We start from the raw sequence: 132,613 nt of genomic DNA, 5'->3' as shown, positions 1-132,613 counted from the left end.
CTCCCTCCTCATCATCCCTCCTCACCCCCTCCTCACCATCCCTCCTCATCATCCCTCCTCACCCCCTCCTCACCATCCCTCCTCACCCCCTCCTCACCCCCTCCTCACCATCCCTCCTCAACCCCTCCTCACCCCCTCCTCACCATCCCTCCTCACCCCCTCCTCACCATCCCTCCTCACCCCCTCCTCACCCCCTCCTCACCATCCCTCCTCACCCCCTCCTCATCATCCCTCCTCACCATCCCTCCTCACTCCCTCCTCACCATCCCTCCTCACCCCCTCACCATCCCTCCTCACCCCCTCCTCACCCCCTCCTCACCATCCCTCCTCACCCCCTCCTCACCACCCCTCCTCACCCCCTCCTCATCCCCTCCTCACCATCCCTCCTCACCCCCCTCCTCACCATCCGTCCTCACCCCCTCCTCACCCCCTCCTCATCATCCCTCCTCACCATCCCTCCTCACCCCCTCCTCACCCCCTCCTCATCATCCCTCCTCACCATCCCTCCTCACCATCCCTCCTCACCCCCTCCTCACCACCTCCTCATCATCCCTCCTCACCATCCCTCCTCACCCCCTCCTCATCATCCCTCCTCACCATCCCTCCTCACCCCCTCCTACAGTGCAGCACTCCCTCCTCACCCCCTCCTACAGTGCAGCACTCCCTCCTCATCATCCCTCCTCACCCCCCTCCTACAGTGCAGCACTCACTCCTCATCATCCCTCCTCACCTCCTCCTACAGTGCAGCACTCCCTCCTCATCATCCCTCCTCACCCCCTCCTCACCCCCTCCTCATCATCCCTCCTCACTCCCTCCTCACCATCCCTCCTCACCCCCTCCTCATCACCCCTCCTCACCCCCTCCTACAGTGCAGCACTCCCTCCTCATCATTCCTCCTCACTCCCTCCTCACCATCCCTCCTCACCCCCTCCTCATCATCCCTCCTCACCCCCTCCTCATCATCCCTCCTCACTCCCTCCTCACCATCCCTCCTCACCCCCTCCTCATCATCCCTCCTCACCCCCTCCTACAGTGCAGCACTCCCTCCTCACCCCCTCATCATCCCTCCTCACCATCCCTCCTCACCCCCTCCTACAGTGCAGCACTCCCTCCTCACCCCCTCCTACAGTGCAGCACTCCCTCCTCATCATCCCTCCTCACTCCCTCCTCACCCCCTCCTACAGTGCAGCACTCCCTCCTCCTCATCCCTCCTCACCCCCTCCTACAGTGCAGCACTCCCTCCTCCTCATCCCTCCTCACCCCCTCCTACAGTGCAGCACTCCCTCCTCACCCCCTCCTACAGTGCAGCACTCCCTCCTCATCATCCCTCCTCACCCCCTCCTCATCATCCCTCCTCACCCCCTCCTCATCATCCCTCCTCACTCCCTCCTCACCATCCCTCCTCACCCCCTCCTCATCATCCCTCCTCACCCCCTCCTACAGTGCAGCACTCCCTCCTCACCCCCTCATCATCCCTCCTCACCATCCCTCCTCACCCCCTCCTACAGTGCAGCACTCCCTCCTCACCCCCTCCTACAGTGCAGCACTCCCTCCTCATCATCCCTCCTCACTCCCTCCTCACCCCCTCCTACAGTGCAGCACTCCCTCCTCCTCATCCCTCCTCACCCCCTCCTACAGTGCAGCACTCCCTCCTCCTCATCCCTCCTCACCCCCTCCTACAGTGCAGCACTCCCTCCTCCTCATCCCTCCTCACCCCCTCCTACAGTGCAGCACTCCCTCCTCACCCCCTCCTACAGTGCAGCACTCCCTCCTCATCATCCCTCCTCACTCCCTCCTCACCCCCTCCTACAGTGCAGCACTCCCTCCTCCTCATCCCTCCTCACCCCCTCCTACAGTGCAGCACTCCCTCCTCACCGTCCCTCCTCACCCCCTCATCATCATCCCTCCTCACCCCCTCCTACAGTGCAGCACTCCCTCCTCATCATCCCTCCTCACCCCCTCCTACAGTGCAGCACTCCCTCCTCATCATCCCTCCTCACTCCCTCCTCACCCCCTCCTACAGTGCAGCACTCCCTCCTCCTCATCCCTCCTCACCCCCTCCTACAGTGCAGCACTCCCTCCTCACCGTCCCTCCTCACCCCCTCATCATCATCCCTCCTCACCCCCTCCTACAGTGCAGCACTCCCTCCTCATCATCCCTCCTCACCCCCTCCTACAGTGCAGCACTCCCTCCTCACCGTCCCTCCTCACTCCCTCCTCATCATCCCTCCTCACCCCCTCCTACAGTGCAGCACTCCCTCCTCATCATCCCTCCTCACCCCCTCCTCACCCCCTCCTCATCATCCCTCCTCACTCCCTCCTCACCATCCCTCCTCACCCCCTCCTCATCACCCCTCCTCACCCCCTCCTACAGTGCAGCACTCCCTCCTCATCATTCCTCCTCACTCCCTCCTCACCATCCCTCCTCACCCCCCTCCTCATCATCCCTCCTCACCCCCTCCTCATCATCCCTCCTCACCATCCCTCCTCACCCCCTCCTCATCATCCCTCCTCACCCCCTCCTACAGTGCAGCACTCCCTCCTCATCATCCCTCCTCACCCCCTCCTACAGTGCAGCACTCCCTCCTCACCGTCCCTCCTCACTCCCTCCTCATCATCCCTCCTCACCCCCTCCTACAGTGCAGCACTCCCTCCTCATCATCCCTCCACACCCCATCCTACAGTGCAGCACTCCCTCCTCATCATCCCTCCTCACTCCCTCCTCACCCCCTCCTACAGTGCAGCACTCCCTCCTCACCATCCCTCCACACCCCCTCCTACAGTGCAGCACTCCCTCCTCATCATCCCTCCTCACTCCCTCCTCACCCCCTCCTACAGTGCAGCACTCCCTCCTCACCATCCCTCCTCACCCCCTCCTACAGTGCAGCACTCCCTCCTCCTCATCCCTCCTCACCCCCTCCTACAGTGCAGCACTCCCTCCTCACCGTCCCTCCTCACCCCCTCATCATCATCCCTCCTCACCCCCTCCTACAGTGCAGCACTCCCTCCTCACCGTCCCTCCTCACCCCCTCATCATCATCCCTCCTCACCCCCTCCTACAGTGCAGCACTCCCTCCTCATCATCCCTCCTCACCCCCTCCTACAGTGCAGCACTCCCTCCTCCTCATCCCTCCTCACCCCCTCCTACAGTGCAGCACTCCCTCCTCACCGTCCCTCCTCACCCCCTCATCATCATCCCTCCTCACCATCCCTCCTCACCCACTCCTACAGTGCAGCAATCCCTACTCATCATCATCCCTCCTCACCCCCTCCACACCATCCCTCCTCACCCCCTCCTCATCATCCCTCCTCACTCCCTCCTCATCATCCCTCCTCACCCCCTCCTACAGTGCAGCACTCCCTCCTCATCATCCCTCCACACCCCCTCCTACAGTGCAGCAATCCCTACTCATCATCCCTCCTCACCCCCTCCACACCATCCCTCCTCACCCCCTCCTCATCATCCCTCCTCACTCCCTCCTCATCATCCCTCCTCACCCCCTCCACACCATCCCTCCTCACTCCCTCCTCATCATCCCTCCTCACCCCCTCCTACAGTGCAGCACTCCCTCCTCATCATCCCTCCACACCCCCTCCTACAGTGCAGCAATCCCTACTCATCATCCCTCCTCACTCCCTCCTCATCATCCCTCCACACCCCCTCCTACAGTGCAGCACTCCCTCCTCACCCCCTCCTACAGTGCAGCACTCCCTCCTCATCATCCCTCCACACCCCCTCCTACAGTGCAGCTCTCCCTCCTCATCATCCCTCCTCACTCCCTCCTCACCCCCTCCTCACCCCCTCCTCACCCCCTCCTCATCATCCCTCCTCACTCCCTCCTCACCGTCCCTCCTCACCCCCTCCTACAGTGTAGCACTCCCTCCTCATCATCCCTCCTCACCCCCTCCTACAGTGCAGCACTCCCTCCTCACCGTCCCTCCTCACCCCCTCCTACAGTGTAGCACTCCCTCCTCACAGCCTCCTACAGTGCAGCACTCCCTCCTCACCATCCCTCCTCACCCCCTCCTACAGTGCAGCACTCCCTCCTCCTCATCCCTCCTCACCCCCTCCTACAGTGCAGCTCTCCCTCCTCACCGTCCCTCCTCACCCCCTCCTACAGTGTAGCACTCCCTCCTCACCCCCTCCTACAGTGCAGCACTCCCTCCTCACCATCCCTCCTCACCCCCTCCTACAGTGCAGCACTCCCTCCTCCTCATCCCTCCTCACCCCCTCCTACAGTGTAGCACTCCCTCCTCACCGTCCCTCCTCACCCCCTCCTACAGTGTAGCACTCCCTCCTCACACCCTCCTACAGTGCAGCACTCCCTCCTCACCATCCCTCCTCACCCCCTCCTACAGTGCAGCACTCCCTCCTCACCGTCCCTCCTCACCCCCTCCTACAGTGTAGCACTCCCTCCTCACCCCCTCCTACAGTGCAGCACTCCCTCCTCACCATCCCTCCTCACCCCCTCCTACAGTGCAGCACTCCCTCCTCACCATCCCTCCTCACCCACTCCTACAGTGCAGCAATCCCTACTCATCATCATCCCTCCTCACCCCCTCCACACCATCCCTCCTCACCCCCTCCTCACCATCCCTCCACACCCCCTCCTACAGTGCAGCAATCCCTACTCATCATCATCCCTCCTCACCCCCTCCACACCATCCCTCCTCACCCCCTCCTCATCATCCCTCCTCACTCCCTCCTCATCATCCCTCCTCACCCCCTCCACACCATCCCTCCTCACTCCCTCCTCATCATCCCTCCTCACCCCCTCCACACCATCCCTCCTCACCCCCTCCTACAGTGCAGCACTCCCTCCTCACCCCCTCCTACAGTGCAGCACTCCCTCCTCATCATCCCTCCACACCCCCTCCTACAGTGCAGCAATCCCTACTCATCATCCCTCCTCACTCCCTCCTCACCCCCTCCTCACCCCCTCCTCATCATCCCTCCTCACTCCCTCCTCACCGTCCCTCCTCACCCCCTCCTACAGTGTAGCACTCCCTCCTCATCATCCCTCCTCACCCCCTCCTACAGTGCAGCACTCCCTCCTCATCATCCCTCCTCACCCCCTCCTACAGTGCAGCACTCCCTCCTCATCATCCCTCCTCACCCCCTCCTACAGTGCAGCACTCCCTCCTCATCATCCCTCCTCACCCCCTCCTACAGTGCAGCACTCCCTCCTCATCATCCCTCCACACCCCCTCCTACAGTGCAGCAATCCCTACTCATCATCCCTCCTCACTCCCTCCTCACCCCCTCCTCACCCCCTCCTCATCATCCCTCCTCACTCCCTCCTCACCGTCCCTCCTCACCCCCTCCTACAGTGTAGCACTCCCTCCTCATCATCCCTCCTCACCCCCTCCTACAGTGCAGCACTCCCTCCTCATCATCCCTCCTCACCCCCTCCTACAGTGCAGCACTCCCTCCTCACCGTCCCTCCTCACCCCCTCCTACAGTGTAGCACTCCCTCCTCACACCCTCCTACAGTGCAGCACTCCCTCCTCACCATCCCTCCTCACCCCCTCCTACAGTGCAGCACTCCCTCCTCATCATCCCTCCTCACCCCCTCCTACAGTGCAGCACTCCCTCCTCACCATCCCTCCTCACCCCCTCCTACAGTGCAGCACTCCCTCCTCACCATCCCTCCTCACCCCCTCCAACAGTGCAGCACTCCCTCCTCACCCCCTCCTACAGTGCAGCACTCCCTCCTCATCATCCCTCCTCACCCCCTCCTACAGTGCAGCACTCCCTCCTCACCATCCCTCCTCACCCCCTCCAACAGTGCAGCACTCCCTCCTCATCATCCCTCCTCACCCCCTCCTACAGTGCAGCACTCCCTCCTCATCATCCCTCCTCACTCCCTCCTCACCCCCTCCTACAGTGCAGCACTCCCTCCTCACCATCCCTTCTCACCCCCTCCTACAGTGCAGCACTCCCTCCTCAGCATCCCTCCTCACCGTCCCTCCTCACCCCCTCCTACAGTGCAGCACTCCCTCCTCATCATCACTCCCTCCTCACCCCCTCCTACAGTGCAGCACTCCCTCCTCATCATCACTCCCTCCTCACCCCCTCCTACAGTGCAGCACTCCCTCCTCACCATCCCTCCTCACCCCCTCCAACAGTGCAGCACTCCCTCCTCACCCCCTCCTACAGTGCAGCACTCCCTCCTCACCATCCCTCCTCACCCCCTCCAACAGTGCAGCACTCCCTCCTCACCCCCTCCTACAGTGCAGCACTCCCTCCTCACCATCCCTCCTCACCCCCTCCTACAGTGCAGCACTCCCTCCTCATCATCCCTCCTCACCCCCTCCTACAGTGCAGCACTCCCTCCTCATCATCACTCCCTCCTCACCCCCTCCTACAGTGCAGCACTCCCTCCTCCTCATCCCTCCTCACCCCCTCCTACAGTGTAGCACTCCCTCCCCATCGTCCCTCCCATAGGGCCGGAGATCTCTCCTCACCCCCTCCTGCAGTGTGGTGCTCCCTCACTGCCCCTTCCACTGTGCGGAGTTGTGACTTCTGCCTGCGTTCTACACTGCCGGGTTGAGAAGGGAGATGCACAGGTCCAGCCTCCGACTGTGTGAAGGCATAGCTGGTCTCTCACTCACCCTGCGCCCTCACTCTCTCCCACCCAGGGGTCCCTGTGCTGCCAAGTCGGCAGGGGTTGATCTATGAATCGGCAAAGAGCTCCCCGAGGCTGGCTTGGGCAACTCCATGGTGTAACGTGGGCTCCGTTCCCGCTGCTGTCTGCCAAGAATCTGCACGTGGATTTCCTCCACGGGCTCCGGCTTCCTCCCACGTCCCAGCGACGGTCCGGACTGTGTCGGCCGTCCGTCGACGCAAACACTATGGCTGGCAACGTTCCCCCACCGTCTGAACACTGCCTCACTACTCTGCTCTTTTTGCACGGATTTATGTTTTTAATATATTTCTTATTGTGATTTCTGAACGTCTCGCACTGTCCTGTTGCCGCAGAACAGGTTTATTGACAGATGTGGAGCGGATTCTGCAGAACGCTCTGTGAGAAAGGAAGTTAATCTGTTTTGATGATAATTGGGGAAACAAGCAGAAAGTTGCAAACTCCGTCGGCTCCATCATGGGCACCAGCATCTTCGGGGAGCGATGCCTGAAAAGGCAACGTCCGTCATTAAGGATCCCATCACCCAGGACATGCCCTCTTCTCATTGCTACCATCAGGGAGGAGGTGCAGGAGCCTGAAGACACACACTCAACGATTCAGGAACAACTTCTTCCCCTCTGCCATCAGGGAGGGGGTACAGGAGCCTGAAGACACACACTCAACGATTCAGGAACAGCTTCTTCCCCTCCACCATCAGGGAGGAGGTGCAGGAGCCTGAAGACTCACACTCAACGATTCAGGAACAACTTCTTCCCCTCTGCCATCAGGGAGGGGGTACAGGAGCCTGAAGACACACACTCAACGATTCAGGAACAGCTTCTTCCCCTCCACCATCAGGGAGGAGGTGCAGGAGCCTGAAGACTCACACTCAACGATTCAGGAACAGTTTCTTCCCTCTGCCATCAGGGAGGAGGTGCAGGAGCCTGAAGACGCACACTCAACGATTCAGGAACAGCTTCTTTCCCTCTGCCATCAGGGAGGAGGTGCAGGAGCCTGAAGACGCACACTCAACGATTCAGGAACAGTTTCTTCCCTCTGCCATCAGGGAGGGGGTACAGGAGCCTGAAGACACACACTCAACGATTCAGGAACAGCTTCTTCCCCTCTGCCATCAGGGAGGAGGTGCAGGAGCCTGAAGACGCACACTCAACGATTCAGGAACACTCTGCCATCAGATTTCTGAATAAACATTGCCTCACTACTTTTTAAACTTTTCTCTTTCCTCCTTTCGCACTACACATTTAATTTAATTGGGGTGGAGATGTGTCTCTACCAAAGGAGGTGTGAGGCGCTCCTTCCCTCCGCTGGCCTGCAGGTCACCCTGGGGCAGGGTGCAGCACCTGCTTGGCCCCCGGTCAGGCCATGGGGGCAGGTGGCTGCTGGTCCGTCGAGCAGCCGGTGCAGATCAAAGGTCCTGGGTGTGTGACCACTGACCCTGGGCAGACAGTCTCCGAAGAGTATCGACGGCGGGGGTCACCCGTCTTGTGAAGACACGGCCCAGAAGAAGCCAATGGCGAACCACTTCTGTGGAAAAATTTGCCGAGAACAATCATGGTCAAGACCACGATCGCCCACGTCATACAACACGGTTCATAATGATGCTGATGATTTAATTTAACTTCACGTGTACATTTTCCGCAATGTGCAGTTTTTATTATGGATTGCTGCATTATCACAGATCTCACGACATATGCCAGTGTTACGAAACCCGATTCTGGTGCACTCGGGGATCTGAACGAAACTCTCAGGCACCGTGCGGATGAGGGTGGATTCCAGGTTAATTCTAATGCACGAGTTACTGAGTGGTAGAGCTGAGGCTCGGGAGACCCAGGGCTGCTTTACCGGGGTCAGTGGTCACTGGGGGGAGTCCTGCTCCATCACATCTGATCTGCCATTTTATCAAGGCTGGTCCATTTCCCTCTCAACTCCACTCTCCTGCCTTCCCCCCATAACTTTTCACACCCTGTCTGATCAAGAACCTGTCAGCCTCCCGACTTGGCCTCCACAGCCTTCTGTGGCAACAGATTCACCACCCTCTGGCTAAAGAAATTCCTCCTAAATGGACGTCCCTCTAGTTTGAGGCAGTGTCCTCTAGTCCCAGACTCTCCCACCACAGAAGGGAGGGAAGGAGAAAACGGAGAACTATCGCCCTGTTAGCCGAATGTCAGTCGTGGGGAAGATGCTTGAGTCCATTATTAAGGACGAAATAGTGGCACATCTTGATGGCAGTAATAGGATTAGGCCGAGCCAGCATGGATTTACCAAGGGCAAATCATGCTTGACTAATCTGTTGGAGTTTTTTGAGGGTGTAACAAGGATGTTAGACGAGGGTAAGCCAGTAGATGTTGTGTACCTAGATTTTCAGAAGGCATTCGATAAGGTGCCACATAGGAGATTGGTGAGTAAAATCAGAGCTCATGGCATTGGGGGCAGGGTTTCAACATGGATAGAAAACTGGTTGGCAGATAGAAAGCAAAGGGTAGCAGTGAATGGGTGTTTCTTGGACTGGCTGGAGGTGACTAGTGGGGTACCACAGGGCTCTGTATTGGGACCACAGCTCTTTACGATTTATGTCAACGATTTAGATGAGGGCATTGAAAACTATATCAGCAAGTTTGCTGACGATACTAAACTGGGTGGCAGTGTGACATGCGAAGAAGACGTTAGGAGAATACAGGGAGACTTGGATAGGCTGGGTGAGTGGGCAGATACTTGGCAGATGTCATTCAATGTGAATAAATGTGAAGTTATTCACTTTGGAAGCAGGAACAAGAGGGCAGAGTATTGTCTGAACGGTGTAGAGTTAGGTAAGGGAGAAATGCAAAGAGACCTAGGAGTCCTAGTTCAGCAGTCAATGAAGGTGAATGAGCAAGTGCAACAGGCAGTGAAGAGGGCAAATGGAATGTTGGCCTTTGTTACATGGGGAATTGAGTACAAGAGCAAGGATGTCCTTTTGCATTTGTACAGGGCCCTGGTGAGACCACACCTGGAATATTGTGTACAGTTTTGGTCTCCAAGTTTAAGGAAGGACATTCTGGCAATTGAAGAAGTGCAGCGTAGATTCACTAGGTTGATTCCTGGGATGGCAGGGCTGTCTTACTCAGAGAGATTGGAGAGATTGGGCTTGTACACGCTGGAATTGAGGAGATTGAGAGGGGATCTGATTGAAACGTTTAAGATAATTAAAGGATTTGATAGGATTGAGGCAGGAAATATGTTCCAGATGTTGGGAGAGTCCAGTACCAGAGGGCTTGGATTGAGAATAAGAGGTCAGTTATTTAAAACAGAGTTGAGGAAGAGCTTCTTCTCCCAGAGAGTTGTGGAGGTGTGGAATGCACTGCCTCGGAAGGCAGTGGAGGCCATTTCTCTGGATGCTTTCAAGAAGGAGCTAGATAGATATCTAATGGATAGGGTAATCAAAGGGATATGGGGACAAGGCAGGGACTGGGTATTGATAGTGAATGATCAGCCATGATCTCAGAATGGCGGTGCAGACTCGAGGGGCCGAATGGTCTACTTCTGCACCTGTTGTCTATTATCACAGGAAACTTCCTCTCCACATCCACTCTGACAAGGTCCTTCAACATTTGAAAGGTTTTAGTGAGATTCCCCCTCATCCTTCTAAATTCCAGGGAATACAGGCCCAGGGCCTGCAATCACTCCTCAAACATTAACCCTTACCAGAATCATTCTCATGAGCCCCCTCACCAAAATCAGCACATCCTTCCTTAAATCCTTTTGACTCATCATAGGAAGGATGTGGGAGCTTTATGAGAGGGCACAGAGGAGATTCACCAGGATGCTGCCTGGATTAGAGATGGTGCAGAGGAGATTGACCAGGATGATGCCTGGATTAGAGAGGGTGCAGAGGAGATTCACCAGGATGATGCCTGGATTAGAGAGGGTGCAGAGGAGATTCACCAGGATGATGCCTGGATTAGAGAGGGCACAGAGGAGATTCACCAGGATGCTGCCTGGATTAGAGAGGGTGTAGAGGAGATTGACCAGGATGATGCCTGGATTAGAGAGGGTGCAGAGGAGATTGACCAGGATGATGCCTGGATTAGAGAGGGCACAGAGGAGATTCACCAGGACGCTGCCTGGATTAGAGAGGGTGCAGAGGAGATTCACCCGGATGCTGCCTGGATTAGAGAGGGTGCAGAGGAGATTGACCAGGATGATGCCTGGATTAGAGAGGGTGCAGAGGAGATTGACCAGGACGCTGCCTGGATTAGAGAGGGTGCAGAGGAGATTGACCAGGATGATGCCTGGATTAGAGAGGGTGCAGAGGAGATTGACCAGGACGCTGCCTGGATTAGAGAGGGTGCAGAGGAGATTCACCAGGATGCTGCCTGGATTAGAGAGGGTGCAGAGGAGATTCACCAGGATGATGCCTGGATTAGAGAGGGTGCAGAGGAGATTCACCAGGACGCTGTCTGGATTAGAGAGGGTGCAGAGGAGATTCACCAGGACGCTGCCTGGATTAGAGAGAGTGCAGAGGAGATTGACCAGGATGCTGCCTGGATTAGAGAGGGTGCAGAGGAGATTTACCAGGACGCTGCCTGGATTAGAGAGGGTGCAGAGGAGATTTACCAGGACGCTGCCTGGATTAGAGAGAGTGCAGAGGAGATGGACCAGGATGCTGCCTGGATTAGAGAGGGTGCAGAGGAGATTTACCAGGACGCTGCCTGGATTAGAGAGGGTGCAGAGGAGATTTACCAGGACGCTGCCTGGATTAGAGAGAGTGCAGAGGAGATTGACCAGGATGATGTCTGGATTAGAGAGGGTGCAGAGGAGATTTACCAGGACGCTGTCTGGATTAGAGAGGATGCAGAGGAGATTCACCGGGACGCTGCCTGGATTAGAGAGGGTGCAGAGGAGATTCACCGGGACGCTGCCTGGATTAGAGAGGGTGCAGAGGAGATTCACCAGGATGCTGCCTGGATTAGAGAGGGTGCAGAGGAGATTCACCAGGATGCTGCCTGGATTAGAGAGGGTGCAGAGGAGATTCGCCAGGATGCTGCCTGGATTAGAGAGGGTGCAGAGGAGATTCACCGGGACGCTGCCTGGATTAGAGAGGGCACAGAGGAGATTCACCGGGACGCTGCCTGGATTAGAGAGGGTGCAGAGGAGATTCACCAGGATGCTGCCTGGATTAGAGAGGGTGCAGAGGAGATTGACCAGGATGATGCCTGGATTAGAGAGGGTGCAGAGGAGATTCACCGGGACGCTGTCTGGATTAGAGAGGGTGCAGAGGAGATTCACCGGGACGCTGCCTGGATTAGAGAGGGTGCAGAGGAGATTCACCAGGACGCTGCCTGGATTAGAGAGGGTGCAGAGGAGATTCACCAGGACGCTGCCTGGATTAGAGAGGGTGCAGAGGAGATTCACCAGGACGCTGCCTGGATTAGAGAGGGTGCAGAGGAGATTCACCAGGACGCTGCCTGGATTAGAGAGGGTGCAGAGGAGATTCACCAGGACGCTGCCTGGATTAGAGAGGGTGCAGAGGAGATTCGCCAGGTTGCTGCCTGGAATACAGAGAATGATTTATGAGTAAAGGTTGAGTGAGTTAGAGCTTTTCCCTTTGGAACGAAGGAAGTTGAGATGTAACTTGATGGAGGTGCACAAGATGATAGGAGGCATAGATCAAGTGGACAGTCAGAGGCATTTTCCAAGGGCAGCAGTGGCTTACAGAAGGGGGCATAATTTTAAGGTGATTGGTGGGAAGTATGGGGGGCGGGGGAATGTCAGAAGTACTATTTTTTTTACACGGAGAGCAGTGGGTGCATGGAACACCCTGCCAGGGAGAGGCAGGTACATTAGGAACATGTACGAATCTCTTAGACAGAGAAATGGAGAGTTCTGGAGCAGGGGGGGGTTAGACTGATCTAAGAGTAGGGTAAAAGGTCAGCACAGCATTGTGGGCCGAAGGGCCTATACTGTACTGTTCTCTGTTCTGTGAAAGTTTTAAAGGGAAACCCAGGGGGCGGTCTGTGTATAGAACCAGCTGCCGGAGAAAGTTGTTGAGGCAGGTCCATGAACACTTGGGGGGTGGGGGGGGGGGACATGGAGAGTTAACCAGGGGTTCCCAACATCCATTAAGCCTTGGACGGATGGCATTAAGCAAGGGGAGTCAAACACGTGGGAATGGGACTGTCTTGAGCAAGACACACAAAATGCTGGGTGAACGCAACAGGTCAGGCAGCGTCTATGGAGGGAAATAAACGGTTGACGTTTCGGGCTGAGACCCTTCGCCAGGCCTGGGAAGGAAGGACACAGCAGCCAAAATGAGAACACGCAGGGATTAGGTGAGAGATGCTGGGAGGTTAGAGGTGGGAGAGGGAATTTGGTAGGAGAGGAGTAACCACGGGAGAAAGGGAAGGATGAGAGGCGCCTGAGGCAGGTGTCGGGAGAATGGAGATGTAATGAGAAGGGTGGGGGGGGGGGGGACCATACTGGTTACCCAGAAGGGTCTGTTTCGTCCAGCGTGACCTTTCAGTCTGAGCGGACAGGGTAGACAGATGTGTCCTGAAGCTGGGATTGGGGGAGGATGGCCTCACAGGTTACAGACACACAGGCAGAGCTGTGCCCCCAGGGTCAGCTGCCCCATTAAAAGCCATCTGTCAGGAGAGAGCAGTCTCCACTCCTGAGGATAGAACCGCCATCAGAGGAGCAGTCTGGTCCTGTGTGTGTCCCAAGCCTCACGCGTTCCGATCTCCTGCACTGTCCAGCTGTAAACCCCCTCACACAACACCCTGCCACTGACTTTAGTCCAGCTCCCTCACACCGTCCCTCAGTGACCCCTCTCCCCATCGTCCTGTCACTGACTGTATCCCCACTGACGTTACTCCAGCTCCCTCACACCGTCCCTCAGTGACCCCTCTCCCCATCGTCCTGTCACTGACTGTATCCCCACTGACGTTACTCCAGCTCCCTCACACCGTCCCTCGGTGACCTCTCTCCCCCAGCGCCCTGGGTCACTGACATTAATCCAGCTCCCTCACACTGTCCCTCAGTGACCCCTCACCCCCAGGACACTGTGTCACTGACTGTATCCCCACTGACGTTACTCCAGCTCCCTCACACCGTCCCTCGGTGACCTCTCTCCCCCAGCGCCCTGTGTCACTGACTGTATCCCCACTGACGTTAATCCAGCTCCCTCACACCATCCCTCGGTGACCCCTCTCCCCCACACCCTGGGTCACTGACTGAATCCCCACTGACGTTACTCCAGCTCCCTCACACCATCCCTCGGTGACCCCTCTCCCCCACACCCTGGGTCACTGACTGTATCCCCACTGACGTTACTCCATCTCCCTCACACCATCCCTCAGTGACCCCTCTCCCCCATCGCCCTGTGTCACTGACTGTATCCCCACTGACGTTACTCCAGCTCCCTCACACCGTCCTTCAGTGACCCCTCTCCCCCAGCGCCCTGTGTCACTGATTGTATCCCCACTGACGTTACTCCAGCTCCCTCACACCATCCCTCAGTGACCCCTCTCCCCCATCGCCCTGTGTCACTGACTGTATCCCCACTGACGTTACTCCAGCTCCCTCACACCGTCCTTCAGTGACCCCTCTCCCCCAGCGCCCTGTGTCACTGATTGTATCCACACTGACGTTACTCCAGCTCCCTCACACCATCCCTCTGTGACCCCTCTCCCTCAGCGCCCTGTGTCACTGACTGTATCCCCACTGACGTTACTCCAGCTCCCTCACACTGTCCCTCAGTGACCCCTCTCCCCCAGGACACTGTGTCACTGACTGTATCCCCACTGACGTTACTCCAGCTCCCTCACACCATCCCTCAGTGACCCCTCTCCCCCATCGCCCTGTGTCACTGACTGTATCCCCACTGACGTTACTCCAGCTCCCTCACACCGTCCCTCGGTGACCTCTCTCCCCCAGCGCCCTGTGTCACTGACTGTATCCCCACTGACGTTAATCCTGCACCCTCACACCATCCCTCGGTGACCCCTCTCCCCCACACCCTGGGTCACTGACTGAATCCCCACTGACGTTACTCCAGCTCCCTCACACCATCCCTCGGTGACCCCTCTCCCCCACACCCTGGGTCACTGACTGAATCCCCACTGACGTTACTCCAGCTCCCTCACACCATCCCTCAGTGACCCCTCTCCCCCAGCGCCCTGTGTCACTGATTGTATCCACACTGACGTTACTCCAGCTCCCTCACACCGTCCCTCGGTGACCCTTCTCTCCCAGGACACTGTGTCACTGACTGTATCCCCACTGACGTTAATCCAGCTCCCTCACACCGTCCCTCTGTGACCCCTCTCCCCCATCGCCCTGTGTCACTGACTGTATCCCCACTGACGTTAATCCATCTCCCTCACACCGTCCCCCTGTGACCCCTCTCTTCCCCAGCGCCCTGTGTCACTGATTGTATCCCCACTGACGTTACTCCAGCTCCCTCACACCATCCCTCTGTGACCCCTCTCCCCAGCGCCCTGTGTCACTGATTGTATCCCCACTGACGTTACTCCAGCTCCCTCACACCATCCCTCTGTGACCCCTCTCCCCATCGCCCTGGGTCACTGACTGTATCCCCACTGACGTTACTCCAGCTCCCTCACACCATCCCTCTGTGACCCCTCTCCCCATCGCCCTGGGTCACTGACTGTATCCCCACTGACGTTACTCCAGCTCCCTCACACCATCCCTCTGTGACCCCTCTCCCTCAGCGCCCTGTGTCACTGATTGTATCCCCACTGACGTTAATCCATCTCCCTCACACCGTCCCTCAGTGACCCCTCTCCCCCAGCGCCCTGGGTCACTGACTGTATCCCCACTGACGTTACTCCAGCTCCCTCACACCATCCCTCTGTGACCCCTCTCCCCATCGCCCTGTGTCACTGACTGTATCCCCACTGACGTTACTCCAGCTCCCTCACACCATCCCTCTGTGACCACTCTCCCCCAGCGCCCTGGGTCACTGACTGAATCCCCACTGACGTTACTCCAGCTCCCTCACACCGTCCCTCAGTGACCCCTCTCCCCCATCGCCCTGTGTTACTGACTGTATCCCCTCTGACGTTACTCCAGCTCCCTCACACAGTCCCTCAGTGACCTCTCTTCCCCAGCGCCCTGTGTCACCGTTGTTAATCCAGCTCCCTCACACAGTCCCTCAGTGACCTCTCTTCCCCAGCGCCCTGTGTTACCGTTGTTAATCCAGCTCCCTCACACTGTTGCTCAGTGACCTCTCTTCCCCAGCGCCCTGTGTTACCGTTGTTAATCCAGCTCCCTCACACTGTTGCTCAGTGACCCCTCTCCCCCAGCGCCCTGGGTCACTGACGTTAATCCAGCTCCCTCACACCATCCCTCAGTGACCTCTCTTCCCCAGCGCCCTGTGTCACCGTTGTTAATCCAGCTCCCTCACACTGTTGCTCAGTGACCCCTCTCCCCCAGCGCCCTGTGTCACTGACGTTAATCCAGCTCCCTCACACCATCCCTCAGTGACCTCTCTTCCCCAGCGCCCTGTGTCACCGTTGTTAATCCAGCTCCCTCACACCGTCCCTCAGTGACCTCTCTTCCCCAGCGCCCTGTGTCACCGTTGTTAATCCAGTACCCTCACACCGTCCCTCAGTGACCACTCTCCCCCAGCGCCCTGTGTCACTGACGTTAATCCAGCTCCCTCACACCATCCCTCAGTGACCTCTCTTCCCCAGCGCCCTGTGTCACCGTTGTTAATCCAGCTCCCTCACACCGTCCCTCAGTGACCTCTCTTCCCCAGCGCCCTGTGTCACCGTTGTTAATCCAGTACCCTCACACCGTCCCTCAGTGACCACTCTCCACTAATTTTGAGCTGAATCATGCAAGTGATAAACTAAGAGAACTCCTTCTCCTCCACGATGTCCATATCCCTCCATACCCTATGAACTGTGTATATCCCTCCTCAGACTCACTACACATTGCATCTGCTCATAAAGCAACTGCCCTATCACTCTGCTTCCCATCCCCTGCCAAATTAGACCAGAAGACTTGAGAAACTGAGTTACAGAGAGAGGTTGAATAGGTTAGGATTTTATTCCCTGGAGCGTAGAAGAATGAGGGGAGATTTGATAGAGGTGTATAAAATTATGATTTTATAGCCTTCACTGAGGCTAGGGGAGAAAAAAACCAGAGGACATGGGTTAAGGGTGAAGGGGGAAAGTTTAAAGGGAACATCAGGGGAAGGGCTTCTTCACACAGAGAGTGGTGGGAGTGTGGAATGAGCTGCCAGATGAAGTGGTAAATGTGGGCTCACTTTTAACATTTAAGGAAAACTTGTGGACATGTACATGGATGAGAGGAGTATGGAGGGGTATGGGCCAGATGCAGGTTAGTGGGACTAGGCAGAAAAATGGCTCGGCACAGACAAGAAGGGCCAAAGTGCCTGTTTCTCTGCTGTAATGTTCTATAGTTCTACGATGTAGGAACAGAATTAGGCCATTTGGCCCATTGAGTCTGCTCTGCTGTTCAATCATGGCTGAGCCTTATTTCCCCTCCTCAACCCCACTTCCCAGCATTCTCCTCGAAACTATGCCATGCCCAATCAAGAAGTGATCAATCTCTGCCTTAAATACACACAATGACCTGGCCTCCGCTACATCATGTGGCAATAAATTCAAGCACACCACCCTCTGGCTACGGAAATTTCTCCACATCTGTTTTAAATGGACGCCCCTCTATCCTGAGGCTGCACCCGCTTGTCCTAGACTCCCCCACCACTCCCCATCCTTTCCACATCTACTCTTTCTGGGTCTTTCAACTTTCAAAAGGTTTCAATGAGATCTCCTCCTCATCCCTCTAAATTCCAGCGAGTACAGACCCAGAGCCATCAAACGTTCCTCGAATGATAACCCTTTCATTCCCGGAATCATCCTTGTGAACTTCCCTTGGACCCTCTCCAACACCAGCACATCTTTTCATCAATGAGGAGCCCAAAACTGTTCACAATACTCAAGGTGAAGCCTCACCAGTGCCTTATACAATTCAGCATCACATCCTTGCTCTTGTATTCTAGACCTCTTGAAATGAATGCTAACATTGCATTTGCCTTCCTCACCACCGACTCCACCTACAAGTTAACCTTTAGGGTGTTCTGCACAAGGACTCCCAAGTCCCTCTGCATCTCAGAATTTTGGACCCCATTTAGAGAATAGTCTGCACATTTATTTCAACTACCAAAGTGCATGGCCATGCATTTTCCAACATTGTATTTCATTTGTCGCATTCTTGCCCTTTCTCCGAATCTGTCTCAGTCCTTCTTCAGCCTACCTCTTTCCTCCACACTACCTGCCCCTCATATCATCTGTAAACTTGGCAACTATTCCAACATCTAAATTATTTATATATAGCATAGAAAGAAGCGGTCCCAACACTGACACCTGCAGAACACCACTAGTCACTGGCAGCCAACCAGAAAAGGATCCTTTTATTCCCAGTCAGCCAATGCTCTAACCATGCCAGTGACTCTCCTGTAAAGCCATGGGCTCTTATCTTGGTAAGCAGCCTCATGTGTGGCACCTTGTCAAAGGTCCTTTGAAAGGCCAAATATACATCATCCACTGAATCCCGTTATCTATCCGACTTATAATCTCCTCAAAGAATTCTAACAGGTTTGTCAGGCAGGATTTTTCCTTTAGAAAATGATGCCAACTTTGTCCTATCTTGTCTTGTGTCACCAAGTACTCCATCACCTCATCCTTAACAATTGACTCCAACATCTTCCCAACCACTGAGGTCAGGCTAACCAGTCTATACTTTTCCTTCTGCTGCCTTCCTCCTTTCTTGAAGAGTGGAGTGACATTTACAATTTTCCAGTCCTCTGACACCATGCCAGAGTCCAATAATTTGCTTAAGCATCAGTTTAAACATTTGCTTACATTAGTTTAAACTCTCCCCAGCAGCTCCAGCGAATCTGTCTGCAAGAACATTGGTCCCCCTCAAGTTCAGGCGTAGCCCGCCCTTCTTGTAGAGGTTGTACCCTCCCAGTGATCCAGAAATCTGAAACCCTGCCTCGCGCACCAGTTCCTCAGCCAAATCACCCTATTCTTACCCTCACTGGCACGTGACACAGACGACAATCCAGAGGTTACTATCTTGCAGGTCCTGCTTTTAAGTTTCTACCTAGCTCCCTACAGTCTCTCTTCAGGATCTTTCTTTTCCTACCAATGTCATTAGTGCCATGACTTCTTACTGCTCACTCGCCCCCTTTACAATGCTGTAGACGTCCCTGACTGGTAGACAACATACCATCTGTGTGTCTCTTTCATGCCCATAGAACCTCTCGTCTGCTCCTCTAACTGTAGAATCCCTTATCACCACTGCCGTTCTCCTCTGTCCCACTTCCCTTCTGAGCCACAGCTTCCCCTGGTAGGTCGCCCCCACCAACAGTACCCAAAGCAGTATGCTCATTTCTGAGGGGAACTGCTACAGGGGTACTCTGCACTGGCTGCCTATTCTCGTTCCCCAGCAACCTAGGGGTGACCACCTCCCTGTAACTCCTATCCCGAGGGTCACACAGCTGCAGCTCTGGTTCCCTAGCACGGTCTCTGAGGAGATGCAGCTTGATGCATTTCATGCATGTGTAGCTATCAGGGAGATTGGAGGCGTGACGTGACGTGGAATCCGTTCAGAACTACTTGGGCAGGCCATGCTGTCAAATTGCGATTTTGGAGGAGGTGACAATGAGGGTAAGGTAGGCAAGGCTCCACGTGGTAGATTGATTCAGAAGATAAAGGTGCATGGAACCCTGGCTGAATTTGGATTTGGAACCAGGGAAGACAGGAAGACGTACAAACAGAATTAGGCCAATTCTCTTCCGAGAAGACGACAACCTTGTCATGGTTCAGAGGCTCGTGTGCCTTGACTCAGAGAGCTATGTTTGCTGCAGTCAGGGCTCTTGGTAGGGTGACCCCTGCCAAAGAGGTCAAAGGGTAGAAACCAGACCAAGAGTGGTCGTCAGTTTGGGGCTAACAAAACAAAATTGTTACAGAGACTGCAATGAAGAATCCTGAGTCTCCACCCGGGACCTGCATGACTGACAGCAGTGAAAACCGAGGGGAAGCCACTGGCACAATGAAGGAAGCCCTGAACACCACCAGAGATGGAGGACCTCCAGTGCTGCCCGAAACACCAGCGGCTAACGAGGAAAGAAAAACTGCCTATCAGGTCCGCTCTGCCATTCCATTACGGCTGATTTATTTTCCTTCTTAACCCAATTTTCCTGCCTTCTCCCCATAACCTTTCACACCCTGACTAACCTTTCCACTTTCAATAGAAGGCCACACGACAGAGAGTAGGGGTGTGGAGAAAGGCTGTTATTCTGGCTGGAGAGCCTGAACCAGTCAAGTTCCTTGGGGATCGTTGCTGCTGTACGGGACACGTATCAATAACTGGGATGAAACTGTAGATGGGTGGATTAGCAGACCAGAGAATGGCACCAAGACTGGTGGAGGTGACTAAGAATACAGTGGAAGATAGATCTGTTACAGACTTGGGCAGAGAAGTGGGCAAGTGTGCGGTGCTGCACTTTGGGAGGGTAATTGTAACAGTGTTGAAGTACAGAGGGATGAGGGTCCAGGTCCATCATTCGTCCGTTATGCTGCATGTTGTATGACATTGGGATCATGTTTTTCCATGACTGTGTTTGCTCTTGGCAGGGTGTCAATGACTGACAGAAGTTTTTAAAGTTATCAGACACAGATGGGGTGGACAGTCAGAATCTTCGCCCCAGGGTAGAAATGTCAAGCACTGGGGGCCATGCTGTTAATGTTAAGGGGGTGACGAGTGAGGAGGTGCGACAGGAAGGTAGGGGCCTAGAATGGGTTATCTTGGGCAGTAGGGGATTCGGGCAGTTCAGTGAGGTTTAGGGGGCTTGTAGATAGACATGATCACATGAAGGGAATGGAGGGATACAGATGCTACACAGGTGAAGAACTTTTTATAAAAATTGGCATGAAGTTCGACACAACATTGTGGGCTGAATGGCTTCTCCTGAGTAATACCACTCTATGTGATCTCTGTGCTCACCAACTCAATACTGCAATACAAATGTGGCCTTACAGCCCTCCCCATCTCTGTGACTCCCTTCTGTCCCCTACACCCCAACTTGCCTCTGTGCCCCTCTCCCTCCCTTCCCCACATCCCATTCCATCTCTGTGACCCCTCCTTCCTCTACACCCCACCCTCTGTGACCCTCTCTTTCCCCTACATCCCTTCCGTGTATCTCCCTCCCTCTGACCCATTCACTCCCCATCTGTGACCCTCTCCCTTTCCATCAGTCTCCATGATCCCCTTTTCTTTCCATCTCTGTGAACTCCCTCCCTCCCTACACACCTCTACATCCCTGCGACCCTCCTTCTTGCCCTACAATCCTGTCTATGTGACACCCTCCCTGTCTCCATGACTGCCTCCTTCCCCTACACCCACCCCTGGTTTTGTGACCTCCTCCCTCCCTGTCTCTGTGACCCTGTCCTTCCCTGTATTGGTAATCTGCTCTGGCTCCACCAAGATCACTTCTCCCTTCTAACCAGCTCGGTCTGTCATTTAGCTTTCTGTTTCCGGAACTCCAGAATTCCCTCACTACACTTCTTTGGCACCACCACCCGCTCCCCAACATCCTGAATAAGGCTTGGGAATTCACTTGGATATCTTCGTCTGATGGCCTTCTTGGATAGTTGGAGGCATTACGAATTCCGTGAATCCCCTGGTGTATTTCATTAGGAGGTTTGGTATGTCATGAAAGACACTCGCAGATTCCTATGGACGTACAGTGCAGATTCTGACCAGTTGCGTCACTGTCTGGTATGGAGTCTCCCATGGACAGGATCAGGAACAGCTGTAGAGGGCTGTAGCCTTAGTCAACTCCCATCATGAGCACAACTCTCCTCATCGAGGGTGCCTTCTAAAGGCGATGTCTCTGTAAGGTGACATCCCTCACCATCCAGGACGTGCCCTCGTCTCATTACTAACATCACAGAGACCAAGAGCCTGAAAATACACAATGATTCGGCAGCAGATTCTTCTGTTCCACCATTGGGTTTCTGAACGGTCCATGAACACCAGCTCATTATTCCTTTTTTGTGGTAATTTATAGTATGCTTGTGTTTGCACTGTACTGCCTCTGCAAAATGACAAATATAATGTCATGTGTCAGTGAGAATAGATGAGATTCTGAATGCCAGCAGCTGTTTTAATCTTACTTCGACAATCGAGTGAGAGGTGACGAGGGCAGAACCACCTTAAATTCTCTCTGAAAACCAACTTTGTCTTGTGCTGAACAATTGACGTGGATTCCCCCTTCAATAGGCTGGACTGTAGTTACTCACAAATAACACCCTTGTCAGTTTCAGCTAACCAGCCATTCCTGTTTGTGACCGTTCTGATGTAAGGTCACAAACTCCCTCTCTCCATGGCTGCTGCTCGACCTGCGTCATTTTTCATTTCATATTCTCTCCCAGATCCAAGCTATCATAGGGCAATACCTCAATGTTTTATTGGAGTTCAATTCTGTTCTGGAAGGAGCTTGTAAGTTCTCCCCAGAACTGCACGGGTTTTCCGTTTCTTCCCATATTCCAAAGGTGTACAGGGCAAGCTTAGTAAGTTGTAGGCTACCCAAGCACATCTCCAAGCTGTTTATCATTCATAATGAGGGGAGTTGAGTATAGGAGCAAAGAGGTCCTTCTGCAATTGTACAGGGCTCTGGTGAGACCACACCTGGAGTACTGTGTGCAGTTTTGGTCTCCAAATTTGAGGAAGGACATTCTTGCTATTGAGGGAGTGCAGCGTAGGTTCACAAGGGATGGCAGGAATGTCATATGTTGCAAGATTGGAGCGACTGGGCTTGTACACACTGGAATTTAGAAGGATGAAAGGGGATCTGATCAAAACATATAAGATTATTAAGGGATTGGACATGCTAGAGGCAGGAAACATGTTCCTGATGTTGGGGGAGTCCAGAACCAGAGGCCACAGTTTAAGAATAAAGGGTAGGCCATTTAGAACAGAGTTCAGGAAAAACTTTTTCACCCAGAGAGTTGTGGATCTATGGAATGCTCTGCCTCAGAAGGCAGTGGAGGCCAATTCTCTGGATGCTTTCAAGAAAGAGTTAGATAGAACTCTTAAAGATAGCGGAGTCAAGGGATATGGGGAGAAGGCAGGAACGGGGTACTGATTGTGGATGATCAGCCATGATCACATTGAATGGCGGTGCTGGCTCAAAGGGCTGAATGGCCTACTTCTGCACCTAGTGCCTATCGTTGATACAAATCACTGTATGTTTTGATGTACATGTGACAATAAAAGCTAACCTTTGCAGAAGTAGAATGGGCTCTGTCCCTCCAGCCCAACTCATCCATGCTGACTGAAGCCATTACCTCTTCGCTCTGTTCTCCCTCTTGGACTGCCTCCAACCAGCCTCTAACTAAACGGTGGTAACATTCATCGTCACCAGCGTGTCCTGGGTCAAACCGAGTCCGCGAATCTCTGCGAGTTTACGGGGAAGTCGAAGGTCCGATGTCTGTGAGGTGGTTCTGGGGTTGGAGGTCTGTGTATGTGTGTTGGCTTGTTTGCTGTTTGTTGCGTTCTGTGTGGTTCTAACTCTACCATCGACAGTCCCAAGCCCGGCTGCGAAAGGAGGAGGGCCAGCGTGTCGCTAGCAACCCCAGCCCATAAAAACCCAGAGCTACAGAAAGAAAACAACGGAAACAAAACACACAAAGTGCTGGAACAACTCAGCAGGTCAGGCAGCGTCTACAGAAATGAGTAACAGTCGACGTTTTGGGCCGAGGCCCTTCTTCAGGTCTGGAAAGGAAGGGGGAAGAGGCCAGAATAAAAAGGTGAGGGCGGGTGGGGGAAAGGGAAGGAAGACTAGCTGGGTGACAGGAGAAGCCAGTGGGGTGGGGAGGATACAATCTGATAGGAGAGGAGAATGCCCTCATCTCTGGGAAAGGAAGGCTCTTCACCTGAAAGACGAGTGGTGAAATCGGAAGGCCGATCAACCCTCGACCCAGGAGTGGGGACTCTGGAGAGCTGCTGCCAGTGGGGTGATGGACTTAAGGAGTGTTGCTCTCCTGAATATTGTGGGCAAGCTATGTTGGCACGGGGATAAGGTGACACTTGCACATCCTGAGGTCATGTTGGTTGTTAACACACTGATGTATTTCTCTGGATGTTAAAATATGCGTGTCTGGTAGACCCTGTCTCTCCTTGTCCCAGGCAATCTCCCCTGCACTGGCACATCCTTCCCAAAGTGTGGGGACTAAAAGCCATACACAGTACTCCATGATACCAACAGGTGGGGGAGGTTCGCCTGCTTCCACCACTAATCCCGTGGGGCAGTCGAGGGTCTCTGCCTGTTGCAGACTGATGGTCCAGCTGTTCTGTGACTGTCAGGCATATGGTCTGCATTTGAGTCTCCCCACAGTGACACAGCCAAAGAGCGGAACACCATAAGTATTTCTCAGGGCCTATACATGGAGCATCGAAACATACAGTGAAATATGTCATTTGCATCAACCGTAAGACACAGGAGAATTGGGCCATTCAGCCCATTGGGTCTAATCCTGGATCCCACTCAACCCCTGCCTCGTAAAGTGTTATGCTAACTCCTGTGTTGCCTCGCGCCCATTCCGTACCGATGAGGTCACGAGGTTCAGGTAACACCATGGGCCAGGGAGGGAGGGTTAATCTCCCGACCCTCTCAACAGGTGGCAGAGCCGTCCGCACCCTCTCGAGCCACTGCTGTCTGTGTGGGGAAGATGCACTGTGCTGTTCATCAGCATCTGGACTCGGGCAGCCTGGCCCGGATCATCTGGCCCCCACTCAGAGGTTGCAGCCCCCTGACACGCCCCTTCCTCTGGCTGGGAGGAAGAGAGGGTCCAACTCTGCACACACACACACACGGAGACTTGACCTACTGAACAACAAATCTGCCATTTATTTTATTCTCCAAAGCTCCCCACCCCCACCCACCAACAGCCTGGACAAAGGCAGGCCTGGGGGCGTTCCCTACGGCAACCTGTCCTCACAGAGGAAGACCCACTCCCTACACGCCCCTCCCACAATGCACAGCTCCCTCCCCAACCCTCCCGCAGCCTAGAGGTCCCTTACCGGCCCCCCCACCGCATGAAGGACCATCACTGGCCCTCCTCACCCCTCCCACAGTGCACAGCTCCCTCACCGGCCTTCCCACAGCCTGGAGCTCCCTCACCACCTCTCCCACAGTACTGTGCTCCCTCACCACCCCTCCCGCAGCGCAGCTCCCTCATTGCCCCCCGACAGTGCAGCTTTCCCTCAGCAGCTCTCCTGTCCCGGTACCGGGGAGAGCAGCACATGGGCACCTTCAGCGAGAGGCTCGGGTGGGGTGGAGCGGTCACAGCCCTGAGGAGAAGCACAGGGCCCCAGCAGAGGCAAACGGCCACACTGAGGGACACTGCAGCCTGCCCAGTGACGGAGAGTGGCCCCGTTCCACCTGGGCCCAACCCACACACTCACCCTCAGATACACACAGACACACACACACTCACCCTCAGAGATACACACACACTCACTCTCAGATATACACACACACACACACACACCTGCCCAGTGACGGAGAGTGGCCCCGTTCCACCTGGGCCCAACCCACACACTCACCCTCAGATACACACAGACACACACACACTCACCCTCAGAGATACACACACACTCACTCTCAGATATACACACACACACACACACCTGCCCAGTGACGGAGAGTGGCCCCGTTCCACCTGGGCCCAACCCACACACTCACTCTCAGATACACACTCACTCACCCTCAGAGATACACACACACACACACACCTGCCCAGTGACGGAGAGTGGCCCCGTTCCACCTGGGCCCAACCCACACACTCACCCTCAGATACACACAGACACACACACACTCACCCTCAGAGATACACACACACTCACTCTCAGATATACACACACACACACATACCTGCCCAGTGACGGAGAGTGGCCCCGTTCCACCTGGGCCCAACCCACACATTCACCCTCAGAGATACACACACACATACCTGCCCAGTGACGGAGAGTGGCCCCGTTCCACCTGGGCCCAACCCACACACTCACCCTCAGAGATACACACACACACACCTGCCCAGTGACGGAGAGTGGCCCCGTTCCACCTGGGCCCAACCCACACACTCACTCTCAGATACACACACACTCACACACACACTCACCCTCAGAGATACACACACACTCACTCTCAGATACACACACACACACACACCTGCCCAGTGACGGAGAGTGGCCCCGTTCCACCTGGGCCCAACCCACACACTCACCCTCAGATACACACTCACTCACCCTCAGAGATACACACACACACACACACCTGCCCAGTGACGGAGAGTGGCCCCGTTCCACCTGGGCCCAACCCACACACTCACCCTCAGATACACACAGACACACACACACTCACCCTCAGAGATACACACACACTCACTCTCAGATACACACACACACACACCTGCCCAGTGACGGAGAGTGGCCCCGTTCCACCTGGGCCCAACCCACACGCTCACTCCACACAGACACACACTCACCCTCAGAGATACACACTCACACACCTGCCCAATGACGGAGAGTGGCCCTGTTCCACCTGGGCCCAACCCACACACTCACTCCACACAGACACACACTCACCCTCAGAGATACACACACACACACACCTGCCCAGTGACGGAGAGTGGCCCCGTTCCACCTGGGCCCAACCCACACACTCACCCTCAGATACACACAGACACACACACACTCACCCTCAGAGATACACACACACTCACTCTCAGATACACACACACACACACCTGCCCAGTGACGGAGAGTGGCCCCGTTCCACCTGGGCCCAACCCACACGCTCACTCCACACAGACACACACTCACCCTCAGAGATACACACTCACACACCTGCCCAATGACGGAGAGTGGCCCTGTTCCACCTGGGCCCAACCCACACACTCACTCCACACAGACACACACTCACCCTCAGAGATACACACACACACACACCTGCCCAGTGACGGAGAGTGGCCCCGTTCCACCTGGGCCCAACCCACACACTCACTCTCAGATACACACACACACAGACACACACTCACCCTCAGAGATACACACACACGTTCACTCTCAGACACACACTCACCCTCAGAGATACACACACACACACCCGCCCAGTGACGGAGAGTGGCCCCGTTCCACCTGGGCCCAACCCACACACTCACCCTCAGAGATACCCACACACTCACCCTCAGAGATACACACACACACACACCTGCCCAGTGACGGAGAGTGGCCCCGTTCCACCTGGGCCCAACCCACACACTCACTCTCAGAGATACACACACACACAGACACACACTCACCCTCAGAGATACACACACACGTTCACTCTCAGACACACACTCACCCTCAGAGATATACACACACACACGCTCACTCTCAGACACACACTCACCCTCAGAGATACACACACACACACACCTGCCCAGTGACGGAGAGTGGCCCCGTTCCACCTGGGCCCAACCCACACATTCACCCTCAGAGATACACACACACATACCTGCCCAGTGACGGAGAGTGGCCCCGTTCCACCTGGGCCCAACCCACACACTCACCCTCAGAGATACACACACACATACCTGCCCAGTGACGGAGAGTGGCCCCGTTCCACCTGGGCCCAACCCACACACTCACCCTCAGATACACACACACTCACACACACACACACACACACACTCACCCTCAGAGATACACACACACACACCTGCCCAGATGCACAGGCTGACACACACCAGGTGCAGACATGTGCGTACAAACATGGAGAGCAATGGCGTGGAGGAACGAAAGGGGTGGTGGAGTGAGGGTCGGAGAAACCGGATGGGGCTGAGTCTGAACCTCGCAGAGAGCTGGTATTCCTGCAACTGGGAATGCTGGATGTGGGAATGATGTCGCAGGACACACACTGGAGCTGAGGGAAAGGCGGTGAAGCCGGGTGAGGGAACAGCCCCGAACTGGTGCTGGCTCCCTGAGGTGCCATCTCCTCTACCGAATCTGGAAAAAAGGAAAGGGGACCATAAACTGAAGAACAGGCCTCTCTCCGAACGCTGCCATCCACGGCTCACACTCACCACCAGGGGTAACCCCAACCAATCCCCCTGCCACTCCTCTCTCCATCACACCCCACTGGTGAAAACGTGTAGTGTTTCCTCCTCAGCAACCCTCCCACAGGCAGCACTCCCTCCTCACCACCCCTCCCACAGCACCGCATTCCCTCCTCACCACCCCTCCCACAGCACCGCATTCCCTCCTCACCACCCGTCCCACAGCACCGCATTCCCTCCTCACCACCCGTCCCACAGGCAGCACTCCCTCCTCACCACCCGTCCCACAGGCAGCATTCCCTCCTCACCACCCCTCCCACAGGCAGCATTCCCTCCTCACCACCCGTCCCACAGGCAGCATTCCCTCCTCACCACCCGTCCCACAGGCAGCATTCCCTCCTCACCACCCGTCCCACAGGCAGCATTCCCTCCTCACCACCCATCCCACAGGCAGCATTCCCTCCTCACCACCCCTCCCACAGGCAGCACTCCCTCCTCACCACCCGTCCCACAGGCAGCACCCCCTCCTCACCACCCCTCCCACAGGCAGCACTCCCTCCTCACCACCCATCCCACAGGCAGCATTCCCTCCTCACCACCCCTCCCACAGGCAGCATTCCCTCCTCACCACCCGTCCCACAGGCAGCACCCCCTCCTCACCACCCCTCCCACAGGCAGCACTCCCTCCTCACCACCCGTCCCACAGGCAGCACTCCCTCCTCACCACCCCTCCCACAGGCAGCATTCCCCCCTCACCATCCCTCCCACAGGCAGCACTCCCTCCTCACCACCCGTCCCACAGGCAGCACTCCCTCCTCACCACCCCTCCCACAGGCAGCACTCCCTCCTCACCACCCGTCCCACAGGCAGCATTCCCCCCTCACCATCCCTCCCACAGTGTGGCACTCCCTCCTCACCACCCGTCCCACAGGCAGCATTCCCCCCTCACCATCCCTCCCACAGGCAGCACTCCCTCCTCATCACCCCTCCCACAGGCAGCACTCCCTCCTCACCATCCCTCCCACAGGCAGCACTCCCTCCTCACCACCCGTCCCACAGGCAGCATTCCCTCCTCACCACCCGTCCCACAGGCAGCATTCCCTCCTCACCACCCGTCCCACAGCACGGCACTCTCTCCTCACCACCCGTCCCACAGGCAGCACCCCCTCCTCACCACCCCTCCCACAGTGTGGCACTCCCTCCTCACCACCCGTCCCACAGGCAGCATTCCCCCCTCACCATCCCTCCCACAGGCAGCACTCCCTCCTCATCACCCCTCCCACAGGCAGCACTCCCTCCTCACCACCCCTCCCATAGTGTGGCACTCCCTCCTCACCACCCGTCCCACAGGCAGCACTCCCTCCTCACCACCCGTCCCACAGGCAGCTCCCTCCTCACCACCCCTCCCACAGGCAGCATTCCCTCCTCACCACCCCTCCCACAGGCAGCACCCCCTCCTTACCACCCCTCCCACAGGCAGCACTCCCTCCTCACCACCCGTCCCACAGGCAGCACTCCCTCCTCACCACCCGTCCCACAGGCAGCATTCCCTCCTCATCACCCCTCCCACAGGCAGCATTCCCTCCTCACCACCCGTCCCACAGCACCGCATTCCCTCCTCACCACCCCTCCCACAGGCAGCACTCCCTCCTCACCGCCCCTCCCACAGGCAGCACTCCCTCCTCACCACCCGTCCCACAGGCAGCACCCCCTCCTCACCACCCGTCCCACAGGCAGCATTCCCTCCTCACCACCCCTCCCACAGGCAGCATTCCCTCCTCACCACCCGTCCCACAGGCAGCACCCCCTCCTCACCACCCCTCCCACAGGCAGCACTCCCTCCTCATCACCCCTCCCACAGGCAGCATTCCCTCCTCACCACCCGTCCCACAGGCAGCATTCCCTCCTCACCACCCGTCCCACAGGCAGCACTCCCTTCTCACCATCCCTCCCACAGGCAGCTCCCTCCTCATCACCCCTCCCACAGTGTGGCACTCCCTCCTCATCGCCCCTCCCACAGGCAGCACTCCCTCCTCATCACCCCTCCCACAGGCAGCATTCCCTCCTCACCACCCGTCCCACAGGCAGCATTCCCTCCTCACCACCCGTCCCACAGGCAGCACTCCCTCCTCATCACTCACCCCTCCCACAGCACCGCATTCCCTTTCCACCCCACCTCACTGTGTCCACGTACTCACCGTGTACTTGTCCCACTTTTTCTCGGGATCGTACGGCTCCCAGCGACTTGCGGGGAAGATGTGCTTGTTCTTCTCGTACCAGCTCCGCAGCACCACCTTACCGGCGTGGGACTGGAGGGGGGGGGGGGGGAACCGTCCACATTAGGCATGTGCTCACTGGGGTGGGGGGAGTGAGAGGATTTGGGTTGGAGACGGTCAGTGACACAACCACAGAACAGGAGTGGGTGGAGTGTTACTGGGATCAAACTCAGATCTCTGGAACTGCAGGGACTTTCCTGCAACAGAGACACGCTGCCTGGGTGGGCTGCGGTTTTAGGGTGCGGAGGGTGGAAATCGGGAGACACAGGGAGGGGGAGGGTGAGCCGGCATTGTGCTCTCTCAACCATGATGGCCGGTACCAATGGGTCAGGAATCAGTGGGGGGAGGGCGGGGGTTGCTGTGTGTCTCAACCGCAACTCAGGATTAAGATTAGATTTACTTATCACATGAACATCAAAAGAGACAGTGTAGTGAGTCATTGGAGTCAACACCAACACAATCCAAGGATAAACTGGAGCACCCGGTGGAAACCCACTCAGGGGGGGAGCATAAAACTCCGTACAGACAGTGAACCCCGTCTGCTGGAGAGGTACTGGCACCTCATTATAGGAAGGATGTGGAAGGATTTACCAGGATGCTGCTCAGACTGGTGGGCACCCCTGATGGCTGAGGGGTCCAGGGTGGTCTTTAGAATAAGAGGCATAGATTGGGTGGATAGTCAGAGATCCTCCCCCAGGGTGGAAATGGCCAACACCAGCGAACATAACTTTACGGTGATTGGAGAGAAGTGTCGGGGGATGAGTCACGGGGAGTGCTGGGAGCGTGGATCGCCCTGCCCTGGTAGAGGCAGATACATCAGGGACATTTAAGAGACTTGTAGGTAGGAAATATGGAGGGCTATGTAGGAGGGAAGGGTTAGATTGAAAAGCACAACATCATGGGCCGAAGGGCCTGTACTATACAGCAAAGTTCTGTGTACAGCGTTACACTAACCACTATGTTGCCATGACGCCAATCCTTCAGCCCGGGGAAGTTGGGAGGGGGGGGTTGTGCTCACTGTGTTTGATGAGGGGGCTTGGGGGTGGAGTGGCAGGGACAGAGGGATCACAGTTTTACAGAAAGACCTACCTCGTCCTTCTCCACCGTGGCATCGCTCAGCAGGCGGACATCTTCGTGGACATCAAAGCTGAAGAGTGGCCCTGTTAGGGAGGGAAGAAGATTTACCACACACACTCTCCCGAGAGTGGCCCTGTCAGGGAGGGAAGGGGTTTAACCACACACACTCTCCCGAGAGTGGCCCTGTCAGGGAGGGAAGGGGTTTAACCACACACACTCTCCCGAGAGTGGCCCTGTCAGGGAGGGAAGGGGTTTAACCTCACACACTCTCCCGAGAGTGGCCCTGTCAGGGAGGGAAGGGGTTTAACCACACATTGTCCCGAGAGTGGCCCTGTCAGGGAGGGAAGGGGTTTAACCACACACACTCTCCCGAGAGTGGCCCTGTCAGGGAGGGAAGGGGTTTAACCTCACACACTCTCCCGAGAGTGGCCCTGTCAGGGAGGGAAGGGGTTTAACCTCACACACTCTCCCGAGAGTGGCCCTGTCAGGGAGGGAAGGGGTTTAACCACACACACTCTCCCGAGAGTGGCCCTGTCAGGGAGGGAAGGGGTTTAACCACACACACTCTCCCGAGAGTGACCCTGTCAGGGAGGGAAGGGGTTTAACCACACACACTCTCCCGAGAGTGGCCCTGTCAGGGAGGGAAGGGGTTTAACCACACACACTCTCCCGAGAGTGGCCCTGTCAGGGAGGGAAGGGGTTTAACCACACACACTCTCCCGAGAGTGGCCCTGTCAGGGAGGGAAGGGGTTTAACCACACACACTCTCCCGAGAGTGGCCCTGTCAGGGAGGGAAGGGGTTTAACCTCACACACTCTCCCGAGAGTGGCCCTGTCAGGGAGGGAAGGGGTTTAACCACACACACTCTCCCGAGAGTGACCCTGTCAGGGAGGGAAGGGGTTTAACCACACACACTCTCCCAAGAGTGGCCCTGTCAGGGAGGGAAGGGGTTTAACCACACACACTCTCCCGAGAGTGGCCCTGTCAGGGAGGGAAGGGGTTTAACCACACACACTCTCCCGAGAGTGGCCCTGTCAGGGAGGGAAGGGGTTTAACCTCACACACTCTCCCGAGAGTGGCCCTGTCAGGGAGGGAAGGGGTTTAACCACACACACTCTCCCGAGAGTGACCCTGTCAGGGAGGGAAGGGGTTTAACCACACACACTCTCCCGAGAGTGGCCCTGTCAGGGAGGGAAGGGGTTTAACCACACACACTGACCCGAGAGTGGCCCTGTCAGGGAGGGAAGGGGTTTAACCACACACACTGACCCGAGAGTGGCCCTGTCAGGGAGGGAAGGGGTTTAACCACACACACTCTCCCGAGAGTGGCCCTGTCAGGGAGGGAAGGGGTTTAACCACACACACTGTCCCGAGAGTGACCCTGTCAGGGAGGGAAGGGGTTTAACCACACACACTGTCCCGAGAGTGACCCTGTCAGGGAGGGAAGGGGTTTAACCACACACACTGACCCGAGAGTGGCCCTGTCAGGGAGGGAAGGGGTTTAACCACACACACTCTCCCGAGAGTGGCCCTGTCAGGGAGGGAAGGGGTTTAACCACACACACTCTCCCGAGAGTGGCCCTGTCAGGGAGGGAAGGGGTTTAACCACACACACTCTCCCGAGAGTGGCCCTGTCAGGGAGGGAAGGGGTTTAACCACACACACTCTCCCGAGAGTGGCCCTGTCAGGGAGGGAAGGGGTTTAACCACACACACTGTCCCGAGAGTGACCCTGTCAGGGAGGGAAGGGGTTTAACCACACACTGTCCCGAGAGTGACCCTGTCAGGGAGGGAAGGGGTTTAACCACACACACTGACCCGAGAGTGGCCCTGTCAGGGAGGGAAGGGGTTTAACCACACACACTGACCCGAGAGTGGCCCTGTCAGGGAGGGAAGGGGTTTAACCACACACACTCTCCCGAGAGTGGCCCTGTCAGGGAGGGAAGGGGTTTAACCACACACACTGTCCCGAGAGTGACCCTGTCAGGGAGGGAAGGGGTTTAACCACACACACTGTCCCGAGAGTGACCCTGTCAGGGAGGGAAGGGGTTTAACCACACACACTGACCCGAGAGTGGCCCTGTCAGGGAGGGAAGGGGTTTAACCACACACACTCTCCCGAGAGTGGCCCTGTCAGGGAGGGAAGGGGTTTAACCACACACACTCTCCCGAGAGTGGCCCTGTCAGGGAGGGAAGGGGTTTAACCACACACACTCTCCCGAGAGTGGCCCTGTCAGGGAGGGAAGGGGTTTAACCACACACACTCTCCCGAGAGTGGCCCTGTCAGGGAGGGAAGGGGTTTAACCACACACACTGTCCCGAGAGTGACCCTGTCAGGGAGGGAAGGGGTTTAACCACACACTGTCCCGAGAGTGACCCTGTCAGGGAGGGAAGGGGTTTAACCACACACACTCTCCCGAGAGTGACCCTGTCAGGGAGGGAAGGGGTTTAACCACACACACTCTCCGAGAGTGGCCCTGTCAGGGAGGGAAGGGGTTTAACCACACACACTGACCCGAGAGTGACCCTGTCAGGGATGGAAGGGGTTTAACCACACACCGTCCCGAGACCACACATAGCTCAAACATTACCTCTCGGTTCTTAAACTCAGTCCCACGGTTGATGAAGGCAAATGCACTGTATGCCTTCTTAGCCACAGAGACAACCTGTGCAGCAGCTTTGATTGTCTTATGGACTTGGACCCCCAGATCCCTCTGATCAAGAGTCACTGCCAAGACCCAGACCCACTGCCAAGAGTCTTGCCATTAATGCTATATCCAGATCATTTATAAAAATCACAGGGTAGGGGTCCCTGAGGCCCCCGACTCAGAGTCAGGTTGATCATCACTCACGTCATGAATCTTTTCTTGTGGATGCTGCTTATCGGATGTGCCAGAGACGCGGCTGTGAGTACATCTTTCACTGGCCGTGTGCGGGAGTCAATAAACTCAGCTCCGGCTACCAACACTGACAATGTCTCCCTCCAAAGATGCTGCACGACCTGTTGAGAGTTTCTAACATCTGCTTTTGATATCAGATGTCAGGCACCTGCAGACTTGTTCCTAATTGTACAATGGCACTTGATGAAGTACTAGCATGGATATGTTATCTGGAATGCGCTCCCTCTGTAGAGCCATGGTGCATTCCAACACAGAATCAGGCCCTTCAGCTCATCTAGTCCATGCCAACCCAGTCTTTTGCCTAGTCCCATCGACCTGCTCTCCACACCTCTCCCATCCATGTAACCTATCCCAATTTCTCTTAAATGTTGCAATTTACCACTTTTCCACACTCCCACCAGAGAAGTTCCTTCTCATACTCCCCTTAGACATTTAACCTTTCACCCTTAACCTATGACCTCTATTTGTAGTCTTACCCAACCTCAGTGTAAAAAGCCTGATTGCACATACCCCTCATAATTTTGTACATTAAATCTCCCCTCAGTCTTCTACGTTCTAAGGAATAAAGCCCCAACTTATTCAACCTGCCTTATAACTCAGGTCAGCAACATCCTTGAGTTTATTTTCTCTGCACTCTTTCAACTTTACTGATATCTTCCCTGCAGGTAACTGCACACAATACTCCAAATTAGGACTCACCAATATCTTATACAACTTCAACATAACATCCCATCCGTACTTAATACTATGAAGGCCAAGATGCCAAAAACTTTTTTTTTTAATGACCCTATCTACCTGTGCTGCCACTTTCAAGGAATTATGGATCTGTGTTCCCAGATCTTGATGGAGATGTGTCTCTACCAAAGGAGGTGTAAGGCACTCCTTTCCTCTGCTAGCCTGCAGGTCACCCTGGGGCAAGGCGTGGCACCTGCTTAGGTCACCGAACAGGGTCACGTGAAGCCATGGGGCCAGGTGGTGGATGACTTATGAGCAGCCGGTGCAGATCGCAAGTCCTGGTTATGCGACCACTGATGTCAGGCAGACAATCTCTGAAGAGATTGATAGTGGCTAGGGTCACCCGTCTTGTAAAGACTGCCCAGAAGCAGGCAATGGCAAAGCACTTCTGTAGAAAATTCTTCCAAGAACAATCATGGAACACGGCACACGGATAGTGATTCCCAGATCCTGTTGTTCCACTGCACTCCTCAGTGCCCTGCCGCTCACCGTGTAAGACCTACCCTGCCAAAGTACAACACTTCACACTTGTCTGCACTTTTCCAGTTGGTCCAGATCCCGCTGCAAGCTCTGTTAAATCTTCCTCACTGTCCTGTCCATCACACCCTCAGTCTTGGTGTGTCATCGGCTGATCCAGTTTACCATATCTGATCTTTAATATTTAATAATCTATCCAGGTCTTTAATATGAATGGGAAATGACGGAATTACCACAGATCACTACAGCACACCAGTAGTTCCAGACCACAGGAGTGGATGTTTCCTACAGCGGGACATCCATTTGGAACAGAGATGAGGAAGAATTTCTTTTGCCAGAGGGTGGTGAATTCGTTGCCACAGGTGCTATGGAGGCCAAGTCATTGAGTGTATTTAAGGCGGAGTTTGATAGGTTCTTCATTAATCAGGGCATCAAAGATTACGGGGAGGAGACGGGAGAATGGGGCTGAGAGGGATAATAAATCAGCCATGATGGAACGGTGAAGCAGAATCAATGGGCCAAATGGCCTAATTCTGCTCCTGTGTTGCATGGCGTCCAGATAGAGAAGCAACATTTATGATTATTCTCCGGCTCCTCCTGCCCAGTCAGTGTCTCATCATCCTGAATGCTGAGCAACTGAATCTTCTTGACCAAGCGTGACATTGTCAAAGGCCTTGCTAAAGTCCACCTAGACCACATACAGCGGTGTGCCTTCCTCCGCCTTCCTGCAACGATTGGTTAGACACGACCTACTGTACACAAAGCCGGGGTGACTATCCCTAATCAGACCACCCATCCAAATACTTGTATGGCTGGCTCCGCAGATTAATGCTGGGAAGCATTCAGTGGTTTCCTTTAGCCAAAGATTTTCCTCAAGCGCTGGACACCGGCAAGTCGTACACAGACACTAACCCACCAGAATGGGGTCATCGGCACGAATTGGCAGGCAGAGTGGGTGGACGAGTCTGAAGCTCACAGATCCAAGGTTAACGGTCGGTGGGGGGGGGGGGGGGTCAAGGGTGAGTGGAACCTATTCATGGAGGCCACTTACCGCTCTTGCCTCTCGCCTTCGTCACGATGAAGTCATAGAACGTGTGGTGCTGTAGGGCAAAGGAAGAAACATCAGCTGGGCTTTACACGGATGGAGGGAGGCGAGGGGAGGCTGCACCCCATTCCTGACCACCCTTGCTGCAGAGAGAGCTCCCTCCACTCCCGACACACACACACACACACACACACACACAGCCGAAGCAATCAGTGCTTCGTCTACCCCGAGGGACGGGATGTACACTCACACCATGTCACAAGCAACAGATGGAAAGGGGTAACGCTGAATTTTAAAGCATGGTGTAAACACAACACATCATAGCAGAGCAGATCACACCCCGGCGGGTGGAAGGTTTCACTTGGCACCTCTCCAAGCCCATTCAGCTTCAGGAGACAAGCTGAGCATCGCATCGCTGCCATGGAGACGGGAGTGCCGGTGATCTCCACGTGGAACTGTCTGCCACAGTCACGGTAAGTCACACGGGGAGAGACTGGGTGGGTGCAGGAAGTGAGGGATATCGTAAAGAATATGTACTGGGTTTTGGGGTGAGAAATGGAGCAGGCTATGGGGAGGTACGTGAGGGTGGGGATGGCTCTGACAGGAGTGGCCTCCCCATGTCTGTTGGGCAAGGTGGGTGCAGTCAGCCCTGCTCAACGGTCAGAGGGAGGTACCCGCCTCAGCTCCTGTCTGACTGGACCCGTCTGCAGTGGTTAGTGACACTCACATGGGGGATGATCAGGTCCTCCTTGATGTACATGAGCTGTTCGACCCCAGCTGACCTGTGGGAAGACACATGGCAGCAGTTCAGTGCTTTAGCAGATTGTAAAGGGCTCCCCCACCCCAGCCCCATGACACTCTCCCAGTCCTCTTCCCCTTAAGTCGATCCCTGCTAACTCCCAAACCCCTCCCCTGCCCTCTGCACTTCCAGGTAGAGAATAGGCCTGTCCCCAGGGCACAGCCTCAGGGAGTAAGGGCTCCTGACAGTGAACGGTTACCACCAACCATCTCAGCCCAAAACCAGCCCCTACACCTTCTTGATGCCTCAACATTTCACTTTAGAACATGGAGATTGTAATTGTGCACGGCGTCTAATCAAACCCATGGATACAGAGACGGGAACTGTGCACCCTGTTCCCAGTGTGGGTCCGACCCAGGGAAAGGGAGACGGGAACTGTGCACCCTGTTCCCAGTGTGGGTCCGACCCAGGGAAAGGGAGACGGGAACTGTGCACCCTGTTCCTAGTGTGGGTCTGATCTAAGGAAAGGGAGACGGGAACTGTGCACCCTGTTCCCAGTGTGGGTCCGACCCAGGGAAAGGTTGACGGGAACTGTGCACCCTGTTCCCAGTGTGGGTCCGACCCAGGGAAAGGGAGACGGGAACTGTGCACCCTGTTCCCAGTGTGGGTCCGACCCAGGGAAAGGGAGACGGGAACTGTGCACCCTGTTCCTAGTGTGGGTCTGATCTAAGGAAAGGGAGACGGGAACTGTGCACCCTGTTCCCAGTGTGGGTCCGACCCAGGGAAAGGGAGACGGGAACTGTGCACCCTGTTCCCAGTGTGGGTCCGACCCAGGGAAAGGGAGACGGGAACTGTGCACCCTGTTCCCAGTGTGGGTCCGACCCAGGGAAAGGGAGACGGGAACTGTGCACCCTGTTCCTAGTGTGGGTCTGATCTAAGGAAAGGGAGATGGGAACTGTGCACCCTGTTCCCAGTGTGAATCCGACCCAGGGAAAGGGAGATGGGAACTGTGCACCCTGTTCCCAGTGTGGATCCAACCCAGGGAAAGGGAGATGGGAACTGTGCACCCTGTTCCCAGTGTGGATCTGACCCAGGGAAAGGGAGATGGGAACTGTGCACCCTGTTCCCAGTGTGGGTCTGACCCAGGGAAAGGGAGACGGGAACTGTGCACCCTGTTCCCAGTGTGAGTCTGACCTTGGGAAAGGGAGACGGGAACTGTGCACCCTGTTCCCAGTGTGGGTCCGACCCAGGGAAAGGGAGATGGGAACTGTGCACCCTGTTCCCAGTGTGGATCTGACCCAGGGAAAGGGAGACGGGAACTGTGCACCCTGTTCCCAGTGTGGATCTGACCCAGGGAAAGGGAGACGGGAACTGTGCACCCTGTTCCCAGTGTGAATCCGACCCAGGGAAAGGGAGATGGGAACTGTGCACCCTGTTCCCAGTGTGAATCCGACCCAGGGAAAGGGAGATGGGAACTGTGCACCCTGTTCCCAGTGTGGATCCGACCCAGGGAAAGGGAGACGGGAACTGTGCACCCTGTTCCCAGTGTGAGTCTGACCCAGGGAAAGGGAGATGGGAACTGTGCACCCTGTTCCCAGTGTGGATCCGACCCAGGGAAAGGGAGACGGGAACTGTGCACCCTGTTCCCAGTGTGGATCTGACCCAGGGAAAGGGAGACGGGAACTGTGCACCCTGTTCCCAGTGTGGATCCGACCCAGGGAAAGGGAGACGGGAACTGTGCACCCTGTTCCCAGTGTGGATCCGACCCAGGGAAAGGGAGACGGGAACTGTGCACCCTGTTCCTAGTGTGGGTCTGATCTAAGGAAAGGGAGACGGGAACTGTGCACCCTGTTCCCAGTGTGGGTCCGACCCAGGGAAAGGTTGACGGGAACTGTGCACCCTGTTCCCAATGTGGGTCCGACCCAGGGAAAGGGAGACGGGAACTGTGCACCCTGTTCCCAGTGTGGGTCCGACCCAGGGAAAGGGAGACGGGAACTGTGCACCCTGTTCCTAGTGTGGGTCTGATCTAAGGAAAGGGAGATGGGAACTGTGCACCCTGTTCCCAGTGTGAATCCGACCCAGGGAAAGGGAGATGGGAACTGTGCACCCTGTTCCCAGTGTGGATCCAACCCAGGGAAAGGGAAATGGGAACTGTGCACCCTGTTCCCAGTGTGGGTCCGACCCAGGGAAAGGGAGACGGGAACTGTGCACCCTGTTCCTAGTGTGGGTCTGATCTAAGGAAAGGGAGACGGGAACTGTGCACCCTGTTCCCAGTGTGGGTCCGACCCAGGGAAAGGGAGACGGGAACTGTGCACCCTGTTCCCAGTGTGGGTCCGACCCAGGGAAAGGGAGACGGGAACTGTGCACCCTGTTCCCAGTGTGGGTCCGACCCAGGGAAAGGGAGACGGGAACTGTGCACCCTGTTCCTAGTGTGGGTCTGATCTAAGGAAAGGGAGATGGGAACTGTGCACCCTGTTCCCAGTGTGAATCCGACCCAGGGAAAGGGAGATGGGAACTGTGCACCCTGTTCCCAGTGTGGATCCAACCCAGGGAAAGGGAGATGGGAACTGTGCACCCTGTTCCCAGTGTGGATCTGACCCAGGGAAAGGGAGATGGGAACTGTGCACCCTGTTCCCAGTGTGGGTCTGACCCAGGGAAAGGGAGACGGGAACTGTGCACCCTGTTCCCAGTGTGAGTCTGACCTTGGGAAAGGGAGACGGGAACTGTGCACCCTGTTCCCAGTGTGGGTCCGACCCAGGGAAAGGGAGATGGGAACTGTGCACCCTGTTCCCAGTGTGGATCTGACCCAGGGAAAGGGAGACGGGAACTGTGCACCCTGTTCCCAGTGTGGATCTGACCCAGGGAAAGGGAGACGGGAACTGTGCACCCTGTTCCCAGTGTGAATCCGACCCAGGGAAAGGGAGATGGGAACTGTGCACCCTGTTCCCAGTGTGAATCCGACCCAGGGAAAGGGAGATGGGAACTGTGCACCCTGTTCCCAGTGTGGATCCGACCCAGGGAAAGGGAGACGGGAACTGTGCACCCTGTTCCCAGTGTGAGTCTGACCCAGGGAAAGGGAGATGGGAACTGTGCACCCTGTTCCCAGTGTGGATCCGACCCAGGGAAAGGGAGACGGGAACTGTGCACCCTGTTCCCAGTGTGGATCTGACCCAGGGAAAGGGAGACGGGAACTGTGCACCCTGTTCCCAGTGTGGGTCCGACCCAGGGAAAGGGAGACGGGAACTGTGCACCCTGTTCCCAGTGTGGATCCGACCCAGGGAAAGGGAGACGGGAACTGTGCACCCTGTTCCCAGTGTGGATCCGACCCAGGGAAAGGGAGACGGGAACTGTGCACCCTGTTCCCAGTGTGGATCCGACCCAGGGAAAGGGAGACGGGAACTGTGCACCCTGTTCCCAGTGTGGATCTGACCCAGGGAAAGGGAAATGGGAACTGTGCACCCTGTTCCCAGTGTGGGTCCGACCCAGGAAAAGGGAGACGGGAACTGTGCACCCTGTTCCTAGTGTGGTTCCGACCCAGGGAAAGGGAGACGGGAACTGTGCACCCTGTTCCCAGTGTGGGTCCGACCCAGGAAAAGGGAGACGGGAACTGTGCACCCTGTTCCCAGTGTGGATCTGACCCAGGGAAAGGGAAATGGGAACTGTGCACCCTGTTCCCAGTGTGGTTCCGACCCAGGGAAAGGGAGACGGGAACTGTGCACCCTGTTCCCAGTGTGAGTCTGACCCAGGGAAAGGGAGATGGGAACTGTGCACCCTGTTCCCAGTGTGAGTCTGACCCAGGGAAAGGGAGACGGGAACTGTGCACCCTGTTCCCAGTGTGGGTCTGACCCAGGGAAAGGGAGACGGGAACTGTGCACCCTGTTCCCAGTGTGAGTCTGACCTTGGGAAAGGGAGACGGGAACTGTGCACCCTGTTCCCAGTGTGGGTCCGACGCAGGGAAAGGGAGACGGGAACTGTGCACCCTGTTCCCAGTGTGGGTCCGACCCAGGGAAAGGGAGACGGGAACTGTGCACCCTGTTCCCAGTGTGGGTCCGACCCAGGGAAAGGGAGACGGGAACTGTGCACCCTGTTCCCAGTGTGGGTCCGACCCAGGGAAAGGGAGACGGGAACTGTGCACCCTATTCCCAGTGTGGATCCGACCCAGGGAAAGGGAGACGGGAACTGTGCACCTTGTTCCCAGTGCGGGTCTGATCTAAGGAAAGGGAGACGGGAACTGTGCACCCTGTTCCCAGTGTGGATCCAACCCAGGGAAAGGGAGACGGGAACTGTGCACCCTGTTCCCAGTGTGAATCCGACCCAGGGAAAGGGAGACGGGAACTGTGCACACTGTTCCCAGTGTGGGTCCGACCCAGGGAAAGGGAGATGGGAACTGTGCACCCTGTTCCCAGTGTGGGTCTGACCCAGGGAAAGGGAGACGGGAACTGTGCACCCTGTTCCCAGTGTGGATCTGACCCAGGGAAAGGGAGATGGGAACTGTGCACCCTGTTCCCTGTGTGGGTCTGACCTAAGGAAAGGGAGATGGGAACTGTGCACCCTGTTCCCAGTGTGAATCCGACCCAGGGAAAGGGAGATGGGAACTGTGCACCCTGTTCCCAGTGTGGATCCAACCCAGGGAAAGGGAGATGGGAACTGTGCACCCTGTTCCCAGTGTGGATCTGACCCAGGGAAAGGGAGATGGGAACTGTGCACCCTGTTCCCAGTGTGGGTCTGACCCAGGGAAAGGGAGACGGGAACTGTGCACCCTGTTCCCAGTGTGAGTCTGACCTTGGGAAAGGGAGACGGGAACTGTGCACCCTGTTCCCAGTGTGGGTCCGACCCAGGGAAAGGGAGATGGGAACTGTGCACCCTGTTCCCAGTGTGGATCTGACCCAGGGAAAGGGAGACGGGAACTGTGCACCCTGTTCCCAGTGTGGATCTGACCCAGGGAAAGGGAGACGGGAACTGTGCACCCTGTTCCCAGTGTGAATCCGACCCAGGGAAAGGGAGATGGGAACTGTGCACCCTGTTCCCAGTGTGAATCCGACCCAGGGAAAGGGAGATGGGAACTGTGCACCCTGTTCCCAGTGTGGATCCGACCCAGGGAAAGGGAGACGGGAACTGTGCACCCTGTTCCCAGTGTGAGTCTGACCCAGGGAAAGGGAGATGGGAACTGTGCACCCTGTTCCCAGTGTGGATCCGACCCAGGGAAAGGGAGACGGGAACTGTGCACCCTGTTCCCAGTGTGGATCTGACCCAGGGAAAGGGAGACGGGAACTGTGCACCCTGTTCCCAGTGTGGATCCGACCCAGGGAAAGGGAGACGGGAACTGTGCACCCTGTTCCCAGTGTGGATCCGACCCAGGGAAAGGGAGACGGGAACTGTGCACCCTGTTCCCAGTGTGGATCCGACCCAGGGAAAGGGAGACGGGAACTGTGCACCCTGTTCCCAGTGTGGATCCGACCCAGGGAAAGGGAGACGGGAACTGTGCACCCTGTTCCCAGTGTGGATCTGACCCAGGGAAAGGGAAATGGGAACTGTGCACCCTGTTCCCAGTGTGGGTCCGACCCAGGAAAAGGGAGACGGGAACTGTGCACCCTGTTCCTAGTGTGGTTCCGACCCAGGGAAAGGGAGACGGGAACTGTGCACCCTGTTCCCAGTGTGGGTCCGACCCAGGAAAAGGGAGACGGGAACTGTGCACCCTGTTCCCAGTGTGGATCTGACCCAGGGAAAGGGAAATGGGAACTGTGCACCCTGTTCCCAGTGTGGTTCCGACCCAGGGAAAGGGAGACGGGAACTGTGCACCCTGTTCCCAGTGTGAGTCTGACCCAGGGAAAGGGAGATGGGAACTGTGCACCCTGTTCCCAGTGTGAGTCTGACCCAGGGAAAGGGAGACGGGAACTGTGCACCCTGTTCCCAGTGTGGGTCTGACCCAGGGAAAGGGAGACGGGAACTGTGCACCCTGTTCCCAGTGTGAGTCTGACCTTGGGAAAGGGAGACGGGAACTGTGCACCCTGTTCCCAGTGTGGGTCCGACGCAGGGAAAGGGAGACGGGAACTGTGCACCCTGTTCCCAGTGTGGGTCCGACCCAGGGAAAGGGAGACGGGAACTGTGCACCCTGTTCCCAGTGTGGGTCCGACCCAGGGAAAGGGAGACGGGAACTGTGCACCCTGTTCCCAGTGTGGGTCCGACCCAGGGAAAGGGAGACGGGAACTGTGCACCCTATTCCCAGTGTGGATCCGACCCAGGGAAAGGGAGACGGGAACTGTGCACCTTGTTCCCAGTGCGGGTCTGATCTAAGGAAAGGGAGACGGGAACTGTGCACCCTGTTCCCAGTGTGGATCCAACCCAGGGAAAGGGAGACGGGAACTGTGCACCCTGTTCCCAGTGTGAATCCGACCCAGGGAAAGGGAGACGGGAACTGTGCACACTGTTCCCAGTGTGGGTCCGACCCAGGGAAAGGGAGATGGGAACTGTGCACCCTGTTCCCAGTGTGGATCCGACCCAGGGAAAGGGAGACGGGAACTGTGCACCTTGTTTCCAGTGCGGGTCTGATCTAAGGAAAGGGAGACGGGAACTGTGCACCCTGTTCCCAGTGTGGGTCCGACCCAGGGAAAGGGAGATGGGAACTGTGCACCCTGTTCCCAGTGTGAATCCGACCCAGGGAAAGGGAGATGGGAACTGTGCACCCTGTTCCCAGTGTGGATCCAACCCAGGGAAAGGTTGACGGGAACTGTGCACCCTGTTTCCAGTGTGGATCTGACCCAGGGAAAGGGAAATGGGAACTGTGCACACTGTTCCCAGTGTGGGTCCGACCCAGGGAAAGGGAGATGGGAACTGTGCACCCTGTTCCCTGTGTGGGTCTGACCTAAGGAAAGGGAGATGGGAACTGTGCACCCTGTTCCCAGTGTGAGTCTGACCTAAAGAAAGGGAGATGGGAACTGTGAACAGTGCTCTCAGTTTGGGTCCAACCCAGGGATACGCAGACGGGAATGGTGAGCGATGCTCCGGGTGTGAGTCTGACCCGGGGGATATGGACAAAGATGGGAACCGTGCATGGTGCTCCAGGTGTGGGTCTGACCCAGGGTTACAGAGATGGGAACAGTACACGTCGCTCCCAGTGTGGGAATGGACAAAGTGCAATATAGTGAGCTTATAGCACCCCACTGGGAATGAACGTGGCACTATGCATGTGTATGAGTTCCAGCAGACAAAATCCTTGGAACCATACCGGAGTTCACTGAAGTCTTTCCGCAAGATCTCCAGGCCCTTCTGTAGAAATTGTTGGATCGTGTTGCCTTTCTTCATCTGCAGGGAGAAAAAGATCAGGAAAGGATGGGGAGGGACTAAACCTATCCACCCCACCGATATCAATCCAGGTCAGGAGTGTAATGGGATCCTCCCCACTTCCCTGGTGGAGTTAGTCCATACACTCCACATATACGACGTTACCTCTTTTCCCTGTAGACCCAAGTCACTGGGTGGTTAGTCCATACACTCCACATCCACCACATTACCTCTCCCACTCCCCCCCCCACCCCGACCTACTGATCAGGAGTGCGATGGGACTGTCCCCACTTCCCTGGGTGGAGTTAGTTAGTCCATACACTCCAAATCCGCCACATTACATCCCCACTCCCCCCCCCCCCCCACCCCAATCTACTGATCAGGAGTGCGATGGGACTGTCCCCATTTCCCTGGGTGGAGTTAGTTAGTCCATACACTCCAAATCCGCCACATTACCTCCCCACTCCCCCATGTACAGGTCAGGAGTGTGACAGAACCCTCCCCACTTCCTTGGCGGAGTTATTCCACACACTCCAAATCCGCCACATTACCTCTACCCCCACTCCCCCCCATCTACAGGTCAGGAGTGCAAGGGGACCCTCCCCACTTCTCTGAGTGAGTGTGGCTCCAGCAACTCCGGAGGAACTCGGCACCACCCTGCACACAGCAGCCCTGGGGGAGACAGACAGAGCCTCTCTCCAGAGAGAGAGTGTGTCCTCACCTTCACTGTGCGCCGATGTCCGGAGCCATCCCAGTAGCTGAAAGTGATTTCAATCTCCTCCCCTGAAAGAAAGCTGTACATTAGTTCCCAGTAACTAACAGGCATGCTCCAGTGACAGCTTCACAGTGCGTCACCACTGACCCATGTCTCCCCGTGACTGCCCCGCATGTCACCATGGGCCCATCCTGCGTGTTGCCCCATGCCCGCCTGATGTGTCTCCCCGTGACTGCCCCGCATGTCACCATGGGCCCATCCTGCGTGTTGCTCCATTGCCCCATGCCCGCCTGATGTGTCTCCCTGTGACTGCCCCGCATGTCACCATGGGCCCATCCTGCGTGTTGCCCCATGCCCGCCTGATGTGTCTCCCTGTGACTGCCCCGCATGTCACCATGGGCCCATCCTGCGTGTTGCCCCATGCCTGCCTGATGTGTCTCCCTGTGACTGCCCCGCATGTCACCATGGGCCCATCCTGCGTGTTGCCCCATGCCCGCCTGATGTGTCTCCCTGTGACTGCCCCGGGTGTCACCATGGGCCCATCCTGCGTGTTGCCCCATGCCCGCCTGATGTGTCTCCGTGACTGCCCCGCATGTCACCATGGGCCCATCCTGCGTGTTGCTCCATTGCCCCATGCCCGCCTGATGTGTCTCCCCGTGACTGCCCTGCATGTCACCATGGGCCCATCCTGCGTGTTGCCCCATGCCCGCCTGATGTGTCTCCCTGTGACTGCCCCGCATGTCACCATGGGCCCATCCTGCGTGTTGCTCCATTGCCCCATGCCTGCCTGATGTGTCTCCGTGACTGCCCCACATGTCACCATGGGCCCATCCTGCATGTTGCCCCATGCCCGCCTGATGTGTCTCCCTGTGACTGCCCCGCATGTCACCATGGGCCCATCCTGCGTGTTGCTCCATTGCCCCGTGCCCGCCTCATGTGTCCCTCTGTGACTATTTCAGTACACGTGTACCAGTGTCGACATTCATTATCACGATTCCAGACTGTTCAATGTCATTTCCAGTACCCAAGTGTAAAGGAGAACTAAATAATTGTTACTCCGGATCTGATGCAGCATAAAAAAAAATCACAAGATAAAGATCACAATAATAATAAAAACACAATAAATATTAAACATGAGTTCATCGACTATAGCTCAGCATTTAACACCATCATTCCCACAATCCTGATTGAGAAGTTACAGAACCTGTGCCTCTGTACCTCTCGCGGCAATTGGACCCTTGACTTCCTAACCAGAAGGCGACTATCTGTGCAGATTGGTGACAACATATCCTCCTTGCTGAAAATCAACACTGGTGCACCTCAAGGGTGTGTGCTTAGCCCACTGCTCTACTCTCTACACAGCTCAAATGCCATTTATAAATTTGCTGATAATACAACCATTGGTGGTAGAAACTTAGAAGGAGATGAGAGGGCATACAGGAGCAATATATACTGACTACGGGAGTGGTGTCGCAGCAACAACCTGGCACTCAATATCAGTAAGACGAAAGAGCTGATTGTGGACTTCAGGAAGGGTAAGACGAAGGAACACATACCAATCCTCATAGAGGGATCAGAAGTCGAGAGAGTGAGCAGTTTCAAAATCCTGAGTGTCAAGATCTCTAAGGATCTAACCTGGTCCCAACATATTGATGCAGTTTTAAAGAAGGCGTCAGCATTATATTTTATTAGTAATTTGAAAAGATTTGGTATGTCAACAAAAACACTCAAAAACTCCTATAGATGAACCGTGAAGAGCATTCTGAAAGGCTGGGTCACTGTCTGGTATGGTGGTGGGGGGGTTCTACTGCACAGGACCGAAAGAAGCTGCACAGGGTCGTAAGTTTAGTCAGTTCCATCTTGGGCACTAGCCTACAAAGTACCCAGGACATCTTCAAGGAGCGGTGTCTCAGAAAGGCAGCGTCCATTATAAAGGACCTCCAGCACCCAGGGCATGCCCTTTTCTCGCTGTTACCATCAGGTAGGAGGTACAGAAGCCTGAAGGCACACACTCAGCGATTCAGGAACAGCTTCTTCCCCTCTGCCATTGAATGCCTAAACCCATGAACACTACCTCACTTTTTAAAATATATGTTATTTGTTTTTGTATGGTTTTTAATCTATTCAATATACATATACTGCAATTTATTTATCTATTTTCACCTTTTTTCTCCTATGTTGTGTATTGCATTGAACTGCTGCTGCTAAGTTAACAAATTACGTGACACATGCCGGTGATGGTAAACCGGATTCTGATTCTGACGTAAGATAGCTTATATAAATAAAGTAGTGGTGGTTGGGAGCGTGGAGGGGTGGGTGGGTTGATCAGCCACACTGCTTAGGGAAAGGAACCGTGGTTCTGGCATGATGTTACTTGGCCTCCTCCCTGATAGAAGTGGGACTGACAGTATATATGCAGGCTGGTGCCGCTGAAGCATTGGAGAGCGTTGCAGAGCCTTCCTGCCCAATGCAGTTTCGAAACCATGCAGAGATGTCGCACATTAGGAAGCTCTCCACTGCTTATCAGTAGACCAACGTGAACACTGATGTTCAAAGTCCAGCTCTCTTCAGCCTCCTCAGAAAGCAGAGGCATGATGAGCTTTCTTGATTGTGTAGAACATGGTCTGGGACATCGAGAGGCTGTGTGAGGAGTTTGAAACTGCTGTGCCACTGAAGTAAAGAGGGGTGTGAATGAAGACAATAACCACCTCCTTTGTCCTAATGATATGGGGAAAGGTTACTTGCCTGCTTCCAGGCCTCGAGCTTTATCACCTCCTCTGTGACAGCGGTTTAAATCATTTGAACACCAGTGACAGTCAGTGCGACGTCAGCAGGTTCTGGAGTCAGAGTTCCATGTGGGCAGGAGGAACGAGATCCGGTGACCCCCGAGGCTTCAAGGCCTAGTGTTCGGGGTCCTGCAATCAACCAGTGTTAGGTTATCACCGGATCCTGGGATCAGTGCTGAGGATCGAATCGGAATTCCACAAGTCCAGTCCAGTGGGGAGGTCAAAGCCCAATGTTCGCCAGCCCGAGCCCGTGCCCGCTGGAGACCAGACCTTTGAGTGTGGGGGTGTGATGCAGGGAGGAATTGTGCTGGTTTTGCTGCTGTTTGTGGCTCTGCTGAGCATTGTGGGATTGCAACGTTGTTGCCAGACAGTGTGGTGACACGCGGGTGTGCATCCTCGTGTGCGTGGGATGTCGACACAAATAATACATTTCACTGCCTGTTTCAATGTACACGTGATAAGTACACTTGAATCTTTTCAGGGAGTGTGTGATGGGACGGTGTGGAGGGAGATTCACTCTGTGTCTGACCCCGGGAGTGTTTGATGGGACGGTGTGGAGGGAGATTCACTCTGTGTGTGACACCGGGAGTGTTTGATGGGACGGTGTGGAGGGAGCTTCACTCTGTGTCTGACCCCGGGAGTGTGTGATGGGACGGTGTGGAGGGAGATTCACTCTGTGTCTGACCCCGGGAGTGTGTGATGGGACGGTGTGGAGGGAGCTTCACTCTGTGTCTGACCCCGGGAGTGTGTGATGGGACGGTGTGGAGGGAGCTTCACTCTGTGTCTGACCCCGGGAGTGTGTGATGGGACGGTGTGGAGGGAGTTTCACTCTGTGTCTGACCCCGGGAGTGTGTGATGGGACGGTGTGGAGGAAGCTTCACTCTGTGTCTGACCCCGGGAGTGTGTGATAGGACGGTGTGGATGGGGTTTCACTCTGTGTCTGACCCCGGGAGTGTGTGATGGGACGGTGTGGAGGGAGATTCACTCTGTGTCTGACCCCGGGAGTGTGTGATGGGACGGTGTGGAGGGAGATTCACTCTGTGTCTGACCCCGGGAGTGTGTGATGGGACGGTGTGGAGGGAGATTCACTCTGTGTCTGACCCTGGGAGTGTGTAATGGGACTGTGTGGAGGGAGATTCACTCTGTGTCTGACCCCGGGAGTGTATGATGGGACGGTGTGGAGGGGGTTTCACTCTGTGTCTGACCCTGGGAATGTGTGATGGGACGGTGTGGAGGGAGATTCATTCTGTGTCTGACTCCGGGAGTGTGTGATGGGATGGTGTGGAGGGAGCTTCACCCTGTGTCTGACCCCAGGAACGTGTGATGGGGCAGTGTGGGAGAAATTTCACTCTGTGTCTGACTTGTCCCATGGGAACCTGTACTGGGAGACTGCCGAAGGAGCTTTACTCTGGGCTGTTGATGCCCTGGGAGATTTTGACCGGATGGCATTAAGGAAGGTCTATAACACATCTAATCTGGTAGTGTTGACTAGTTGCATTAAGGACCCAAAATAGATACTTCCTGTTGTCCTCTCTGAGTGTTCCCGATGGGAAATGGTCTGGTCAGACTCTCAACAATGAAACTGCAAGGCAACTGGATCAAAGCTGGCTTTTCAGTGCTGAGTGATGAGAGCTCTGGGAGAATGCTGACCCGTCCCGGGTGTATCACTTTGAAGTGCTGAAGTCGAGGGCCGCGGAACTGAGGAAGCACGAGGCCCTCTCCTTTGTCCTCACCCGAGGCTCAATGTTCGAGATTCAAGTTTATTTATCAGGTGTAAGCGAGACAAAGAATAAAATGCATTGTTTGTGTTAACAAACTACGCGACTCCCTCGTCCACTCGTCGTCGTCCCCCATCCCTTCCCACCGATCTCCCTCCTGGCACTTATCCTTGTAAGCAGAGCAAGTGCTACACCTGCCCTTACACTTCCTCCCTCACCACCATTCAGAGCCCCAGACAGTCCTTCCAGGTGAGGCGACACTTCACCTGTGAGTCAGCTGGTGTGATATACTGTGTCTGGTGCTCCCGGTGTGGCCTTTTATATATTGGTGAGACCTGACGCAGACTGGGGGACCGTTTTGCTGAACACCTACGCTTGGTCCGCCAGAGAAAGCAGGATCTCCCAGTAGCCACACATTTTAATTCCATGTCCCATTCCCATTCTAATATGTCTATCCATGGCCTCCTCTACTGTCAAGATGAATCCACACTCAGGTTGGAGGAACAACACCTTATATACCGGCTGGATAGCCTCCAACCTGATGGCATGAACATTGACTTCTCTAACTTCTGTTAATGCCCCTCCTCCCCTTCTTACCCCATCCCTGACATATTTAGTTATTTGTTTTTTTTTCTCTCTCTCTGCCTGTCACCCTGCCTGTTTTCCATCTCCCTCTGGTGCTCCCCCCTCCCCCTTTCTTTCTCCCGAGGCCTCCCGTCCCGTGATCCTTTCCCTTCTCCAGCTGTGTATCACTTCCGCCAATCACCTTTCCAGCTCTTAGCTTCATCCCACCCCCTCCGGGCTTCTCCTATCATTTTGGATTCCCCCCCCCCCCCCCCACTACTTTCAAATCTCTTACTATCTTTCCTTTCAGTTAGTCCTGACGAAGGGTCTCAGCCCGAAACGTCGACAGCGCTTCTCCCTATAGATGCTGCCTGGCCTGCTGTGTTCCACCAGCATCTTGTGTGTGTTGTCTGTCCTGACGAAGGGTCTCAGCCCGAAACGTCGACAGCGCTTCTCCCTATAGATGCTGCCTGGCCTGCTGTGTTCCACCAGCATTTTGTGTGTGTTGTCTGTCCTGACGAAGGGTCTCGGCCCGAAACGTCGACAGCGCTTCTCCCTATAGATGCTGCCTGGCCTGCTGTGTTCCACCAGCATCTTGTGTGTGTTGTCTGTCCTGACGAAGGGTCTCGGCCTGAAACGTCGACAGCACTTCTCCCTATAGATGCTGCCTGGCCTGCTGTGTTGCACCAGCATTTTGTGTGTGTTGTCTGTCCTGACGAAGGGTCTCGGCCCGAAACGTCGACAGCGCTTCTCCCTATAGATGCTGCCTGGCCTGCTGTGTTCCACCAGCATCTTGTGTGTGTTGTCTGTCCTGACGAAGGGTCTCGGCCCGAAACGTCGACAGTGCTTCTCCCTATAGATGCTGCCTGGCCTGCTGTGTTCCACCAGCATCTTGTGTGTGTCACCTGAGGGTGAGCTGGTGGGCAGCCCACAAGTGTCTCCCTCATTCCAGCGCCAACGTAGCATGCCTACAATACTTATAGAACAAAGTGGAGCCCAACGGGTGGGAAAGCAACATGGAATCAAGCCCCCTTTCTGTTTCCCAACCACACACAGACAATCTCTAACCCCGAGAAAGGACGTATTCTTCAGCCACCAGCGCCCTCAGAGTCAAACGCAGTCACGCAGAACTACCACCCCCACCCTCGGGACCAGAGTCAGTGAGGGAGAGGTCCAGCACCCTCGGGACCAGAGTCAGGACGTATTCTTCAGCCACCAGCGCCCTCAGAGTCAAACGCAGTCACGCAGAACTACCACCCCCACCCTCGGGACCAGAGTCAGTGAGGGAGAGGTCCAGCACCCTCGGGACCAGAGTCAGGACGTATTCTTCAGCCACCAGCGCCCTCAGAGTCAAACGCAGTCACGCAGAACTACCACCCCCACCGGACTTGCAGAGATTCACAGACCCTAACCTGCACGCTGGTGGTGATGTAGGGGTGGTAGAGAGGCGATGCCCTGCTTAGAGGAAGGACCACCTAACACTGGAGATTCAGAAAACACAAAGTGCACTGCAGATGCTGTCGTCAAATCAAGACGTACAAAAAAGCTGGATGAACTCAGCAGGCCGGGCAGCATTCGTTGAAAGAAGCAGTCAATGTTTCGGGTCGAGACCCTTCGTCAGGACTGGAGATTCAGAGCTGGCCAACAGTAGGCACCAGGGATTTGAACCGGCGGATGGGAGCTGCCCAAATTTAGAAACCGGGGGACAGGAGGCGGTGAAGATTCAGAACGGTGGTCGGGAGGTGCTAGTTGTCAGGAGATGTTGGGGACTCAGAGCTGGCAGCCAAAAGGCACCAGGGATTCAGAGCTGGTGGACAGGAGATGTTGGGGTCTCAGAGCTGGCAGCCAGAAGGCACCAGGGATTCAGAGCTGATGGACAGGAGATGTTGGGGACTCAGAGCTGGCAGCCAGAAGGCACCAGGGATTCAGAGCTGGTGGACAGGAGATGTTGGGGACTCAGAGCTGGCAGCCAGAAGGCACCAGGGATTCAGAGCTGGTGGACAGGAGATGTTGGGGACTCAGAGCTGGCAGCCAAAAGGCACCAGGGATTCAGAGCTGGTGGACAGGAGATGTTGGGGACTCAGAGCTGGCAGCCAGAAGGCACCAGGGATTCAGAGCTGGTGGACAGGAGATGTTGGGGTCTCAGAGCTGGCAGCCAGAAGGCACCAGGGATTCAGAGCTGGTGGACAGGAGATGTTGGGGTCTCAGAGCTGGCAGCCCGAAGGCACCAGGGATTCAGAGCTGGTGGACAGGAGATGTTGGGGACCGGGAGCCAGCAGACGGGAGATACTGGCAGATGAGAGGAGAGGGGCGGCCATACCTTTGATCTTCTCTTGTTTGTTGGCCCACTCCTGTCGCAATTCCTCCCGCAATCGGTTCTCTTCCTCCTGCAGAAACAGGGCTACAGGTGAAGCTGTGGTCAGAGACCCTTCAGCCCATATGGGCCCTGCTGGCCAGCAACCAGTGAACGGGATGTCGTTCTCCCCACACTCCCATCACCTTCCCCAAATCCAACCCTCGAACCACACACAGGGGCTGCTAAACCCTCCCATCACCTCGGGATAGGTTGAAGTTGCATAAGACGTTGGTGAGGCATAATTTGGAGTATTGTGTGCAGTTTTGGTCATCTACCCAGAGGACTGAAAAAGGACAGAGAAAATTTACGAGGGTGTTGCCAGGACTTGTAGGGAAAAAGATTGATTCCCTGAAACACAGAAGACTGAGGGGAGATTTGATGGAAGTATACAAACCTATGGGGGTATAGACAGCATAAATGCAAGCAGGCTTTCTCCACTGAGTTTGGGATGGGACTACGACTAGAGGAAAAAGGTGAAATGTTTAAGGGGATCGCAAGGGGAAACTTCTTCACTCAGAGGATGGTGGGAGTGTGGAGCGAGCTGTTGGCCGAAGTGATGATCTGGGCACAATCTCAGCACTTAAGAGAAGTTCGAATAGGTACATGAATGGGAACAGTATGCAGGGCGACGGTCCAGGTGTGGTTCGATGGGACAGGCAGAGTAACCGTTCAGCGCAGGTTAGATGGGCCAAAGGGCCTATTTCTGACACCATGGTGATCTATGACTTTATTACAGGCCACAATCGTCCCGCGCACCCACACACTCACCCATCCCACCCACACACACCCGTCCCACCCCACCCATCCACACACACTCATCCATCCCACCCACACACTCATGCATCCCACCCACACACTCACCCATCCCACCCACACACTCACCCATCCCACACACGCACACACACCAGTACCACCCAGGCACACTCACCCATCCCAACCACACACAGACTCATGCGTCCCACCCACACACACCTGTCCCACCCCACCCACCCACACACACTCAGACATCCCACCCATCCCACACACTCGTCCCTCCCACATCATAGCGCCCCCTCCTCCGCCCCTCCCACAGTGAGGCACTCTCTCCTCACTCCTTGCATGACACAGCCTGCGACGAGGGAGACCACCCTGGAGATGTGGGTAGGACAGTCAGGGCTGCTGCTGGGGAACAGGCATTCGGGAAGTTTACTGTTCCATGTTGAACAACACCAGCTCTGTGTGATCCTGTGGTCTCCCACACATTCCTGCTGCACTCTCCAGATTATACAGCACTCTATCGTGTCACTGCAACACCCCAAAAGCCTCACGCATCTGGCAGACAGCTGGCAGCAGCAGTCCATTCCAGACGGGCGAAGGTGTCTGGTGTGACCTTTCTCCAAATGTGTTGAGTTTGTAACTGAGATATGGTCACACCCAAAGAGAGAGTGAGTGAGTGTGAGTGTGAGGGGAGGAAGAGAGAGGGGGAGAGAGAGGGGGAAAGAGAGAGAGGGAGGGAGAGAGAGGAAGGAGAGGGGAGGAGGCGGAGAGAAGGGGAAAGGGAGAGAGAGGGGGAGGGGGAGAGGGGGTAGAGAGGGGAGAGAGAGGGAGGGGGAGAGGGGGAGGGGGAGAGAGAGAGGGGGGGGATGGAGAGGGGGAGAGAGAGAGAGTGTGAGTCAGTCCCCAGTGGGGATCTACATGTGAGTATGAGAGAGAATGTGTGTGTTTCTGTGTCTGTGTGAGACAGAGAGAGACTGTCCTGAGTGGGGATCTGCACGTGAGAGTGAGAGTGACAGTGTGTGAGAGAGACAGAGAGGAAACAGAAAAAGGAGGGGGAGAGAGAGAGACTGTTCTCCCAGTAAGGGGGTGGGTGTATGTGTGTGTGTGTGTGTGTGTGTGTGCAGCCATCTGCCTGTTGTGTCTTCATTGGCAAAGACAAAGCCAGACTGTGAAGGGTCAGGTGTAGGTCAGTCTCGCACTGTCCTCCACAATGCCGGATGTGGAGTATCTAGATGGTGGTGCAGCCCAGCAGAGTGGGGTCACTGTGGTGAGCAGGCGGCTGCCCATTAGTACCCACAAATCAAAGGCACACACACACCTAACTCATGCACCCACTCACCCAGACACACACACACCCGTTCTTGCACACACCTAACTCATGCACCCAGACACACACACACGGCGGAGTGTGCAGTGGGACCCAAGTGCTGGTAGAGTGGTGGAAGAGGGGGTTAACCACAGGACTAGCTGAGCCCAGTGAGAAGGCGACGGGAATCCTGCCGAGGCAGCAACACACTTGCCTGCTACTGAATGCAGCCTTTGTAACCCTTGCAGTGAGGCCTCTCGGACCATGTCAGTGCCAGAGAGGCCCCGAGCCAAGTGCCTCACGCAGCAAGCATTCAAACACCATGCCCAACAGAGGCAACGGGTACCCCTTGGCAAATTGGCCACAGGTAGAGGGCACCAATGCCCAGAGGGTGGTTGAGGGCAGGCAGAACCCCCACACTCCCCCACCTTGACACAGCTGAGGGGAGGACCTCGGCAGGGGGAGAAGGCGGTGATGCTCTGAACATGGAGAGGAGTTTCCGAACAGCAGCCTCTCCCCTCGACAGTCCTGGGGAACACCCCAGCAAGTCTGTCCGTGTGTGGGTGGGGGGAGGCCTCCGGCCTGTTCCTCTCCCCCCGACAGTCCTAGGGAACACCCCAGCGTCTGTCCGTGTGTGGGTGGGGGGGGCCTCCGGCCTGTTCCTCTCCCCCCGACAGTCCTGGGGAACACCCCAGCAAGTCTGTCCGAGTGTGGGTGGGGGGGGGGCCTCCGGCCTGTTCCCCTCCCCACGACAGTCCTGGGGAACACCCCAGCAAGTCTGTCCGTGTGTGGGTGGGGGGGGACTCCGGCCTGTTCCCCTCCCCCCGACAGTCCTGGGGAACACCCCAGCGTCTGTCTGTGTGTGGGTGGGGGGGGCCTCCGGCCTGTTCCCCTCCCCCCGACAGTCCTGGGGAACACCCCAGCGTCTGTCTGTGTGTGGCTGGGGGGGGACTCCGGCCTGTTCCTCTCCCCCCGATAGTCCTGGGGAACACCCCAGCGTCTGTCTGTGTGTGGCTGGGGGGGGACTCCGGCCTGTTCCTCTCCCCCCGATAGTCCTGGGGAACACCCCAGCGTCTGTCTGTGTGTGGGTGGGGGGGGGGGCCTCCGGCCTGTTCCCCTCCCCCCGACAGTCCTGGGGAACACCCCAGCAAGTCTGTCCGTGTGTAGACGGTACGGATACTCTGGGTGGAGTGGGGAGGGGGGCCTCCGGCCTGTTCCAGGAGCCTACACTGCCTGCACTATGGCTGGATTACTCGAGGGACATCAACCCCATTCCGCAGCCATGAGGGGAGAGTTGTAGATGAGGGTTCAACTGATCCTTTGAGAGATTGGGTGGGGGGAGAGTAGTGCTGAGAGAATGATACCAGAAAGAACTCCTACTCAGAGTGGGAGCGCCGCGCTGTGGGAGGGGCAGTGAGGGAGGTACACCGCGCTGTGGGAGGGGCAGTGAGGGAGGTACACCACACTGTGGGAGGGGCAGTGAGGGAGATACACCGCACTGCGTGAGGGTCAGTGAGGGAGGTACACCACGCTGTGGGAGGGGCAGTGAGGGAGGTACACCGCACTACGGGAGGGGAGAGGGGCAGTGAGGGAGGTACACCACGCTGTGGGAGGGGCAGTGAGGGAGGTACACTGCGCTGTGGGAGGGGCAGTGAGGGAGGTAAACCACGCTGTGGGAGGGGCAGTGAGGGAGGTACACCACGCTGCGGGAGGGGGAGGGTCAGTGAGGGAGGTACACTGCGCTGTGGGAGGGGCAGTGAGGGAGGTACACCACGCTGTGGGAGGGGCAGTGAGGGAGGTACACTGCGCTGCGGGAGGGGCAGTGAGGGAGGTACACCACGCTGCGGGAGGGGGGAGGGTCAGTGAGGGAGGTACACCGCACTCTGGGAGGGTCAGTGAGGGAGGTACACCACGCTGCGGGAGGGGGAGGGTCAGTGAGGGAGGTACACCGCACTCTCGGAGGGTCAGTGAGGGAGGTACACCATGCTGCGGGAGGGGGAGGGTCAGTGAGGGAGGTACACTGCGCTGTGGGAGGGGCTGTGAGGGAGGTACACCGCGCTGCGGGAGGGTCAGTGAGGGAGGTACACCACGCTGTGGGAGGGGCAGTGAGGGAGGTACACCGCACTACGGGAGGGGAGAGGGGCAGTGAGGGAGGTACACCACGCTGTGGGAGGGGCAGTGAGGGAGGTACACTGCGCTGTGGGAGGGGCAGTGAGGGAGGTAAACCACGCTGTGGAAGGGGCAGTGAGGGAGGTACACTGCGCTGCGGGAGGGGGGAGGGTCAGTGAGGGAGGTACACCGCACTCTGGGAGGGTCAGTGAGGGAGGTACACCACGCTGCGGGAGGGGGGAGGGTCAGTGAGGGAGGTACACCGCACTCTGGGAGGGTCAGTGAGGGAGGTACACTGCGCTGCGGGAGGGGGGAGGGTCAGTGAGGGAGGAACACTGCGCTGTGGGAGGGTCAGTGAGGGAGGTACACTGCGCTGCGGGAGGGGGGAGGGTCAGTGAGGGAGGAACACTGCGCTGCGGGAGGGGGGAGGGTCAGTGAGGGAGGAACACCACGCTGCGTGAGGGTCAGTGAGGGAGGTACACCGCGCTGTGGGAGGGGCAGTGAGGGAGGTACACCACGCTGTGGGAGGGGGGAGGGTCAGTGAGGGAGGTACACCACGCTGTGGGAGGGGCAGTGAGGGAGGTACACCACGCTGTGGGAGGGGCAGTGAGGGAGGTACACCGCGCTGTGGGAGGGGCAGTGAGGGAGGTACACCACGCTGTGGGAGGGGCAGTGAGGGAGGTACACCGCACTACGGGAGGGGAGAGGGGCAGTGAGGGAGGTACACCACGCTGTGGGAGGGGCAGTGAGGGAGGTACACTGCGCTGTGGGAGGGGCAGTGAGGGAGGTAAACCACGCTGTGGGAGGGGCAGTGAGGGAGGTACACTGCGCTGCGGGAGGGGGGAGGGTCAGTGAGGGAGGTACAACGCACTCTGGGAGGGTCAGTGAGGGAGGTACACCACGCTGCGGGAGGGGGAGGGTCAGTGAGGGAGGTACACCACGCTGCGGGAGGGGGAGGGTCAGTGAGGGAGGTACACTGCGCTGTGGGAGGGGCAGTGAGGGAGGTACACCACGCTGTGGGAGGGGCAGTGAGGGAGGTACACCGCGCTGTGGGAGGGGCAGTGAGGGAGGTACACCACGCTGTGGGAGGGGCAGTGAGGGAGGTACACTGCACTGCGGGAGGGGAGAGGGGCAGTGAGGGAGGTACACCACGCTGTGGGAGGGGCACTGAGGGAGGTACACCGCGCTATGGGAGGGGCAGTGAGGGAGGTAAACCACGCTGTGGGAGGGGCAGTGAGGGAGGTACACTGCGCTGCGGGAGGGGGGAGGGTCAGTGAGGGAGGTACACCGCACTCTGGGAGGGTCAGTGAGGGAGGTACACCACGCTGCGGGAGGGGGAGGGTCAGTGAGGGAGGTACACCGCACTCTCGGAGGGTCAGTGAGGGAGGTACACCATGCTGCGGGAGGGGGAGGGTCAGTGAGGGAGGTACACTGCGCTGTGGGAGGGGCAGTGAGGGAGGTACACCGCGCTGCGGGAGGGGGGAGGGTCAGTGAGGGAGGTACACCGCACTCTGGGAGGGTCAGTGAGGGAGGTACACCACGCTGCGGGAGGGGGGAGGGTCAGTGAGGGAGGTACACTGCGCTGCGGGAGGGGGGAGGGTCAGTGAGGGAGGAACACCGCACTCTGGGAGGGTCAGTGAGGGAGGTACACCACGCTGAAGGAGGGTCAGTGAGGGTGGTACACCACGCTTTGGGAGGGGCAGTGAGGGAGGTACACCACGCTGTGGGAGGGGCAGTGAGGGAGGTACACCACGCTGTGGGAGGGGCAGTGAGGGAGGTACACCACGCTGTGGTAGGGGCAGTGAGGGAGGTACACCACGCTGTGGGAGGGTCAGTGAGGGAGGTACACCACGCTGTGGGAGGGGCAGTGAGGGAGGTACACCACGCTGTGGGAGGGGCAGTGAGGGAGGTACACCGCGCTGTGGGAGGGGCAGTGAGGGAGGTACACCACGCTGTGGGAGGGGCAGTGAGGGAGGTACACCGCGCTGTGGGAGGGGCAGTGAGGGAGGTACACCACGCTGTGGGAGGGTCAGTGAGGGAGGTACACCACGCTGTGGGAGGAGCAGTGAGGGAGGTACACCACGCTGTGGGAGGGGCAGTGAGGGAGGTACACCACGCTGTGGGAGGGGCAGTGAGGGAGGTACACCGCGCTGTGGGAGGGGCAGTGAGGGAGGTACACCACACTGTGGGAGGGGCAGTGAGGGAGATACACCGCGCTGCGTGAGGGTCAGTGAGGGAGGTACACCATGCTGTGGGAGGGGGGAGGGTCAGTGAGGGAGGTACACCACGCTGTGGGAGGGGGGAGGGTCAGTGAGGGAGGTACACCACGCTGTGGGATGGTCAGTGAGGGAGGTACACTGCGCTGTGGGAGGGGCAGTGAGGGAGGTACACCACGCTGCGGGAGGGGGGAGGGTCAGTGAGGGAGGTACACCGCACTCTGGGAGGGTCAGTGAGGGAGGTACACCACGCTGCGGGAGGGGGAGGGTCAGTGAGGGAGGTACACCGCACTCTCGGAGGGTCAGTGAGGGAGGTACACCATGCTGCGGGAGGGGGAGGGTCAGTGAGGGAGGTACACTGCGCTGTGGGAGGGGCTGTGAGGGAGGTACACCGCGCTGCGGGAGGGTCAGTGAGGGAGGTACACCACGCTGTGGGAGGGGCAGTGAGGGAGGTACACCGCACTACGGGAGGGGAGAGGGGCAGTGAGGGAGGTACACCACGCTGTGGGAGGGGCAGTGAGGGAGGTACACTGCGCTGTGGGAGGGGCAGTGAGGGAGGTAAACCACGCTGTGGAAGGGGCAGTGAGGGAGGTACACTGCGCTGCGGGAGGGGGGAGGGTCAGTGAGGGAGGTACACCGCACTCTGGGAGGGTCAGTGAGGGAGGTACACCACGCTGCGGGAGGGGGGAGGGTCAGTGAGGGAGGTACACCGCACTCTGGGAGGGTCAGTGAGGGAGGTACACTGCGCTGCGGGAGGGGGGAGGGTCAGTGAGGGAGGAACACTGCGCTGTGGGAGGGTCAGTGAGGGAGGTACACTGCGCTGCGGGAGGGGGGAGGGTCAGTGAGGGAGGAACACTGCGCTGCGGGAGGGGGGAGGGTCAGTGAGGGAGGAACACCACGCTGCGTGAGGGTCAGTGAGGGAGGTACACCGCGCTGTGGGAGGGGCAGTGAGGGAGGTACACCACGCTGTGGGAGGGGGGAGTGTCAGTGAGGGAGGTACACCACGCTGTGGGAGGGGCAGTGAGGGAGGTACACCATGCTGCGGGAGGGGGAGGGTCAGTGAGGGAGGTACACTGCGCTGTGGGAGGGGCTGTGAGGGAGGTACACCGCGCTGCGGGAGGGTCAGTGAGGGAGGTACACCACGCTGTGGGAGGGGCAGTGAGGGAGGTACACCGCACTACGGGAGGGGAGAGGGGCAGTGAGGGAGGTACACCACGCTGTGGGAGGGGCAGTGAGGGAGGTACACTGCGCTGTGGGAGGGGCAGTGAGGGAGGTAAACCACGCTGTGGAAGGGGCAGTGAGGGAGGTAAACCACGCTGTGGAAGGGGCAGTGAGGGAGGTACACTGCGCTGCGGGAGGGGGGAGGGTCAGTGAGGGAGGTACACCGCACTCTGGGAGGGTCAGTGAGGGAGGTACACCACGCTGCGGGAGGGGGGAGGGTCAGTGAGGGAGGTACACCGCACTCTGGGAGGGTCAGTGAGGGAGGTACACTGCGCTGCGGGAGGGGGGAGGGTCAGTGAGGGAGGAACACTGCGCTGTGGGAGGGTCAGTGAGGGAGGTACACTGCGCTGCGGGAGGGGGGAGGGTCAGTGAGGGAGGAACACTGCGCTGCGGGAGGGGGGAGGGTCAGTGAGGGAGGAACACCACGCTGCGTGAGGGTCAGTGAGGGAGGTACACCGCGCTGTGGGAGGGGCAGTGAGGGAGGTACACCACGCTGTGGGAGGGGGGAGTGTCAGTGAGGGAGGTACACCACGCTGTGGGAGGGGCAGTGAGGGAGGTACACCACGCTGTGGGAGGGGCAGTGAGGGAGGTACACCGTGCTGTGGGAGGGGCAGTGAGGGAGGTACACCACGCTGTGGGAGGGGCAGTGAGGGAGGTACACCGCGCTGTGGGAGGGGCAGTGAGGGAGGTACACCACGCTGTGGGAGGGGCAGTGAGGGAGGTACACCACGCTGTGGGAGGGGCAGTGAGGGAGGTACACCACGCTGTGGGAGGGTCAGTGAGGGAGGTACACCACGCTGTGGGAGGGGCAGTGAGGGAGGTACACCACGCTGTGGGAGGGGCAGTGAGGGAGGTACACCACGCTGTGGGAGGGGCAGTGAGGGAGGTACACCGCGCTGTGGGAGGGGCAGTGAGGGAGGTACACCACACTGTGGGAGGGGCAGTGAGGGAGATACACCGCGCTGCGTGAGGGTCAGTGAGGGAGGTACACCACACTGTGGGAGGGGCAGTGAGGGAGGTACACCGCACTACGGGAGGGGAGAGGGGCAGTGAGGGAGGTACACCGCACTACGGGAGGGGAGAGGGGCAGTGAGGGAGGTACACCACGCTGTGGGAGGGGCAGTGAGGGAGGTACACTGCGCTGTGGGAGGGGCAGTGAGGGAGGTAAACCACGCTGTGGGAGGGGCAGTGAGGGAGGTACACCGCGCTGTGGGAGGGGCAGTGAGGGAGGTACACCACACTGTGGGAGGGGCAGTGAGGGAGATACACCGCGCTGCGTGAGGGTCAGTGAGGGAGGTACACCACGCTGTGGGAGGGGCAGTGATGGAGGTACACCGCACTACGGGAGGGGAGAGGGGCAGTGAGGAAGGTACACCACGCTGTGGGAGGGGCAGTGAGGGAGGTACACTGCGCTGTGGGAGGGGCAGTGAGGGAGGTACACCACGCTGCGGGAGGGGGAGGGTCAGTGAGGGAGGTACACCACGCTGCGGGAGGGGGAGGGTCAGTGAGGGAGGTACTCCACGCTGCGGGAGGGGGGAGGGTCAGTGAGGGAGGTACACTGCGCTGTGGGAGGGGCAGTGAGGGAGGTACACCACGCTGCGGGAGGGGGGAGGGTCAGTGAGGGAGGTACACCATGCTGCGGGAGGGGGAGGGTCAGTGAGGGAGGTACACCGCGCTGTGGGAGGGGCAGTGAGGGAGGTACACCACGCTGCGGGAGGGGGGAGGGTCAGTGAGGGAGGTACACCACGCTGTGGGAGGGGCAGTGAGGGAGGTACACTGCGCTGTGGGAGGGGCAGTGAGGGAGGTACACCACGCTGCGGGAGGGGGGAGGGTCAGTGAGGGAGGTACACCACGCTGCGGGAGGGGGGAGGGTCAGTGAGGGAGGTACACTGCGCTGTGGGAGGGGCAGTGAGGGAGGTACACCACGCTGCGGGAGGGGGGAGGGTCAGTGAGGGAGGTACACCGCACTCTGGGAGGGTCAGTGAGGGAGGTACACCACGCTGCGGGAGGGGGGAGGGTCAGTGAGGGAGGTACACTGCACTCTGGGAGGGTCAGTGTGGGAGGTACACCACGCTGCGGGATGGGGGAGGGTCTGTGAGGGAGGTACGCCGCACTGGGAGAGGGTTGTGAATAGTTTTGGGTTCCTCATGTAAGAAAAGATGTGCTGACATTGGAGAGGGTTCAGAGGGTGATTCTGGGAATGGAACGGTTATCATATGAGGAACGTTTGATAGCTCTAGGTTTGTACTTGCTGGAATCCAGAAGGATGGGGGGGGGGGGGGGGTCTCATTGAGACCTTTAGAATGTTGAAAGACCCAGACAGAGTAGATGTGGAAAGGAGGTTTCCCATGGTGGAGGAGTCCAGGACAAGAGGGCAAAGCCTCAGGGTAGAGGGGCATCCATTCAAAACAGAGATGCAGAGCAATTTCTTTAGTCAGAGGGTGGTGAACTTGTGGAACTTGTTACAACAGGCAGCTGTGGAGGCCGGGTTTTTGGGTGTATTTAATGTGGAGATGGATAGGTTCTTGACTGGTCATGGCATCAAAGGTTAGGGGGAGAAGTCTGGGGAGTGGGGCTGATTAGGGAGAAAAGGATCAATGGTAATTGAATGATGGAACAGACTCGATGGGTCTAATTCTGCTCCTGTGCCTTATGGTCCTAGGAGTGGTGATGAGGTAGTGTCGTGCTGAGGGAGGAGGCGTAATGAGGTGGAAGTGCTACACTGTGCGAGAGCTGGTGAGGAGGGAATGCTGTACCATAGGTGGGGCAGTGATGAGGGAGCACTCCGCTGTGCGAGGGGGAATGAGGAGGGAGTGCCGGGCTGTGGGAGGGGCAGTGAGGAGGGAGCACTCGCTGTGGGAAGGGGAATGAGGAGGGAGTACTGCGCTGTGGGAGGTACAGGGTGGAGGAAGGCCATGTTGTGGGAGGGGGCATGAGGAGAGAGCACTGGTGAGAAGGGAGTGATGTTGTGGGAAGGGCAATGAGGAGGTAATGTGTTTGCCATTTCCATCCCGTGGAAAAGATTTACAGCGCCCACGCAATCAGTACCTCTCATGATCTTTCAAACTTCTATCAAATCTCCCCTCAGCCTCTATCACTCCATAAAAGAATCAAGTTTGTCCTATGTCTGCTTACAGCTTATCTGTCCTACCGACAGAGAGGGTGGTTCACGAGAATGACCTCAGGAACGAAAGCGCATTTAATGGCTCTGGGGCTGTACTCGCTGGAGTTTAGAAGAATGAAAGGGAGATCTCATTGAAGCCTATAGAATATTGTAAGACCTAGACAGAGTTTGGAGAGGATGCTTCCTTTGGTAGGGAAGTGTAGGACCAGAGGGCACAGCCTCAGACTGGAAGGACGTCCATTGAGAACAGAAATGAGGAGGAACTTCTTTAGCCAAAGGGTGGTGAACCTATGGAATTCAATGCCAGAAATGGCTGAAGAAGCCAAGTATGTTTAAAGCAGAGATTGACAGGTCCTTGTTTCAGGATATCAAAGGTTACAAAGAGACAGGAGTACGGGGTTTAGAGGATTAATAAATAAGCCATGATGCAATGGCAGAGCAGACGATAGACAAATGGCCTAATTCTGCTCCGATGTCTATACATGGTGAGCCTCGTCCGCAAGCTATGCACAGTACCTCACGGTCCCGGTCTGGGAGGAAGCTGGTGTCCACGTCCGGGTTTTTCCCGAGTTTCCTTTTCTTCACCGGGACTTCTGAAATGGAAAACATTGGGGACATTGAACGTCTGCAGTAGGATAGGAGGTGTGAGGGGGGGAAGGCTGTGAGTCGGAAGCAGCCATTATGCCTTGGGCCAGAGACAAAGGTGGGGGAGTGGGTCCTAGCCCCCTTGTCTGTCAGATGGACCTGTACAGACCATCAGGAACACTGCTGAGGGACAGTTCCATCCTGTACACTGAACTCTGTTCTACAGCCCAGAAAGGGGCCCTTCAGCCCATCTCCTTCAGGACAGCTGGGTGTCAACCTGAGCTAATCACAGTAGCCATTGTTTGGTGTATATCACTCCGGACCTTGTGAAGATCCACATGTCCCCCCAGACCTTGAGAAGATCCACATGTCCCCCCGGACCCTGAGAAGATCCACATGTCCCCCCGGACCCTGAGAAGATCCACACGTCCCCCCGGACCCTGAGAAGATCCACATGTCCCCCCAGACCTTGAGAATATCCACACGTCCCCCTGGACTATGTGAAGATCTACACGTCCTCCTGGACCTTGTGAAGATCCATGTCCCCCTGGACCTTGTGAAGATCCATGTCCCCCTGGACCTTGTGAAGATTCACATGTCCCCCTGGACCTTGTGAAGACCCACATGTCTCCCTGGACCTTGAGAAGAACCACATGTCCCCCTGGACCCTGAGAAGATCCACACGTCCCCCTGGACTTTGTGAAGATCTACACGTCCTCCTGGGCTTTGTGAAGATCCATGTCCCCCTGGACCTTGTGAAGCTCCACATGACCCCCCGGACCTTGTGAAGATCCACATGTCCCCCTGGACCCTGTGAAGATCCACATGTCCCCCTGGACCTTGTGAAGATCCAAACGTCTCCCTGGACCTTGTGAAGATCCACATGTCCCCCTGGACCTTGTGAAGATCCAAACGTCTCCCTGGACCTTGTGAAGTTCCACATGTCCCCCTGGACCTTGTGAAGATCCAAACGCCTCCCTGGACCTTGTGAAGTTCCACATGTCTCCCTGGACCTTGTGAAGATCCAAACGTCTCCCTGGACCTTGTGAAGTTCCACATGTCTCCCTGGACCTTGTGAAGTTCCACACGTCTCCCTGGACCTTGTGAAGTTCCACACGTCCCCCTGGACCTTGTGAAGATCCACACGTCCCCCTGGACCTTGTGAAGATCCACATGTCTCCCTGGACCTTGTGAAGATCCACATGTCCCCCTGGACCTTGTGAAGATCCACATGTCTCCCTGGACCTTGTGAAGATCCACATGTCCCCCTGGACCTTGTGAAGATCCACATGTCCCCCTGGACCTTGTGAAGATCAACATGTCTCCCTGGACCTTGTGAAGATCCACATGTCTCCCTGGACCTTGTGAAGATCCACATGTCCCCCTGGACCCTGTGAAGATCCACATGTCTCCCTGGACCTTGTGAAGATCCACATGTCTCCCTGGACCTTGTGAAGACCCACATGTCCCCCTGGACCTTGTGAAGATCCACACGTCTCCCTGGACCTTGTGAAGACCCACATGTCCCCCTGGACCTTGTGAAGATCCACACGTCTCCCTGGACCTTGTGAAGATCCACATATCCCCCTGGACCTTGTGAAGATCCACATGTCCCCCCGGACCTTGTGAAGATCCACATGTCCCCCTGGACCTTGTGAAGATCCACATGTCCCCCTGGACCATGTGAAGATCCACATGTCCCCCCGGACCTTGTGAAGTTCCACACGTCCCCCTGGACCTTGTGAAGATCCATGTCCCCCTGGACCATGTGAAGATCCATGTCCCCCTGGACCATGTGAAGATCCACATGTCCCCCTGGACCATGTGAAGATCCATGTCCCCCTGGACCTTGTGAAGATCCACATGTCCCACCGGACCTTGTGAAGTTCCACACGTCCCCCTGGACCTTGTGAAGATCCACATGTCCCCCTGGACCATGTGAAGATCCACATGTCCCCCTGGACCATGTGAAGATCCACATGTCCCCCGGACCTTGTGAAGATCCACATGTCCCCCCGGACCTTGTGAAGTTCCACACGTCCCCCCGGACCTTGTGAAGATCCACACGTCTCCCTGGACCTTGTGAAGATCCACATGTCCTCCTGGACCTTGTGAAGATCCACATGTCCCCCTGGACCTTCTGAAGATCCACATGTCCCCCTGGACCTTGTGAAGATCTACACGTCTCCCTGGACCTTGTGAAGATCCACATGTCCCCCTGGACCTTGTGAAGATCCACACGTCCCCCTGGACCTTGAGAAGATCCATGCCCCCCTGGACCTTGTGAAGATCCATGCCCCCCTGGACCTTGTGAAGATCCACAAGTCCCCCTGGACCTTGTGAAGATCCACATGTCTCCTGGACCTTGTGAAGATCCATGTCCTCCTGGACCTAGTGAAGTTCCACACGTCTCCCTGGACCTTGTGAAGATCCACACGTCTCCCTGGACCTTGTGAAGATCCACACGTCCCCCTGGACCTTGAGAAGTTCCACATGTCCCCCGGACCTTGAGAAGATTCACATGTCCCCCGGACCTTGTGAAGATCCATGTCCCCCTGGACCTTGTGAAGTTCCACACGTCCCCCTGGACCTTGAGAAGATTCACACGTCCCCCTGGACCTTGAGAAGATTCACATGTCCCCCTGGACCTTGTGAAGATCCACATGTCCTCCTGGACCTTGTGAAGATCCACATGTCTCCCTGGACCTTGTGAAGATCCACACGTCTCCCCGGACCTTGTGAAGATCCACACGTCCCCCGGACCTTGTGAAGATCCACACGTCCCCCGGACCTTGTGAAGATCCACACGTCCCCCTGGACCTTGTGAAGATCCACACGTCCCGCTGGACCTTGTGAAGATCCACACGTCCCCCTGGACCTTGCGAAGATCCACACGTCCCCCTGGACCTTGCGAAGATCCACATGTCCCCCTGGACCTTGAGAAGATCCACATGTCCCCCTGGACCTTGAGAAGATCCACATGTCCTCCTGGACCTTGTGAAGATCCATGTCCCCTTGGACCTTGTGAAGTTCCACACGTCCCCCTGGACCTTGTGAAGATCCATGTCCCCCTGGACCTTGTGAAGTTCAACACGTCCCCCCGGACCTTGTGAAGATCCACATGTCCCCCTGGACCTTGTGAAGATCCACATGTCCCCCTGGACCTTGTGAAGATCCATGTCCTCCTGGACCTTGTGAAGATCCACACGTCCCCCTGGACCTTGTGAAGATCCACATGTCCCCCTGGACCTTGTGAAGATTCACATATCCCCCTGGACCTTGTGAAGATCCACATATCCTCCTGGACCTTGTGAAGATCCACACGTTCCCCTGGACCTTGTGAAGTTCCACATGTCCCCCTGGACCTTGTGAAGATCCACATGTCCTCCTGGACCTTGTGAAGATCAACATGTCCCCCCGGACCTTGTGAAGATCCACATGTCCTCCTGGACCTTGTGAAGATCCACACGTCCCCCTGGACCTTGTGAAGATCCACATGTCCCCCTGGACCTTGTGAAGATCCACACGTCCCCCCGGACCTTGTGAAGATCCACACGTCCCCCTGGACCTTGTGAAGACCCACATGTCCCCCCGGACCTTGTGAAGATCCACACGTCCCCCTGGACCTTGTGAAGATCCACACGTTCCCCTGGACCTTGTGAAGTTCCACATGTCCCCCTGGACCTTGTGAAGATCCACATGTCCCCCTGGACCTTGTGAAGATCCACACGTCTCCCTGGACCTTGTGAAGATCCATGTCCCCTTGGACCTTGTGAAGTTCCACACGTCTCCCTGGACCTTGTGAAGATCCACATGTCCCCCTGGACCCTGTGAAGTTCCATGTCCTCCTGGACCTTGTGAAGACCCACATGTCCCCCTGGACCTTGTGAAGACCCACATGTCCCCCTGGACCTTGTGAAGATCCACACGTCCCCCTGGACCTTGTGAAGATCCACACGTCTCCCTGGACCTTGTGAAGATCCATGTCCCCTTGGACCTTGTGAAGTTCCACACGTCTCCTTGGACCTTGTGAAGTTCCACACGTCCCCCCGGACCTTGTGAAGATCCACACGTCCCCCTGGACCTTGTGAAGACCCACATGTCCCCCCGGACCATGTGAAGTTCCACACGTCCCCCTGGACCTTGTGAAGTTCCACATGTCCTCCTGGACCTTGTGAAGACCCACACGTCCCCCTGGACCTTGTGAAGACCCACACGTCCCCCTGGACCTTGTGAAGATCCACACGTCTCCCTGGACCTTGTGAAGATCCATGTCCCCTTGGACCTTGTGAAGTTCCACACGTCCCCCTGGACCTTGTGAAGACCCACACGTCCCCCCGGACCTTGTGAAGATCCACACGTCCCCCTGGACCTTGTGAAGATCCACATGTCCCCCTGGACCTTGAGAAGATCCACATGTCCCCCTGGACCTTGAGAAGATCCACATGTCCTCCTGGACCTTGTGAAGTTCCACACGTCCCCCTGGACCTTGTGAAGATCCATGTCCCCCTGGACCTTGTGAAGATCCATGTCCCCCTGGACCTTGTGAAGTTCCACACGTCCCCCCGGACCTTGTGAAGATCCACATGTCCCACTGGACCTTGTGAAGATCCACACGTCTCCCCGGACCTTGTGAAGATCCACACGTCCCCCTGGACCTTGTGAAGATCCACAAGTCTCCCTGGACCTTGAGAAGATCCATATGCCTCCTGGACCTTGTGAAGATTCACATGTCCCCCCGGACCTTGTGAAGATCCACATGTCCTCCTGGACCTTGAGAAGATCCACATGTCCTCCTGGACCTTGTGAAGATCCACACGTCCCCCTGGACCTTGTGAAGATCCACATGTCCCCCTGGACCTTGAGAAGATCCACATGTCCCCCTGGACCTTGAGAAGATCCACATGTCCTCCTGGACCTTGTGAAGTTCCACACGTCCCCCTGGACCTTGTGAAGATCCATGTCCCCCTGGACCTTGTGAAGATCCATGTCCCCCTGGACCTTGTGAAGTTCCACACGTCCCCCCGGACCTTGTGAAGATCCACATGTCCCACTGGACCTTGTGAAGATCCACACGTCTCCCCGGACCTTGTGAAGATCCACACGTCCCCCTGGACCTTGTGAAGATCCACATGTCTCCCTGGACCTTGAGAAGATCCATATGCCTCCTGGACCTTGTGAAGATTCACATGTCCCCCCGGACCTTGTGAAGATCCACATGTCCCCCTGGACCTTGAGAAGATCCATGTCCCCCTGGACCTTGTGAAGATCCACATATCCCCCTGGACCTTGTGAAGATCCACACATCTCCCTGGACCTTGTGAAGATCCACATGTCCTCCTGGACCTTGAGAAGATCCACATGTCTCCTGGACCTTGCGAAGATCCATGTCCCCCTGGACCTTGTGAAGTTCCACACGTCCCCCTGGACCCTGTGAAGATCCACATGTCTCCTGGACCTTGCGAAGATCCACATGTCCCCCTGGACCTTGTGAAGATCCATGTCCCCCTGGACCTTGTGAAGATTCACAATCCTAACCAGTACGTCTATAATCTATGGAAGAAAACTAGATCACCCAGAGGAAACCCAAGCATTCAAACAGCAAACTGTTCTGGGATTGCTGGCTCTGCAAAGTGTTACGCTAACTGCTGGACTGCCATGGTGCCCATTTGGAGTGTTTACAAGGTGCCTGGACAAGTACGGGAATAAGAAAGACAGAGAAAATGTGCCAAACAGCATCAGTATAGGATCAGGTGTGTTGAAACAGCCCCTGTCCCCTGACTCTTCGATTCTGAGTTGAAAATTTAATTTCTGCCATTGCAGCTGGGAATTTGAAACTGATGTTACTGAAAGACGGTGAATCACCCCGCCATGCCCCTTACCAGGCACGTGGGGCCCAGCAGCAAACTGGCCCACAAACCTGGAGAACGTCCTTAGATGTCGGCAAAGTATGACGGAGAGTTCACACTGACCCCGGCTCATCCCAGGGAGAGAGGCAGACAGGAACTTACCACTTTGCCCCGCCCCAGCACGCAGAGTACGGGGTTCCTTTGTTCCTACAGGTGCAGGTGGCAGAGTGGGTGGGAGGAGGGAGGGAGAGAGGGAGGATGGGATGAGGGAGAGAGAGTGAGAGGGTGAGAGGAGTGAGAGAGAGAGAGAGAGGGGTGGAGGAGGAAGGATGAGGAGAAGGGAGAGAGGGTGTGGTAGGAGGGAGAGAGATAGGTGGTGGAGTCAGGAGAGGGTGGGGGAGGGTGAAAGAGTTGGGTGGGAGGGAGGAAGAGGGTGGGGCGACAGAGAGAGAGATGGGTGGGGGAAGGAGGGATAGAGGATGAGGAGGGAGAGAGGGTGAGGATGGAGAATGTGGGACAATGGGGGGAGGAGAAATTGGGAAGGGGAGGGGGAGATAGGGTGGGAGAGGGGAGGGGGAATAGCAATGGTTTATTCATTTCCATGGATGCTGCCTGGTCCAATGAGCTCCTCCCAGTGTTGTGTGAGTGTTGCTCTGCATTTCCAGCATCTGCAGAATGTCGTGTATTTGTCTGTCTGTATTCCGGAGGTGATGATATACAGTGGGAGGTCTCACTTTGTTACTGAATGAGTCCTCCTTGTTGAACGGGTGGTACAGGAGTGTAGCAGTCAGCGTAATAGTTTACAGCACCAATTCCCTTCACCGTGTGAGAGGTTCTCCTCATAATTGCATATGGGTTTTGTGCTCTGGTTTCCTCCCACAGCCTCAGCTGTGCGAATTATCCAGAGCAACACACACGCATGCACGCACGCGCACGCGCACACACACACACACACACACACACACACACACACACACACACACACACACACACACACACACACACACAGCGTAGGTTCCTCAGCATTATTAATTTTTTACTTGTTATTTATATAGGCCAAAATGTGCAAGCCTCAACAACTGATTCCATCCCACAGCAAGACACACCCTCTTCACCCCTCCCACAATGCAGCACACCATCTTCACCCCCCACAACGCAGCACACCCTCTTCACCCCTCCACAACGCAGCACACCCTCTTCACCCTCCCACAACGCAGCACACCCTCTTCACCCTCCCACAACGCAGCACACCCTCTTCACCCTCCCACAACGCAGCACCCCCCCCACAACGCAGCACATCCTCTTCACCCCCCACAACGCAGCACCCCCCCCACAACGCAGCACACCCTCTTCACCCCCCACAACGCAGCACACCCTCTTCACCCCCCACAACGCAGCACACCATCTTCACCCCCCCACAACGCAGCACCCCCCCCACAACGCAGCACACCCTCTTCACCCCCCACAACGCAGCACACCCTCTTCACCCCTCCACAACGCAGCACACCATCTTCACCCCCCCACAACGCAGCACCCCCCCCACAACGCAGCACACCCTCTTCACCCCCCACAACGCAGCACACCATCTTCACCCCTCCACAACGCAGCACACCCTCTTCACCCCTCCCACAACGCAGCACACCCTCTTCACCCCCCACAACGCAGCACACCCTCTTCACCCTCCCACAACGCAGCACCCCCTCTTCACCCTCCCACAACGCAGCACACCCTCTTCACCCCCCACAACGCAGCACACCCTCTTCACCCCTCCCACAACGCAGCACACCATCTTCACCCCCCACAACGCAGCACACCCTCTTCACCCCTCCACAACGCAGCACCCCCTCTTCACCCCCCACAACGCAGCACACCCTCTTCACCCCTCCCACAACGCAGCACACCATCTTCACCCCCCACAACGCAGCACACCCTCTTCATCCCTCCCACAACGCAGCACACCATCTTCACCCCCCACAACGCAGCACACCCTCTTCACCCCCCACAACGCAGCACACCCTCTTCACCCCTCCCACAACGCAGCACACCCTCTTCACCCCCCACAACGCAGCACACCCTCTTCACCCCTCCACAACGCAGCACATCCTCTTCACCCTCCACAACGCAGCACACCCTCTTCACCCCCCACAACGCAGCACACCCTCTTCACCCCTCCCACAACGCAGCACACCCTCTTCACCCCCCCACAACGCAGCACACCCTCTTCACCCCTCCCACAACGCAGCACATCCTCTTCACCCCTCCCACAACGCAGCACACCATCTTCACCCCCCACAACGCAGCACACCCTCTTCACCCCTCCCACAACGCAGCACACCCTCTTCACCCCCCCACAACGCAGCACACCATCTTCACCACCCCCCACAACGCAGCACACCCTCTTCACCCCTCCCACAACGCAGCACATCCTCTTCACCCCCCACAACGCAGCACACCCTCTTCACCCCCCACAACGCAGCACACCCTCTTCACCCCTCCCACAACGCAGCACACCCTCTTCACCCCCCCACAACGCAGCACACCATCTTCACCACCCCCCCACAACGCAGCACACCCTCTTCACCCCCCACAACGCAGCACACCCTCTTCACCCCCCACAACGCAGCACACCCTCTTCACCCCTCCCACAACGCAGCACACCCTCTTCACCCTCCCACAACGCAGCACATCCTCTTCACCCTCCCACAACGCAGCACACCCTCTTCACCCCCCCCACAATGCAGCACACCATCTTCACCACCCCCCCACAACGCAGCACACCCTCTTCACCCCCCCACAACGCAGCACACCATCTTCACCACCCCCCCACAACGCAGCACACCCTCTTCACCCCCCACAACGCAGCACACCCTCTTCACCCCCCACAACGCAGCACACCCTCTTCACCCCTCCCACAACGCAGCACACCCTCTTCACCCTCCCACAACGCAGCACATCCTCTTCACCCCTCCCACAATGCAGCACACCCTCTTCACCCCTCCCACAACGCAGCACACCCTCTTCACCCCCCACAACGCAGCACACCCTCTTCACCCCCCACAACGCAGCACACCCTCTTCACCCCTCCCACAATGCAGCACTTCACCACCCCCCCCACAACGCAGCACACCCTCTTCACCCCCCAACGCAGCACACCATCTTCACCACCCCCCCACAACGCAGCACACCCTCTTCACCCCCCACAACGCAGCACACCCTCTTCACCCCTCCCACAACGCAGCACACTCTCTTCACCCCTCCACAACGCAGCACACCCTCTTCACCCTCCCACAACGCAGCACACCCTCTTCACCCCCCACAACGCAGCACACCCTCTTCACCCCCCCCACAATGCAGCACTTCACCACCCCCCCCACAACGCAGCACACCCTCTTCACCCCCCCACAACGCAGCACACCATCTTCACCACCCCCCCCACAACGCAGCACACCCTCTTCACCCCTCCACAACGCAGCACACCCTCTTCACCCCCCCACAACGCAGCACACCCTCTTCACCCCCCCACAATGCAGCACACCCTCTTCACCCCCCACAACGCAGCACACCCTCTTCATCCCTCCCACAACGCAGCACATCCTCTTCACCCCCCACAACGCAGCACACCCTCTTCACCCCCCACAACGCAGCACACCCTCTTCACCCCCCACAACGCAGCACACCCTCTTCACCCCCCCCACAATGCAGCACTTCACCACCCCCCCCACAACGCAGCACACCCTCTTCACCCCCCCACAACGCAGCACACCATCTTCACCACCCCCCCACAACGCAGCACACCCTCTTCACCCCCCCACAACGCAGCACACCCTCTTCACCCCCCCACAACGCAGCACATCCTCTTCACCCCTCCCACAACGCAGCACACCCTCTTCACCCCTCCACAACGCAGCACACCCTCTTCACCCCTCCCACAACGCAGCACACCCTCTTCACCCCTCCACAACGCAGCACACCCTCTTCACCCCTCCCACAACGCAGCACATCCTCTTCACCCCTCCCACAACGCAGCACACCATCTTCATCCCTCCCACAACGCAGCACACCCTCTTCATCCCTCCCACAACGCAGCACACCCTCTTCACCCTCCCACAACGCAGCACACCATCTTCACCACCCCACAACGCAGCACTTCACCACCCCCCCCACAACGCAGCACACCCTCTTCACCCCCCCACAACGCAGCACACCCTCTTCACCCTCCCACAACGCAGCACACCCTCTTCCCCCCCCCCACAATGCAGCACTTCACCACCCCCCCCACAACGCAGCACACCCTCTTCACCCCCCCACAAAGCAGCACACCCTCTTCACCCCTCACAACGCAGCACACCCTCTTCACCCCTCCACAACGCAGCACCCCCCCCACAACGCAGCACACCCTCTTCACCCCCCCACAACGCAGCACACCCTCTTCACCCACAACGCAGCACACCCTCTTCACCCTCCCACAACGCAGCACACCCTCTTCACCCCTCCACAACGCAGCACACCCTCTTCACCCTCCCACAACGCAGCACACCCTCTTCACCCCCCCCACAATGCAGCACTTCACCACCCCCCCCACAACGCAGCACACCCTCTTCACCCCCCCACAACGCAGCACATCCTCTTCACCCCCCACAACGCAGCACACCCTCTTCACCCCCCCACAACGCAGCACACCCTCTTCACCCCCCCCACAACGCAGCACACCCTCTTCACCCCTCCACAACGCAGCACACCCTCTTCACCCCTCCACAACGCAGCACACCCTCTTCACCCCCCCACAACGCAGCACACCCTCTTCACCCCCCCACAATGCAGCACACCCTCTTCACCCCCCCACAACGCAGCACACCCTCTTCACCCCCCCACAATGCAGCACACCCTCTTCACCCCTCCCACAACGCAGCACACCCTCTTCACCCTCCCACAACGCAGCACACCCTCTTCACCCCCCCACAACGCAGCACATCCTCTTCACCCCCCACAACGCAGCACACCCTCTTCACCCCCCACAACGCAGCACACCCTCTTCACCCTCCCACAACGCAGCACATCCTCTTCACCCTCCCACAACGCAGCACACCCTCTTCACCCCCCACAACGCAGCACACCCTCTTCACACCCCCACAACGCAGCACACCCTCTTCACCCCCCACAACGCAGCACATCCTCTTCACCCTCCCACAACGCAGCACACCCTCTTCACCCCCCACAACGCAGCACACCATCTTCACCCCCCCACAATGCAGCACACCCTCTTCACCCTCCCACAACGCAGCACCCCTCCCACAACGCAGCACACCCTCTTCACCCCCCACAACGCAGCACACCCTCTTCACCCCCCCACAACGCAGCACATCCTCTTCACCCCCCACAACGCAGCACACCCTCTTCACCCCCCCACAACGCAGCACACCATCTTCACCACCCCTCCCACAATGCAGCACACCCTCTTCACCCTCCCACAACGCAGCACACCCTCTTCACCCCCCCCACAATGCAGCACTTCACCACCCCCCCCACAACGCAGCACACCCTCTTCACCCCCCCACAACGCAGCACATCCTCTTCACCCCCCCCCACAACGCAGCACATCCTCTTCACCCCCCCCCACAATGCAGCACATCCTCTTCACCCCTCCCACAACGCAGCACATACTCTTCACCCCTCCCACAACGCAGCACATCCTCTTCACCCCTCCCACAATGCAGCACACCCTCTTCACCACCCCTCCCTTCTCATCAACCCTCCCGGAGCAACAGACACATATTGCATCCTCACCTACAATAAGTTCCTCATCTTCACTTTTAAGCTCGTCCTCCGCCTCTTCCTCCTTGCCGTCCTCCTCCTCCTCCTCATCCAAAGTGAAGGACAAGCTGGCGATCTTCCGTTTCTCCTCCTTCTTCCGCTCTCTCTCCTTCTGTTTCTCCAGCTTCCTGTGGGGGGGGGGAGGGTGGAGAGCAGCAACGGGTAACTCGGTGCCAAACACCCCCCTCATCATGGTGAGGGGGGATCCTAGTCAGCCCTGAGGGAGGGATTGCAGGCTGGTGGGCTGCACTGTGGGAGGGGCAGTGATGAGGGAGCACCACGCTATGGGAGGGGCAGTGAGGGGTGAGCCTCGCGCTATGGGAGGGGCAGTGATGAGGAAGCACCACGTTATGGGAGGGGCAGTGAGGGGGAAGTGCTACTCTGCGGGAGGGGCAGTGATGAGGGAGCACCACACTATGGGAGTGGCAGTGAGGGAGGAACGCGCTGTGGGAGGGGCAATGAGGGGGGATCGCCGTGCTGTGGGAGGGGCAGCGAGGCTGGATCGCTGCACTGTGGAAGGGTTTTTCGTGCTGTTGGAGGATCAGTGAGGGGAAGGCATTTCAGCAAGGCATTTGATAAGGTACCTCATGCAAGGCTTATTTAGAAGGTAAGAAGGCATGGGATCCAAGACATACTTTGTGGATCCAGAATTGGCTTGCTGACAGAAGGCAAAGAATGGTTATAGATGGGTGATATTTTGCATGGAGGTCAGTGACCAGTGGAGTGCCTCAGGGATCTGTTCTGGGACCCCTGCTCTTCATGATTTTTATAAATGACCTGGATGAGGAAGTGGAGGGATGGGTTAGTAAATTTGCCAATGACACAAAGGTTGGGCATGTTGTGGATTGTGTGGAGGGCTGTCAGAGGTTACAGTTGGACATTAATAGAATGCAAAAATGGGCTGAGAAGTGACAGGTGGAGTTCAACCCAGATAAGTGTGAGGTGGTTCATTTTATAGCATTAATGGTAAGACTCTTGGCACTATGGAGGATCAGAGGAATCTTGGGGTCCGAGCCCATAGGACACTCAAAGCAGCTGCACATGTTGACGCAGTGGTTAAGAAGGCATACGGTGCATTGGCCTTCATCAACCAAATACTGTAATTGATTTACTTATTATTATTATTTTTGTTTTATTTTTTTTCTTAGCATTGAACTGCTGCTGCTAAGTTGACACATGCCGGTGATTCTGACTGCCAGCAAGGAGGGAGCATCACGCTGTGGGACAGCCCAGCAAGCTTTCCACCCTCACTGAGTACAACGGTTCGGGCAGAAGCAGGACTCCCAGCTGAACAGGCATCGTTTTCACAAGGGCTCTTTCGGGATACAGCCCTGTGCAATGTGTTCATTGTGTGAAGCTGGAGGTTACAGTCCCAGAATGATCGCTCCCAGATGGGGACGGGCCCTGCACCACACACTGCGTCATTACTCACAGACTGCCAGCTCCCTGACAAACACACTCAGCATTTTCCATTCTCCAGCGTCAGCAGACAGGCAGACCGAGCTCAGGGACCGTCCGGGAGGGGGAATGAAATTGGGGAATGGGGGAAAGGGTGTGGAAGGCAGTGAGGGAGCAGGGAACAGACCAGAGCTGAGAGTGCATTGGGGGCAGAGGATGGACAGAAGGAGATGACCACACCATTGGGGGTTAGAGGAACTATGACCCAGTAAACATAGAACACAGAACAGTACTGGCCCTTTGGCCCCATGTCGGTGCTGGCCTTTTAACCTATTCCACAATCAGTCTAACCCTTCCCCCCACATAGCCCTCCATTTTTCTATCATCCACGAACCACTGACGTAAGAGATTAAAGAGAGAGCTTTATGTGTCACATGTACATCGAAACATACAGTGAAGTGCAATCCTTGCATCAACGACCAACACAGGCCAAAGATTCTGCTGGGGGCAGCCCACAAGTGTCACCACACTTCAGGCACCAACATAACATGCCTGCATCTCTCTAACCAAACCCATCCATCTTTGGAATGTGGGAGGAAACAGCAGCAACTGGAGGAGACCCACATGGTCACGGGGAGAATGTACAAACTCCTTTCAGCCAACAGCAGGAATCGAACCCCAATCAGTGATCAATGGTGTTGTAGAGAGATTGCACGAACTGCTATATGACTACGTGGTCACGGGGAGAACGTACAAACTCCTTTCAGACAACGGCAGGAATCGAACCCCAATCAGTGATCAATGGTGTTGTAAAGAGATTGCACGAACTGCTATATGACCAGGTGGTCACAGGGAGAACGTACAAACTGCTCATGGATAACGTTGGGAATTGAACCAGATCGGTGATCGCTGGCTGTGTAAAGTGATTACACGAATCGCTATACAATGACGTGGTCACGGGGAGAACGTACAAACTGCTCATGGATAACGCTGGGAATTGAACCCGATCGGTGATCGCTGGCTGTGTAAAGTGATTACACGAATCGCTATACAATGACGTGGTCACGGGGAGAACGTACAAACTGCTCATGGATAACGTTGGGAATTGAACCCGATCGGTGATCGCTGGCTGTGTAAAGTGATTACACGAATCGCTATACAATGACGTGGTCACGGGGAGAACGTACAAACTGCTCATGGATAACACTGGGAATTGAACCAGATCGGTGATCGCTGGCTGTGTAAAGTGATTACATGAACTGCCACACCACTACGGTGTACCACTCACTGGCCTACAATTTCCAGGGATATCCCTACTCCCCTCCTCGAACACAGGAATAACATTTGCCACCCTCCAATCATCTGGTGCGACTCCTGTGGCCAATGAAGAAGCAAAGATCATTGCCAAAGGCACAGCTATCTCTTCCTTCATTTCCCGTAGTAACCTGGGTTATATCCCATCTGGCCCTGTGGGTGGGGGGGGGGAGTATCTTTCCTGAAGTTGTGTTAAAGTGGCATCAGAGTTGTAAAGAGATCTTTTAGCACACTGGCCTTCAGAGATCAGGGTATTGAGTACAGGAGCTGGAATTCTGAACTAAGTGGGGTTCAGTGGATGGGACAATCATTTCAGAGTTGTAAAGGGCTGAAGGAGGAGGAGTCTGATAGGAGAGGTGAGTATACAGTGGAATAGAGGGAAGGAGGTGGGTAACCAGAGGGAGGTGATGGGCATGGGGGCTGGGGTAGGGAGAAGGGGTGAGAGAGCCGCCATAAAAGGAGGGGGGATATAAAGGAATAACAGAGATGGGAGCAGTTACTGAAAGTACCAGAATAACCTACAAGTCACTGGGGGCACAAGTCAGCTGTGATCTGGTCTGGTGCCTACAATCGAGAAAGGGTTTAGCAGATGGGAGACATGGTCTCTCTACTCCTCCCTGGCTGCTCACTTTCCTGTCTCCTGCTGCCCCCTGCAGCTGAACGGTGCAACTGCAAGAGAGCCGGAGTCACCGAGAGTACCCAGCCTGGGGTCCACGGTATAAAGAAAAAGCTGGGAACCTCTGTACCATAGAGAGCTGGAAGAACTCAGCGTGTCAGGCAGCATCCGTGGAGTGAGATGGGACAGTTGGCATTTCGGGACGTTTCCTCTGCATTTTCCAGCCCTGTGGAACGTCCGCAGAACACATTGAGGGGTCATCAGATGAAAAGGTGAGCAGGTTCAAATTGCAGGGTGTCAGTCCAACATGATAATGCAACCACAAAGAGCTGTGGCATCACTGTCTGGTATGAGATGGGGGCGGGCAGGGCACAGGGTCAGAATGCAGAGGATTGCAAACTCAGCCAGGTCCATCATGGGCACATCCCAGCATCGAGCATCTTCAAAAGGCGCTGCCTCAAGAAGGCAACATCCATTCCCCTCTGCCATCAGTTTCTGAAAGGTCCGTGAACACTACCCTACCATTTACTCTCTTTTTGCACTTCGTATTTTTTTTCAGTTTCAAGGTTCCCTATGAGCTGCGTCGTCCTGGCAGCAGTTAGTGCGGCTGTTTCACCCCCCCCCCCTCACATCCCCTCCTCTGGGAGGGGAATTTCCACATCCTCCCAATGTCAGTGAGTTAATCATTCAGAAATTACTCTTTGGCCATACATCCACACTCCAGCAGGGTGATTTCCGGTCAGCACAGAACAGGCCATTCGGCCCAAACTCACGTGCACTCACTGATTCTGACTCTCTGGCCTCTTTCTGCCTCTCAATATTTGACCCAGACAGCCTGCTTAACTTGCCCCCTGCACTCTTTCGCTTCACATTTCTGTCTGTCCTGGGGCGAAAGATGCCAACTGTATCCAGGGTGGCCGGTGGCACAGTGGTTTCAGTGCTGGCAATCGGGGTACGGGGTGAGGGGGGGGGGTGATCATTGCGAGCTGCCCCCCAGCACACACTCGGACTGTGTTGGCCTTTGACACGAATGTCGCCGTTCAGTGTATGTTTCGATGGACGTGTGAAAATAAAGCTGCCTGTAAGGGGTTTGTGCGCTCTCTCCATGACTGCATGGGTTTCCTCCGGGTGCTCTGGTTACCAAAGATGCAAGGGCCAGGGTTGGGCATAGGAGCCTCAGGACTCACACCACCAGGTTCAGGAACAGTTATTACCCTTCAACCATCAGGAAGGAGGTACAGGAGCCTCAGGACTCACACCACCAGGTTCAGGAACAGTTATTACCCTTCAACCATCAGGAAGGAGGTACAGGAGCCTCAGGACTCACACCACCAGGTTCAGGAACAGTTATTACCCTTCAACCATCAGGAAGGAGGTACAGGAGCCTCAGGACTCACACCACCAGGTTCAGGAACAGTTATTACCCCTCAACCATCAGGAAGGAGGTACAGGAGCCTCAGGACTCACACCACCAGGTTCAGGAACAGTTATTACCCCTCAACCATCAGGAAGGAGGTACAGGAGCCTCAGGACTCACACCACTAGGTTCAGGAACAGTTATTACCCCTCAACCATCAGGAAGGAGGTACAGGAGCCTCAGGACTCACACCACCAGGTTCAGGAACAGTTATTACCCCTCAACCATCAGGAAGGAGGTACAGGAGCCTCAGGACTCACACCATCAGGTTCAGGAACAGTTATTACCCCTCAACCATCAGGCTCCTGAACCAGAGGGGATAACTTCACTCACCCTATCACTAAACTCTTCCCACAACCTATGCACTTACTTTCAAGGACTCTTCATCTTCTGTTCTCGATATTTATTACTTATTTATTATTATTATTACATATTCATTTTTGTATTTGCAGAGTTTGTTGTCTTTTGTACGCTGATTGAATGCTCAAGTTGGTGTGGCTTTTCACTGATCCTGCTATAATGGATTAATTGAGGATGAATGAATCTCAGGGTTGCACTGTATCTGGGGCCACATATGAACTTTGAACTTAGTAAGTGGTGGGCAAGCCGATGGTGATGCTCGCAAGCTGCCCCCAGCACACACTCGGACTGTGCTGGCCGTCGCCATTCAGTGTATGTTTTGAATGACCTGTGAAAATAAAGCTGGTCTAATTGCACATATGGCTCTCAATTTTGTAAACCTCCATCAGGTGTCCCCTCAGCCTCCCACGCTCCGGAGAAAGAAAATAACCCAAGTTCTTTAGACCAAAGAGCACAGAACCAATCAGCACAGGAACAGTCCCTTCAGCCCATCATCTGGGAAAAGTAACTAAACTAAATGTCCAGTTAGACTAATCCCATCTGTCTACACAATGTCCACGTTCCTTCATTCCATGCACAACCAGGTGACTCGTGATGGTGGTCTTGTGTATCACAATAACCCAATGTCAGCAAGACCAAGGAACTGATTGTAGACTTGAGGAGGTCCATAAGCCAGTCCTCATTGGAAGATCAGAGGTGGAGAGGGTCAGTAACTTTAAATTCTTCGTCATTTCAGAGGACCTGTCCTGGTCCCTACTTCCTTAGGAGTATGCAAAGATTTGGATGACATCTAAGACTTTGACAAACTTCTACAGATGTATGGTGAAGAGTATACTGACTAGTTGCATCAAAGCAAATGTAAATAACGACACCCTTCAGCAGTAAATCCAACAACAAGTAGTGGATTTAGTGCAAACATCACGGTAAAACCTTCCCACCATTGAGCACGTCTACATGAAATGCTGTCGCATGAAAGTAACATCCATCATCAGGAACACCCAACACCCCTTCTCACTGTTACCACCACAGACAAGCTCACTTCTCACTGTTACCACCCCAGACAAGCTCTCTTCTCACTGTTACCACCACAGACAAGCTCACTTCTCACTGTTACCACCACAGACAAGCTCACTTCTCACTGTTACCACCCCGGACAAGCTCTCTTCTCACTGTTACCACCCCAGACAAGCTCTCTTCTCACGGTTACCACCCCGGACAAGCTCTCTTCTCACTGTTACCACCCCAGAGGAGCTCTCTTCTCACTGTTACCACCCCGGACAAGCTCTCTTCTCACTGTTACCACCCCAGAGAAGCTCTCTTCTCACTGTTACCACCCCGGACAAGCTCTCTTCTCACTGTTACCACCCCGGACAAGCACTCTTCTCTCTGTTACCACCCCGGACAAGCTCTCTTCTCACTGTTACCACCCCGGACAAGCTCTCTTCTCACTGTTACCACCCCGGACAAGCTCTCTTCTCTCTGTTACCACCCCGGACAAGCTCTCTTCTCACTGTTACCACCCCGGACAAGCACTCTTCTCACTGTTACCACCCCGGACAAGCTCTCTTCTCTCTGTTACCACCCCGGACAAGCACTCTTCTCACTGTTACCACCCCGGAGAAGCACTCTTCTCACTGTTACCACCCCGGACAAGCTCTCTTCTCACTGTTACCACCCAGGACAAGCTCTCTTCTCACTGTTACCACCCAGGACAAGCTCTCTTCTCACTGTTACCAACCCGGACAAGCTCTCTTCTCACTGTTACCACCCAGGACAAGCTCTCTTCTCACTGTTACCACCCAGGACAAGCTCTCTTCTCTCTGTTACCACCCAGGACAAGCTCTCTTCTCACTGTTACCACCCCGGACAAGCACTCTTCTCACTGTTACCACCCCGGACAAGCTCTCCTCTCTGTTACCACCCAGGACAAACTCTTCTCACTGTTACCACCCCGGACAAGCACTCTTCTCACTGTTACCACCCCGGACAAGCTCTCTTCTCACTGTTACCACCCAGGACAAGCTCTCTTCTCACTGTTACCACCCCGGACAAGCTCTCTTCTCACTGTTACCACCCCGGACAAGCACTCTTCTCACTGTTACCACCCCGGACAAGCTCTCCTCTCTGTTACCACCCAGGACAAACTCTTCTCACTGTTACCACCCCGGACAAGCACTCTTCTCTCTGTTACCACCCCGGACAAGCTCTCTTCTCACAGTTACCACCCCAGACAAGCTCTCTTCTCACTGTTACCACCCCGGACAAGCTCTTCTCTCTGTTACCACCCCGGACAAGCTCCCTTCTCAGTGTTACCACCCCGGACAAGCTCTCTTCTCACGGTTACCACCCCGGACAAGCACTCTTCTCTCTGTTACCACCCCGGACAAGCTCTCTTCTCACTGTTACCACCCCGGACAAGCTCTCTTCTCACTGTTACCACCCCGGACAAGCTCTCTTCTCTCTGTTACCAACCCGGACAAGCTCCCTTCTCACTGTTACCACCCCGGACAAGCTCTCTTCTCACTGTTACCACCCCGGACAAGCTCTCTTCTCACTGTTACCACTCCGGACAAGCTCTCTTCTCACTGTTACCACCCCGGACAAGCTCTCTTCTCACTGTTACCACTCAGGACAAGCTCTCTTCTCACTGTTACCACCCAGGACAAGCTCTCTTCTCACTGTTACCACCACAGACAAGCTCACTTCTCACTGTTACCACCCCAGACAAGCTCTCTTCTCACTGTTACCACCACAGACAAGCTCACTTCTCACTGTTACCACCACAGACAAGCTCACTTCTCACTTTTACCACCCCAGACAAGCACTCTTCTCACTGTTACCACCCCGGACAAGCTCTCTTCTCACTGTTACCACCCCAGAGGAGCTCTCTTCTCACTGTTACCACCCCGGACAAGCTCTCTTCTCACTGTTACCACCCCAGAGAAGCTCTCTTCTCACTGTTACCACCCCGGACAAGCTCTCTTCTCACTGTTACCACCCCGGACAAGCTCTCTTCTCACTGTTACCACCCCAGACAAACTCTCTTCTCACTGTTACCACCCAGGACAAGCTCTCTTCTCACTGTTACCACCCAGGACAAGCTCTCTTCTCACTGTTACCACCCTTGACAAGCTCTCTTCTCACAGTTACCAACCCGGACAAGCTCTCTTCTCACTGTTACCACCCCGGACAAGCACTCTTCTCACTGTTACCACCCAGGACAAGCTCTCTTCTCACTGTTACCACCCAGGACAAGCTCTCTTCTCACTGTTACCACCCCGGACAAGCTCTCTTCGCACTGTTACCACCCAGGACAAGCTCTCTTCTCACTGTTACCACCCAGGACAAGCTCTCTTCTCACTGTTACCACCCAGGACAAGCTCTCTTCTCTCTGTTACCACCCAGGACAAGCTCTCTTCTCACTGTTACCACCCCGGACAAGCTCTCTTTTCTCTGTTACCACCCCGGACAAGCACTCTTCTCTCTGTTACCACCCCGGACAAGCTCTCTTCTCTCTGTTACCACCCCGGACAAGCACTCTTCTCACTGTTACCACCCCGGACAAGCACTCTTCTCACTGTTACCACCCCGGACAAGCTCTCTTTTCTCTGTTACCACCCCGGACAAGCTCTCTTCTCACTGTTACCACCCCGGACAAGCTCTCTTTTCTCTGTTACCACCCCGGACAAGCACTCTTCTCACTGTTACCACCCCGGACAAGCTCTCTTTTCTCTGTTACCATCCTTGACAAGCTCTCTTCTCACTGTTACCACCCCGGACAAGCTCTCTTCTCACTGTTACCACCCCGGACAAGCTCTCTTTTCTCTGTTACCACCCCGGACAAGCTCTCTTCTCACTGTTACCACCCAGGACAAGCTCTCTTCTCACTGTTACCACCCCGGACAAGCTCTCTTCTCACTGTTACCACCCAGGACAAGCTCTCTTCTCTCTGTTACCACCCCGGACAAGCTCTCTTCTCTCTGTTACCACCCCGGACGAGCTCTCTTCTCACTGTTACCACCCAGGACAAGCTCTCTTCTCACTGTTACCACCCCGGACAAGCTCTCTTCACTCTGTTACCACCGCGGACAAGCTCTCTTCTCACTGTTACCACCCCGGACAAGCTCTCTTCTCACTGTTACCACCCAGGACAAGCTCTCTTCTCACTGTTACCACCCCGGACAAGCTCTCTTCTCACTGTTACCACCCCGGACAAGCACTCTTCTCTCTGTTACCACCCAGGACAAGCTCTCTTCTCTCTGTTACCACCCCGGACAAGCTCCCTTCGCACTGTTACCACCCCGGACAAGCTCTCTTCTCTCTGTTACCACCCCGGACAAGCTCCCTTCGCACTGTTACCACCCCGGACAAGCTCTCTTCACTCTGTTACCACCCCGGACAAGCTCTCTTCTCTCTGTTACCACCCCGGACAAGCTCCCTTCGCACTGTTACCACCCCGGACAAGCTCTCTTCACTCTGTTACCACCCCGGACAAGCTCTCTTCTCACTGTTACCACCCCGGACAAGCTCTCTTCTCACTGTTACCACCCCGGACAAGCACTCTTCTCACTGTTACCACCCCGGACAAGCTCTCTTCTCTCTGTTACCACCCCGGACAAGCTCTCTTCTCACTGTTACCACCCCGGACAAGCTCTCTTCTCTCTGTTACCACCCCGGACAAGCTCTCTTCTCTCTGTTACCACCCCGGACAAGCTCTCTTCTCTCTGTTACCACCCAGGACAAGCTCTCTTCTCTCTGTTACCACCCCGGACAAGCTCTCTTCTCTCTGTTACCACCCAGGACAAGCTCTCTTCTCTCTGTTACCACCCCGGACAAGCTCTCTTCTCACTGTTACCACCCCGGACAAGCTCTCTTCTCTCTGTTACCACCCCGGACAAGCTCTCTTCTCACTGTTACCACCCCGGACAAGCTCTCTTCTCACTGTTACCACCCCGGACAAGCACTCTTCTCACTGTTACCACCCCGGACAAGCACTCTTCTCACTGTTACCACCCCGGACAAGCTCTCTTCTCACTGTTACCACCCAGGACAAGCTCTCTTCTCACTGTTACCACCCCGGACAAGCTCTCTTCTCACTGTTACCACCCCGGACAAGCACTCTTCTCACTGTTACCACCCCGGACAAGCTCTCCTCTCTGTTACCACCCAGGACAAACTCTTCTCACTGTTACCACCCCGGACAAGCACTCTTCTCTCTGTTACCACCCCGGACAAGCTCTCTTCTCACTGTTACCAACCCGGACAAGCTCTCTTCTCACTGTTACCAACCCGGACAAGCTCTCTTCTCACTGTTACCACCCCGGAGAAGCACTCTTCTCTCTGTTACCACCCCGGACAAGCTCTCTTCTCACTGTTACCACCCCGGACAAGCACTCTTCTCACTGTTACCACCCCGGACAAGCTCTCTTCTCTCTGTTACCACCCCGGACAAGCTCTCTTCTCACTGTTACCACCCCGGACAAGCACTCTTCTCACTGTTACCACCCCGGACAAGCTCTCTTCTCTCTGTTACCACCCCGGACAAGCACTCTTCTCACTGTTACCACCCCGGAGAAGCACTCTTCTCACTGTTACCACCCCGGACAAGCTCTCTTCTCACTGTTACCACCCCGGACAAGCTCTCTTCTCTCTGTTACCACCCCGGAGAAGCTCTCTTCTCACTGTTACCACCCCGGACAAGCTCTCTTCTCACTGTTACCACCCCGGACAAGCTCTCTTCTCACTGTTACCACTCCGGACAAGCTCTCTTCTCACTGTTACCACCCCGGACAAGCACTCTTCTCACTGTTACCACACCGGACAAGCTCTCTTCTCACTGTTACCACCCAGGACAAGCTCTCTTCTCACTGTTACCAACCCGGACAAGCTCTCTTCTCACTGTTACCAACCCGGACAAGCTCTCTTCTCACTGTTACCACCCCGGAGAAGCACTCTTCTCTCTGTTACCACCCCGGACAAGCTCTCTTCTCACTGTTACCACCCAGGACAAGCTCTCTTCTCACTGTTACACCCCGGACAAGCTCTCTTCTCACTGTTACCACCCCGGACAAGCTCTCTTCTCTCTGTTACGACCCCGGACAAGCTCTCTTCTCTCTGTTACCACCCCGGACAAGCTCTCTTCTCACTGTTACCACCCCGGACAAGCTCTCTTCTCACTGTTACCACCCCGGACAAGCTCTCTTCTCTCTGTTACCACCCAGGACAAGCTCTCTTCTCACTGTTACCACCCCGGACAAGCTCTCTTCTCACTGTTACCACCCCGGACAAGCTCTCTTCTCACTGTTACCACCCAGGACAAGCACTCTTCTCTCTGTTACCACCCAGGACAAGCTCTCTTCTCTCTGTTACCACCCCGGACAAGCTCTCTTCTCTCTGTTACCACCCCGGATAAGCTCTCTTCTCTCTGTTACCACCCCGGACAAGCTCTCTTCTCACTGTTACCACCCCAGACAAGCTCTCTTCTCTCTGTTACCACCCAGGACAAGCACTCTTCTCTCTGTTACCACCCCGGACAAGCTCTCTTCTCTCTGTTACCACCCCGGATAAGCTCTCTTCTCTCTGTTACCACCCCGGACAAGCTCTCTTCTCTCTGTTACCACCCCGGACAAGCTCTCTTCTCACTGTTACCACCCCGGACAAGCTCTCTTCTCACTGTTACCACCCCGGATATGCTCTCTTCTCTCTGTTACCACCCCGGACAAGCTCTCTTCTCTCTGTTACCACCCCGGACAAGCTCTCTTCTCACTGTTACCACCCCGGACAAGCTCTCTTCTCACTGTTACCACCCCGGACAAGCTCTCTTCTCACTGTTACCACCCAGGACAAGCACTCTTCTCTCTGTTACCACCCAGGACAAGCTCTCTTCTCACTGTTACCACCCAGGACAAGCTCTCTTCTCACTGTTACCACCCCGGACAAGTTCTCTTCTCACTGTTACCACCCCGGACAAGCACTCTTCTCTCTGTTACCACCCAGGACAAGCTCTCTTCTCTCTGTTACCACCCCGGACAAGCTCTCTTCTCACTGTTACCACCCCGGACAAGCTCTCTTCTCTCTGTTACCACCCCGGACAAGCACTCTTCTCACTGTTACCACCCAGGACAAGCTCTCTTCTCACTGTTACCACCCAGGACAAGCTCTCTTCTCACTGTTACCACCCCGGAGAAGCACTCTTCTCACTGTTACCACCCAGGACAAGCTCTCTTCTCACTGTTACCACCCAGGACAAGCTCTCTTCTCACTGTTACCACCCCGGACAAGCACTCTTCTCACTGTTACCACCCCGGACAAGCTCTCCTCTCTGTTACCACCCAGGACAAACTCTTCTCACTGTTACCACCCCGGACAAGCACTCTTCTCACTGTTACCACCCCGGACAAGCTCTCTTCTCACTGTTACCACCCCGGACAAGCTCTCTTCTCACTGTTACCACCCCGGACAAGCACTCTTCTCACTGTTACCACCCCGGACAAGCTCTCCTCTCTGTTACCACCCAGGACAAACTCTTCTCACTGTTACCACCCCGGACAAGCACTCTTCTCACAGTTACCACCCCAGACAAGCTCTCTTCTCACTGTTACCACCCCGGACAAGCTCTTCTCTCTGTTACCACCCCGGACAAGCTCTCTTCTCACTGTTACCACCCCGGACAAGCACTCTTCTCACTGTTACCACCCCGGACAAGCTCTCTTCTCACTGTTACCACCCAGGACAAGCTCTCTTCTCACTGTTACCACCCCGGACAAGCTCTCTTCTCTCTGTTACCACCCCGGACAAGCTCTCTTCTCACTGTTACCACCCCGGACAAGCACTCTTCTCACTGTTACCACCCCGGACAAGCTCTCTTCTCTCTGTTACCACCCCGGACAAGCTCTCTTCTCACTGTTACCACCCCGGACAAGCTCTCTTCTCTCTGTTACCACCCCGGAGAAGCTCTCTTCTCACTGTTACCACCCCGGACAAGCTCTCTTCTCACTGTTACCACCCCGGACAAGCTCTCTTCTCACTGTTACCAACCCGGACAAGCTCTCTTCTCACTGTTACCACCCAGGACAAGCTCTCTTCTCACTGTTACCACCCCGGAGAAGCACTCTTCTCACTGTTACCACCCAGGACAAGCTCTCTTCTCACTGTTACCACCCAGGACAAGCTCTCTTCTCACTGTTACCACCCCGGACAAGCACTCTTCTCACTGTTACCACCCCGGACAAGCTCTCCTCTCTGTTACCACCCAGGACAAACTCTTCTCACTGTTACCACCCCGGACAAGCACTCTTCTCACTGTTACCACCCCGGACAAGCTCTCTTCTCACTGTTACCACCCAGGACAAGCTCTCTTCTCACTGTTACCACCCCGGACAAGCTCTCTTCTCACTGTTACCACCCCGGACAAGCACTCTTCTCACTGTTACCACCCCGGACAAGCTCTCCTCTCTGTTACCACCCAGGACAAACTCTTCTCACTGTTACCACCCCGGACAAGCACTCTTCTCTCTGTTACCACCCCGGACAAGCACTCTTCTCTCTGTTACCACGCCGGACAAGCTCTCTTCTCACAGTTACCACCCCAGACAAGCTCTCTTCTCACTGTTACCACCCCGGACAAGCTCTTCTCTCTGTTACCACCCCGGACAAGCTCTCTTCTCACTGTTACCACCCCGGACAAGCACTCTTCTCACTGTTACCACCCCGGACAAGCTCTCTTCTCACTGTTACCACCCAGGACAAGCTCTCTTCTCACTGTTACCACCCCGGACAAGCTCTCTTCTCTCTGTTACCACCCCGGAGAAGCTCTCTTCTCACTGTTACCACCCCGGACAAGCACTCTTCTCACTGTTACCACCCCGGACAAGCTCTCTTCTCTCTGTTACCACCCCGGACAAGCTCTCTTCTCACTGTTACCACCCCGGACAAGCTCTCTTCTCTCTGTTACCACCCCGGAGAAGCTCTCTTCTCACTGTTACCACCCCGGACAAGCTCTCTTCTCACTGTTACCACCCCGGACAAGCTCTCTTCTCACTGTTACCACTCCGGACAAGCTCTCTTCTCACTGTTACCACCCCGGACAAGCACTCTTCTCACTGTTACCACACCGGACAAGCTCTCTTCTCACTGTTACCACCCAGGACAAGCTCTCTTCTCACTGTTACCAACCCGGACAAGCTCTCTTCTCACTGTTACCAACCCGGACAAGCTCTCTTCTCACTGTTACCACCCCGGAGAAGCACTCTTCTCTCTGTTACCACCCCGGACAAGCTCTCTTCTCACTGTTACCACCCAGGACAAGCTCTCTTCTCACTGTTACACCCCGGACAAGCTCTCTTCTCACTGTTACCACCCCGGACAAGCTCTCTTCTCTCTGTTACGACCCCGGACAAGCTCTCTTCTCTCTGTTACCACCCCGGACAAGCTCTCTTCTCACTGTTACCACCCCGGACAAGCTCTCTTCTCACTGTTACCACCCCGGACAAGCTCTCTTCTCTCTGTTACCACCCAGGACAAGCTCTCTTCTCACTGTTACCACCCCGGACAAGCTCTCTTCTCACTGTTACCACCCCGGACAAGCTCTCTTCTCACTGTTACCACCCAGGACAAGCACTCTTCTCTCTGTTACCACCCCGGACAAGCTCTCTTCTCTCTGTTACCACCCCGGACAAGCTCTCTTCTCTCTGTTACCACCCCGGATAAGCTCTCTTCTCTCTGTTACCACCCCGGACAAGCTCTCTTCTCACTGTTACCACCCCGGACAAGCTCTCTTCTCTCTGTTACCACCCCGGACAAGCTCTCTTCTCTCTGTTACCACCCCGGATAAGCTCTCTTCTCTCTGTTACCACCCCGGACAAGCTCTCTTCTCTCTGTTACCACCCCGGACAAGCTCTCTTCTCACTGTTACCACCCCGGACAAGCTCTCTTCTCACTGTTACCACCCCGGATAAGCTCTCTTCTCTCTGTTACCACCCCGGACAAGCTCTCTTCTCTCTGTTACCACCCCGGATAAGCTCTCTTCTCTCTGTTACCACCCCGGACAAGCTCTCTTCTCACTGTTACCACCCCGGACAAGCTCTCTTCTCACTGTTACCACCCCGGACAAGCTCTCTTCTCACTGTTACCACCCCGGACAAGCTCTCTTCTCACTGTTACCACCCCGGACAAGCTCTCTTCTCTCTGTTACCACCCCGGACAAGCTCTCTTCTCTCGGTTACCACCGCGGACAAGCTCTCTTCTCACTGTTACCACCCAGGCCAAGCTCTCTTCTCACTGTTACCACCCAGGCCAAGCACTCTTCTCACTGTTACCACCCCAGACAAGCTCTCTTCTCACTGTTACCACCCCGGACAAGCACTCTTCTCTCTGTTACCACCCAGGACAAGCTCTCTTCTCTCTGTTACCACCCCGGACAAGCTCTCTTCTCACTGTTACCACCCCGGACAAGCTCTCTTCTCTCTGTTACCACCCCGGACAAGCTCTCTTCTCACTGTTACCACCCCGGACAAGCACTCTTCTCACTGTTACCACCCCGGACAAGCTCTCTTTTCACTGTTACCACCCCGGACAAGCTCTCTTCTCACTGTTACCACCCCTGACAAGCTCTCTTCTCACTGTTACCACCCCGGACAAGCTCTCTTCTCACTGTTACCACCCCGGACAAGTTCTCTTCTCACTGTTACCACCCCGGACAAGTTCTCTTCTCACTGTTACCACCCCGGACAAGCTCTCTTCTCACTGTTACCACCCAGGACAAGCACTCTTCTCTCTGTTACCACCCAGGACAAGCTCTCTTCTCACTGTTACCACCCCGGACAAGCTCTCTTCTCACTGTTACCACCCCGGACAAGTTCTCTTCTCACTGTTACCACCCCGGACAAGCACTCTTCTCTCTGTTACCACCCAGGACAAGCTCTCTTCTCTCTGTTACCACCCCGGACAAGCTCTCTTCTCACTGTTACCACCCCGGACAAGCTCTCTTCTCTCTGTTACCACCCCGGACAAGCACTCTTCTCACTGTTACCACCCAGGACAAGCTCTCTTCTCACTGTTACCACCCAGGACAAGCTCTCTTCTCACTGTTACCACCCCGGAGAAGCACTCTTCTCACTGTTACCACCCAGGACAAGCTCTCTTCTCACTGTTACCACCCAGGACAAGCTCTCTTCTCACTGTTACCACCCCGGACAAGCACTCTTCTCACTGTTACCACCCCGGACAAGCTCTCCTCTCTGTTACCACCCAGGACAAACTCTTCTCACTGTTACCACCCCGGACAAGCACTCTTCTCACTGTTACCACCCCGGACAAGCTCTCTTCTCACTGTTACCACCCCGGACAAGCTCTCTTCTCACTGTTACCACCCCGGACAAGCACTCTTCTCACTGTTACCACCCCGGACAAGCTCTCCTCTCTGTTACCATCCAGGACAAACTCTTCTCACTGTTACCACCCCGGACAAGCACTCTTCTCACAGTTACCACCCCAGACAAGCTCTCTTCTCACTGTTACCACCCCGGACAAGCTCTTCTCTCTGTTACCACCCCGGACAAGCTCTCTTCTCACTGTTACCACCCCGGAGAAGCACTCTTCTCACTGTTACCACCCCGGACAAGCTCTCTTCTCACTGTTACCACCCAGGACAAGCTCTCTTCTCACTTTTACCACCCCGGACAAGCTCTCTTCTCTCTGTTACCACCCCGGACAAGCTCTCTTCTCACTGTTACCACCCCGGACAAGCACTCTTCTCACTGTTACCACCCCGGACAAGCTCTCTTCTCTCTGTTACCACCCCGGACAAGCTCTCTTCTCACTGTTACCACCCCGGACAAGCTCTCTTCTCTCTGTTACCACCCCGGAGAAGCTCTCTTCTCACTGTTACCACCCCGGACAAGCTCTCTTCTCACTGTTACCACCCCGGACAAGCTCTCTTCTCACTGTTACCAACCCGGACAAGCTCTCTTCTCACTGTTACCACCCAGGACAAGCTCTCTTCTCACTGTTACCACCCCGGAGAAGCACTCTTCTCACTGTTACCACCCAGGACAAGCTCTCTTCTCACTGTTACCACCCAGGACAAGCTCTCTTCTCACTGTTACCACCCCGGACAAGCACTCTTCTCACTGTTACCACCCCGGACAAGCTCTCCTCTCTGTTACCACCCAGGACAAACTCTTCTCACTGTTACCACCCCGGACAAGCACTCTTCTCACTGTTACCACCCCGGACAAGCTCTCTTCTCACTGTTACCACCCAGGACAAGCTCTCTTCTCACTGTTACCACCCCGGACAAGCTCTCTTCTCACTGTTACCACCCCGGACAAGCACTCTTCTCACTGTTACCACCCCGGACAAGCTCTCCTCTCTGTTACCACCCAGGACAAACTCTTCTCACTGTTACCACCCCGGACAAGCACTCTTCTCTCTGTTACCACCCCGGACAAGCACTCTTCTCTCTGTTACCACGCCGGACAAGCTCTCTTCTCACAGTTACCACCCCAGACAAGCTCTCTTCTCACTGTTACCACCCCGGACAAGCTCTTCTCTCTGTTACCACCCCGGACAAGCTCTCTTCTCACTGTTACCACCCCGGACAAGCACTCTTCTCACTGTTACCACCCCGGACAAGCTCTCTTCTCACTGTTACCACCCAGGACAAGCTCTCTTCTCACTGTTACCACCCCGGACAAGCTCTCTTCTCTCTGTTACCACCCCGGACAAGCTCTCTTCTCACTGTTACCACCCCGGACAAGCACTCTTCTCACTGTTACCACCCCGGACAAGCTCTCTTCTCTCTGTTACCACCCCGGACAAGCTCTCTTCTCACTGTTACCACCCCGGACAAGCTCTCTTCTCTCTGTTACCACCCCGGAGAAGCTCTCTTCTCACTGTTACCACCCCGGACAAGCTCTCTTCTCACTGTTACCACCCCGGACAAGCTCTCTTCTCACTGTTACCACTCCGGACAAGCTCTCTTCTCACTGTTACCACCCCGGACAAGCACTCTTCTCACTGTTACCACACCGGACAAGCTCTCTTCTCACTGTTACCACCCAGGACAAGCTCTCTTCTCACTGTTACCAACCCGGACAAGCTCTCTTCTCACTGTTACCAACCCGGACAAGCTCTCTTCTCACTGTTACCACCCCGGAGAAGCACTCTTCTCTCTGTTACCACCCCGGACAAGCTCTCTTCTCACTGTTACCACCCAGGACAAGCTCTCTTCTCACTGTTACACCCCGGACAAGCTCTCTTCTCACTGTTACCACCCCGGACAAGCTCTCTTCTCTCTGTTACGACCCCGGACAAGCTCTCTTCTCTCTGTTACCACCCCGGACAAGCTCTCTTCTCACTGTTACCACCCCGGACAAGCTCTCTTCTCACTGTTACCACCCCGGACAAGCTCTCTTCTCTCTGTTACCACCCAGGACAAGCTCTCTTCTCACTGTTACCACCCCGGACAAGCTCTCTTCTCACTGTTACCACCCCGGACAAGCTCTCTTCTCACTGTTACCACCCAGGACAAGCACTCTTCTCTCTGTTACCACCCCGGACAAGCTCTCTTCTCTCTGTTACCACCCCGGACAAGCTCTCTTCTCTCTGTTACCACCCCGGATAAGCTCTCTTCTCTCTGTTACCACCCCGGACAAGCTCTCTTCTCACTGTTACCACCCCGGACAAGCTCTCTTCTCTCTGTTACCACCCCGGACAAGCTCTCTTCTCTCTGTTACCACCCCGGATAAGCTCTCTTCTCTCTGTTACCACCCCGGACAAGCTCTCTTCTCTCTGTTACCACCCCGGACAAGCTCTCTTCTCACTGTTACCACCCCGGACAAGCTCTCTTCTCACTGTTACCACCCCGGATAAGCTCTCTTCTCTCTGTTACCACCCCGGACAAGCTCTCTTCTCTCTGTTACCACCCCGGATAAGCTCTCTTCTCTCTGTTACCACCCCGGACAAGCTCTCTTCTCACTGTTACCACCCCGGACAAGCTCTCTTCTCACTGTTACCACCCCGGACAAGCTCTCTTCTCACTGTTACCACCCCGGACAAGCTCTCTTCTCACTGTTACCACCCCGGACAAGCTCTCTTCTCTCTGTTACCACCCCGGACAAGCTCTCTTCTCTCGGTTACCACCGCGGACAAGCTCTCTTCTCACTGTTACCACCCAGGCCAAGCTCTCTTCTCACTGTTACCACCCAGGCCAAGCACTCTTCTCACTGTTACCACCCCAGACAAGCTCTCTTCTCACTGTTACCACCCCGGACAAGCACTCTTCTCTCTGTTACCACCCAGGACAAGCTCTCTTCTCTCTGTTACCACCCCGGACAAGCTCTCTTCTCACTGTTACCACCCCGGACAAGCTCTCTTCTCTCTGTTACCACCCCGGACAAGCTCTCTTCTCACTGTTACCACCCCGGACAAGCACTCTTCTCACTGTTACCACCCCGGACAAGCTCTCTTTTCACTGTTACCACCCCGGACAAGCTCTCTTCTCACTGTTACCACCCCTGACAAGCTCTCTTCTCACTGTTACCACCCCGGACAAGCTCTCTTCTCACTGTTACCACCCCTGACAAGCTCTCTTCTCTCTGTTACCACCCAGGACAAGCTCTCTTCTCCCTGTTACCACCCCGAACAAGCTCTCTTCTCACTGTTACCACCCCGGACAAGCTCTCTTCTCACTGTTACCACCCCGGACAAGCACTCTTCTCTCTGTTACCACCCCGGACAAGCTCTCTTCTCACTGTTACCACCCCGGACAAGCACTCTTCTCTCTGTTACCACCCCGGATAAGCTCTCTTCTCTCTGTTACCACCCCGGACAAGCACTCTTCTCACTGTTACCACCCCGGACAAGCTCTCTTCTCTCTGTTACCACCCCGGATAAGCTCTCTTCTCTCTGTTACCACCCCGGACAAGCTCTCTTCTCTCTGTTACCACCCCGGATAAGCTCTCTTCTCACTGTTACCACCCAGGACAAGCTCTCTTCTCTCTGTTACCACCCAGGGCAAGCTCTCTTCTCTCTGTTACCACCCAGGAGAAGCTCTCTTCTCAATGTTACCACCCAGGACAAGCTCTCTTCTGACTGTTACCACCCAGGACAAGCTCTCTTCTCACTGTTACCACCCAGGAGAAGCACTCTTCTCTCTGTTACCACCCCGGACAAGCTCTCTTCTCACTGTTACCACCCCGGACAAGCTCTCTTCTCACTGTTACCACCCCGGACAAGCTCTCTTCTCACTGTTACCACCCCGGACAAGCTCTCTTCTCTCTGTTACCACCCCGGACAAGCACTCTTCTCACTGTTATCACCCCGGACAAGCTCTCTTCTCACTGTTACCACCCCGGACAAGCACTCTTCTCACTGTTACCACCCCGGACAAGCTCTCTTCTCACTGTTACCACCCAGGACAAGCTCTCTTCTCACTGTTACCACCCCGGACAAGCTCTCTTCTCACTGTTACCACCCCGGACAAGCACTCTTCTCACTGTTACCACCCCGGACAAGCTCTCTTCTCTCTGTTACCACCCCGGACAAGCTCTCTTCTGACTGTTACCACCCCGGAGAAGCACTCTTCTGTCTGTTACTACCCCGGACAAGCTCTCTTCTCACTGTTACCACCCCGGACAAGCTCTTTTCTCACTGTTACCACCCCGGACAAGCTCTCTTCTCTCTGTTACCACCCAGGACAAGCTCTCTTCTCACTGTTACCACCCCGGACAAGCACTCTTCTCACTGTTACCACCCCGGACAAGCTCTCTTCTCACTGTTACCACCCCGGACAAGCTCTCTTCTCACTGTTACCACCCAGGACAAGCTCTCTTCTCACTGTTACCACCCCGGACAAGCTCTCTTCTCACTGTTACCACCCAGGACAAGCTCTCTTCTCACTGTTACCACCCCGGACAAGCTCTCTTCTCACTGTTACCACCCCGGACAAGCTCTCTTCTCACTGTTACCACCCAGGACAAGCTCTCTTCTCACTGTTACCACCCCGGACAAGCTCTCTTCTCACTGTTACCACCCCGGACAAGCTCTCTTCTCACTGTTACCACCCCGGACAAGCACTCTTCTCACTGTTACCACCCCGGACAAGCTCTCTTCTCTCTGTTACCACCCAGGACAAGCACTCTTCTCACTGTTACCACCCCGGACAAGCTCTCATCTCACTGTTACCACCCCGGACAAGCTCTCTTCTCACTGTTACCACCCCGGACAAGCACTCTTCTCACTGTTACCACCCCGGACAAGCTCTCTTCTCTCTGTTACCACCCAGGACAAGCACTCTTCTCACTGTTACCACCCCGGACAAGCTCTCTCCTCACTGTTACCACCCAGGACAAGCTCTCTTCGCACTGTTACCACCCCGGACAAGCTCTCTTCTCACTGTTACCACCCCGGACAAGCTCTCTTCTCACTGTTACCACCCCGGACAAGCACTCTTCTCACTGTTACCACCCCGGACAAGCTCTCTTCTCACTGTTACCACCCCGGACAAGCACTCTTCTCACTGTTACCACCCCGGACAAGCTCTCCTCTCTGTTACCACCCAGGACAAACTCTTCTCACTGTTACCACCCCGGACAAGCACTCTTCTCTCTGTTACCACCCCGGACAAGCTCTCTTCTCACTGTTACCACCCCGGACAAGCTCTCTTCTCACTGTTACCACCCCGGACAAGCTCTCTTCTCACTGTTACCAACCCGGACAAGCTCTCTTCTCACTGTTACCACCCAGGACAAGCTCTCTTCTCACTGTTACCACCCCGGAGAAGCACTCTTCTCACTGTTACCACCCAGGACAAGCTCTCTTCTCACTGTTACCACCCAGGACAAGCTCTCTTCTCACTGTTACCACCCCGGACAAGCACTCTTCTCACTGTTACCACCCCGGACAAGCTCTCCTCTCTGTTACCACCCAGGACAAACTCTTCTCACTGTTACCACCCCGGACAAGCACTCTTCTCACTGTTACCACCCCGGACAAGCTCTCTTCTCACTGTTACCACCCAGGACAAGCTCTCTTCTCACTGTTACCACCCCGGACAAGCTCTCTTCTCACTGTTACCACCCCGGACAAGCACTCTTCTCACTGTTACCACCCCGGACAAGCTCTCCTCTCTGTTACCACCCAGGACAAACTCTTCTCACTGTTACCACCCCGGACAAGCACTCTTCTCTCTGTTACCACCCCGGACAAGCACTCTTCTCTCTGTTACCACGCCGGACAAGCTCTCTTCTCACAGTTACCACCCCAGACAAGCTCTCTTCTCACTGTTACCACCCCGGACAAGCTCTTCTCTCTGTTACCACCCCGGACAAGCTCTCTTCTCACTGTTACCACCCCGGACAAGCACTCTTCTCACTGTTACCACCCCGGACAAGCTCTCTTCTCACTGTTACCACCCAGGACAAGCTCTCTTCTCACTGTTACCACCCCGGACAAGCTCTCTTCTCTCTGTTACCACCCCGGACAAGCTCTCTTCTCACTGTTACCACCCCGGACAAGCACTCTTCTCACTGTTACCACCCCGGACAAGCTCTCTTCTCTCTGTTACCACCCCGGACAAGCTCTCTTCTCACTGTTACCACCCCGGACAAGCTCTCTTCTCTCTGTTACCACCCCGGAGAAGCTCTCTTCTCACTGTTACCACCCCGGACAAGCTCTCTTCTCACTGTTACCACCCCGGACAAGCTCTCTTCTCACTGTTACCACTCCGGACAAGCTCTCTTCTCACTGTTACCACCCCGGACAAGCACTCTTCTCACTGTTACCACACCGGACAAGCTCTCTTCTCACTGTTACCACCCAGGACAAGCTCTCTTCTCACTGTTACCAACCCGGACAAGCTCTCTTCTCACTGTTACCAACCCGGACAAGCTCTCTTCTCACTGTTACCACCCCGGAGAAGCACTCTTCTCTCTGTTACCACCCCGGACAAGCTTTCTTCTCACTGTTACCACCCAGGACAAGCTCTCTTCTCACTGTTACACCCCGGACAAGCTCTCTTCTCACTGTTACCACCCCGGACAAGCTCTCTTCTCTCTGTTACGACCCCGGACAAGCTCTCTTCTCTCTGTTACCACCCCGGACAAGCTCTCTTCTCACTGTTACCACCCCGGACAAGCTCTCTTCTCACTGTTACCACCCCGGACAAGCTCTCTTCTCTCTGTTACCACCCAGGACAAGCTCTCTTCTCACTGTTACCACCCCGGACAAGCTCTCTTCTCACTGTTACCACCCCGGACAAGCTCTCTTCTCACTGTTACCACCCAGGACAAGCACTCTTCTCTCTGTTACCACCCCGGACAAGCTCTCTTCTCTCTGTTACCACCCCGGACAAGCTCTCTTCTCTCTGTTACCACCCCGGACAAGCTCTCTTCTCTCTGTTACCACCCCGGACAAGCTCTCTTCTCACTGTTACCACCCCGGACAAGCTCTCTTCTCTCTGTTACCACCCCGGACAAGCTCTCTTCTCTCTGTTACCACCCCGGATAAGCTCTCTTCTCTCTGTTACCACCCCGGACAAGCTCTCTTCTCTCTGTTACCACCCCGGACAAGCTCTCTTCTCACTGTTACCACCCCGGACAAGCTCTCTTCTCACTGTTACCACCCCGGATAAGCTCTCTTCTCTCTGTTACCACCCCGGACAAGCTCTCTTCTCTCTGTTACCACCCCGGATAAGCTCTCTTCTCTCTGTTACCACCCCGGACAAGCTCTCTTCTCACTGTTACCACCCCGGACAAGCTCTCTTCTCACTGTTACCACCCCGGACAAGCTCTCTTCTCACTGTTACCACCCCGGACAAGCTCTCTTCTCACTGTTACCACCCCGGACAAGCTCTCTTCTCTCTGTTACCACCCCGGACAAGCTCTCTTCTCTCGGTTACCACCGCGGACAAGCTCTCTTCTCACTGTTACCACCCAGGCCAAGCTCTCTTCTCACTGTTACCACCCAGGCCAAGCACTCTTCTCACTGTTACCACCCGAGACAAGCTCTCTTCTCACTGTTACCACCCCGGACAAGCACTCTTCTCTCTGTTACCACCCAGGACAAGCTCTCTTCTCTCTGTTACCACCCCGGACAAGCTCTCTTCTCACTGTTACCACCCCGGACAAGCTCTCTTCTCTCTGTTACCACCCCGGACAAGCTCTCTTCTCACTGTTACCACCCCGGACAAGCACTCTTCTCACTGTTACCACCCCGGACAAGCTCTCTTTTCACTGTTACCACCCCGGACAAGCTCTCTTCTCACTGTTACCACCCCTGACAAGCTCTCTTCTCACTGTTACCACCCCGGACAAGCTCTCTTCTCACTGTTACCACCCCTGACAAGCTCTCTTCTCTCTGTTACCACCCAGGACAAGCTCTCTTCTCCCTGTTACCACCCCGAACAAGCTCTCTTCTCACTGTTACCACCCCGGACAAGCTCTCTTCTCACTGTTACCACCCCGGACAAGCACTCTTCTCTCTGTTACCACCCCGGACAAGCTCTCTTCTCACTGTTACCACCCCGGACAAGCACTCTTCTCTCTGTTACCACCCCGGATAAGCTCTCTTCTCTCTGTTACCACCCCGGACAAGCACTCTTCTCACTGTTACCACCCCGGACAAGCTCTCTTCTCTCTGTTACCACCCCGGATAAGCTCTCTTCTCTCTGTTACCACCCCGGACAAGCTCTCTTCTCTCTGTTACCACCCCGGATAAGCTCTCTTCTCACTGTTACCACCCAGGACAAGCTCTCTTCTCTCTGTTACCACCCAGGGCAAGCTCTCTTCTCTCTGTTACCACCCAGGAGAAGCTCTCTTCTCACTGTTACCACCCAGGACAAGCTCTCTTCTGACTGTTACCACCCAGGACAAGCTCTCTTCTCACTGTTACCACCCAGGAGAAGCACTCTTCTCTCTGTTACCACCCCGGACAAGCTCTCTTCTCACTGTTACCACCCCGGACAAGCTCTCTTCTCACTGTTACCACCCCGGACAAGCTCTCTTCTCACTGTTACCACCCCGGACAAGCTCTCTTCTCTCTGTTACCACCCCGGACAAGCACTCTTCTCACTGTTATCACCCCGGACAAGCTCTCTTCTCACTGTTACCACCCCGGACAAGCACTCTTCTCACTGTTACCACCCCGGACAAGCTCTCTTCTCACTGTTACCACCCAGGACAAGCTCTCTTCTCACTGTTACCACCCCGGACAAGCTCTCTTCTCACTGTTACCACCCCGGACAAGCACTCTTCTCACTGTTACCACCCCGGACAAGCTCTCTTCTCTCTGTTACCACCCCGGACAAGCTCTCTTCTGACTGTTACCACCCCGGAGAAGCACTCTTCTGTCTGTTACTACCCCGGACAAGCTCTCTTCTCACTGTTACCACCCCGGACAAGCTCTTTTCTCACTGTTACCACCCCGGACAAGCTCTCTTCTCTCTGTTACCACCCAGGACAAGCTCTCTTCTCACTGTTACCACCCCGGACAAGCACTCTTCTCACTGTTACCACCCCGGACAAGCTCTCTTCTCACTGTTACCACCCCGGACAAGCTCTCTTCTCACTGTTACCACCCAGGACAAGCTCTCTTCTCACTGTTACCACCCCGGACAAGCTCTCTTCTCACTGTTACCACCCAGGACAAGCTCTCTTCTCACTGTTACCACCCCGGACAAGCTCTCTTCTCACTGTACCACCCCGGACAAGCTCTCTCCTCACTGTTACCACCCAGGACAAGCTCTCTTCGCACTGTTACCACCCCGGACAAGCTCTCTTCTCACTGTTACCGACCCCGGACAAGCTCTCTTCTCACTGTTACCAACCCGGACAAGCACTCTTCTCACTGTTACCACCCCGGACAAGCTCTCTTCTCTCTGTTACCACCCAGGACAAGCACTCTTCTCACTGTTACCACCCCGGACAAGCTCTCTTCTCACTGTTACCACCTCGGACAAGCTCTCTCCTCACTGTTACCCACCCCGGACAAGCCTCTCTTCTCTCTGTTACCAACCCTGGACAAGCTCTCTTCTCACTGTTACCACCCAGGACAAGCTCTCTTCTCTGTTACCACCCCGGACAAGCTCTCTTCTCTCTGTTACCACCCAGGACAAGCTCTCTTCTCTCGGTTACCACCGCGGACAAGCACTCTTCTCACTGTTACCACCCAGGCCAAGCACTCTTCTCACTGTTACCACCCCGGACAAGCTCTCTTCTCACTGTTACCACCCAGGCCAAGCACTCTTCTCACTGTTACCACCCCAGACAAGCTCTCTTCTCACTGTTACCATCCCGGACAAGCACTCTTCTCTCTGTTACCACCCAGGACAAGCTCTCTTCTCTCTGTTACCACCCCGGACAAGCTCTCTTCTGACTGTTACCACCCCGGAGAAGCACTCTTCTGTCTGTTACTACCCCGGAGAAGCACTCTTCTGTCTGTTACTACCCCGGACAAGCTCTCTTCTCACTGTTACCACCCCGGACAAGCTCTTTTCTCACTGTTACCACCCCGGACAAGCTCTCTTCTCTCTGTTACCACCCAGGACAAGCTCTCTTCTCACTGTTACCACCCCGGACAAGCACTCTTCTCACTGTTACCACCCCGGACAAGCTCTCTTCTCACTGTTACCACCCCGGACAAGCTCTCTTCTCACTGTTACCACCCAGGACAAGCTCTCTTCTCACTGTTACCACCCCGGACAAGCTCTCTTCTCACTGTTACCACCCAGGACAAGCTCTCTTCTCACTGTTACCACCCCGGACAAGCTCTCTTCTCACTGTTACCACCCCGGACAAGCTCTCTTCTCACTGTTACCACCCAGGACAAGCTCTCTTCTCACTGTTACCACCCCGGACAAGCTCTCTTCTCACTGTTACCACCCCGGACAAGCTCTCTTCTCACTGTTACCACCCCGGACAAGCACTCTTCTCACTGTTACCACCCCGGACAAGCTCTCTTCTCTCTGTTACCACCCAGGACAAGCACTCTTCTCACTGTTACCACCCCGGACAAGCTCTCTTCTCACTGTTACCACCCCGGACAAGCTCTCTTCTCACTGTTACCACCCCGGACAAGCACTCTTCTCACTGTTACCACCCCGGACAAGCTCTCTTCTCTCTGTTACCACCCAGGACAAGCACTCTTCTCACTGTTACCACCCCGGACAAGCTCTCTCCTCACTGTTACCACCCAGGACAAGCTCTCTTCGCACTGTTACCACCCCGGACAAGCTCTCTTCTCACTGTTACCACCCCGGACAAGCTCTCTTCTCACTGTTACCACCCCGGACAAGCACTCTTCTCACTGTTACCACCCCGGACAAGCTCTCTTCTCTCTGTTACCACCCAGGACAAGCACTCTTCTCACTGTTACCACCCCGGACAAGCTCTCTTCTCACTGTTACCACCCCGGACAAGCTCTCTCCTCACTGTTACCACCCCGGACAAGCTCTCTTCTCTCTGTTACCACCCAGGACAAGCTCTCTTCTCACTGTTACCACCCAGGACAAGCTCTCTTCTCTCTGTTACCACCCCGGACAAGCTCTCTTCTCTCTGTTATCACCCAGGACAAGCTCTCTTCTCTCGGTTACCACCGCGGACAAGCACTCTTCTCACTGTTACCACCCAGGCCAAGCACTCTTCTCACTGTTACCACCCCGGACAAGCTCTCTTCTCACTGTTACCACCCAGGCCAAGCACTCTTCTCACTGTTACCACCCCAGACAAGCTCTCTTCTCACTGTTACCATCCCGGACAAGCACTCTTCTCTCTGTTACCACCCAGGACAAGCTCTCTTCTCTCTGTTACCACCCCGGACAAGCTCTCTTCACTCTGTTACCACCCCGGACAAGCACTCTTCTCACTGTTACCACCCCGGACAAGCTCTCTTCTCACTGTTACCACCCCGGACAAGCTCTCTTCTCACTGTTACCACCCCTGACAAGCTCTCTTCTCACTGTTACTACCCCGGACAAGCTCTCTTCACTCTGTTACCACCCCGGACAAGCACTCTTCTCACTGTTACCACCCCGGACAAGCTCTCTTCTCACTGTTACCACCCCGGACAAGCTCTCTTCTCACTGTTACCACCCCGGACAAGCTCTCTTCTCACTGTTACCACCCCGGACAAGCTCTCTTCTCACTGTTACCACCCCGGACAAGCTCTCTTCACTCTGTTACCACCCCGGACAAGCACTCTTCTCACTGTTACCACCCCGGACAAGCTCTCTTCTCACTGTTACCACCCCGGACAAGCTCTCTTCTCACTGTTACCACCCCGGACAAGCTCTCTTCTCTCTGTTACCACCCAGGACAAGCTCTCTTCTCACTGTTACCATCCCGGACAAGCACTCTTCTCACTGTTACCACCCCGGACAAGCACTCTTCTCACTGTTACCACCCCGGACAAGCTCTCTTCTCTCTGTTACCACCCCGGATAAGCTCTCTTCTCTCTGTTACCACCCCGGACAAGCACTCTTCTCTCTGTTACCACCCCGGATAAGCTCTCTTCTCACTGTTACCACCCCGGACAAGCTCTCCTCTCTGTTACCACCCCGGACAAGCTCTCTTCTCTCTGTTACCACCCAGGACAAGCTCTCTTCTCTCGGTTACCACCGCGGACAAGCACTCTTCTCACTGTTACCACCCAGGCCAAGCACTCTTCTCACTGTTACCACCCCGGACAAGCTCTCTTCTCACTGTTACCACCCAGGCCAAGCACTCTTCTCACTGTTACCACCCCAGACAAGCTCTCTTCTCACTGTTACCATCCCGGACAAGCACTCTTCTCTCTGTTACCACCCAGGACAAGCTCTCTTCTCTCTGTTACCACCCCGGACAAGCTCTCTTCTGACTGTTACCACCCCGGAGAAGCACTCTTCTGTCTGTTACTACCCCGGAGAAGCACTCTTCTGTCTGTTACTACCCCGGACAAGCTCTCTTCTCACTGTTACCACCCCGGACAAGCTCTTTTCTCACTGTTACCACCCCGGACAAGCTCTCTTCTCTCTGTTACCACCCAGGACAAGCTCTCTTCTCACTGTTACCACCCCGGACAAGCACTCTTCTCACTGTTACCACCCCGGACAAGCTCTCTTCTCACTGTTACCACCCCGGACAAGCTCTCTTCTCACTGTTACCACCCAGGACAAGCTCTCTTCTCACTGTTACCACCCCGGACAAGCTCTCTTCTCACTGTTACCACCCAGGACAAGCTCTCTTCTCACTGTTACCACCCCGGACAAGCTCTCTTCTCACTGTTACCACCCCGGACAAGCTCTCTTCTCACTGTTACCACCCAGGACAAGCTCTCTTCTCACTGTTACCACCCCGGACAAGCTCTCTTCTCACTGTTACCACCCCGGACAAGCTCTCTTCTCACTGTTACCACCCCGGACAAGCACTCTTCTCACTGTTACCACCCCGGACAAGCTCTCTTCTCTCTGTTACCACCCAGGACAAGCACTCTTCTCACTGTTACCACCCCGGACAAGCTCTCTTCTCACTGTTACCACCCCGGACAAGCTCTCTTCTCACTGTTACCACCCCGGACAAGCACTCTTCTCACTGTTACCACCCCGGACAAGCTCTCTTCTCTCTGTTACCACCCAGGACAAGCACTCTTCTCACTGTTACCACCCCGGACAAGCTCTCTCCTCACTGTTACGACCCAGGACAAGCTCTCTTCGCACTGTTACCACCCCGGACAAGCTCTCTTCTCACTGTTACCACCCCGGACAAGCTCTCTTCTCACTGTTACCACCCCGGACAAGCACTCTTCTCACTGTTACCACCCCGGACAAGCTCTCTTCTCTCTGTTACCACCCAGGACAAGCACTCTTCTCACTGTTACCACCCCGGACAAGCTCTCTTCTCACTGTTACCACCCCGGACAAGCTCTCTCCTCACTGTTACCACCCCGGACAAGCTCTCTTCTCTCTGTTACCACCCAGGACAAGCTCTCTTCTCACTGTTACCACCCAGGACAAGCTCTCTTCTCTCTGTTACCACCCCGGACAAGCTCTCTTCTCTCTGTTATCACCCAGGACAAGCTCTCTTCTCTCGGTTACCACCGCGGACAAGCACTCTTCTCACTGTTACCACCCAGGCCAAGCACTCTTCTCACTGTTACCACCCCGGACAAGCTCTCTTCTCACTGTTACCACCCAGGCCAAGCACTCTTCTCACTGTTACCACCCCAGACAAGCTCTCTTCTCACTGTTACCATCCCGGACAAGCACTCTTCTCTCTGTTACCACCCAGGACAAGCTCTCTTCTCTCTGTTACCACCCCGGACAAGCTCTCTTCACTCTGTTACCACCCCGGACAAGCACTCTTCTCACTGTTACCACCCCGGACAAGCTCTCTTCTCACTGTTACCACCCCGGACAAGCTCTCTTCTCACTGTTACCACCCCTGACAAGCTCTCTTCTCACTGTTACTACCCCGGACAAGCTCTCTTCACTCTGTTACCACCCCGGACAAGCACTCTTCTCACTGTTACCACCCCGGACAAGCTCTCTTCTCACTGTTACCACCCCGGACAAGCTCTCTTCTCACTGTTACCACCCCGGACAAGCTCTCTTCTCACTGTTACCACCCCGGACAAGCTCTCTTCTCACTGTTACCACCCCGGACAAGCTCTCTTCACTCTGTTACCACCCCGGACAAGCACTCTTCTCACTGTTACCACCCCGGACAAGCTCTCTTCTCACTGTTACCACCCCGGACAAGCTCTCTTCTCACTGTTACCACCCCGGACAAGCTCTCTTCTCTCTGTTACCACCCAGGACAAGCTCTCTTCTCACTGTTACCATCCCGGACAAGCACTCTTCTCACTGTTACCACCCCGGACAAGCACTCTTCTCACTGTTACCACCCCGGACAAGCTCTCTTCTCTCTGTTACCACCCCGGATAAGCTCTCTTCTCTCTGTTACCACCCCGGACAAGCACTCTTCTCTCTGTTACCACCCCGGATAAGCTCTCTTCTCACTGTTACCACCCCGGACAAGCTCTCTTCTCACTGTTACCACCCCGGACAAGCACTCTTCTCTCTGTTACCACCCCGGACAAGCTCTCTTCTCTCTGTTACCACCCCGGACAAGCTCTCTTCTCACTGTTACCACCCCGGACAAGCTCTCTTCTCACTGTTACCACCCCGGACAAGCACTCTTCTCTCTGTTACCACCCCGGACAAGCTCTCTTCTCTCTGTTACCACCCCGGACAAGCTCTCTTCTCTCTGTTACCACCCCGGATAAGCTCTCTTCTCTCTGTTACCACCCCGGACAAGCTCTCTTCTCACTGTTACCACCCCGGACAAGCTCTCTTCTCTCGGTTACCACCGCGGACAAGCACTCTTCTCACTGTTACCACCCAGGCCAAGCTCTCTTCTCACTGTTACCACCCAGGCCAAGCACTCTTCTCACTGTTACCACCCCAGACAAGCTCTCTTCTCACTGTTACCACCCCGGACAAGCACTCTTCTCTCTGTTACCACCCAGGACAAGCTCTCTTCTCTCTGTTACCACCCCGGACAAGCTCTCTTCTCACTGTTACCACCCCGGACAAGCTCTCTTCTCTCTGTTACCACCCCGGACAAGCTCTCTTCTCACTGTTACCACCCCGGACAAGCACTCTTCTCACTGTTACCACCCCGGACAAGCTCTCTTTTCACTGTTACCACCCCGGACAAGCTCTCTTCTCACTGTTACCACCCCTGACAAGCTCTCTTCTCACTGTTACCACCCCGGACAAGCTCTCTTCTCACTGTTACCACCCCTGACAAGCTCTCTTCTCTCTGTTACCACCCAGGACAAGCTCTCTTCTCCCTGTTACCACCCCGAACAAGCTCTCTTCTCACTGTTACCACCCCGGACAAGCTCTCTTCTCACTGTTACCACCCCGGACAAGCACTCTTCTCTCTGTTACCACCCCGGACAAGCTCTCTTCTCACTGTTACCACCCCGGACAAGCACTCTTCTCTCTGTTACCACCCCGGATAAGCTCTCTTCTCTCTGTTACCACCCCGGACAAGCACTCTTCTCACTGTTACCACCCCGGACAAGCTCTCTTCTCTCTGTTACCACCCCGGATAAGCTCTCTTCTCTCTGTTACCACCCCGGACAAGCTCTCTTCTCTCTGTTACCACCCCGGATAAGCTCTCTTCTCACTGTTACCACCCAGGACAAGCTCTCTTCTCTCTGTTACCACCCAGGGCAAGCTCTCTTCTCTCTGTTACCACCCAGGAGAAGCTCTCTTCTCACTGTTACCACCCAGGACAAGCTCTCTTCTGACTGTTACCACCCAGGACAAGCTCTCTTCTCACTGTTACCACCCAGGAGAAGCACTCTTCTCTCTGTTACCACCCCGGACAAGCTCTCTTCTCACTGTTACCACCCCGGACAAGCTCTCTTCTCACTGTTACCACCCCGGACAAGCTCTCTTCTCACTGTTACCACCCCGGACAAGCTCTCTTCTCTCTGTTACCACCCCGGACAAGCACTCTTCTCACTGTTATCACCCCGGAAAAGCTCTCTTCTCACTGTTACCACCCCGGACAAGCACTCTTCTCACTGTTACCACCCCGGACAAGCTCTCTTCTCACTGTTACCACCCAGGACAAGCTCTCTTCTCACTGTTACCACCCCGGACAAGCTCTCTTCTCACTGTTACCACCCCGGACAAGCACTCTTCTCACTGTTACCACCCCGGACAAGCTCTCTTCTCTCTGTTACCACCCCGGACAAGCTCTCTTCTGACTGTTACCACCCCGGAGAAGCACTCTTCTGTCTGTTACTACCCCGGACAAGCTCTCTTCTCACTGTTACCACCCCGGACAAGCTCTCTTCTGTCTGTTACCACCCCGGATAAGCTCTCTTCTCTCTGTTACCACCCCGGACAAGCTCTCTTCTCTCTGTTACCACCCCGGATAAGCTCTCTTCTCACTGTTACCACCCAGGACAAGCTCTCTTCTCTCTGTTACCACCCAGGGCAAGCTCTCTTCTCTCTGTTACCACCCAGGAGAAGCTCTCTTCTCACTGTTACCACCCAGGACAAGCTCTCTTCTGACTGTTACCACCCAGGACAAGCTCTCTTCTCACTGTTACCACCCAGGAGAAGCACTCTTCTCTCTGTTACCACCCCGGACAAGCTCTCTTCTCACTGTTACCACCCCGGACAAGCTCTCTTCTCACTGTTACCACCCAGGACAAGCTCTCTTCTCACTGTTACCACCCCGGACAAGCTCTCTTCTCACTGTTACCACCCAGGACAAGCTCTCTTTTCACTGTTACCACCCCGGACAAGCTCTCTTCTCACTGTTACCACCCCGGACAAGCTCTCTTCTCACTGTTACCACCCCGGACAAGCTCTCTTCTCACTGTTACCACCCCGGACAAGCACTCTTCTCACTGTTACCACCCCGGACAAGCTCTCTTCTCTCTGTTACCACCCAGGACAAGCACTCTTCTCACTGTTACCACCCCGGACAAGCTCTCTTCTCACTGTTACCACCCCGGACAAGCTCTCTTCTCACTGTTACCACCCCGGACAAGCACTCTTCTCACTGTTACCACCCCGGACAAGCTCTCTTCTCTCTGTTACCACCCAGGACAAGCACTCTTCTCACTGTTACCACCCCGGACAAGCTCTCTCCTCACTGTTACCACCCCGGACAAGCTCTCTTCGCACTGTTACCACCCAGGACAAGCTCTCTTCTCACTGTTACCACCCCGGACAAGCTCTCTTCTCACTGTTACCACCCCGGACAAGCTCTCTTCTCACTGTTACCACCCCGGACAAGCACTCTTCTCACTGTTACCACCCCGGACAAGCTCTCTTCTCTCTGTTACCACCCAGGACAAGCACTCTTCTCACTGTTACCACCCCGGACAAGCTCTCTTCTCACTGTTACCACCCCGGACAAGCTCTCTCCTCACTGTTACCACCCCGGACAAGCTCTCTTCTCTCTGTTACCACCCAGGACAAGCTCTCTTCTCACTGTTACCACCCCGGACAAGCTCTCTTCTCTCTGTTACCACCCAGGACAAGCTCTCTTCTCTCGGTTACCACCGCGGACAAGCACTCTTCTCACTGTTACCACCCAGGCCAAGCACTCTTCTCACTGTTACCACCCCGGACAAGCTCTCTTCTCACTGTTACCACCCAGGCCAAGCACTCTTCTCACTGTTACCACCCCGGACAAGCTCTCTTCTCTCTGTTACCACCCCGGATAAGCTCTCTTCTCTCTGTTACCACCCCGGACAAGCTCTCTTCTCTCTGTTACCACCCCGGATAAGCTCTCTTCTCACTGTTACCACCCAGGACAAGCTCTCTTCTCTCTGTTACCACCCAGGGCAAGCTCTCTTCTCTCTGTTACCACCCAGGAGAAGCTCTCTTCTCACTGTTACCACCCAGGACAAGCTCTCTTCTGACTGTTACCACCCAGGACAAGCTCTCTTCTCACTGTTACCACCCAGGAGAAGCACTCTTCTCTCTGTTACCACCCCGGACAAGCTCTCTTCTCTCTGTTACCACCCCGGATAAGCTCTCTTCTCACTGTTACCACCCAGGACAAGCTCTCTTCTCTCTGTTACCACCCAGGGCAAGCTCTCTTCTCTCTGTTACCACCCAGGAGAAGCTCTCTTCTCACTGTTACCACCCAGGACAAGCTCTCTTCTGACTGTTACCACCCAGGACAAGCTCTCTTCTCACTGTTACCACCCAGGAGAAGCACTCTTCTCTCTGTTACCACCCCGGACAAGCTCTCTTCTCTCTGTTACCACCCCGGATAAGCTCTCTTCTCTCTGTTACCACCCCGGACAAGCTCTCTTCTCTCTGTTACCACCCCGGATAAGCTCTTTTCTCACTGTTACCACCCCGGACAAGCTCTCTTCTCTCTGTTACCACCCCGGACAAGCTCTCTTCTCTCTGTTACCACCCCGGATAAGCTCTCTTCTCACTGTTACCACCCAGGACAAGCTCTCTTCTCTCTGTTACCACCCAGGGCAAGCTCTCTTCTCTCTGTTACCACCCAGGAGAAGCTCTCTTGTCACTGTTACCACCCAGGACAAGCTCTCTTCTGACTGTTACCACCCAGGACAAGCTCTCTTCTCACTGTTACCACCCAGGAGAAGCACTCTTCTCTCTGTTACCACCCCGGACAAGCTCTCTTCTCACTGTTACCACCCCGGACAAGCTCTCTTCTCACTGTTACCACCCCGGACAAGCTCTCTTCTCACTGTTACCACCCCGGACAAGCTCTCTTCTCTCTGTTACCACCCCGGACAAGCACTCTTCTCACTGTTATCACCCCGGAAAAGCTCTCTTCTCACTGTTACCACCCCGGACAAGCACTCTTCTCACTGTTACCACCCCGGACAAGCTCTCTTCTCACTGTTACCACCCAGGACAAGCTCTCTTCTCACTGTTACCACCCCGGACAAGCTCTCTTCTCACTGTTACCACCCCGGACAAGCACTCTTCTCACTGTTACCACCCCGGACAAGCTCTCTTCTCTCTGTTACCACCCCGGACAAGCTCTCTTCTGACTGTTACCACCCCGGAGAAGCACTCTTCTGTCTGTTACTACCCCGGACAAGCTCTCTTCTCACTGTTACCACCCCGGACAAGCTCTCTTCTGTCTGTTACCACCCCGGATAAGCTCTCTTCTCTCTGTTACCACCGCGGACAAGCTCTCTTCTCTCTGTTACCACCCCGGATAAGCTCTTTTCTCACTGTTACCACCCAGGACAAGCTCTCTTCTCTCTGTTACCACCCAGGGCAAGCTCTCTTCTCTCTGTTACCACCCAGGAGAAGCTCTCTTCTCACTGTTACCACCCAGGACAAGCTCTCTTCTGACTGTTACCACCCAGGACAAGCTCTCTTCTCACTGTTACCACCCAGGAGAAGCACTCTTCTCTCTGTTACCACCCCGGACAAGCTCTCTTCTCACTGTTACCACCCCGGACAAGCTCTCTTCTCACTGTTACCACCCCGGACAAGCTCTCTTCTCACTGTTACCACCCCGGACAAGCTCTCTTCTCTCTGTTACCACCCCGGACAAGCACTCTTCTCACTGTTATCACCCCGGACAAGCTCTCTTCTCACTGTTACCACCCCGGACAAGCACTCTTCTCACTGTTACCACCCCGGACAAGCTCTCTTCTCACTGTTACCACCCAGGACAAGCTCTCTTCTCACTGTTACCACCCCGGACAAGCTCTCTTCTCACTGTTACCACCCCGGACAAGCACTCTTCTCACTGTTACCACCCCGGACAAGCTCTCTTCTCTCTGTTACCACCCCGGACAAGCTCTCTTCTGACTGTTACCACCCCGGAGAAGCACTCTTCTGTCTGTTACTACCCCGGACAAGCTCTCTTCTCACTGTTACCACCCCGGACAAGCTCTTTTCTCACTGTTACCACCCCGGACAAGCTCTCTTCTCTCTGTTACCACCCAGGACAAGCTCTCTTCTCACTGTTACCACCCCGGACAAGCACTCTTCTCACTGTTACCACCCCGGACAAGCTCTCTTCTCACTGTTACCACCCCGGACAAGCTCTCTTCTCACTGTTACCACCCAGGACAAGCTCTCTTCTCACTGTTACCACCCCGGACAAGCTCTCTTCTCACTGTTACCACCCAGGACAAGCTCTCTTCTCACTGTTACCACCCCGGACAAGCTCTCTTCTCACTGTTACCACCCCGGACAAGCTCTCTTCTCACTGTTACCACCCAGGACAAGCTCTGTTCTCACTGTTACCACCCCGGACAAGCTCTCTTCTCACTGTTACCACCCCGGACAAGCTCTCTTCTCACTGTTACCACCCAGGCCAAGCACTCTTCTCACTGTTACCACCCCGGACAAGCTCTCTTCTCACTGTTACCACCCAGGACAAGCACTCTTCTCACTGTTACCACCCCGGACAAGCTCTCTTCTCACTGTTACCACCCCGGACAAGCTCTCTTCTCACTGTTACCACCCCGGACAAGCACTCTTCTCACTGTTACCACCCCGGACAAGCTCTCTTCTCTCTGTTACCACCCAGGACAAGCACTCTTCTCACTGTTACCACCCCGGACAAGCTCTCTCCTCACTGTTACCACCCAGGACAAGCTCTCTTCGCACTGTTACCACCCCGGACAAGCTCTCTTCTCACTGTTACCACCCCGGACAAGCTCTCTTCTCACTGTTACCACCCCGGACAAGCACTCTTCTCACTGTTACCACCCCGGACAAGCTCTCTTCTCTCTGTTACCACCCAGGACAAGCACTCTTCTAACTGTTACCACCCCGGACAAGCTCTCTTCTCACTGTTACCACCCCGGACAAGCTCTCTCCTCACTGTTACCACCCCGGACAAGCTCTCTTCTCTCTGTTACCACCCAGGACAAGCTCTCTTCTCACTGTTACCACCCCGGACAAGCTCTCTTCTCTCTGTTACCACCCAGGACAAGCTCTCTTCTCTCGGTTACCACCGCGGACAAGCACTCTTCTCACTGTTACCACCCAGGCCAAGCACTCTTCTCACTGTTACCACCCCGGACAAGCTCTCTTCTCACTGTTACCACCCAGGCCAAGCACTCTTCTCACTGTTACCACCCCAGACAAGCTCTCTTCTCACTGTTACCATCCCGGACAAGCACTCTTCTCTCTGTTACCACCCAGGACAAGCTCTCTTCTCTCTGTTACCACCCCGGACAAGCTCTCTTCACTCTGTTACCACCCCGGACAAGCACTCTTCTCACTGTTACCACCCCGGACAAGCTCTCTTCTCACTGTTACCACCCCGGACAAGCTCTCTTCTCACTGTTACCACCCCTGACAAGCTCTCTTCTCACTGTTACTACCCCGGACAAGCTCTCTTCACTCTGTTACCACCCCGGACAAGCACTCTTCTCACTGTTACCACCCCGGACAAGCTCTCTTCTCACTGTTACCACCCCGGACAAGCTCTCTTCTCACTGTTACCACCCCGGACAAGCTCTCTTCTCACTGTTACCACCCCGGACAAGCTCTCTTCTCACTGTTACCACCCCGGACAAGCTCTCTTCACTCTGTTACCACCCCGGACAAGCACTCTTCTCACTGTTACCACCCCGGACAAGCTCTCTTCTCACTGTTACCACCCCGGACAAGCTCTCTTCTCACTGTTACCACCCCTGACAAGCTCTCTTCTCTCTGTTACCACCCAGGACAAGCTCTCTTCTCACTGTTACCATCCCGGACAAGCACTCTTCTCACTGTTACCACCCCGGACAAGCACTCTTCTCACTGTTACCACCCCGGACAAGCTCTCTTCTCTCTGTTACCACCCCGGATAAGCTCTCTTCTCTCTGTTACCACCCCGGACAAGCACTCTTCTCTCTGTTACCACCCCGGATAAGCTCTCTTCTCACTGTTACCACCCCGGACAAGCTCTCTTCTCACTGTTACCACCCCGGACAAGCACTCTTCTCTCTGTTACCACCCCGGACAAGCTCTCTTCTCTCTGTTACCACCCCGGACAAGCTCTCTTCTCTCTGTTACCACCCCGGACAAGCTCTCTTCTCTCTGTTACCACCCCGGACAAGCTCTCTTCTCACTGTTACCACCCCGGACAAGCTCTCTTCTCTCGGTTACCACCGCGGACAAGCACTCTTCTCACTGTTACCACCCAGGCCAAGCTCTCTTCTCACTGTTACCACCCAGGCCAAGCACTCTTCTCACTGTTACCACCCCAGACAAGCTCTCTTCTCACTGTTACCACCCCGGACAAGCACTCTTCTCTCTGTTACCACCCAGGACAAGCTCTCTTCTCTCTGTTACCACCCCGGACAAGCTCTCTTCTCACTGTTACCACCCCGGACAAGCTCTCTTCTCTCTGTTACCACCCCGGACAAGCTCTCTTCTCACTGTTACCACCCCGGACAAGCACTCTTCTCACTGTTACCACCCCGGACAAGCTCTCTTTTCACTGTTACCACCCCGGACAAGCTCTCTTCTCACTGTTACCACCCCTGACAAGCTCTCTTCTCACTGTTACCACCCCGGACAAGCTCTCTTCTCACTGTTACCACCCCTGACAAGCTCTCTTCTCTCTGTTACCACCCAGGACAAGCTCTCTTCTCCCTGTTACCACCCCGAACAAGCTCTCTTCTCACTGTTACCACCCCGGACAAGCTCTCTTCTCACTGTTACCACCCCGGACAAGCACTCTTCTCTCTGTTACCACCCCGGACAAGCTCTCTTCTCACTGTTACCACCCCGGACAAGCACTCTTCTCTCTGTTACCACCCCGGATAAGCTCTCTTCTCTCTGTTACCACCCCGGACAAGCACTCTTCTCACTGTTACCACCCCGGACAAGCTCTCTTCTCTCTGTTACCACCCCGGATAAGCTCTCTTCTCTCTGTTACCACCCCGGACAAGCTCTCTTCTCTCTGTTACCACCCCGGATAAGCTCTCTTCTCACTGTTACCACCCAGGACAAGCTCTCTTCTCTCTGTTACCACCCAGGGCAAGCTCTCTTCTCTCTGTTACCACCCAGGAGAAGCTCTCTTCTCACTGTTACCACCCAGGACAAGCTCTCTTCTGACTGTTACCACCCAGGACAAGCTCTCTTCTCACTGTTACCACCCAGGAGAAGCACTCTTCTCTCTGTTACCACCCCGGACAAGCTCTCTTCTCACTGTTACCACCCCGGACAAGCTCTCTTCTCACTGTTACCACCCCGGACAAGCTCTCTTCTCACTGTTACCACCCCGGACAAGCTCTCTTCTCTCTGTTACCACCCCGGACAAGCACTCTTCTCACTGTTATCACCCCGGACAAGCTCTCTTCTCACTGTTACCACCCCGGACAAGCACTCTTCTCACTGTTACCACCCCGGACAAGCTCTCTTCTCACTGTTACCACCCAGGACAAGCTCTCTTCTCACTGTTACCACCCCGGACAAGCTCTCTTCTCACTGTTACCACCCCGGACAAGCACTCTTCTCACTGTTACCACCCCGGACAAGCTCTCTTCTCTCTGTTACCACCCCGGACAAGCTCTCTTCTGACTGTTACCACCCCGGAGAAGCACTCTTCTGTCTGTTACTACCCCGGACAAGCTCTCTTCTCACTGTTACCACCCCGGACAAGCTCTTTTCTCACTGTTACCACCCCGGACAAGCTCTCTTCTCTCTGTTACCACCCAGGACAAGCTCTCTTCTCACTGTTACCACCCCGGACAAGCACTCTTCTCACTGTTACCACCCCGGACAAGCTCTCTTCTCACTGTTACCACCCCGGACAAGCTCTCTTCTCACTGTTACCACCCAGGACAAGCTCTCTTCTCACTGTTACCACCCCGGACAAGCTCTCTTCTCACTGTTACCACCCAGGACAAGCTCTCTTCTCACTGTTACCACCCCGGACAAGCTCTCTTCTCACTGTTACCACCCCGGACAAGCTCTCTTCTCACTGTTACCACCCAGGACAAGCTCTCTTCTCACTGTTACCACCCCGGACAAGCTCTCTTCTCACTGTTACCACCCCGGACAAGCTCTCTTCTCACTGTTACCACCCCGGACAAGCACTCTTCTCACTGTTACCACCCCGGACAAGCTCTCTTCTCTCTGTTACCACCCAGGACAAGCACTCTTCTCACTGTTACCACCCCGGACAAGCTCTCTTCTCACTGTTACCACCCCGGACAAGCTCTCTTCTCACTGTTACCACCCCGGACAAGCACTCTTCTCACTGTTACCACCCCGGACAAGCTCTCTTCTCTCTGTTACCACCCAGGACAAGCACTCTTCTCACTGTTACCACCCCGGACAAGCTCTCTCCTCACTGTTACCACCCAGGACAAGCTCTCTTCGCACTGTTACCACCACGGACAAGCTCTCTTCTCACTGTTACCACCCCGGACAAGCTCTCTTCTCACTGTTACCACCCCGGACAAGCACTCTTCTCACAGTTACCACCCCGGACAAGCTCTCTTCTCTCTGTTACCACCCAGGACAAGCACTCTTCTCACTGTTACCACCCCGGACAAGCTCTCTTCTCACTGTTACCACCCCGGACAAGCTCTCTCCTCACTGTTACCACCCCGGACAAGCTCTCTTCTCTCTGTTACCACCCAGGACAAGCTCTCTTCTCACTGTTACCACCCCGGACAAGCTCTCTTCTCTCTGTTACCACCCAGGACAAGCTCTCTTCTCTCGGTTACCACCGCGGACAAGCACTCTTCTCACTGTTACCACCCAGGCCAAGCACTCTTCTCACTGTTACCACCCAGGACAAGCTCTCTTCTCACTGTTACCACCCAGGCCAAGCACTCTTCTCACTGTTACCACCCCAGACAAGCTCTCTTCTCACTGTTACCATCCCGGACAAGCACTCTTCTCTCTGTTACCACCCAGGACAAGCTCTCTTCTCTCTGTTACCACCCCGGACAAGCTCTCTTCACTCTGTTACCACCCCGGACAAGCACTCTTCTCACTGTTACCACCCCGGACAAGCTCTCTTCTCACTGTTACCACCCCGGACAAGCTCTCTTCTCACTGTTACCACCCCTGACAAGCTCTCTTCTCACTGTTACTACCCCGGACAAGCTCTCTTCACTCTGTTACCACCCCGGACAAGCACTCTTCTCACTGTTACCACCCCGGACAAGCTCTCTTCTCACTGTTACCACCCCGGACAAGCTCTCTTCTCACTGTTACCACCCCGGACAAGCTCTCTTCTCACTGTTACCACCCCGGACAAGCTCTCTTCTCACTGTTACCACCCCGGACAAGCTCTCTTCACTCTGTTACCACCCCGGACAAGCACTCTTCTCACTGTTACCACCCCGGACAAGCTCTCTTCTCACTGTTACCACCCCGGACAAGCTCTCTTCTCACTGTTACCACCCCTGACAAGCTCTCTTCTCTCTGTTACCACCCAGGACAAGCTCTCTTCTCACTGTTACCACCCCGGACAAGCTCTCTTCTCTCTGTTACCACCCCGGATAAGCTCTCTTCTCTCTGTTACCACCCCGGACAAGCACTCTTCTCTCTGTTACCACCCCGGATAAGCTCTCTTCTCACTGTTACCACCCCGGACAAGCTCTCTTCTCACTGTTACCACCCCGGACAAGCACTCTTCTCTCTGTTACCACCCCGGACAAGCTCTCTTCTCTCTGTTACCACCCCGGACAAGCTCTCTTCTCTCTGTTACCACCCCGGATAAGCTCTCTTCTCTCTGTTACCACCCCGGACAAGCACTCTTCTCACTGTTACCACCCCGGACAAGCTCTCTTCTCTCTGTTACCACCCCGGATAAGCTCTCTTCTCTCTGTTACCACCCCGGACAAGCACTCTTCTCTCTGTTACCACCCCGGATAAGCTCTCTTCTCACTGTTACCACCCAGGACAAGCTCTCTTCTCTCTGTTACCACCCAGGGCAAGCTCTCTTCTCTCTGTTACCACCCAGGAGAAGCTCTCTTCTCACTGTTACCATCCAGGACAAGCTCTCTTCTCACTGTTACCACCCCGGACAAGCTCTCTTCTCACTGTTGCCACCCCGGACAAGCTCTCTTCTCACTGTTACCACCCCGGACAAGCTCTCTTCTCTCTGTTACCACCCCGGACAAGCACTCTTCTCACTGTTACCACCCCGGACAAGCTCTCTTCTCACTGTTACCACCCCGGACAAGCACTCTTCTCACTGTTACCACCCCGGACAAGCTCTCTTCTCACTGTTACCACCCCGGAGAAGCACTCTTCTCACTGTTACCACCCCGGACAAGCTCTCTTCTCACTGTTACCACCCCGGACAAGCTCTCTTCTGACTGTTACCACCCCGGAGAAGCACTCTTCTGTCTGTTACTACCCCGGACAAGCTCTCTTCTCACTGTTACCACCCCGGACAAGCTCTTTTCTCACTGTTACCACCCCGGACAAGCTCTCTTCTCTCTGTTACCACCCAGGACAAGCTCTCTTCTCACTGTTACCACCCCGGACAAGCTCTCTTCTCACTGTTACCACCCCGGACAAGCTCTCTTCTCACTGTTACCACCCCGGACAAGCTCTCTTCTCACTGTTACCACCCAGGACAAGCTCTCTTCTCACTGTTACCACCCCGGACAAGCTCTTTTCTCACTGTTACCACCCCGGACAAGCTCTCTTCTCTCTGTTACCACCCAGGACAAGCTCTCTTCTCACTGTTACCACCCCGGACAAGCACTCTTCTCTCTGTTACCACCCCGGACAAGCTCTCTTCTCTCTGTTACCACCCCGGATAAGCTCTCTTCTCTCTGTTACCACCCCGGACAAGCTCTCTTCTCTCTGTTACCACCCCGGACAAGCTCTCTTCTCTCTGTTACCACCCCGGACAAGCTCACTTCTCTCTGTTACCACCCCGGACAAGCTCCCTTCGCACTGTTACCACCCAGGACAAGCTCTCTTCTCTGTTACCACCCCGGACAAGCACTCTTCTCACTGTTACCACCCCGGACAAGCTCTCTTCTCACTGTTACCACCCAGGACAAGCACTCTTCTCTCTGTTACCACCCAGGACAAGCTTCTTCTCTCTGTTACCACCCCGGACAAGCTCTCTTCTCTCTGTTACCACACCGGACAAGCTCTCTTCTCACTGTTACCACCCCGGACAAGCACTCTTCTCACTGTTACCATCCCGGACAAGCTCTCTTCTCACTGTTACCACCCCGGACAAGCTCTCTTCTCACTGTTACCACCCAGGACAAGCTCTCTTCACTCTGTTACCACCCCGGACAAGCACTCTTCTCTCTGTTACCACCCCGGACAAGCTCTCTTCTCACTGTTACCACCCAGGACAAGCTCTCTTCACTCTGTTACCACCCCGGACAAGCTCTCTTCTCACTGTTACCACCCAGGACAAGCTCTCTTCACTCTGTTACCACCCCGGACAAGCACTCTTCTCTCTGTTACGACCCCGGACAAGCTCTCTTCTCACTGTTACCACCCCGGACAAGCTCTCTTCTCACTGTTACCACCCAGGACAAGCTCTCTTCACTCTGTTACCACCCCGGACAAGCACTCTTCTCTCTGTTACCACCCCGGACAAGCTCTCTTCTCACTGTTACCACCCAGGACAAGCTCTCTTCTCACTGTTACCACCCCGGACAAGCTCTCTTCTCACTGTTACCACCCAGGACAAGCTCTCTTCACTCTGTTACCACCCCGGACAAGCACTCTTCTCTCTGTTACCACCCCGGACAAGCTCTCTTCTCACTGTTACCACCCAGGACAAGCTCTCTTCTCTCTGTTACCACCCCGGACAAGCTCTCTTCTCACTGTTACCACCCAGGACAAGCTCTCTTCTCACTGTTACCACCCCGGACAAGCTCTCTTCTCACTGTTACCACCCCGGACAAGCTCTCTTCTCACTGTTACACCCCGGACAAGCTCTCTTCTCACTGTTACCACCCAGGACAAGCTCTCTTCTCTCTGTTACCACCCAGGACAAGCTCTCTTCTCACTGTTACCACCCCGGACAAGCACTCTTCTCTCTGTTACCACCCAGGACAAGCTCTCTTCACTCTGTTACCACCCCGGACAAGCTCTCTTCTCACTGTTACCACCCCGGACAAGCTCTCTTCTCACTGTTACCACCCAGGACAAGCTCTCTTCACTCTGTTACCACCCCGGACAAGCTCTCTTCTCACTGTTACCACCCAGGACAAGCACTCTTCTCTCTGTTACCACCCCGGACAAGCTCTCTTCTCTCTGTTACCACCCCGGACAAGCTCTCTTCTCACTGTTACCACCCCGGACAAGCACTCTTCTCACTGTTACCACCCCGGACAAGCTCTCTTCTCTCTGTTACCACCCCGGACAAGCTCTCTTCTCTCTGTTACCACCCCGGACAAGCTCTCTTCTCTCTGTTACCACCCCGGACAAGCTCTCTTCTCTCTGTTACCACCCCGGACAAGCTCACTTCTCTCTGTTACCACCCCGGACAAGCTCTCTTCTCTCTGTTACCACCCCGGACAAGCTCTCTTCTCTCTGTTACCACCCAGGACAAGCTCTCTTCTCACTGTTACCACCCCGGACAAACACTCTTCTCACTGTTACCACCCCGGACAAGCTCTCTTCTCTCTGTTACCACCCAGGACAAGCTCTCTTCTCTCTGTTACCACCCAGGACAATCTCTCTTCTCTCTGTTACCACCCTGGACAATCACTCTTCTCTCTGTTACCACCCTGGACTAGCTCTCTTCTCTCTGTTGCCATCAGGAAGGTGGTACAGAAACCTCAGGACTCGGTATCACCAGGTTCAAAATCCCTTATTACCCTTCAGCCATCAGATGCCTGCACAAAAGGGGAGAACTTCACTCATCTTCCTTTGCCCCTTCGTTGAAATGTTCCCACAACCAATGGACTCACTTTCAAAGATGCTTCATCTTATGTTCTCGTTATTGTTATTTACTTATATTTGCATTTGCACAGTTTGTTGTCTTCTGCTTTCCAGTTGATCTTTCATTGATCCTGTTGTAGTTTTTATTCTATAGATTTGTTGAGTATGCCTGCAGGAAAATTAATCTCTTGGTGCATATGGTGACATATATGTACTTGGATAATAAATTTTACCTTGAACTTTGAAGAGCCTCTTACCCATCTCTATTGTATCTGGCTCCAGCACATTCCAGGTGCCCACCACTCTCTGTGAATAAAAATTTGCCCTGCACATCCCCTATAATTGTACCCCCCTCACTGTTTTTGAATGCCCTCTGGTTTGAGATACGTCAGCCCTGGGAGAAAGGGATACTGACTGTCAACTCAATCTGTGCCTCTCATACGCCTCTACCCTGCTCCAGAGAAGGAAAACAACTCATGTTTGTCCAACCTCTCCCTACAGATGACGTCTTCCATTCCAGGCAGCATCCTCTCCAAAAGCCCCATATCTGTCCTGCAATGAGGTGACCTTTGATGGGAACGCCAGAGAAACAGGGAGACGGGGCAATGGAACTGATGAGATTGTTCCACTGGCAGCTGCTATAGATCCAATTGGCCAAAGGAAATGCCTCAAAAAGGCATTTATGCTGACGCATGACAACAAAGTGTTATGGGAGTGTGTGATGGGACGGTGTGGAGGGAGCTTCACTCTGTGTCTGACCCCAGGAGTGTGTGATGGGACGGTGTGGAGGGAGTTTCACTCTGTGTCTGACCCCGGGAGTGTGTGATGGGACGGTGTGGAGTGAGTTTCACTCTTGTGCCTGACCCCGGGAGTGTGTGACGGGGCAGTTTGGAGAGCCGAGACAGTGTGCAATGAATAGTACCTTTGTTGGACAGGAGCACTCAGAGCACTCTCTCTCTGACCCTGGGGCAGTGACCAACGACCAGTAACACAGAAACACTCACAGCAGCAGCTCTTTCGACTGCTCCCTCTTCGCCAGTTGTTTCTCCCGCTCCTTCACCAGCGCCTCCTGCTTTGCCTTCATATCATTTAGGGTCACCAACCCTGCAGACACAAACAGACAGAGATAACAATGGACAAGAGAAAATCCGCAGATGTTTGAAATCAAAGTACTACACATAAACTGCTAGGGGGAGCTCAGCAGGCCAGACAGAATCTATAGAAAAGAGGAAACAGTCGACGTTTCCAGCTCGACCTTCATTAGGCCATACTAACAGCCACATGTTAATCAGAACAGGCAACATATTGCAGAGCATTCTGACACTCATTTTCTCACTCTCTCTGTCTATGCTGAGTTTAAGTCCAGGAATGTGTGATGGGACAGCGCAGAGAGAGCGTCAATCTGTGCTTAAGCCCAGGAGTGTGTTGGGATAGTGGATAAGGAACCTCACTCTGTGTCTGACCTTGAAAATATATGGTGGGATAGTGTAGAGGGAGCTTCACTCTGTGGCTGACTCTGGAAGTATGTGATGGGACGGTGTGGAGAGAGCCTCACTCTGTGTCTGACTCCTGGGTGTGTGATGGGACGGTGTGGAGTGAGCCTTAGTCTGTGTCTGACCTTGAGAATGTATGATTGGATAGCGCAGAGGGAGCTTCACTCTGTGTATGACCTACAGAATGTATGATGGGATATTGTAAAGGGAGCATCACTCTGTGTCTGACCCCGGGAGTCTGTGAATGGACGGTGTGACGGAGCTTCACTCTATGTCTGACCTTGAAAAGTGATGATGGGATAGTGTAGAGGGAGCTTCAGTGTGTGTCTGACCTTGAAAATGTATGATGGGATAGAGTAGAGGGAGCTTCACTCTATGTCTGACCTTGAAAATGTATGTTGGGATTGTGTAGAGGGAGCTTCACTCTGTGTCTGACATTGAAAATGTATAATGGGATAGTGTAGAGGGAGCTTCACTCTGTGTCTGACTCTGGGCGTGTGTCATGGGACAGTGTGGAGGGAGTTTCACTCAGCGTCTGACCCAGGGAGTGTGTGATGGGAAAGTCTGGAGGGAGCTTCACTCTGTGTCTGACTCTGGGCGTGTGTCATGGGACAGTGTGGAGGGAGTTTCACTCAGCGTCTGACCAGGGAGTGTGTGATGGGAAAGTCTGGAGGGAGCTTCACTCTGTGTCTGACTCTGGGCGTGTGTCATGGGACAGTGTGGAGGGAGTTTCACTCAGCGTCTGACCCAGGGAGTGTGTGATGGGAAAGTCTGGAGGGAGCTTCACTCTGTGTAAAACCTTGAAAATAAATGGTGGGATAGTGTAGAGGGAGCTTCACTCTGTGGCTGACTCTGGGAGTATGTGATGGGACTTTATGGAGGTGGTTTCAGCCTTTGTCTGACCGCAGGAGTGTGTGATCGGACAGTCTGGAGGGAGCTTCACTTTGTACCTGACCCCGGGGTCTGTGATGAGACAGTGTAGAGGGTGCTTCACTCTGTGTGTGACCTTGAGAATGTATGATGGGATAGTGTAGAGGGAGCTTGACTCTCTGCCTGACTCTGGGAGTGTGTGATGCGACGGTGTGGAGAGAACCTCACTCTGTCTCTGACCTTGAAAGTATATGGTGGGATAGTATAGAGGGAGCTTCACTCTGTGGCTGCCTCTGGGAGTGTGTGATGGGACGGTGTGGAGAGAGCCTCACTCAGTATCTGACCCCGGAGTGTGTGATGGGACGGTGTGGAGGGAGCCTTAGTCTGTGTCTGACCTTGAGAATGTATGATTGGATAGTGCAGAGGGAGCTTCACTCTGTGTCTGACCTTCAGAATGTATGATGGGATATTGTAAAGGGAGCATCACTCTGTGTCTGATTCTGGGAGTGTGTGATGGGATTGGTAGGGAGGTAGTTTCAGACTTTGTCTCACCCTGGGAGTGTGTGATGGGACAGTGTAGAGTGAGTTATACAGTGTGTCTGACACCGGGAGTCTGTGAATGGACGGTGTTGCCCGAGCTTCACTCTATGTCAGACCTTGAAAAGTCATGATGGGATAGTGTAGAGGGAGCTTCAGTCTGTGTCTGACCTTGAAAATGTATGATGGGATAGAGTAGAGGGAGCTTCACTCTATGACTGACCTTGAAAATGTATGATGGGATAGTGTAGAGGGAGCTTCACTCAGTGTCTGACATTGAAAATGTATAATGGGATAGTGTAGAGGGAGCTTCACTCTATGTCTGACCTTGAAAATGTATGATGGGATAGTGTAGAGGGAGCTTCACTCTGTGTCTGACATTGAAAATGTATAATGGGATAGTGTGGAGGGAGTTTCACTCAGCGTCTGACCCAGGGAGTGTGTGATGGGAAAGTCTGGAGGGAGCTTCACCCTGTGTCTGATTCTGGGCGTGTGTGATGGGACAGTGTGGAGGGAGTTTCACTCAGCGTCTGACCCAGGGAGTGTGTGATGGGAAAGTCTGGAGGGAGATTCACTCTGTGTCTGACTCTAGGCGTGCGTCATGGGACAGTGTGGAGGGAGTTTCACTCAGCGTCTGTCCCAGGGAGTGTGTGATGGGAAAGTCTGGAGGGAGCTTCACTCTGTGTCTGACTCTGGGAGTATGTGATGGGACGGTGTGGAGAGCCTCACTCAGTGTCTGACCCCTGGGTGTGTGATGGGACGGTGTGGAGGGAGCCTTAGTCTGTATCTGACCTTGAGAATGTATGATTGGATAGTGCAGAGGGAGCTTCACTCTGTGTCTGACCTTCAGAATGTATGATGAGATAGTGTAAAGGGAGCATCACTCTGTGTCTGATTCTGGGAGTGTGTGATGGGACGGTAGGGAGGTAGTTTCAGACTTTGTCTCACCCTGGGAGTGTGTGATGGGACAGTGTAGAGGGAGTTACACAGTGTGTCTGACCCCGGGAGTCTGTGAATGGACGGTGTGGACCGAGCTTCACTCTATGTCTGACCTTGAAAAGTCATGATGGGATAGTGTAGAGGGAGCTTCAGTCTGTGCCTGACCTTGAAAATGTATGATGGGATAGAGTAGTAGGAGCTTCACTCTATGACTGACCTTGAAAATGTATGATGGGATAGTGTAGAGGGATCTTCACTCAGTGTCTGACATTGAAAATGTATAATGGGATAGTGTAGAGGGAGCTTCACTCTGTGTCTGACTCTGAGAGTGTGTGATGGGATAGTGTGGATGGAGTTTCACTCTGCCTCTGACCCCGGGAGTGTGTGATGGGACAGTGTGGAGGGAGTTTCACTCAGCGTCTGACCCAGGGAGTGTGTGATGGGAAAGTCTGGAGGGAGCTTCACTCTGTGTCTGACCTTGAAAATATATGGTGGGATAGTGTAGAGGGAGCTTCACTATGTGACTGACCTTGAAAATGTATGATGGGATAGTGTAGAGGGAGCTTCACTAGTGTCTGACATTGAAAATGTATAATGGGATAGTGTAGAGGGAGCTTCACTCTGTGTCTGACCCATGGAGTGTGTGATGGGACGGTGCGGTGGGAGATTCTCCCTGTGTCTGACTCTGGGCGTGTGTCATGGGACAGTGTGGAGGGAGTTTCACTCAGAGTCTGACCCAGGGAGTGTGTGATGGGAAAGTCTGGAGGGAGCTTCACTCTGTGTCTGACTCTGGGCGTGTGTCATGGGACAGTGTGGAGGGAGTTTCACTCAGCGTCTGACCCAGGGAGTGTGTGATGGGAAAGTCTGGAGGGAGCTTCACTCTGTGCCTGACTCTGAGCGTGTGTCATGGGACAGTGTGGAGGGAGTTTCACTCAGCGTCTGACCCAGGGAGTGTGTGATGGGAAAGTCTGGAGGGAGCTTCACTCTGTGCCTGACTCTGAGCGTGTGTCATGGGACAGTCTGGAGGGAGCTTCACTCTGTGTCTGACCTTGAAAATATATGGTGGGATAGTGTAGAGGGAGCTTCACTCTGTGTCTGACTCTGTGAGTGTGTGATGCGACGGTGTGGAGAGAACCTCACTCTGTCTCTGACCTTGAAAATATATGGTGGGATAGTGTAGAGGGAGCTTCACTCTGTGGCTGACTCTGGGAGTGTGTGATGGGACGGTGTGGAGGGAGCCTTAGTCTGTGTCTGACCTTGAGAATGTATGATGGGATAGTGCAGAGGGAGCTTCACTCTGTGTCTGACCTTCAGAATGTATGATGGGATATTGTAAAGGGAGCATCACTCTGTGTCTGATTCTGGGAGTGTGTGATGGGACAGTGTGGAGGGAGTTACACAGTGTATCTGACCCCGGGAGTCTGTAAATGGACGGTGCGGATGCAGCTTCACCCTATGTCTGACCTTGAAAATCTATGATGGGATAGTGTAGAGGGAGCTTCACTCTGCGTCTGAGTCTGGGCGTGTGTCATGGGACAGTCTGGAGGGAGTTTCACTCAGCGTCTGACCCAGGGAGAGTGTGATGGGACGGTGTGGAGGGAGATTCACTCTGTGTCTGACTCTGGGCGTGTGTCATGGGACAGTGTGGAGGGAGTTTCACTCAGCGTCTGACCCAGGGAGTGTGTTGTGGGAAAGTCTGGAGGGAGCTTTACTCTGTGTCTTACCTTGAAAATATATGGTGGGATAGTGTAGAGGGAGCTTCACTCTGTGGCTGACTCTGGGAGTATGTGATGGGACGGTGTGGAGGGAGCCTTAGTCTGTGTCTGACCTTGAGAATTTATGATTGGGTAGTGCAGAGGGGGCTTCACTCTGTGTCTGACCTTCAGAATGTATGATGGGATAGTGTAGAGGGAGCTTCAATCTATGTCAGACTGTGGGAGTGTGTGATGGGACGGTGCGGAGGGAGCTTTACTCTGTGTCTGATTTTGAGAATGTATGATGGGAGAGAGTGGAGGGAGCTTCACTCTGTGTCTGACTCTGGGAGTGTGTGATGCGACGGTGTGGAGAGAACCTCACTCTGTGTCTGACCACGGGAGTGTGTGATGGGACGGTATGGTGGGAGCTTCACTCTATGTCTGACCTTGAAAATGTATGATGGGACAGTGTAGAGGGAGCTTCACTCTGTGTCTGACCTTGAAAATATATACTGGGATGGTGTCGAGTGAGCTTCACTCTGTGTCTGACTCTGGGCGTGTGTGATGGGACAGTGTGGAGGGAGTTTCACTCAGCGTCAGACCCAGGGAGTGTGTGATGGGAAAGTCTGGAGGGAGCTTCAGTCTGTGCCTGACCTTGAAAATGTATGATGGGATAGAGTAGAGGGAGCTTCACTCTATGACTGACCTTGAAAATGTATGATGGGATAGTGTAGAGGAAGCTTCACTCAGTGTCTGACATTGAAAATGTATAATGGGATAGTGTAGAGGGAGCTTCACTCTGTGTCTGACTCTGAGAGTGTGTGATGGGATAGTGTGGATGGAGTTTCACACAGCGTCTGAGCATGGGAGTGTGTGATGGGACCGTCTGGAGGGAGCTTCACTCTGTGTCTGACCTTGAAAATATTGGTTGGATAGTGTAGACGGAGCTTCACTCTGTGTCTGACCTTGAAAATGTATACTGGGATAGCGCTGCGGTAGCTTCAGTCCAGGTCTGACTCTGGGAGTGTGTGGTGGGAGAATGTGCAGGGAGAATCACTCAGTGCCTGACCTTGAAAATGTATGATGGGATAGTGTAGAGGGAGGTTCATTCTGTGTCTGACCTTCAGAATTTATGATGTGATAGTGTAGAGTGAGCTTCACTCTGAGTCTGACTCTGGGCGTGTGTCATGGGACAGTGTGGAGGGAGTTTCACTCAGCGTCTGCCCCAGGCAGTGTGTGATGGGAAAGTCTGGAGGGAGCTTCACTTTGTACCTGACACCGGGTTCTGTGATGAGACAGTGTAGAGGGTGCTTCACTCTGTGTGTGCCCTTGATAATGTATGATGGGATAGTGTAGAGGGAGGTTGACCCTCTGCCTGACTCTGGGAGTGTGTGATGGGACAGTGTGGGGAGAGCCTCACTCTGTGTCTGACCCCAGGGTGTGTGATGGGTCAGTGTAGTGGGAGCTTCACTCTGTGTCTGACCTTCAGAATGTATGATGAGATAGTGTAGAGGGAGCTTCACTCTGTGTCTGACCTTGAAAATGTATGATGGGATAGAGTAGAGGGAGCTTCACTCTATGACTGACCTTGAAAATGTATGATGGGATAGTGTAGAGGGAGCTTCACTCAGTGTCTGACATTGAAAATGTATAATGGGATAGTGTAGAGGGAGCTTCAGTCTGTGTCTGACCTTGAAAATGTATGATGGGATAGAGTAGAGGGAGCTTCACTCTATGACTGACCTTGAAAATGTATGATGGGATAGTGTAGAGGGAGCTTCACTCAGTGTCTGACATTGAAAATGTATAATGGGATAGTGTAGAGGGAGCTTCACTCTGTGTCTGACGCTGGGCGTGTGTCATGGGACAGTGTAGAGGGAGTTTCACACAGTGTCTGACCCATGGAGAGTGTGATGGGACGGCGTGGAGGGAGATTCACTCTGTGTCTGACTCTGGGCGTGTGTCATGGGACAGTGTGGAGGGAGTTTCACTCAGCGTCTGACCCAGGGAGTGTGTTGTGGGAAAGTCTGGAGGGAGCTTCACTCTGTGTCTGACCTTGAAAATATATGGTGGGATAGTGTAGAGGGAGCTTCACTCTGTGTCTGACTCTGGGAGTGTGTGATGCGACGGTGTGGAGAGAACCTCACTCTGTCTCTGACCTTGAAATATATGGTGGGATAGTGTAGAGGGAGCTTCACTCTGTGTCTGACTCTGGGAGTGTGTGATGGGACGGTGTGGAGAGAGACTCACTCAGTATCTGACCCCGGATTGTGTGATGGGATGGTGTGGAGGGAGCCTTAGTCTGTGTCTGACCTTGAGAATGTATGATTGGATAGTGCAGAGGGAGCTTCACTCTGTGTCTGACCTTCAGAATGTATGATGGGATATTGTAAAGGGAGCATCACTCTGTGTCTGATTCTGGGAGTGTGTGATGGGACGGTAGGGAGGTAGTTTCAGACTTTGTCTCACCCCGGGAGTGTGTGATGGGACAGTGTAGAGGGAGTTACACAGTGTGTCTGACCCAGGGAGTGTGTGATGGGAAAGACTGGAGGGAGCTTCCCTCTGTGTCTGACCTGGAAAATATATGGTGGGTTAGTGTAGAGGGAGCTTCACCCTATGTCTGACCTTGAAAATGTATGATGGGATAGTGTAGAGGGAGCTTCACTCAGTGTCTGACATTGAAAATGTATAATGGGATAGTGTAGAGGGAGCTTCACTCAGTGTCTGACTCTGAGAGTGTGTGATGGGACAGTGTGGATGGAGTTTCACACAGCGTCTGAGCCTGGGAGTGTGTGATGGGACCGTCTGGAGGGAGCTTGACTCTGTGTCTGACCTTGAAAATATATGGTGGGATAGTGTAGACGGAGCTTCACTCTGTGTCTGACCTTGAAAATGTATAATGGGATAGCGCTGCGGTAGCTTCAGTCTAGGTCTGGGAGTGTGTGATGGGAGAGTGTGCAGGGAGCATCACTCAGAGCCTGACCTTGAAAATGTATGATGGGATAGTGTAGAGGGAAGTTCACTCTGTGTCTGACCTTCAGAATTTATGATGTGATAGTGTAGAGTGAGCTTCACTCTGAGTCTGACCTTGAAAATCTATAATGATAGTGTAGAGGGAGCTTCACTCTGTGTCTGACTCAGGGCGTGTGTCATGGGACAGTGTGGAGGGAGTTTCACTCAGCGTCTGACCCAGGGAGTGTGTGATGGGATGGTGTGGAGGGAGTTTCACTCAGCGTATGACCCAGGGAGTGTGTGATGGGAAAGTCTGGAGGGAGCTTCACTCTGTGTCTGACTCTGGGCGTGTGTCATGGGACAGTGTGGAGGGAGTTTCACTCAGCGTCTGCCCCAGGCAGTGTGTGATGGGAAAGTCTGGAGGGAGCTTCACTTTGTACCTGACACCGGGGTCTGTGATGAGACAGTGTACAGGGTGCTTCACTCTGTGTGTGCCCTTGATAATGTATGATGGGATAGTGTAGAGGGAGGTTGACCCTCTGCCTGACTCTGGGAGTGTGTGATGGGACAGTGTGGGGAGAGCCTCACTCTGTGTCTGACCCCGGGGTGTGTGATGGGTCAGTGTAGTGGGAGCTTCACTCTGTGTCTGACCTTGAAAATGTATGATGCGATAGTGTAGAAGGAGCTTCAGTCTGTGTATGACCTTGAAAATGCAAGATGGGATAGTGTAGAAGGAGTTTCACTCTGCTTCTGACCCCGGGAGTGTGTGATGGGACAGTGTGGAGGGAGTTTCACTGAGCGTCTGACCCAGGGAGTGTGTGATGGGAAAGTCTGGAGGGAGCTTCACTCTGTGTCTGACCTTGAAAATATATGGTGGGATAGTGTAAAGGGAGCATCAGTCTGTGTCTGATTCTGGGAGTGTGTGATGGGACAGTGTAGAGGGAGTTACACAGTGTGTCTGACCCCGGGAGTCTGTGAATGGACGGTGTGGACCGAGCTTCACTCTATGTCTGACCTTGAAAAGTCATGATGGGATAGTGTAGAGGGAGCTTCAGTCTGTGCCTGACCTTGAAAATGTATGATGGGATAGAGTAGAGGGAGCTTCACTCTATGACTGAACTTGAAAATGTATGATGGGATAGTGTAGAGGGAGCTTCACTCAGTGTCTGACATTGAAAATGTATAATGGGATAGTGTAGAGGGAGCTTCACTCTGTGTCTAGTGACGCTGGGCGTGTGTCATGGGACAGTGTGGAGGGAGTTTCACACAGCTTCTGACCCAGGGAGTGTGTGATGGGAAAGTCTGGAGGGAGCTTCACTCTGTGTCTGACTCTGGGCGTGTGTCATGGGACAGTGTGGAGGGAGTTTCACTGAGCGTCTGACCCAGGGAGTGTGTGATGGGAAAGTCTGGAGGGAGCTTCACTCTGTGCCTGACCTTGAAAATATATGGTGGGATAGTGTAGAGGGAGCTTCACTCTGTGTCTGACTCTGGGAGTGTGTGATGCGACGGTGTGGAGAGAACCTCACTCTGTCTCTGACCTTGAAAATATATGGTGGGATAGTGTAGAGGGAGCTTCACTCTATGACTGACCTTGAAAATGTATGATGGGATAGTGTAGAGGGAGCTTCACTCAGTGTCTGACAATGAAAATGTATAATGGGATAGTGTAGAGTGAGCTTCACTCTGTGTCTGACTCTGAGAGTGTGTGATGGGATAGTGTGGATGGAGTTTCACACAGCGTCTGAGCCAGGGAGTGTGTGATGTGGACCGTCTGGAGGGAGCTTCACTCTGTGTCTGACCTTGAAAATATATGGTGGGATAGTGTAGACGGAGCTTCACTCTGTGTCTGACCTTGAAAATGTATAATGGGATAGCGCTGCGGTAGCTTCAGTCTAGGTCTGACTCTGGGTGTGTGTGGTGGGAGAGTGTGCAGGGAGCATCACTCAGTGCCTGACCTTGAAAATGTATGATGGGATAGTGTAGAGGGAGCTTCACTCTGTGTCTGACCTTCAGAATTTATGATGTGATAGTGTAGAGTGAGCTTCACTCTGAGTCTGACCTTGAAAATCTATGATGGGATAGTGTAGAGGGAGCTTCACTCTGTGTCTGACTCTGGGCGTGTGTGATGGGACAGTCTGGAGGGAGTTTCACTCAGCGTATGACCCAGGGAGTGTGTGATGGGAAAGTCTGGAAGGAGCTTCACTCTGTGTCTGACTCTGGGCGTGTGTCATGGGACAGTGTGGAGGGAGTTTCACTCAGCGTATGACCCAGGGAGTGTGTGATGGGAAAGTCTGGAAGGAGCTTCACTCTGTGTCTGACTCTGGGCGTGTGTCATGGGACAGTGTGGAGGGAGTTTCACTCAGCGTCTGACCCAGGGAGTGTGTGATGGGAAAGTCTGGAGGGAGCTTCACTCTGTGCCTGACTCTGAGCGTGTGTCATGGGACAGTGTGGAGGGAGTTTCACTCAGCGTCTGATCCAGGGAGTGTGTTGTGGGAAAGTCTGGAGGGAGCTTCACTCTGTGTCTGACCTTGAAAATATATGGTGGGATAGTGTAGAGGGAGCTTCACTCTGTGTCTGACTCTGTGAGTGTGTGATGCGACGGTGTGGAGAGAACCTCACTCTGTCTCTGACCTTGAAAATATATGGTGGGATAGTGTAGAGGGAGCTTCACTCTGTGGCTGACTCTGGGAGTGTGTGATGGGACGGTGTGGAGGGAGCCTTAGTCTGTGTCTGACCTTGAGAATGTATGATGGGATAGTGCAGAGGGAGCTTCACTCTGTGTCTGACCTTCAGAATGTATGATGGGATATTGTAAAGGGAGCATCACTCTGTGTCTGATTCTGGGAGTGTGTGATGGGACAGTGTGGAGGGAGTTACACAGTGTATCTGACCCCGGGAGTCTGTAAATGGACGGTGCGGATGCAGCTTCACCCTATGTCTGACCTTGAAAATCTATGATGGGATAGTGTAGAGGGAGCTTCACTCTGCGTCTGAGTCTGGGCGTGTGTCATGGGACAGTGTGGAGGGAGTTTCACTCAGCGTCTGACCCAGGGAGAGTGTGATGGGACGGTGTGGAGGGAGATTCACTCTGTGTCTGACTCTGGGCGTGTGTCATGGGACAGTGTGGAGGGAGTTTCACTCAGCGTCTGACCCAGGGAGTGTGTTGTGGGAAAGTCTGGAGGGAGCTTTATACTCTGTGTCTTACCTTGAAAATATATGGTGGGATAGTGTAGAGGGAGCTTC

General features: G+C 55.1%; 1 protein-coding gene across 4 annotated transcripts; it reads right to left on the bottom strand.

The window, feature by feature from the left end:
• Window positions 1-24,571: 24,571 nt before the first annotated feature.
• On the bottom strand, window positions 24,572-122,013 carry LOC132386479 (protein FAM50A-like). Of its 4 annotated transcripts, none has more exons than XR_009509544.1 (12): window positions 121,890-122,013; window positions 75,406-75,560; window positions 63,704-63,780; window positions 52,420-52,486; window positions 45,038-45,099; window positions 44,261-44,337; window positions 37,024-37,078; window positions 36,303-36,351; window positions 31,153-31,223; window positions 29,986-30,096; window positions 25,777-27,737; window positions 24,572-25,620 (listed from the first exon to the last, which is right to left on the bottom strand). XR_009509544.1 is itself a non-coding variant. In XM_059958774.1 (11 exons), the coding sequence occupies exons 1-11, from the start codon at window positions 121,967-121,969 to the stop codon at window positions 27,729-27,731; spliced, it is 813 nt and encodes a 270-aa protein (XP_059814757.1). In that variant the 5' UTR covers window positions 121,970-122,013; the 3' UTR covers window positions 24,572-27,728. The 4 variants fall into 4 exon arrangements, 1 of the variants encoding a protein (XP_059814757.1); XR_009509545.1 differs by having other exon boundaries at window positions 24,572-26,157; window positions 26,356-27,737; XR_009509546.1 differs by having other exon boundaries at window positions 24,572-26,526; window positions 26,886-27,737.
• Window positions 122,014-132,613: the final 10,600 nt, after the last annotated feature.

The sequence above is a fragment of the Hypanus sabinus genome, unplaced genomic scaffold (genome assembly GCF_030144855.1).
Source record: "Hypanus sabinus isolate sHypSab1 unplaced genomic scaffold, sHypSab1.hap1 scaffold_1174, whole genome shotgun sequence".
Classification (NCBI taxonomy): Eukaryota; Metazoa; Chordata; class Chondrichthyes; order Myliobatiformes; family Dasyatidae; genus Hypanus; species Hypanus sabinus.
Note: the sequence above shows the minus strand (reverse complement) of the source record. Positions and strands in the feature narration are given on the sequence as shown.

Bases quoted from the DNA above. Each gene is read 5' to 3' on its own strand.
- LOC132386479 (XM_059958774.1), bottom strand. From the start codon at position 121,969: ATGAAGGCAAAGCAGGAGGCGCTGGTGAAGGAGCGGGAGAAACAACTG. The intron at 75,561-121,889 runs GTGAGTGTTTCT...CCCCCCCCACAG, and splicing joins CAGTCGAAAGAGCTGCTGCT to GAAGCTGGAGAAACAGAAGG. The intron at 45,100-52,419 runs GTATGGCCGCCC...GCTTTCTTTCAG, and splicing joins CAAACAAGAGAAGATCAAAG to GGGAGGAGATTGAAATCACT.